At 42.4% G+C, this 144,179-nt stretch overlaps 1 protein-coding gene across 2 annotated transcripts; it reads left to right on the forward strand.

Annotated features, from left to right (window-relative positions):
* The first annotated feature begins 470 nt into the window (after positions 1-470).
* AGPAT5 (1-acylglycerol-3-phosphate O-acyltransferase 5) lies at positions 471-114,532 on the forward strand. Of its 2 annotated transcripts, none has more exons than XM_067532032.1 (8): positions 471-872; positions 30,459-30,528; positions 34,431-34,546; positions 44,071-44,142; positions 66,677-66,767; positions 88,157-88,318; positions 109,971-110,094; positions 111,748-114,532. In XM_067532032.1, the coding sequence occupies exons 1-8, from the start codon at positions 654-656 to the stop codon at positions 111,971-111,973; spliced, it is 1,080 nt and encodes a 359-aa protein (XP_067388133.1). In that variant the 5' UTR covers positions 471-653; the 3' UTR covers positions 111,974-114,532. The 2 variants fall into 2 exon arrangements, with proteins under 2 accessions (XP_067388133.1, XP_067388132.1); XM_067532031.1 differs by having other exon boundaries at positions 473-872; positions 44,071-44,160.
* The last annotated feature ends 29,647 nt before the right edge of the window (positions 114,533-144,179 follow it).

Below are 144,179 nucleotides of genomic sequence, written 5' to 3' on the forward strand. Positions count from 1 at the left end.
TGGGGGTGTGGGGGTAGGGAGCAGCAGATGACCAGGCTGGGACAGATGCCCAGAACGGGGGATGGGCGGGGGGAGAAGGTGGCCAGCAGGCCAGGACTGGGGGGCGGGCGGGTGCCCAGGACGGACCTTTGGGAGAAGGGCGAGAGCCCAGGCCTGTGGGGGGAAGGCGGTTGCCCGGGACCGAGGGTGGGGGGGGGAAGGGAAGCGAGGGGGGGACAGCAGGAGCTGCCCGGTCCCGGACACCTCACCTCACCCCACACCGCCCGGTCTCCTCCAGCCAGCACCCGCTGCCAAGCGGGGCGGGGCGGCGTGGCGGCCTCGGTCCCTGCCCGCCCCCGGAAGTTTCCCCGTAGCCACTGAGGAGCCACCTTGTTGCGGCCCGCGCGCCGCCTGCTGCCACTGCCGGCCTGGCCGGGGCCATCGGGTAGGGGAGGCGGCGGAGGGGTGCAGCGATACGCCCGGCCCAGCTCCCCGCGGTCCCGCCGCCGCGCTCGCCCTCGCCCGGGCGCCGCCCCTGCCGTGCCCGCCGCGCGGGCCTGGCCATGCGGCTGGGGGCCGGAGGCGGCCGCAGGCAGACCGGACGCGCTCTCAGCCCAGCCGGGAGCGGCGCACGTGGGCGCTGAGGGGCGGCGAGGCCGGGCCGGGCCGGCACGATGCTGTTGTCCCTGGTGCTCCACACCTACTCCATGCGCTATGTCCTGCCCGCCGCCGTGATGATGGGCACCGCGCCCACCTACGTGCTCGCCTGGGGCGCCTGGCGCCTGCTCTCCGCCCTGCTGCCCGCCCGCTTCTACCGGGAGCTGGACGACCGGTTCTACACCATCTACCAGAGCATGGTGCTCTTCTTCTTCGAGCGCTACACCGGCGTGCAGGTGAACCCCCACCCCCTCCCCGCGCCTGGCACCGGGAGTGGGCAGCGAGCCGGGCGGGGGCCCCTGGGCGGGGGCACCGAGGGGGGCTGCCTATGGGGTCACTGTCCAGTCAGCTCCACGTGGAGGCCACACGGGGTCTGGCTTGGGACTTGTGAATCCACCCATCGCCCCGCTGTTTGGGTGCTGAACTGACATGGACTGCTCAGATCAGACTGAGTCTGTTCGTCCCGGGGCAGGCATTTGTTGCGTCTAGACTAGTGCCCTCATACATACTTAGGCAGACGTTAGCCTGGCTCCCTCGAGTAGTCTCGCTGAGATCAGAGCATGAAGGCAAAGAACATATACTCAGGTCGACCACTGGATCTTGTGATTGCTCTCTTCCCCTCTGTTTACAACACCTCTCCCCCTCCACTTGTTTGCCACGCTTTCCTGTTCATCATGTCTCAGTTTTGCAACTAAGCAAGCTGCCCTTGATTACAGCTACTGACCTTGAAGCGCTTGAGCTGCACCCTTGGAAATCAGTGGTAAAACTCCTATTGACTTCAGTGGGTGCAGGCTCTGGCCTTTCCATTGTAAGCTCATTGGGGAAAAGGATGCTCTTATTTTGTAAAGAATAATCATAGTAAGCTTTTATCTGGCATTTTTCATTCACAGCTCTAAAAGTGCTTTACAAAGGAAAGCAAGTATTGTTGCGCTCATTTTATGGGTGCAGAAACTGTCCATGGTAATATTATGGAATCCAGACCCCCCCTCCGTCAGTTAGTGCTTTTATCTACTGAACCATGCTATCTCTTCTGCACATTCATGATACTACATAGGTAGTAGGTAACAACATAATACATGAGTAAGGCGAGCAGAATTAATGAAACTACTAGATGTTGCTGTTGCTACCCAAAGAAAATCTTGAGTGACCTTCCTTCAGTCCTTTGCAAATAATGGATCCAAACATATCCACCATGCTGAATGCTATGAGTACAGTGTGGCAAACTGTATCCCCAAGCAGCATACATATTCATCATTTCTGTATGTTTGTGGCATCCTGGGGGACTCATCACATACAACTATAATTGTTCATGTCTGACTTGTGTTTTAAGTTGGACTTCACACCTTTTTCCATTATCTGCTAATTCAAATTAGAGGGAGTGTTAAAAGGACACCTTTGAGTTACAATACTACAGTATGTAAAAGGAAATTCCTTATGGAAGTAAACATAACTTTTCAATATTTGTGCTGTTCGTTTGCCTACGTTTTGGACCAGCTGATCTTAATACGAGGTGTGATCGCACAGCACCTCTGAATTCAGATTCAAGGTCTCAAGTTAGGAACCCAGAATTGGAGGCCTCTCTTGCAAGTTGCAGCCTTCTGTTGCCCCTATTAGTATTGCATCTGTGTGCAAATAATCATACTTTATAGAGCACCTTGTCTCAGAGAATCTCAAAACGCTTTACAGATAATAATGAATCAAGTCTCCTAATGCCCCTGTGAGGGGATTACATCTCCATTTACAGTTGGAGAAACAGAAGTATAGAGATGTTAAGGCCTACATTTTCAAAAATGTCTTAGTTATGAATCTCCATCATGAGTCACCTATGCCCTTATTTTCAGAATAGCTGAACACCCTCTATAGGACCAACTGAAGTCCATATGAGCTGCAGGTGCCCAGCACCTATGAATATAAAAGTGTCTGAAGATGGGTAATCAAAATAATGGACACTTATGAAAATTTAGGACTAAATCATTTGGCCAAGGTCACATAGGAAGTTTGTTACAGAACTGGAAATGGAACCCAGGTCTCTTGACTTCCAGTCCCGTAACAAGACTATCCATCCTAGTATGAGCATTCTTGAAGACTTCAGGAGCCAAGTAGATGATTTGCGTATTTTTATTTACAAGTTTGTTAGTGCATCTCACTGCTAAACTTGGACTTCTGTGTGGAGGTTAAATACATACAGAACACCAGCTCATTTGATTTGTGATATAAACTAGAACAGGGAGGAAGGACAATGTTGTGTTTAAGGTACAGGATTAGAAGCTGGGAGTTCTATTTCCTGCTGTGCCACAAATTGTGTGACCATGGCCAGTTCGATTAACTTCTGTCTCCTTTTCCACATCTGTACAGTCAGAAAAACGATACTTTCCTACCTCACAGGGTGATGTTAATTGCTTAGTCTTTGTACCCAGGCTTTTATTTACAGAGCATCCTCCATCCAAATATCTCAGTACATTATTATTTATTAGAGTTGAGCTGCAGGAGGTGAAAGGCTAGTTGTTTCTCAACCAATCTTAGGGACAAAATTCAAAATCAAGAATATATGTATGACATAAACCATAACAGAATGAGTATGTGGTTCAAATTTCGTGCTAGGAAGGTGCCTTGGGGTGAGTGTTGTGAACAGGACACTTATCATTGAAAAATACCTTTTCTGAGGAACACCTAGCACTAACTCATAAATCAAGAAGAGGGAATGCTAAGACAAGACATAGGGGAAACATCTAGAAAATCACTGGCTGTGTCTACCCTGTGCTTTTTTCTTAATTTACCTCTGTTGCTGTGGCTTTAGTGCAAGTCCATTAATGATGGCAACATACACCATCAGTTGCTATTTTTATTATAGGATCAAGTAACCCTGCTAAGAGTTGCAACAGTGGATGATCTTTGGAAAAAATGCAGTGCAGGCATGGCTAAAAAGAAAGAGGGAACAGAAAGGAACCAAAGTCTAACAAAGAGGAAAGTTCTCAAAACTGATGTGGAATAATGCTTGTCTTTCAAACCAGCAGATGGAAAAATAAAGGGAGGGAAAAGGGAAATTGAGAGTAAGAATTAGGCAAAGAAATGCAGAATACCGGCTACTCTCAGCATTTGCAGGGGTAAGAGAGAAAATCCCTGAAACTTGTTTTATGTATAAATGTTACTATTCTTTGTTGCATTTTGCTGGAAAATATTCCATCTCTCTTAACTTGGAGAGGGAGAAGGTGATGGCATAGGTTCCAGCCCTGCAAACACTTAAGCATGTGTTTGCTGGATTGGGGCTTCAATCTTGAAACTGCAGTGGAACTGCTACTTTGAGGCATATAATTAGATTAACAGGGCAGGCAAACAATTTTTCCCTAAATGTTTTTATTATATATATGGTGCATATAATGAAATATTACTAAACTCAAATCAAACAACAAAAATAGGATATAAGAATGTTAACATTATACTTCTATAGCACTCTTCATCAGAGCATCTCAAATTGCTTTATAAACATTAAAGCATCCTAATATATCCTGTGGGGGGAGGCACATTACTGGGTGATTAATTGAATAAATTAGTAGAAATGAAAAAGATCTAGCTTAAATCATTCTCTAGTTATACAGACAAGAAAACAAGATGATAAGGACCTGATCAATCAAACCAATTTAGTATATACATTGTCTCATTGAAACCAATACTACTACATATGAATTTAAATGCTTTGCTGGATTAGGGCCTTTAGTGACTTGCTCAAGGTTATACAGTGAGTCAGTGGCAGAGCTGGAAAAGATAACTTTATTTGAGGCTGTATTTGTTATAATTGCATTATCTGTGGATTTTTAATGCAATAATACATCTAATCTGTTATGAATATTGGATGTGCCTGTTTTTAAAATCATATCACTAGAGAAATTCCCATTGATATCAGTGGGAGTTTTACTGGATTAACACTGTGAGTTTGGCTCCTATACGTAGATTATTTTTTAACTAACAAATAATAGTATATCTTATTTTTGCAGGAATGGAGAGGAGAGGAAAAGAGGTTTCTGTGTAGCAACAGCTGTTAATCCACAAAGTATCTAATCAAACACACATTTTTTCATTCCTCTGATTTAAAAATGTTTCTAACCAACTGGGTTTATAAAAACAAAAACAAAAACCCTCCACCATACTAGCAAACATTTTAAATTTGTGAAATACAATAACCTATAGGGATTGGGAATAGACATTAAATTTAAATCTATAATTGTTATCACAGAGCTCTGAACTATAAGGAACCATGTGTTCCAGCATTTATGTTTTAGAGTATGGTTCTGGTCAGTGAAGTGACTATGTAAAAACAGTAGCTTCATATTCAATCAGCTTCCTACATTTTCTGAGTCATATCTATTTACCTTCCTGCCAAATATATATATTTTTTTACTTCTGTTAGCTTTGCAGATCCCATGCACAAAGGAAAAGAGAGAACTAGACTCTGTTATGGCTCTCACATAATCAAGAGGACTATTAATGAATTTTCAAATGCAGTCTTATTACTGGTAATGATGCGTGGCTTGGTTTTCAGAACCCAGAGTGAGTTTGCAGAGCTGGCAATTAGAAAAAACTTTCTAACGGCAAATGAAGCCAATTTAGTCAGATACATTGTGACTGTAAACAGGAAATCCCATGATGCCACTTAGAAAGCCCGTTTTCAGTGTATATCTATATTTTAACTGATATTTATGAATGTTGTTGTGAATCACATGCTATAAATATGTATTAAAATAAATCCGTATGCTACGTTCTGACAATGCCCATGACCATTATCTTGGATTACAAACATATAATACTGAAAGGTGTAAATGCCGTCTACTGAAAAAGTGGAACATGGATAATCATCACACTCCTTTCCTTTTGACACATCTATCTTATTGCAAGATCATTGTGTTCTTAAGATACATTTCTATTTTTCTGTGACTTGGCTGTTGACTCTTTGCTCTGCTTGAACTACGGCTGTGTTATAATATATTTTTCTAGCTGGAACATTTACAAGATGTTTAAATAGTTTGAATAGAAAGTTGGACAACAAAGGATGTTAAGTGAATGACTTGGTGGGTCAGAACTGTCACTGACACAAACAGGTGAAACTCCTCTGAGTCACAGGAGTAGCATTTGCTATGCTAATTGTGGATTTGGCTCCAAGTTTCTAAATCTTCAAACATATGTGGGCTGTTTGCAGTTGTTCACTTAGTGCATCAACTGTTAGGATGTCTGTTGTTTCTTTTTGAATTAATCTTTATGTTCTGAAGGAGTTCTGAACTCTTGCCTACACTTCAGGGAGCCCAGAGTTTTTGTGTTCTTATTTCAAGGTGTGACTGTGAAAAGTAAAACGATTAAAAATATTTCTGTGATTAGAGTGCTTGAATGGCTGAAAGGATATGATAAAGCCTTTCATCTCTCAGTGACCATTTAGATTCCTATCCCAATTACCGTCAGGGTGATGTATTAGTCTATTGTGTTTGTGCATGTATTTAAGAGCTGATGAGGGGTAAATGTTCTTGATTGTAATCTTTTCTAATTATGTTTGGAATTTGTGTTGACTGGCAATGTAGAAATATTAAGGAAGCCAGAGTGATGATTTCTTTAAGAATTCTTCAAGCTGCAGGATTTTGACAATGATGTAAAATATGCACCTTATTTACTGTGCATTTTTTCCTTGTCCAACATGCTCTTATCTCCCTTTCTCTCTGTCTACATCTTCTTTGGAGCAGGAAATGTTGGAAGTGGTGCTTCAGCTAGAAGCATTATGAGATTCTAATTTTAATTGCTCATATAGGACTTGAAATACTAGGAGAATTAGATGTCTCTCATTGGTAATACGTCCACAGTTATAATCAGCAAAACCTTGTTGTTTCTAACATCCACTACAGAATATGTGCTAGATCATAACTACACTACATTGTATAATATCTTTTCTGAAGCGGGTGTTAAAATTTGTACCTGTGTACATTAATAGACAAATAGTTTTTTAACATTTTGGCCTTGTCTGTACTGAGAAAACGGCATAGTGTTAGAAAATGTGCTGACTAACATTGTTAAAAAACAAGTTGGTACCTAGTAGTCAAGGACAGTTGTATTTAAAAATGTTACCTGCTGGTGGCCAGTAATGTCTTGCTTTACCCTAGCACTCTCACTGATACTGCCACTGGTGAAGCTATAGTAGCAGTCATGAGACATGTTGAGGAAAAGAGTCCTGTGTAGTCACAGCCTAGTATTTCTGTCTAATGCTAGAAGCTCTTTGTGAGGCAAATGGTTGGCAAAAGTTTAGGAATGGCTAATGGGACAGACTTGACACAATAAAGAAGTGTATTGAGGTGAATGAAAGCTACTGTCCTCCGAAAAGGGCGTCTCTTCAGTCACAAGTGACAAGCATTATAGAGCAGTGCTGAATCTTGTGGTATAAGATAATGAAACAAGGAAATGTTGGGACTTGACCCTTAGTTTTAAAATTATGACCCATATATTTGGATGTGACTTTAACAAACTCAAAGAAGGGATCCCTACTTTTTCACCATTACCATTTCTAACAGAGAATGCTCCCACACAGAGATTGATTTTAGAATAAATTCATTAGGGATATTAGACAAGGTGGGTGAGGAAATATCTTTCATTGGACCACTTAAGGATAATCAGGAAGAGGATTCTTATTAAAGAATATGTGCCTTATATAGTACAATATTTATTTGTGTATATCATTGTACAGGCATTATGCTGCTTAAGCATAACGGATACAATTTCCAAATGTAGAGACCAAACTTTAGGCATCTAAATCTACAAATAGATCTAGGAGACTAAACTTAGGCACCTGAGTGAAACTTCGGCCATACTTTGTATGTCTCAAACATATTTTTGAAGATGTATTTCAGGGTTTCATGCTACAAGATGTAGAAAATCCCACACCATGTGTGGGCATGAGATAGATAGATGATGTGTGTCTATCTGTGCTTAATTTCTATTCTGATTGCCTTTGACTACCACACTGAAGGTGAAAGTGATATCCTGTTTAAACACACACAGATGGTATTTACCATTCAATTGGATGCCAAGTAGAAGTTGGGTATATTGCAGCCTGTGATTGTAAGCGACTAAGGTAGGGGCCAGCATTGTGAGATTTAGTTAAACCATGCAAGGCCTGACATTCACAGATGCTGTGTACTTGTTGCTCCCGTTGACTTTGATTGAAGTTGTGGATACTTAGAATTTCTAAAATCAGGCTTCTATTGTTCAAGTCAAAAGTAAGCTTAACAGCTCAGACAGTTGGCAAACTAGTAAAAGTTTGTTTGGATGATCACTTAAATTGCATTATTTTTTTAATCACCAAGTTATAAAACTGTACTTGAGTCTTATAATGGTATCAACCATCTATGATGGTATCTGTATCTAGTACCAGTATATGGAATTATCAGTAAATATAAAGTTATGTATCTAGGGAAATCCTAAGAAGTCAAAAATATATGTTGGCTAGCACTAAAGAGAAAAGGACCTATGAGTAATAACCATGGGGGATCATGATTAAGTCAGATCTCCTGACTCCCAATCTAGTGCTGTGTCCTCTCAACCTCCATGTAGGGGTAGTTTCTCCCATCAAATACATTTTACCCCAGTGGTGGCAGAGCAACTGTCCTATTCCGAAAGGGCAATCCATGTGTAGCTGTTGCTTTAGTTAGTATAGGGAAACCACTTTCTTTTTATCAAGCAACTGTTTTGTAGGTTTTCTGCCTTGATCGACCTTATAACTGTTCAGGAATTGCGTGAACTATATTGCCCCTTTTTTGGTATCATAGTCATTAACTGGTGGATAATGCATTATGGATCATACACAACAGCTTTATATTTAATACAATCAAATAGTTTATGTAAAGTTGATTGTTAATAGAATGAGTAAAGACTCCTTTATATTTGGTATAGTGCCCCTCTCGCTTTACAATAACCTATCAAACATCGTTTTGAAAAAAATCGAAGTTACTCTGGATTGACAGTGAATTACTCCACACTTAAAGGGTTGTAGCAGAGCAGAATTTATTCTGGGGTCCCTTAGTAGTGTTAGAATTGTAAATAGACTTGGATGAAAGAGATGCTGATACTGCAGATATAAAGAAATGTTCTGTTGGGGATAAAAAGGTGGATTCACTTTCTTTGATTTCTCCTATCTGTTTTGGATCATTTTCTAAAGAACTTTATGCAGAGTAAAATAGGGGAAATCTTCTCTTTCCCCTCCTCCTACTTTTGTCACTCAATATGTGCAACACCACTATAATAGATGGGGAGCTGGATGCCCATAAGTATTGGAAGGAAAGACTAGATTGTTTCAGGTTATTTTGATTTGCATTTAAAATTAGTAATTCATACTTGGGTGAAATCTGCTTATTTGAATGTATACATATATACTACAAAATTCATTCCCTTAGAAATGGCAGACTGCATCATGTTTATATCATGAATATAATTTACAGAATCACACATTCCTGTTAGACCAGAGAAGTGTTGGAGAACTAAGGTGCTTTTGAAAATTTTTAAGTCCTGTTTTCAAAAGTAACTTTGAGCCTAAGTCCCACTGAAAGTCAATAGTAGCTAGGTGTCAAAATCACTTTTAAAAATAGAACATAGGTGCTTTTGAAAATCTTACCGAGTCACAAATGAAGAAACTATAGCATTTTCATTCCATCCCTTATGATTCATTGATAACTACACACCAGCCTATGAATTTAGTGCATACTTTTGTACAAACATTTGTACAGTGTTACAGATAACATTTAACCAGTGCCGCCTTCAGGTCCTTTACAAGAGGTGAAGTATAGGGTCTTGCATAAGAGAGTTTCTCTAGCTAGAACTCCTCAAAGACGATGTCTGTCAGAAGGTCCCTGATTCTTGCTGTTGGCGGGGGACTAAGAGTAAAATTTTCAAAAAGCACCTAAGTGCTATGTCGCTTTTGAAAATTTTAGCTATATTTTAATTATTCATTAAAGGAAGGTGTGTTCTCAGGAAATAATAGTTTTTACATTTCATTCGAGTCACTCACCTCTCTTTTGAGGAAATCCCAAATTTTTCTATGTCTTGGACAGTCACAAGTGCTACAGAATTATAGGGGAGACTGTTTCAGGCATTTTTGCTATCTTAAGTCAGATGGAACAGCTAGTTCTAGGTGGGAAGTGGTTTCAGGTTTTTTAAAAATCAAGATGCTCACTCTCTAGGCAATATCCTTCAGCTGTTTCAGCTGAAATCTCAGCTTGTAAATACATTTCTTCTCATTTTACATTTGCTGCATGTGCTTGAAGGGCCTGCAGTCCTCTCTGGAAAATGCAGTGTTTTAGTGATTTATATTAGGACCTACTTAATGGGTGCTCTGGTTTTCATCTTCCCATCAATCAGCCACTGTAAGGGAATGTATATACTACAAACTTTTGCCGATGCAAGTTATATCCGCATAAAGCCACTGTAGTTAGTATATTTCTTGGTTTCTTGCATTGGCAATGCACATATTCACCAGGAGTGCTTGTTTCTGTGGACAGTGCGGGACACCATGGGTAGGTATCCTAGTGTGCAGCTTGCCACCGTCCAGGGCACTGTCTTATGGTAATTTTTGGAATGCATGGAAGGGCAGAAACAAGTTGCACTGGGGTGACTGGGACTGTGGGATCAAGCTCCCATCATGCTGCTTTCCCCATGCGATAATGCCATCTCTATCCCATAAATTTTGCGCCTGTTTTGAAAATTCCATGAACCCGCATGGGCTTGTCACTGTCTGCCATCTTGGCCAGAAGCATAGAGCCTGCAAAGCTCTGCACTATTGTCATGAGCTTTGCAAGAACAGGACGCATGATCCTTTGGTTTTTGCAGAGCTGCAAGAAGAGCCGTGGGGAACATAATGATTTCCTGGCGGGCATATTGCTGTGGGACATCGAGAGAACTAGATTGTTGGTGGTGTTCATGGAGCAGCTGCAGATAGTGGAGCACTCCTCTGGGCTGGAGAAATGAGCATTGACTGGTGGGATCACGTCATAATGCAGGCTTGGTGTGGCAAGCAGTGGCTGCAGAACTTTCAGATGCACAAGTCTGCCTTTCAGGATCTGTGTGTGAGCTTGCCTCAGCCCGCCTGTTCAGGAACACAAGAATGAATGCTGCACTGATGTGGAGAAGCGAGTGGCAATTGCAATGCTGGATTGCTTCTGGTCAATGGGAAATCATTTTGGAATTGGACTATCCATTGTGGGGAGCACTGTCATGCAATGGTATAGGGCCATTAATCATCTCCTGCTACACAAGGACTGTGACTCTCAGCAGTTGTAGGACATGATGGATGGATTTGCAGCAGTAGGGTTCCTGAACTGTGCTGGAGCAATAGATAGAACACATTTCACTACCTTGCCACAAAGTACAACAACAGAAAGGGCTAAATGTCTCTGATTACACAAGCACTAATGGGGCTGCGGGGACGCTCCACTGACATGTTGTTGTTGTTGTTGTTGTTGGCTGGTTAGGGAAGGTGCATGATGTATCTTAAATAAGAGCACTGGACTGTTCAGAAAGCTACAAGCAGGGACTTTTTTTCCCGACTAGCAGATTACCATTGGTGCTGTTGAAATGCCAATAGTGATCCTAGTGCAGTGTTTCCCAAATGCGGCCACCAGGGGCTTTTTTTGCGGCCACAGCCTCCTGGGTCATGATAGGGGTGGGAAAACAGTGGCCCCTTCCCCTCCCTGTTGCTCCTGGGTATGCCACCTTGGTGTTGGTTGCTGGGACTGCTAGCAGGGGTTGGGCCCTCCCTCCCCCCGGAGACACCTGGTGCACAAAGCTGGAGGAGCAGGCTAGTGAGTTGCCCACCTTCCTAGGGGTGGTGGGGCTCGGGCTTCAGCGGTGGGGTGGTGGGGGGCAGGCTCCGGCCATGGGGCTCCATCCCAGGCCCCATCCCCTGGCCACTCAGCAGCGGGCTCTGTTCCTGTCTTCTGGCCGCAGGGCTTTGGGCTGCAGCCCCCCACTGCCTTCCCCAATCCCCCACTCACCCTCTATCCTGGCCTCTGCTGTCTCCCCCAATCTCTCATCAGCTCTGGTCCCCGCTGCCTCTCCACCCACCTCCCCATCTAGGGCTTAATTTGTCCCCGTGCTACTAAGTCTGATATTAACAAACATACATTTATTTGTTTATACATTCATTTGTTTTTCCTAAAGTTAATTAAGTATTTTAAGGAAGAGTGTCAGACGGCCACCAGAAAGAGTTGGTGACTGCACTCTGAGGCCACCAGAAATTTTTTATGAGAACCCCTGACCGAGCCTAACTCTGACTCCCTTGACTTATGAAGCTATACACTGGCCATGTCAGGAGCACCAAGGAAAGATTCAGCTATTGGCTCAACAGGTGCAGAATGACAGTTGAATGTGCTTTTGGTAGATTGAAGGACCGCTGGCATTGTTTAGTCACAAGATTGGATCTCAGTGAGAAAAATATCCCAATTGTTACTGTGCTGGACGTAGCAGGCAGCTATATCTGGGAAGCAAAGGGGGAAAAGTTGCTGCCATGGTGGAGGACAGAGGTGGAGCGGCTGTCTGCTGTGTTAAAACAGCCAGACGAAATTGATATCAGAAGAACTCACTGTGGAGTTATAAGTTTCAGGGAGGCTTTAAAAAGACCCTTTAACAGTGAGCCACGGTAATGCATCATGCTGTACTATGCTCGACCTCACCCTGCAGTTTGAGGGCCTGTTAGGAATTGTTTGGTACCTAGTACACATCTGTGAATATAACATTGACAATGCACCTATCAGTTGTGCAGAGCTTGCTGTACTTTTATGGTTATTACACTGTGTTTGCCACTGATCCTATGAGTTGTGTCACTGTGTGCCATAACAACTAGTGGGTGTTTTACTACCGTCAAGCTAATAAAGATGAATTAATAAAGGGAACTAATAAAGATGAATTATTTTCCAGACAATAGAATTTTATTGAGTAATGAAAACACTTTAAAAAAATTGTGTGCAAATTAAAAGCAAAAACATTAAAACCTTAGTAAATGTATGGAACAGAGCGTAAGGAAGAGGAAGGAATATTCATGTCCATTTCAGCTACACATATATCAGCCTTAGCTCTCACAGGTCAATGCATGTGAAGCTGTGATTTTCCTGAATGTCCCCTGGTGTGATGTTGGGGTGGGGGGTGTAGGAAGGTGCTATACTGGAGTTCTCTATGGACTTCAAAGGAGGTGAGCCTGGGATTGTTGAACCTGTAGGTCCACAAGAATCTGTAGCATCTCTGTTTGCTGCCAGAGAAGTCTCGATATGTCTTGATGTCTCCCTTTCCTTTTCCTGCTAGGCCTCCTGGACATCTCTCCCTTTTTGCTGTTTCCTTCTCTATACAATCTGCGGTATTTATCTTCTAAGTCCTCTGTTCACAGTCTGATTCTGAAAGCTGCACTGGCTTTTAGGATCCCACTGAACATGTCATTCCAAGCTGTCTTCTTTCTCCTCCTTATCTGGCACAGGCCTTCCATGGATGTGGAGGGGGGACCCCTCAAGGCTGCAATGGCAGCAGCTACAGATAAAACACACAAAGCTACCATTGTCAGTACAGTCACAATGGAAAGTGAAAGTTAAGATTCAGAACTCCCTTCCATTGCTTCCCTAAAGTTTTAAACAAAACATGCTTATTAAACACTTCTGTGTGTAGTGCCTGTGCCCGACCAGGGGTGATGAAAATGAGAAGATGGCTCATTGTTCATGTCAGGGGCCTGTGACTTAGGCTTCTTGGAGGGATCTGTGGAGTGCAGGATAGTGGTATGGTATGGCATGCAGCTCTTTGTAAAAGTGCCAGGTCTATGGCTTGGCACTGGATTGGCTGTTGGCCTCCTTAGCCCTCTATGCCTGATGCTGTCCATTCGCTTTCACGTGGCACTGCTACTGATCCCTGTTGTACCCCTTCTCCTGCATCCCCCAGGCAATCTGCTTGTAGTTGTCCATGTTTCTATGCCAGTTGGGAGCTGTCCTTGCACATTCTTTTCTTTCCACAGGCCCAGGAGATCCAAAATCTCCTGTGTATTCCAGTCTGGAGCATGTAATCAGCATGGTAAGCTGGGCATTTGTGCAGAGTAGTGGAGAGCTGCTAGTTGTGTTTGCCACGCTGAGCAATCAGGAAAAGGTATTAAAAAGAGTGGGGCTTCCAGTCTCCATGACCCTTGGGCAGTGGAGTTCACAATTGTGGCCAGAGCCGTCAGTTTCAGGCATCGTGAAACAGCTTCTGGCAGATGGTTAGGGTTGACATAGGTAACACAGTGTCTACATTTACACTGTGTCAACCTCAGTAATTGAACATGGCTCAGCCCTGCTAGGGGAGATGGTGTTATGATGTAGGCATAATAGAAAGCTTACATAGATGGGAGACAAATATAAGTGTAGCTACGTGCATGACTAGGTTGACGTAAGGCAGTTTACGTAGACCGGACTTCATACATAGATCAGGCCTCACTGTCTATGGGGCTCCAATCCCAGCTCTGCCACAGACTTTCTGTATGACCAGGGGCAAGTCACTTGGGCCTTTATTTTAAAAAGTGTCCATTAATTGAAATTTCTTGAAGATATTTGGCATTGTGTTTGTTCAGCATCTCCAAAAAGTAGGTCCTCGATTTAGTACGCAAAATTAGTGGATGTTTCTGAAAATTTTGTTTTTCTCAGGCTTAGTTTCCCCATCTCTAAAATGGGATCAGTAAAGCATCTTGAGACTATTCAGGGGAAAAGTGTTAATAAAAGAAACTCAGGACTACATTTTGTATTTTTCTTCAGCTGCTGAAGCTTGGCACAGCAAGCAAATTTTTCTGTAGCTAGCTTTCCTCCTTTTAACTTAAAATAACTGAAATTAGTGGTTTAATATTTGTAAAATAAAGTTTTTCCTACTGTTATCATCTGCTTCTTGTTTTTATTCAGTAAGATAAAGATAATGAGCCTTTTTATTTTTACTTTAAATTTTTCTCTTCCAACAGGTTATCTGCTGTGGAAATCATTTTTTTACCCATTTTAATAGAAGCCTTATGATTCTAGAAGTGTAGAATAGTATAGTTTTGTTAAGATCTAAATATCTGCAAGTTTACATTTCTAGGGTCAAATACTAAAAATATATGTAGTCAGAGAAATATGAGCAGAATGAAAGACTCCAAAACGACATTTTTCCTGGCATTTATAATACTATTTTATTACAATTATTTTTGTATGTTTTTTTTGGCTGACCAAGATAATCCCATTTCCTTTTAAAATGTCAATGATTCCTGTTAGCTAGGAATAACACCTGCTGGTAAAGCTAGATCAGATACCTTGCAGTTCAAACTCAAACTCATTCATGACTTTGTCAGATGTTACTGTTTAATTCAGGTGGGGAAATTAGTGGAGCAATTCTTTATTTTTTAGTGCATAAACATGACCTTCTCATAAAAAACTAGGGAAATACAACCTAAATGGAGTTACTATGAGGTGGATGCATCCTTTCCCAAAGAATAGTTATCAGTGGTTTACAGTCAAGCTGGAAGGGCACATCGAGAGAGGTCCTGCAGAGATCAGTTCTGGGTCCGGTTTGGTTCAATATCTTCATCAATGATTTAGATAATGGCATAGAGAGTACACTTATAAAGTTTGCAGATGATGGCAAGCTGGGAGGTGTTGCAAGCGCTTTGGAAGATAGGATTAAAATTCAAAGTGATCTGGACAAATTGGAGAAATGATCTGAAATAAATAGGATGAAATTCAATAAGGACAAATGCAAAGTACTCCACTTAGGAAGGAACAATCAATTGCACAAATACAAAATGGGAAATGACTCCCTAGAAAAGAGTACTGCAGAAAGGGATCTGGAGTCATAGGGGATCACATGCTAAATATGAGTCAACAGTGTAACACTGCTGCAAATATAGCAAACATCATTTTGGGATGTTTACCAGTGATTACCAATGGCCCTCATCCCTACTGTGGTCCCTGACCACAGCTCTGGCCCCGCTCCCAACTGTGACTTCTGGACCGGGGGGAGGGGGCGGCGCTCGGCACGGCACGAACAAGTAAGGGGAGATGTAACCCAAAACAGTTTGGGGACCTCTGGTCTAGATAATGCTTAGTCCTGCCATAAGTGCTGGGGACTGGACTAGATGACCTCTCGAGGTCCCTTCCAGTCCTATGATTCTGATTCTAAGTCCATGATCCTACAAAAATTTAAGTATGTGCTCAACTTTATGCTTGTGAGTAAACTCATTGACTTCAGTGTGGATACTCAGGTGTGTAAGATTAAGGTCTAAGAATAAAAGTCAAACATTGAGACAGAAGTTTAGTACTATACATCAAATGACATAATCAGAATAACATAATAGATTGATAGCTCTAAATAGCATTGCTAGACAGAGGAAATAAAATAACAAATCAAAATATCTTTTTATTAAATCCTTTGCCTTTCAGTATAGCCAAGTAAAGGATTTCTCAAACAGCTTCAATTAGTCACTCTTTACAAAGTGCCTGTGAAGCTCAGTCTCCGAGGTTTGGCAACAGTTTACTTTCCTGAATCCAGACAGAACACACAAATGCACTGTATTTCTGAGGCCTTGTCTACACTTGAAAAATAAGTTGACCTAACATAGGTTGACTTACAGCCATCACAGTAATTACAGCGGTGACTGACATCCACACTGCCCTCGTTGGGTCAGTGGTGTGTGTCCTCACCAGGAGCACTTCCACCCACCTAAGTGGGGATAGTGTGGGAAGCTGAGAGACCTGCTTGGGAGCCTCATGGGCTCCTGTGCTCAGGCTTCTTGCCCCTCCTCCCCCGCCTGCTCCCTGCTGGGAGCTGCCTGGCTCCCGGCAGGGAGCAGGAAGAGAGTTTACCCATGCCCATTACCTATGCCCATGCCTTCTCCCCTGCCTACTGGGAGCTGGGGTCCAGCCGCCTGTGGCTTCTCCTATCCCAACTCGCAATTGAGGTCCTGCTGCCCACAGCTTCTCCCATCCTGGTTCGCAGCTGGGAGCTGGGGTTTAGCTGCTTGTGGCTTCTCCCGTCCCAGCTGGGAGCTGGGGTCCAAGCTGCTGAAGCCCTGAAATCGGCAAGAATAACAAATAACTACTGATGTAAGGGAATGCAGTGTGTCACCCTATCTGTGCTGACATAAGCCCTACACCTCTCGTTGAGGACTTTTTATTATGTCAGCATATCAAGGGAGTTACATTGGTGGGAGGTGCATTTGAATGTGTACACCTCCACTGTTTGTTGACAAAAGCTGACTTTTATTGACAAAACTCTCTAGTGTAGACCAGCCCCAAGTGAGCCACCTGCTTTAGTAATCTGGACTGGATGTAAATTGTGACCCGATTGTCTTTTATGAGGTTTTCAAGTCAGGAAATTGCACTTTGTGACCATGAAGTCTCTGCCTGCTGTATTGCTACACCTCATATCGTATTAAGCAGTTATATAAAAATAATTATATGTGAATGTAAAGGATTTTTTTTTTCGGGAAAAATATTATTTAAAGCCAATAAGTTTTAATTGCCTTTTCCTTAAATTTATAGACTAAACATTAATGGGCTCTTTCTTTCCCTCTTCTTTTATCTCTCCCATCAGCTGGTAGGTCATAGCTGCCTGAATACGGGGTTTGAACAATACTTTAAAAAAAAAAAAAAAAGGAACTTTTTGTTGCCCTTGAAGCACTGGTCCAGTGGTAAGGGCTGTAGCCTGGGGACTGGAAGATCTGAGTTAAAATCCCTGTTTTGCCACAGATGTACCATGTAACAAATCATTTAGTCTCTTTATGCCTCAGTTGCCCACCTGAGGGGGAAAATAGGACTAATAATACTTCCCTGCCTCACCAGGATGTGAGGATAAATACACACAAAGATTGTGAGATGCTCATATACTATGGTATTGGGGTCACATAAGTAACTAAGAGAGAGGGAGAGGGCATTCAGTGTTCCAGTGCTTGCAGTAGCATTCTTAAGCCTCCTTATTGTCAAGTGAAGGAGAAGGCTCTGGGTCTGAACTATTTCTGAGAAGCCCAGTATGGGCTGCTGTTCTCATTAACTGAGTAAGTAGAAAAGAAAGAGGGGAGCCAGAAAACCCAGACCTTTTAAAAAAGTAAAAATGTGAACAACCTCAAACATAATTATACAGAAGCTGTTGTGATTTAATAGTAAATAAACCTGACATCGGAATGGTTATAAATAGTTATTTGTTTCTTCCAGTAAATCCTTTTATAAGAGCAATAACATCACAGGACTTCTGTACACACAGGTGTATATTGGTTTCTGAATGCACACCTTACAGCTTGTTGGTGATTTTTGGGTGTGACTCTAAAACTGCACCGTGCTACAAAAATATCTCCATACTCGTCCATTGCCATTTAAAAAAAAGAGTTAAAATAAACAATACCCCCCCAAAATTACTGTATTGGAGTTTCATTGTAGTAGGTGTTGCATTCAAATGATGTGGGCTGTGCCCCAAGAAGCTCACAGCCAAAAGCTACAGTATCATGGTAAGCTGTAGTTATGTGGACTGTTGTAGCTGTAGTTATGTGGACTAATGTACTTTTCTGAGGTTAAATCCTTACCTTTACCAGATCTGATTAGTTTAAAAGGACCTGATCCAACTTCCACTGAAGTAAATGGGAACATTTCCAGTGAAACCCAGCACTTGAAACCCACCAAATGTACTGTTCAGGCAGAGAGAATAACCAGGTGTTCACTTGCATGGACAACTGGTTTTCTCTCTCTGTTTTATTCTCTTTTTCTTCAGCTCACTACTCTCCCCATTATTGTTTCAGTGCCACTTGTTAAACAGATAACAAAGGAGTCCTGGTGCCAAAGAGCTCACAATCTTAAGTTAGTAACACAAGAAAAGGAGATGACAACACAGAGCTGGGCGTTGTGGGGAGGGAAAGATTAAAAACAATAGGATCCTGTGGTTGTTTGAAGAAGAAGAGTGCTGGTAGCTTGTGTGTGTGTTTCTCTGAACTCTTTAACCCTTAATTGTTCTCTATTTCTTTCCCCCCTATGGACAGGAGAGGAGAACAACCCTGCTATTGTTTCTATACTTCCATTTTCTCCTCCTCCCTAATTGCCATTCCCAGTATACTTGGAACCTTCTGTAACTTTCTGATTGCACAGTCCACCCTTTTGTTCTGCAAAAACTTTGTGCTGGAATAGCAGCAAAGAGGAGAATGCTGTTACTCATTGCATATTTCAATGTGCAGCCACCATCAAAAAAGCTAACAGAATCTTAGGAATCATTAGGAAAGGGATAGATGATAAGACAGGAAATATTATATATTATATATGATATTATAATATCATATAATATGATATGCCCACACCTTGAATACTGCATACAGTTCTGGTCACCACAGCTCAAAAAAGGTATATCTGAATTGGAAAAAAGTACAGAGAAGGGCAAGGAAAAATGATTGGGGGTATGGAACTGCTTCCATATGAGGAAAAAATAAAAAGACTGGGTCTGTTCAGCTTGGAAAAGAGATAATTGAGGAGGGATAAATATAATACAAGTCTATAAAATCGTGAATGGTGTGGAAAAAGTGAATAGGGAAGTGTTATTTACCGCTTTGCATAATACAAGAATCAGGAGTCACTCCATGAAATTAACAGGAAGCAGGTTTAAAATTAACAAAAGGAAGTACTTCTTCACACAACACACAGTCAACCTGTGGAACTCGTTGCCAGGGGATGTTGTGACGGCCAAAAGTATAAATGAGTTAAAAAAAATATTTAAATGTGTTTATGGAGGATAGGTCCATCAATGGCTATTAGCCAAGATGGTTGGGAATGCAATTCCATGCTCTGGGTCTCTGAACCTCTGACTGCTAGAAGCTGAGTCTGGATGACAGAGGAAGATCACTTGATAAATTGCCCTGTTCTGGTCACTTCCTCTGCATCTGGCATTGGTTACTGTTGTAAAACAGGATACCAGTTTATATGGACCATTGTTCTGACCCAGTATGGCCATTCTTATGTTCTTATCCAGTTTCCTTTTACATTGGGAAGAAGTCTCTGCAATTAACACTGCAGCCAGTTGACCTGCTGGGACTGACCTGCTGGGCTCTTCTAGTATGTAATCAGTGTGCCTGCTTATACCATTTTGCTGATGTGATAAACCTCTCCACGGAGCCTTTGTACCTATGATGTAATTAAGAGACCTGTTTTATTTTCTTTAGCATGTGTGGGGTTTCCTATGTACAAAGCTTTCTTTCTTCTTCTTCTTCTTCTTCTTTAAATCTTTGCCTAAACGAAATAATCTCACATATTCTGCTAATCATAGAAGCGTAGGACTGGAAGGGACCTCAGTAGGTCATCTAGTCTAGTCCCCTGCACTCAAGGCAGGACAAAATAATAACTAGACCATTCCTGACAGGTATTTTTCTAACCTATTCTTGAAAACCTCCAATGATGGAGATTCCACAACCTCCCCAGGCAATTTTTTCCATTGCTTAACTACCCCAACAGTTAGGAAGTTTCTCCTAATATCCAACTTAAATATCCTTGCTGCAATTTTAGTCCATTGCTTCTTGTCTTATCCTTAGACGTTAAGGAGAACAATTTTCACCCTTCTCTTTGTACATAAACAGCCTTTTAGGTACTTGAAAACTGTTATGTCCTCCCTCAGTCCCCTCTTCTCCAGACTAAAAAAAATCAGTTTTTTTCAATCTTTCCTCTTAGGTCATGTTTTCTAGACCTTTAATAATTTTTGTTGATCTCCTCTGGACTTTCTCCAATTTGTCCACATCTTTCCTGAAATGTGGTGCCTAGAGCTAGCCACAATACACCAGCTGAGGCCTTATCAGCACAGAGTAGAGGGGAAGAATTATTTCACATGTCTTGCTTATAAATCTCCTCTGATGCATCGGAGAATGATATTCACTTTTTTTGCAACAGTGTTACATTGTTGACTCATATTTAGCTTCTGATCCTCTATAACCCCCAGATTCCTTTCCGCAGTACTCCTTCCTAGGCAGTCATTTCCCATTTTGTATGTGTACAATTGATTGTACATTACTAAGTGGAGTACTTTGTGTTTGTCCTTATTGAATTTCATCCTATTTATTTCAGCTCATTTCTCCAGTTTTTCCAGATCATTTTGAATTTTAATCCTATCCTCCAAAGCACTTGCAACCCCGCCCAGCTTGCTATCATTTGCAAACTTTATAAGTGTACTCTCTGTGCCATTATCTAAATTGTTTATGAAGATATTGAACTGGACTAGATCCAGGACCAATCCCTGCAGGACCTCACTCAATGTGCCCATCCAGCTTGACTGTGAACCAATGATAACTACTTTCTGGGAATGGTTTTCCAACCAGTTATGCACCCACCTTATAGTAGCTCCATCTAGGCTGTATCTCCCTAGTTTGTTTATGAGGAGGTCATGCAAGACAGTATCAAAAACCTTACTTAAGTCAAGATATACCACATCTACCACTTCACCCTATCCACATGGCTTGTTACCCTGTCAAAGAAAGCTATTAGTTTGATCTGTCATGATTTGTTCTTTACAAGTACATGTTGATTATTACTTACCACCTTATTATCTTCTAGGTGTTTGCAAATTATGTGCTTGATTATTTGCTCCATTATCTTTCTGGGTACGGAAGTTAAGCTGACTGGTTTGTAATTCCCCGGGTTGTCCTTATTTCCTTTTTTATAGATGGGCATTATATTTGCCCTCTTCCAGTTCTTTGGAATCTCTACCATCTTCCATGAATTTTCAAAGATAATTGTTAATGGCTCAGATATCTCCTCAGTCAGCTCCTTGAATATTCTAGGATGTATTTCATCAGGTCCGGTGACTTGAAGACATCTAACTTGTCCTAAGTAATTTTTAACTTGTTCTTTCCTTATTTTAGCTTCAGATCCTACCTCATTTTCACTGGTGTTCACTGCGTTAGCCATCTGATCGCTACTACCGTATTTCCCCATGTATAAGACGCTCCCATGTATAAGACGCACCTTAATTTTGGGGCCTGAAATCTGAAAATAAATGTATTACGGTACATCACCGGTAAGTACCACTGTATAAGACGCACCCAGTTTTTAGACCCCAAATTTTTCGAAAAAAGGTGCGTCTTATACATGGGGAAATACGGTAACTTTTTGGCACTTACGCTATTTCCACATTTTCTGTTGTTGTCTTTCCCTCTTCATTAGTCAGTTAGCATCCTGCATCTGTGACCTGACTTAACTGGTGTTTTGACAATGACCAAACTAATGTTTTAAAAATGGATGAGCTAGACTGTAGGCAGCAAGTCATATTACATAGACTATGAGCAAGGCTTTGAAACAACCAAAACTGACTAACGGAGAAACTAGCATAAAAGTCAGGGTGAAAAATACTTGTATCGCCATGCTCTGACAAATATACAGTTGCAATTTAAAGGCTAAAACAATTTTGTAGTGCACTTTCTATATTATCAATCAGATGTCTGTTTAATAAACTTAGCTCACTACATCTCTCTTTCTTTTAACTTATTTTCCTTTCCTGGCTTCACTGTGCAGTATTGTCTTTAATATTTTTTTCCCCTTCTTCTCCAGTTGCCACAATCTCTCAAAAGAACATACTCTTCTTACTTATGCCGTCAGTCTCTCCCACTAACGTACACTTAAGGCTTAAACCCTTTTACCTACTAGGTAGAAAATTAAATTTACTAGCCAAAGTTTGATATGAAAGTCTGGATTGAAGGTGGGAGGTGTTCTCCAGTGTAACTCCCAGTGGCCCAGGCCTCCTCTCCCCATCTCAAGCTGTTGGGGTGATAAGACTAACCAGTTCATTTTGTTGCAGCTTGGTAAAATTACAAGCAGCACAAAGGAGGCTGGGGCTGTTTGTTTGCGGACTTCAGAGGACAGTACCGCATTGTTTACATTCATTTCACTTTGCAACCATAAATGTTAGGCACTCTTGATAGCTTAGGTAGACTAGAAGTTGAAAGCATTTGCTGCAGAAAGCTTCCCATATTCATCATAGACAAGTGGATTTTTCAAGCTCTATCTCTGAGTATTAGGTAGTGATTTCAAGAGCCCCAACCAAGAGCACCTGCATCTGTTTGTATACCGATTAAGTGTCATAGCTAATCCACCATGGTGAATGAAATTACAATTTTTTTTATCTACTATGGATTATATTAGACTGATTTGAAGCGAGATTTTTATAATGTACTTTCTAAAGACATCTTTTAAGGTCTTTGTGAGGCGCTACAGCAGAACTTGCTAAGGCAAGAGTGTAATATATCTGTTCAATAGAATCCTGGAAGTCTCCGCCAGTCCTCCTCCAGTCCAGGAAAATTCCAGGCACTGAAAACAAAAGTAATCCTTCCAAAGGAGTAGTAAAACATGAGTGACAAGCTTCTCAACTGTGACCTGCTGTGCCCCTCAATTCAGACCTGGAGAGATCTCTTAGTGAGAAGGTGGCCCTGTAGTTTCCATCAGGTTATATTTGCCAACAAGGTTAACAAGGGCAATAGTGGCTTTTATGATGTAGTTTAGGTACAGTTCCTAGCGGACGAGTGTCTAATATTCAGTTCACTAAGGCCACCAAACAGCTGTCAGATGGTAACACCTTTTGGTCATCATTGAATTGGGCCAAATTAAAATTAGTGACCTAGAAGTGAAACCCATTACATCCTGTTAACGTGAGCTATCCTGTCCCTCAAGACTTGACAGTATTTGGATCCTCTCTTTTTCATTTATACAATAAAGGAGAGGAAAAAGGCTGGAAGTCTTCTCTTCAGTTCAAAACAGAGTATAGATTTTATATAGCTAAACAATGTATCTCTTTTATTAGATATAGCTGTATTTTTGATTAACGTATGCCTTGAATAAATGAATTTTTGTGGTTATTTACATTGAAAAACTATTATGGAAATGGAATTCTCACTTTGAAAAAAATCTATTTAGAAAAAGCTCTGTGAAGATGCTTTTCTGAACTGTGATTATAAAAAATAAGTTCTAGGGAAAGATCCAGCCCTTTAGAAATAAATAATTGCAGGATGCTATCTTGGGAAACAATACTGTTTGTTTTTTAAATTCATTTATCTAATTTATTGGTCATGCGGAAACACTTTCAATTGTGTGTCTTAGTGCTGGCATGGGGTTTTGAGAAAGGATGGCACTTTAGCTTGTTTTTTAAAATATTTGTTTCCACTTGATTTTTCTGTAGTGTATTTGTCTTTTGTTGTACAAGGTTAGTGGTAATACACAATTTTTTTCTTGTTCTTATTCTTCTTCCTAGACTTAAATGTTGTGAAATAGCTGATACTTCTCAGTGACCTTCTGCATGAGTGTTTGTTTCAAAGAGATGGATTTAGATATAGTTTTCCCTCCCCCTTTGAAGTATTTTTTTTTGCTAGGAAGCATGCATTAGAACCAGTGCCCATGGGTGTGAAAAAAGTAGCTTTTAGAACCAGGTGTAACATTGTTACAGGCACATAAATATGAAATTATCTGGAGGCATGTGTAATTCTGTGGGCAAGATGATATAAAATTAAGGGAGGAGTTCATAAAAAATCCACAGAATCATAATTTCTATGGTGACATCCTCTGCATCATGGCAGTGGGGACTTGCTGCCTCCCCAGCTCCCAACTTCAGGTCATCTTGTTAGTGGAAATTTTGATAATACAGTGTCATCAGAAATGAGTCAACTTGGGTATCATTCAAAAGCTGTTTCTCCCAGCAACACAATGGCACCAAACATGGCAAACTTAAACAATTATGTAAATATATATTTGAGAAAATTTTAAAAATCAGCATTTCTGTAATGATACTTTGACATTGGCATGTCAAACATGCAGCCCTCACAATGTTAGATTATGTCCCTTGACTGACTGTACTTTGTTATAAGCTAATGCTTATAATAAGATACATGATTAACTTTTTAATGTTACAGATTACTATAAATGGAAGAAGTACTTCAGATTGTTCCAAAAAAAAAAAAAGGCAGTTCAGTGGTATTATCAGATTTATTTATTTGGTTATTTACATAACATACAGTACAGTATATAACATAATTAATTACAATCACTATGTAACTTACTACAAAATCCTTGTTTTTACTTTGGGCTTGGTGATTTTTAGGCATCAGTGGAGAGATGAACAGTATTAGAAGTCGCAGCAGCGTGTATACACTACGCTGTTTGCGCAGGTCTCCTGCGTTTACACTGAGCACTCTTAATTTGAATTGCAAAGCAGTGCAATGTGGGTAGCTATCCCGCAGTGCAACTAGCCGCGGTGGCTGTTGGGACGAGTGTCATCGTCTCATGATGCAATGCTGCTTCCTCCTCCCTTCTTTCTCCTGCCCCCTCCCCCCGACAAACAGGAAAAGTATTTTCGCACCGTTTTTTTCCTCCCTGCGCTCGCCATTGCTGCAGAGACATGGAGCCAGCTCAACTCTGCACTATTATTGTGAGCGTTACAAATCCATCGCGGCTTATCATTGAGTATTTTCAAAGTAGAGCAAGAAGCCGAAGCACACACAACAGCGGTGCCACTGAGGCTGCCTTGCTACAAGCCATTGAGCAGAACAATTCCCGATTGCTGCAGGCTGTAAAGAATCATCTGCAGTCCGTGGAGCACCGTTTCTGGTGCCGTGAAACAAGCATAGACTGGTGGGACTGCATCGTTATGCAGCTGTGGGGTGATGATCAGTGGCTGCAAAACTTTCGTATGCGAAAGGCAACTTTCCTGGAACTGTGCTCGGAGCTGGCCCCATCCCTGAAGCGCGTGAATACTCGCTTGAGACAAGCTCTGACAGTGGAGAAGAGAGTCGCCATTGCCCTGTGGAAGTTGGCAATCCCCAACTGTTACCGCTCGGTTGGGAATCAATTCGGAGTCAGTAAATCTACAGTGGGCACCGCCATGATTCAAGTATGCACGGCCATCAATAGACGACGTCTACGAAGGGTAGTGACTTTGGGAAATGTGCAGGACATAGTGGAGGGGTTTGCCACGATGGGGTTTCCAGACTGTGGGGGGGCCATTGATTGGACGCCCATCCCTATCTTAGCACCTGTCCACCTAGCAACCAAGTACATAAACCGCAAGGGGTACTTTTCCATGGTCCTGCAGGGGCTTGTGGATCACAGGGGTTGTTTCACCGACATCTGTGTGGGGTGGTCTGGGAAGGTGCATGACGTGCTCGTATTTCATAATTTGGGGCTGTTCTCTAATATACAGGCGGGCACTTTTTTCCCAAACCAAAAAATTCAAATTGGGTGTGTGGAAATGCTTATAGTGATCCTGGGGGATCCTGCTTACCCCTTGCTCCCTTGGCTAATGAAGCCCTACACCGGTCACCTTGACAGCGACAAGGAGTGTTTTATTAAGAGGTTAAGCAGTTGCAGAATGGTTGTAGAATGTGCCTTTGGGCATTTAAAGGGTAGATGGAGGAGTCTCCTCCCTAGGCTGGACGAGATTGAGAAGAACCTCCCTTCTGTGATATCTGCATGCTGTGTTCTTCATAATGTGTGTGAAGCGAAGGGTGAGAGGTTCCCTCAGGGTTGGGCAGTAGAGGCAGAAAGACTGGCTGCCAATTATGAGCAGCCAGATGCCAGCAGTACGCTGAGAGCTAACCACGGAGCGCTTTGCATTAGAGAAGCTTTGAAAACCAGGTTCTGCAATGAGATGCAGGACTGATTTCTGTTCCTGTATGTTGTTTGCCTTTGGTGAAACCATCCCCCTCCCCACCCCAATCGATATCTGTATCCGCCAAATCCCTCCAGTACAAAATATGATTTAATAAAGAAACGTGTTGAAATGATTCTTAACTTTATTTATGAACATTCAAGTCATGGGGGAAGTGTTCATTCACTGTCTCAAGGAATAGGGGGGTAGCTTGCTGGCCAGCTCTCAGCGTGGCCACTGCTGCTTTCTGCTCGCCTCCACTGGGGTGGAGGCGAGCACATAATGCAGCCTGGCCAGTCTCCTCAGAGACTGGCTGGGTCAGGGGGAAGGGGACGGGCATCAAAGCCCTCGGTTGAGGAGCATTATGGAGGGGCTGCAGCATGACTTTGTCCTTCCTGCACTCCTCCTGAAGTTCCACAAGCCTCTGCAGCATGTCTGCCTGGTCCCGCATGATTTGCAGCATCTCCTGCGTGGTACTGCAATCACACTCCATCATTTCTCTGTGAGTCTCCCTGTCCATGTCCATATTCTGGGGCAAGGTGAGCTGCCACACTCTTTGCTCTGTCTCTGCAGCCGCTGAGGCATTCATGAGCTCGCAAAACATGTCATCTCTTGGTTTTGTTTTTTTTTCCTCTTTCTAATCCGCGATAGTCTTTCCGCAGCATTTCTTGAGGGTGGGGCCAAGGCCGAGGTGTCTACAGAATGAAAAAAAAATAACAAGATAGCCACTGTTAGCATAGTGAAGAAAATGATACAACTGCAACAATGTAGACAGTAATGCCCTGCTACAATGTAGACAATAATTCTCATGTAGTGCGCAGGGCAAACACAGAGCCTCATTCCATTCCTGACGTCCCAGAAGGGTCTGCTCGCTGTGCCCTTACAGAGTGGATCTGAGGACATCATGGTGGTGGTGGAGGGTGGGAGTCTCTGCTGCTATTTTAAACCCTGACAGAGCGGAACTGTGGAAAGCGTTGGGGGGGGGGGGAGGAGTCTCTGCAGGTATTTTAAACATGCGCGGTGCGCCCTTACACAGAGGCACTGCGGACATTTGGGGGTCGGGGAGTCTCTGCTGGTATTTTAAACCCTGACAGAGCGGAACTGTGGAGAGCGGGGGGGGGGGGGGAGGAGTCTGCTTACAACAAAGATTTGCTGCACTCAGCGGGGTACCAGCAGTGTTCCGCCATGATGCAGGCTCCCTTGATGCAGCAAAGTATCCTACCGTGGAGGGAGGAACAAAGCAGCCTTCCCCTGAAAACTTTTGCGAAGGATAACAGATTACCTAAATGAAAGTTTCCATGAGATACCAACTGATGATAAATGTAGCATTACTCACCGCATAAATAAACTGTTCCCTGGGTAACCCCCCAGTACAGTCACTGAAACGCCTGAAATCCCCTTCGTGCTCCCTCCCCCCCCAATCCAATGTAAAGCGACAGAACTGCAAAGAAGAAAATAAACTCACCAGATGTGCCTTCCCTGGGATCGTTAGTGCTGTCCTGTGTGCAGCTGGACTGCTCTGGGGTCAGGAATATGTCCTGACTTTCAGGGAGAACGGACAGCACACTCTCATGCACCCTGCTCTCCTCAGCCTTCTCCTCCTCGTCCACGGAGTCCTCATCATTGTCCATGGACTGTGACCTAGTGGCGGTATTGATGCTGTGTGGTGGCACCGTGGTGGGATCGCCACCGAGAATTGTATGCACCTCATCATAGAAGCGGCATGTTTTGGGTGAGGAGCCAGAATGGCTGTTAGCTTCTCTGGCTTTCTGATGTGACTGACACAGCTCCTTGATCTTCACGCAGCACTACTGAGCATCCTTCTTGTGTCCCTTCTCCAGCATGCCCTGGGATATCTTCCCATAAATGTCCAGATTCCTTTTGCTGGCTCTGAGCCAGAACGGACTCCTCGCCCCACAGCCCGACGAGGTCTAAGACCTCTGGTCGACTCCATTTTGGAGCGTATTTGGGCTTTGCAGTAGCCATGCGGAGAACAGTGACAAAGTTCTCTCCATGCTGGCATCACAGGAATTAAAAATTCAAATCTTCCCGGGGCTTGAGGGGAGGGGACATTTCCTGGTAGCGTGACCACAGAGCAGCACAGCGCGACTGTCCAGAGCGGTCAAAAAGGGGCATTGTGGGATACCTCCCGGAGGCCAATACATTCCATTTAAGTGAAGTTGTGTCTACACAGACACTAAATCGAATTAACAAATTTGATTTAGGCGCTACGCCACTTGCAGAGGTGGTCTTATTAAGTCGATTTTTGAGGCGATTTATTTCGAATGAACAGTGGTGCCAGTGTAGATGCAGGTGTACGTAGGTCGACGTAAGTGACTTTACGTCAACTTACGTCACCAGTGTAGACCAGGCCCTAGTTACATTCAATATGGGCAAACAGAGGACAGTCGCAACCAGTAATATATATTTAGTGCTTCAAAAAGGCTATTTTCCTAAAATTGAGGGAAATTATCAGTAAAATTGATTGGGAGAAAAAAATCTAGACAGAAAAATGTGAATGAAAATTGGCAGTTTCTTTTAGAAGTTTATCAGATGACCAAAAAGCATGATACCAAAATCAATAAAGAAGACCTCTTTGACTAAAAGCCCACCCTGGTTCAATGCTGAAGTAAAGGCAGCAATTAGATATAAAAGATATATATATAATAAATGGGAAAAAGGGAAAAGAGGTAAGTCAATATAAATTAGAAGTTATGAAATGCAGAAAATTGATAAGGAAAGCTAAAGATAGCAAGGAAAAATCCATGGCTGGCAGGGAGAACAGCAATAAGAAGGGAGGGGTGTGTGTGTGTGTTTGTTTGTTTGTTTGTTTTATAGAGTTCATTAGGAACAAAATTAATCCAAACAATGGAAGAGTTCCATCACTAAATGTTAGTAATGATGCAGAAAAGGTGGAAATGTTCAATGAATATTTCCGTTCTGTATTTGGAAAGAAGTGGGATGATGCACTCATATCGTACGAAGATTAAGTACTTTCCAGTCAATTTAGTAACAGAGGAGGTTGGTAGACAATATCTACTAGGAATAAACATTTTTAAATCAACAGGCCCAGATAATTTGCAGTCTAGAGTCCTAAAAGAGCTGGCTAAGATATATGGCCCACTGATGTTAATGGGATACCAGGAAAAATCTAGAAACTGGAAGAGTGTGAATATTCTGCCCATATACAAGAAGAGGATCTGATTGTATCTTAAATAGCAGTGAGTCTGAAAAAGGTCTGTGGGTCACACTGGACAAACAAATCAACATGAGCTCCCTGTGCAATGTTATGGGAGAAACGGCTAATGTGATCCTTGGGTGTATAAACAGGGGAGTAGAGAGTGGAGTAGGGAGGTGATTTTTACCTTTGTATAAGGCATTGGTGAGGCATGTTGTGGAATACTGAGCCCTGTTCTGGTGTCTGCATTTTTAAAAAGAATATTGAACAATTAAAAAAGGTGCAGAAAAGAGCCACAAAAGTGATTTGAAGGCTAGAGAGAACATCTTGCAATGAGAGGATTAAAGAGCTAAATCTGTTTAGCTTATCAAAAAGATCAAGGGTTGACTTGATTGCATAAATACATTCATGGGGAGAAAATACCACTAATGTGCTCTTTAGTTTAGCAGAAAAAGGCATAACAAGAACCAATGGCTGGAAGCTGAAACCAGACAAATTCAAACTGGAAGTTAAGCACAAATTTTTGACATTGGGACACACTACCAAGGGAAATGGGGATTCTCCATCTCTTGATGTCTTCAAATCAAGACTAGATGCTTTACTGGATGATATGCATTAGTCAAACACAGGTTATTGGGTTCAATATAGGGGTAAGTGGGTGAAATTTTGTGTAATCTTAGGAGGCCAGATTAGGTGATGTGATGGCCCTTTTTTGCCTTAAGCACTATGAATTTATGATTCACATGGGCATAAGGATCTGCCTGGATGGATCCAGTTGCAGGTTTGAGACTAAAATAAGGAAATGTCTTTCTTACTTCAGGAGCAGTGTATAAACATTGCTCACTTTTTGGAAATAGATTGTACCCATTATGGGTCTGGATAAGATCTCATTCAATTAATGGTGGTAACTTGCTGAGAAGTTCTATTGTTTATTAGTAAGCTTTTTCATTGTATTTTTATTAATTGAAGTAATGAATGTAAATAATGAAGTAATGTTTTATTTCTTTTTTAGATAATAATCTATGGGGATTTGCCAAAAAATAAAGAAAATGTAGTATACTTATCAAATCATCAGTGTACAGGTTTGTATCATTTTTTTTAACTAAATGGTAGAAAACAAAATCTTAAAGCTGTTGGGTATGTAATTTTAGAAAGAAATATTTTGCCTCAGAATAATTATTTTTAGTAGAGATACTAAATATGTTTTAGCTAAATATCTGTAGTATTTATGTAATCAGTATTTTTTTTAAGAACAACCTTGGCAACAAAGTATCTGGAAAATGCTCTGAACAGTATGTGTATCAAAGTTAAAGATACCAGAATTAGTACTGTTTTTCATACACACACATTGATTCTGATTAAGATAATGACATTTTTAACAAAAAGTCACCTTGAGAGTGTGTGTTAGGCACTTATTTCTTAAATAATTTCTTAAAAGGACAGTGTCACAGTTTGTTAATGCAGATTTTTAGCTAATATGAGTCCAGACAAATATAACCTTCACAAGAGCACCCGTGCTTTACATTTCTGTTGGTGTTTCTGGACCTGAACCTGCAAAGCATCTTTGCATATGATCCTACTCAGCAAGAGTGCAGTTAATAAGAATTGAGGGCAGTTGGCATCCTGTAAGGTTCAGCCCTATCTGTACAGACCACAAAATGTAAGTTAGAATATTTAAACTCTAAAACCAAAATGTTCCCTTATCCCCTACTCTTAGGATGCAGCTAAATTCAGCGAGAGAAACTCCTGAAATTATTTCCTCTCTTAAGCACCCTTAAGGATGAGGCCCTGAGTACCTTAATTTCCATTTACTTCAGTGAAGGCACTCGGCACCTTGGAGGAATAAGTCTTTTAGTCCAATCTGCTGTGTATTATAAGGTAACTTGATCCAGCTTTGCTTGTCCAAGTTTCCTTATGTCTGGATTCCTCTACAGGGAAGACAGATACCACCTGTAACTCAAGGATCATGGTTCAATTTTCTCTGTGCTAAACATTTGATAGGGTCTGTGCACCTCAGCAAACAATGGTTGTTGGAGTGAGAAATCCCACTGAAAACTAGAGCTAAGAATTAGTACCTAGAAACTTACGGGCTTTGTTTTAGCTTTCCTCAGAAGAGGTAGATGTATATGGGGGTGTTGGTATTTGATTTATGTGATGCTGCTTGTTAAAGAGGTGAGCTGACAATGTTGCATTTTGTTTTTGTAACTTTAAAGGATTGGTTGGATGTGTATGAGAACTTTTTATTTATTCTAAATTGAATGAAAATAAATGAATTAATGAAACTGTCTACGGCATAGTGTTTGGGCAATGATCAACAGTCATGATACTATTCCTAACTTGTTGATCAATGTCAAATCTGGAAAAGTCTCATCCATCATTTCAATTCTATAGCTCTCCTAAGTGCCTCCATTAGGCAAAAGCCCAGGAGAAGACAGTCTTGCACTTTGCTCTGAAGATCAATGGAAACTGGGTTTGGCAAACTAATGAAGGCAACAGGTCCCAGAGCTGAGGACCCTCCACTGGAGTGATGCCACTTTACTTCTTTAAAAAGTCTGTTCTTGCTTTAGATAAGTGTTTTTTGCTCTTCATCATTGGTCTTTGCAGCTGATCTAAAAAGCAGCATTGGAGGAGTCCAAAGGGGAAATCCATGGTGTCCTCAGAGGAAGGGGTCATAAAGAAGGAAAAACTAAATGGCAAGGAAGTGGAGTGGGTCTCTTAAGCTTAAATAGGGACATACGAAGTAGGGGATTTTCCAGGTTTGGAGAAAGGGAAAGTATATTTTTCATACATGATATAGAGAACTAGTAACCTAAAACAAAATTTCCTGTTAAATTGGGTGCATCTGATAGCTCTTTGCTAGCAAATTGAAGAGTCAAAAGCCTAAATGCAACAAATTGAACTTGCAGTTGATCAAGTGAAACTGGAAAACAGGAAAGGCCCCTTTAAAATATTTTGACTATAATGTTCAACATATTAAAATAAGAAGATTGTCATCAAATGTCTGCTTTCCACCTTTTGGACATGTAAGAAGTTGCCAATAGAGAAATGGATTCTGATGCATGGTTTTCAGAAAGATCTAATTAGTGTATGCATGTGTGCACACACAAAATGTTGTGTGTCATGTAAGGTTGATGCAAACAACATGCCGAATGCAAATCTTCAACAACAAAGAAACAAAAAGTTAAGTAACAGTACATACCGTCTATTCCTCCATCCAGAAAGATATATCTCACCACTAGCACAACCACTGTATACCACAGATAGTGTCGACTTCTGGACTCCTCTTCTGCGCGCCGTCTTCACTGCACTGCGCCGACGGGAACCGCGTTCCCGTCAATGCAACTCTATGCCACTTGCGAAGGTGGTCTTAGTATGTCGATTTCTGGATTGACTGAGCGGGTCTTCACTGACCGCTCAGTCGATCCAGAGAAATTGATCTGACGGCAGCAATTTTGCCACCGTCAGTGTAGCCGTAGCCTAAGTCACTGCATGCATAAAGTTATGCTTGTGCAAAATCAGCCCCTTAATCTTTACAGGTAATTGATGGCAAAATTTCAGGAATCATGAAGTTTTTGGATCTGAAACTAAATTGTTTTTTTTCTTGTTAAAGATGTAGTGAAGTGCTATCCCTTGCAGAATTTTCTGTATCTAATATAGAGATATGTGAATTTGTAGCATCTTTTAAGAGAGTTAAATGCTGTAATAAAAATAACTTTTATTAAAAAGTTGTCTCTTAACAAAACTTTCTAATGCTGAATAAACACTCAGAATTCAAAATGATCTTGACAAACTGGAGAAATGGTCTGATGGAATTCAATATGGGCAAATGCAAAGTACAACACTGAGGAAGGAATAATTAGTTGCACAAATACAAAATGAGAAATGACTGCCTAGGAAAGAGTACTGCAGAAAAGGACCTAGGGATTTTAGTGGATCACAGATTAAATATGAGTCAACAAGGATTGTTGTAAGCAGGTCACAAGAAGTAATTCTTACGCTCAATTCAGCACTGATAAAGCCTTACCTGGAGTATTTTGTCCTATTGTGGGCACCATGCTTCAGGAAAGATGTGAACAAATTGGAGAAAATCCAGAGGAAAGCAACAAAAACGATTAAAGATCTGGAGAACATGACCTATGAGGAAAGATTGAAAGAATTGGGGTTGTTTAGTCTGGAGAAGAAAAGACTGAGCGGGGACAAGATAATAGTCTTCAAGTACATAAAACATTATAAAGAGGAAGGTGATAAATTATTGTTCTTACCCACTGAGGACAGGACAAAAAGTAATGGGCTTAAATTGCAGCAAGGGAGATTTAAGTTAGATGTTAGGAAAAATTGCCTAACTGTAAGGATAGTTAAGCACTAAAACAGATTACCTAGGGACATTGTGGAATCTTTGTCATTGGAGGTTTTTAAAAACTAACAAATGTCTAGGATGGTCTAGACCTTTGTTTCTCAATGGCCAGTCTGTGGACCAGAACCTGTCCCTGAGATCTCCCTGACACAGTTTAGGAAGGCAGCAAGCTGGTCCCTGGTATCAAAAAGGTTGAGAAACACTGATCTAAACAATACTTAGTCCTGCCTCAGTGCAGAGAACTGAACTAGATGACCTATCAAGGTTCCTTCCAGTCTTACATTTCTATGATTCTATGAAACTAAAAAACAAAAAACACCCACCTCTTGGAGTGAAATATTTAAAATTATGAATGAAGAGGAGTAATTGAACTGTGAGAAAAGTTGACAAGGAAGTAACAAATAAACATGATTCTGGAAAGATTTCTTAGCATTGCCATTGAAAAAGATCAGTCATCTTGAGTGTTTGCTACATGTTTTTTTTTCCTCTCGTGAGGTTTCTGTTATTATCAGAAGCATAATGACTGTTTCAGAAGCATTTTAATGCTATCCTGTGTACAAAATGTTTTGTTTCCTTTGGGACATTTGAGGCCTAGTGTGACTAAAGAGTTCTGGGTTTTTGTCTTTGCAGTTGACTGGATTGTTGCAGACATGTTGGCAATCAGACAGAATGCTCTTGGGCATGTCCGATACGTTTTGAAAGATGGGTTAAAATGGCTTCCTTTGTATGGGTGGTATTTTTCTCAGGTAACTCTCATTTGTTTGTTTTTTCTTGCTGTTTGCACATGTAGCGCAAAATTTATGATCTTCTTCAATGTGTATTCTAATACTTATTATTAAAAAGGAATAGTAATGAGTCAAAATTTTCTTGGTGAGCCTTTATTTTAACAAGAAAATTGCTTGTTCTCATTCAGACGGGTGTAAATTAAAACAATTATCTAACACTGATGGAAAAGACAGCTGTTTATCAAAGAATCCATTCAGCTTTTTTAACTAATATTTCTGAACTAATCTTTCTAATGAAGAAAATATTGTCTTTTAGAGTATTATTAGAATTAAAATCATGGGGCAAAATGTAAAGCTGATATCTATCTTGAGTTCCTTGATGCTTATTCTGCCTTTCAGATACTTATGTATGTGTGCTTGCCAGTGTGTAAGAGACTGAATCTCCTTTCATCCTTCTGTAAATTGTGGGTAATTTCATGAAGTCAGTGGAGTTACAGAATGGTCAGGGTCCTCTTATATTGAAGGTGTCTGTGCAGATCTCATGACACCAATAACGGCCTAGAGCCTCTGCACAATTATCTAGACCAACCCCTCCTGCATGACAGTAGTTACTAAAGGAGCCATGCTAACACTGGCTGGCATTTCCATAGCTTCACAGTAGTAACTGTAGTTTAGCCAAATTCAGGGCTGCTTGGAGCAAACATCAATTTTCAAACACCCCGTGGAAATGGAGGGAAGCATGCCATAGGCAGTGTCTGCTTTTCTTGCTTTACTGACCCTAAATATACGCAATGAGCCCAAACACTGTGGTGCACCAGTGAAAGGGCTTCTGTTGGGTCCTGAGGCTAGGGGAGAATGTGCTGTGAAGGCCATGACCCTTTCTTTTCTGTTCCCTCTCCTACTCCCTTCAGCCTACACACCAAAGTCACAGTTTCTGATGCTTTTATTTCTCCTCTGCCATGCATTATCAGAGAGCAAGAGAATATGATCTGTGGAAAGAACACTACTGTTGCCCTTGCATATAGTCACTATGTCTGTGGTGGGCTAATTCTGCTTTTATTATAATACTAACAGTTCAGGTTATCTGTTGCATCCACTATCATCATCGTATCACTATCCAAAGTTATTTTTGTAATTTTCCAAAATCTTGCTATGGCTCTCTGGAATGTCCTGTGTTCAATTTCCTGATGACTATACTGACTGTTAATAGAACGTTTCTCTGGAAAATAGTGTGAAATGTAGGCTACACTTTTCTACAGAACATAGTTATTAACTTAAAGCTATGCTGTTTTGTGTGCCCCACAATACTTTTCACACTATTAAAAACATTAAATTCAGAGGGGTATATTACTGATTCAGAGGGACAAATGGAAGACCATTTACAGACAAGGGTGTTAGAGTGTTATGTGCATTTAAGAAAATGTGTTTAAATTACTTAAAAGGGATACACCAGGACTGTAGCGCAAGCGAATAGGTATTTTTATTGTCTTTATCACACCAAACACTGCAAAAACATAAAACACTTCCTCTTCTTCCTGTTGATGCTCTATCAGTGATGTCACTCGCACTCCACTAAAACTTTCCAGTGATATGTACTTACGGAATACTCATGGAATTTATATTCCCTATCTCAGGTAAACATCCTGTTTGGAATATACACATATTTTGGATACCTAGTTGTGCAGAATTCAGGCGCCAAGGAAACATATTTGTAAACATACTTCATTGTTGATCTAGAAACAGGTTTTAAAGTACAGGGGGGAAAATGGAAATATAGAAAGTGTACCTACAGACTTTCAAAAATCTCTTTTGAGACATATACATATATTTTGATATTACCAGCAAATACAGTATAAATACAATACACACTAGGAAACTGGATCTATAGATGACTGCATAGCTAACAAATTCCTTTTTGGAAATGTACTTCTAATGGTAACAAACAAAAAAGCTCCTTACATTCATCTGCTGTGGCATTGAATTGTTTTATTAGCTAAAAATATAATAGCCATGTATCTAAAGTTGGCTTTAATGTTTTTGCATGGGTCTGCGGAACAGTTTTTGCCCAAACTTTCTCCACCAAAATGCAGCCATGCTGGGTAAAAGGTCAGCAGACAATTTTGGGAATAATTAAGCAGAAAAATATTATTTAGACTATATCTAGGCTTGACTGACTAACTTGATGAAGTGTGTGTTTGTCACAGGGTTGTGTTGTATTGACCACTAAAGCTCCATTTAATAGCTTCAACTTGTATACCCTGTGTGTTTGACCAAAATTCAGTAAAAACAAATATTTTGCCAATATGGATCATCTCATTCTTTCTCTCATTGCTTCTTTGTTTTTAGCTGTGCATTCTTGTGATCAATATTTAACGTGTAACATGGAAAAGGGATGTAAAACAGTGAATTCTCCTAGTTACTCTTGCATTTTCCAGATTGTGTCTATTCTTTCTTTAAGTATTTTTGCACTCATATTTACTGAATGAATTACAAATCTATCCATTATTATTGAATATGATAAAGCTAATAGAGCCACAGTCCCCCCCCCCCTTTCCCTTTCCCAAAATTCACACAAATGTTTAACATTTTTAAGAACACTAATGACAAGATTTGTGTAAGTCAGAGGAAATGATATCTAAGGCTGGATCCAGCTTTTACTTCATACAATATGATCCACAAAATCATTACCTCTTACTGTTGCTGTATTTTCTTCCATATGGTAGTGAGTCGGTTCTGCTGAAAGCAGCGCTATTCTTCCCTTTGCTAAGTAGTGCTGCTTGTGCAAGCAAGACTTGTGGCTCTGCAGAGGCAGTAATGGATCTTAACAATTATGGTCATTGTGACCTTGCTGCACAACAACATGGTCTGCAAGTGCTGTACAGTTTGTGTGTTCTTCTTCTCCCACCTTCATCTGGTCCAGGACCAGTGGTATGGACAGAGGATGGGCTGGCAAAAGCAACAGAGTTTTGGCAGGATTGACTGTATCTGTGTCCCCGATCTGGTGGATCCCTGGACAGCAACACTGAGAGACTCTTTTTCTGTGCTGCCTTCTGGTCCCCTAGTAGCCATGGCTGCTTGGCTGGTCAAGTAGCCAGCTACAACTGGCTATTAGAAGGGAATCACAGAACATAACCATGGGCTGATGTGGAGTGACAGAACATGTAGTGAGGAGTTAATGCTCCTTTTTGCTGCTATTTTTGGAGAGCAATATACTAAGTATGGCTCTCACTCTTCAAACAGAATATCACTGCTAATACTAGGTGGACTTTTGCAACCCACAAAGCTAATTTGGGCAAGTCCAGGCTCAGTTCAGTCAATGTCCAAAAAGATGGACAGATTACATCATTTACCCCAAGAGGGTTTTTCAGACTCCTTACTAGTAGAAGCTGCTGTTCAGAGACCTAAGGGTGAATTAGTACACTCTATTTCCTCAGATAAAAATGGAAAGGAAATGGATTTATTGGGAAGAACAGACTTCCACGTTAAGTTAAGAGCCATGAATTACCAAGCCACAGTTGTGTGCCAACAATACTATCTTTGGAAGAAAATGTCAGTGTTTAATGACTTGCTCGTGAATGAACAGAGGAAACTTACATGTGCTATCATCACAGAAGGTCTCCGAATAACATCATATGCCTTGATAGCATCTGTTGACTTCAGACGCAGCAGCTAGAGCTGTTGCTTCTACAAAGCTAAAGGGGAGGATCTTCCTTTTGAAGGAAGAGGACTGTTCAGTAACAGTACTGATGAGTGTCTGTAAAAGATGGAGAATAGGTACACAGATGCCCAATGAATTGGCAATCAACAGCAAAGAAAAAAACACAAGAACTAGTTTTTAGGTACCAAAACCAACACATCCTTCATTGTCTTTTCACCTTGCTCATAGGAGGCAATAATATCACTAGCAATAGCCTCCTTGGCAGTTTTCTCAAGTAAAGAGAAAGAGCTTCAAACTGAGATCAGGAGGCAGTTAGGCATCTTCGACAGCTATGATATTAGACAGTATGTCAACCTTGTGACCTAAACCCAAGAGCTCTGATCCAGTTTTAGTCCAGGTTCACTCCCCTTCATTTGGAGCCTGGCTATGTCATTTTTTTTCATAGACTCATAGGCTTTAAGATCAGAAGGGGCCATTATGATCATCTAATCTGACTTCTTGCACAACGCAGACCACAGAACCTCACCCACCCCTATAATAGACCCCTAACCTATGACTGAGTTATTGAAGTCCTCAAATCATAGATTAAAGACTTTAAGGTACAGAGAATCCACCAGCAAGTGACCTGTGCCCCATGCTGCAGAGGAAGGTGAAAAACCCCCAGGGCCTCTGCCAATCTGCCCTGGGGGAAAATTCCTTCCCAACCCCAACTATGGCGATCAGCTAAACCCTGAGCATGTGGGCAAGACTCATCAGCCAGACACCTGGGAAAGAATTCTTTGTAGTAACTCAGAAACCATCCCATCTAACATCCCATCACAGGTCATTGGGCATATTTACAGCTAGTAGTCAAAGATCAGTTTAAAGACAAATTAGGTTGTTCAATCATACCATCCTCTCCATAAACTTATCAAACTCAGTCTTGAAGTCAGCTAGGCTTTTTGCCCCCACAGCTTGGAGTTTTTTAATCATGGACAAGTGGATTTTAAAGATTGTCCACATACGATATTAAATACAATTTTAAAAAAATCCCTCCTTCCAATTACCCTTCCTTCTCTCTCACAAGAACCTGTTGAGATCAGAGGTTCTAGATTTCCTCAGAATAGGGGATAAAGAAGAGGTAACAAGAGAATTCAGGGTCATGGGGTTTTATTCAAAGTACTTTCTGATTTGCAAACAAGAACAATAACCAAGGTGGAGGCCTTTGCCTTATTCTAGACCTCAAGAAGCTCCATACTTTCATCAAGACATCTTATTTCTGTATGCTACCCTAGCCTCTATCATACCATCCCTTTGAAAGATTGGTTTGCCCCTCTTGATTTAAAGGACAGGCATTTACATATTTTCACTTTAGTTTCACAATGGGAGAGGGCTACTTCCAGTACAGGGTCCTTCCATTTGGACTTTATGCAGCTCCTCAAAATGTTTATCGGCAGTGGCAGCTCACCTAAGAAGAGAGGGAAGTCTCATGTACCTTTACTTAGAGGATTGGTGAATAAAAGTGTTATTAAAGGAACATCTTTGTAATGCTCTCCTCTGCATATGTACTCTCTTCGGAAGTATGGTTTCATGAACAACCCAAATAAGTCACTGTAACAAACCACTCAGCAAATCTTCTCTCTCTCAGACTCTGAGACAAGCAGAGTGCTTTTTCCTTAAGAAAGGTTTCTGAACATAAAATCAGCAGTAGAAACTCTGTACCTAATGCACTCTCAAAAGCTTATATTCTATCTGAAGTTGATGGGACTCTTCGCTTCAACAACAAATGCATGTGTCAAAATAAGAACTTTCCAGCACTGGCTGTCAGCCAACTATAGACAAAGTACAGACAGCTTCAATCAAAAGCTTTCCGTTGCAAAAGAAGAGCTAATATCGCTAGATTAGCAGGTTCAATCTTGCAATGTCCTCGAAGGGGTGTACCATTCAGTCTTCTTCCATCTATAACTGCTATTTAATATGCATACAACATAAGATTGTGTGCCCACTTCTGCAGGTTCACAATCCAGGGACATTGAATCCCTGCCACCCCAAAGACAAGGTTACATTAAAACCTTCTAGATAGGGTTGTCACCTTTTCTAATTGCTGGTAACCAGATCCCCTTAAGGCCCTGCTCCCTGCCCTACCTCTTCCTCTCCCAAGACCCCACCCATTCTCCGTCTCTTCCCTCCAAGCCCTGTCCCTTCTCTGCCTCCTCCCCCTCCCCCACACCCCCATCGTGCATTCCTTTCCCTCACCCCCCACTGTCACTTGCTGGATCATCTCCACCTTCCTCCCCCACCCCCCCACCCCCAGCTGGGCTCCATCTGCTCTGGGGCTAGGCTGGGAGCTGCTGCTGCCCGTGGATAGGAGGTGGCCCTGGCTGAGCAGAGGTTGGCACGTATTAATGACCTAGTGCCTCCCCACCCCCTGCGGTGACCAGACACTGCCTGGTCTCCTTTTCAACTAGACTTTCCGGTCGAACTGGGCACCTGGCAAACCCAAGTTGGCACCTGGACATAGAAGCCAAAAACCGGACTGTCCAGGTGAAAACTGGATGGGTAGAGCTTAGAGCAATTTGTTAGACATTTAAAAGCATTCTAACCTCACGTCTGGCACAAAGTTGTCCAGGTGCTTATGGACAGCACCTCTGTTTTATAAAAACAAGCAGAGAGGAGTCTGTTCTTAATTTTGCAGTGAGGCAGTGTGTATGGTATGCTCTCAGATACCTTGTGGTTATGCATCTAATGGAAAAATAGCAATCTGGAAGACCAATTAAGCAGAATCATGATAGACACCCATGAGTGTTCATTGAAAACTTCAGTGATACAGGAAATCTTCACATGTTAGGGATATCCACAGATAAACTTCTTTACAACCAAAGAAAATGCAAAATGTCAGAAGCTTTGTTTGAGATCACAGACAGACATTCAGTGGCAGATGTGTTCCTCATATCATGGAGCCAAAGTCTCCTTTCCTCCTATTCTATCTAATAACAGTGTTAGGGGGAACATAAACGAGATCATTTTAATAGTGCCTACTTGGCCTAAGCAGCAACTGTTCACAGATTTACTACACATCTCAGAAGGGATGTGCAAGATGCTACCTGTCATTCTGGATTTGCTTACTTAATAGGCTGGTTGAGTCTGCCATCCAAACCCAAACTCAGTCCACATCACTTAGGTTTTTAACCGATCTGAAATTAATTGCCCATGTTGTTCCACTTCTTTCCAGGATTTATTAGTGAACTCCAGAAAAGAATCTACTAGAAAACATTATATTTTTAAATGGAAAAAGTTTATAATGTGGGCAGACAATGATGATGATAATGTCCCATCTCATTGCCTCAGTCTATATATATACTTAAGTACTTGCTCCAGCTCAAAATAACATGCCTAGCAATCTCTTCAATTTAAGATAAATTTATTAGCCATATCTGTCTTCCATTCTCTCATTGATAATAAATTGGTGTTTGCTCATGAGACAATATTTACCATCCTATTAAAAATCAGGCACCCTCTTGGGACCTTTATTTAGTTTTCACATATTTAATAAAACATCTATTTGAGCCGATAGGAAAATGTTCTTTATTTATGTGTTTAAATCTCTCAAAAATTTTTATTGGAAAAAAAATCAATGCAAGTAGTCTAGTACGGTACTTAGGAAAAGCCAGTAAATGTGCAGCGATGATGAAAAAGTGATTTGGTAAGATAACAGATTTTAGTTTACGTGCAAAAGATTGTTATTTATAACAATGAGGAATTAATTTTTAATAGGAACATTTTATTTACATCCTGTCATCTTTTTTACTTTAGATATTGTGTTTTTCTCTTTTCAAACCTAATGGTGCGATCAGTCTCTCAGTTTTAAAGTTTTAACAGTAATATGTCTGGAAAACATTATAAAACTAATCTCTTCCAGGAAATGGTTTAGCTTTTTCATAAGGTTTCCCAATGAAAATGCTATTATTGTGAAGAATCTTCTGCCTTCTAAAACAAGTAGTTATTTTAATTTATTTGAATACCATCACAGTAGCTAACTTTTTCTTTGAAATTTACCAGACTTCCTTTACTTTATTTGTGAATGTGTATAATAGCCACATACTCACATACATACATATATGTATTGTGACAGGGTCAGGCCATACAGCTACAGGAGAGTAGTACTATTTGAATTCCGCCCACCCACTGCTAGAGGCCCCTTCCCCAGCCTAAGGAAAGGAGTCAGTGGACCTGGGACTCAACTAATTGCGGGGGACAACAAATGAAAAAACAGGTGTGAGGGCCTAAGGGTCAAACAGAGGGAGCTGGAAGGGGACACCGAGCAGAGAACCCCGGACAATGCCCACTGCTCCCTGAAGGTGTCAAGGGAGCCAGCGGGTGCTGCCCAGAGGAATTCTGCCCGGATGCATGAGTGCACAAGGGAACGGAAGTAGGCCCCACAGTCGCAAAGTGCCCTCCCTCCCCCCGCCAACCTCCTCTCCCCAGTCTTGTAGATGGCCACTTTGGCCAGGGCTATGAGGAGGTTAACAAGGAGGTCTCGTGACTTTGTGGGGCCATACAGGACAGTGGTGGGAGGCAGGTGTATCAGTCTCAGGATCAGCAGATCCCTCTTTCCTTGGTAGCTGAACAGGGGTTACTCCCAGTTAATTAGGGCACCTGGGACCAATCAAGGACCTGCCTGGAGCCTTTTAAAAGGCTCTCCTCTAGCCAGACAAGGGGGGTGATAGGAGTTGTGGGAGTGAGGTGAGCTATTGGAGAGCTGAGTGGTGCAGACACAGGCAAGGACCAGGAGGGTACAGAAGGAGAGAATCCCACATGTAGAGAGGTGGAGGGAGAAACCCTGCCCAAGCAGGGCTGAGGGCTTTTCTAGGCATGAATGCTTGAGGGAAAAGACTCTTTCAGAGGAGTGACTAAGCTGTGTGTTTGACTCGGCGCTGCCATGCCCGAAGGGGCTATCAGAGATTGAGAGACTCCCCAGGCAAGGGGGCTGGGAGAGGCCCTACTGAAGCAGAAAATGGACAGTGAGCTGAGGGGCCATGGGCAGGTAACCCAGGGAAGCTAGTAGCATTCTTGAAACCAGCCACATGAGGCTGCTATTTGTAGGGTCCCTGGGTTGGGGTCTGGAGTAGAGGGTGGGACCGCCCCACCCCCACCGGCTATTTGCTGGAGCAGCCAAAGCCCCAACAAAGAGGCAAGGGCCTAGCCAGCGCAGAGATGGGACTGGAGAGCAGAGGGGAATGGCCATTTTGGGAAACAGGTTACTCTCACCCACTTTTAGAGGGGGGGAAATTCTGAGGGATGAAGGTATATCCCGGCCCATTGCTAGAGGGAAGCACTGGACCCACTGAGGCAGAGAAGGTGCTCTGCCACAGTAGCTATGATACACTACCTATTACATACGTCTTCAGTATTTGTCTTGTGTTGCTGTTTACAGTAAGACATCTAGATTTGAAAATTCTGACTTACAAATACTTATGCACATGAATAACTTCACTCGTGAGGATCCCACTAATCTCAATGGTACTACCTGCATGAGTAAAGTTACTTGTGTCTGTGTGTTTGCTGGAACAGACCTTTGTGTCAGTTCCAGTGTTGTCTTCTGAGTCAATATCTAACATTATTAAACAAGACAGTTAAGGTGCTTTGTAATTCTTTGTGCAGACATTATGATCCGCATGTATAACTTCTCCTGATAGTAACTTTGTTAAAGAGTATGTATTGCTTATGCAAATATAAAGAATGTTCTCTACTACACAGACTGCTAATGTTATCTCAATAGATGCTTCTAATGACCTGTCACTATAGTATCTAAAATTGTTTGTATCCAAATTCAAACATTTGTTCTTTCATCAAATGTAGTATGTGGTAAATACTAAATGCTTTTCATTTTTAAATTTTTATTTGCTAGCATGGAGGAATCTATGTAAAACGAAGTGCCAAATTTAATGAAAAAGAAATGAGAAACAAGCTGCAGACCCAGGTGAAAGCTGAGACTCCAGTAAGATTACACTTCTTTTCTCTTTATTTTATTATTATTTTTAAATAATTGATCTTTGTAACTGGAAATAACTAGATCAGAGGAATTAGAAATAACAAATACCTGCAAATTACAAGACAAGCAACCATATGCATGTTTTCTTTATGTATTTTCACTGATTATTCTTGATAATTAAGACTTCTGGTTAAAGTCCCTGTAAACTTTGACCAACTAATCTAAATTCTTTATTATGTAGGAAAAATTCAGTATGTGAACATTTTCTTCTCCATTAAACCTTATAGCTGCCATTACAGCAGCTGAATTCCTTTCCTGAAACAGCCAATTTCACTGTTCCCTATATTTTAAAACAGCATCTTGCCTACTGTAGTAAGGCCTGTCAGACTGATTTTTTTAACTATATATCAAATTAGTTTGGTCTTTTGAAAGTCAAGAAACATTCTTACAAAATCTTAATTAATCAGCTATCAGGATGACTAATCATTTTTAATGTAAGTGACATTTTAAAACTGAATAACTTTGTGTGCTACAGAGAAAATCTCTTGATACTTTTCTATTTGAAGAACAACTGTTACTGCCAAGTGACTTTTCTCATGACTCCCTCTACGGTCCGTGGTTCAGTGGTTGGAATCACTATGCTTTCATTTGCATTAGTTATTGTACATTAAGATGATGTGTGTTCTCCCTTGTTGGCTTGGTGCATTATAACCCACTTGATAACACTTGAGATATCTCAGTTGATACAGCTATGCTTTAAATTATATGAAAAAGGAATGCAACAAAAAGTGGAAACATGGACAAATTGCTAAGGATGAATACAGAAGAATAGCATAAGCATGGAGGGACAAAATCACAAAGGCTAAGGTACAAAATGTGTTACACCTAGCAAGGGACATAAAAGGCATTAAGAAGAGGTTCTGTAAGTACATTAGGAGCAAGAGAAGGACAAAGGAAAGTGTAGGTCCTCCACTTACCGGGGAAGGAGAGCCAGTGATAGGTGACATCAAGAAGTATGAGGTGTTTAATGCTTTGCTTCAGTCTTCACTAAAATGGTTAATTGTGTCCAGATACTTAACACAATTAACGTTAACAACATGGGGAAAGGAACACAGCCCAGAGCAAGGGAAGAACAGGTTAAAGAATATTTAGATAAATTAAACCTAGTCTGCACTTAAAAATTAAATCAACATAGCTGTGTCCGGTCAGGAATGTGAAAAATCTACAACGCTGACCCAGGTACTAATCCCAAGTGTAGATGTAGTTATGTTAACATAAGAATGCTTCAGTTGATGTAGCTACCATCATCCGGGAAGATGGTGTTCAGACACCGATGGCAAAGATCCCTACCATTAATGTAGACTGCATCTACTCTGCAGGATTTTGCTGCCATAACTGCGGCAATGTAGCTGTGCTGGTATCGATAGGCATGATGGAATTCACCCTAGGATATTTAAGGAACTAGCTGAAGCAATCTCGGAACTACTAGCTATTATCTTTGAGAACTCATGGAGGATGGGTGAGGTCCCAGGGGATTTGAAAAGGTAAACATACTTCATACCTTTAAGGAGATCATAGAGGACACAGTTGGCCTAACTTCGATTCCTGGAAGGATACTGGAACAAATGAGTAAACAATCAGTTTGTAAGCACCTGGAGGATAATAGGGTTATAAATAATAGCCAACATAGCTTTGTCAAGAACAGATCATGCCAAACTAATCTAATTTTCTTTCTTGACAGGGTTACTGGCCTAGTCGATAGGGGAAAATCAGGAGACATGATATATCTTGATTTTAGTAAGGCTCTTGACACAGTCCCACATGACATTCTCATAAGCAAGCTAGAGAAATGGAGCTCTCCTGTGTCCAGTAATATTCAATATTTTCATTAATGACTGGGATAATGGAGTGGAAATTATCAACACATTTTATGAGTACAACTCCAAACTTGATGGGGTTGTAAGTGTATGGCGGACAGGATTAGAATTCAAAATTACGTTGACTAATTGGAGATTTGGTGTGAAATCGCCAAGATGAAATTCAGTAAAGACAAATGCAAAAGGCAAGTGCACGTAACTATATTTAGGAAGGAAAAATATACAACTACAAAAAGGGGAATAACTGGCTAGGGAGTAATACTGCTGAAAAGGATCTGCAGATTATAGTGGATCACAATTTGAGTATGGGTCAAGAAAGTGAGGCTGTTTTGAAAAAGGATAGTCATCAACTGCTCTCCATGTCCACAGAAGGTAGGACAAGAAGTAAGCAGCTTAATCTGCAGCGAGGGAGATTTAGTTTAGACTTTAGGAAAACCTTTCTAACTATATAAGTACTAGAATGGATTTCCAAGGGGGGTTGTAGAATCCCTGTCTTTGGAGATTTTAAGAACAGGTTAGGCAAACACGTGTCAGGGATGATCAGTGCAAGCGACTGCACTAGATGACCTCTTCACATCCCTTCCAGCCCTATGTTTCTATGATTCTATATCTGAAATACACACACACACAAACGCTTTTAGTGATGAGTTCTAATAATGGCATGCGTTTTAACGCTGAAGCCATCATAAAGATTATTTGGTCTTAGTATTCTTCAATATTCAATGATTCGATGAGGCAGAATTATCTTTAAATATTAAAGCGGCCTTTTTAAAGAGTCTATGAAAAAGAGGTTTATACTTGAGTAGTACATTGTCAGTCAAAGCTCTGATGTGCTTAATTAAGGCCCTACTTCCAGAATGCATCTGCACTCAGGACAGTACTTAAACACATTCTGGCCTCAATTGGGGCTTCATATGGAAATATTTTGTTAAGGTGTAAATAACAAACTTGTGTGTTTAGATTTATAAAAGTAGGAAGTGGATTTAAGTTATGACAACCAAATATTTGACAGAGTTTTTCTGTAGGTCTTTAGCTAGTGTGTGAAATGTCATTTAGTTTAACATTGCAAAACTTACTTCTGGGGGGAATTCTGCGCCTCTGCACAATGCAGAATTTGCACAGAAATTAATGTTCTGTGCAGAATTTCCTTTTTCCCCAAAGAAATGGGCTGCAGAACTGCTAGCTGCCACTAGGGGCCACTGGACCTGGCAGAGCCCAGCTCCCCAGGTTGCAAATAGAAGACGCTGTGCGGGATGGAGCTGGAGGGTTCCTAGCTGCTGCAGTTCCCCGCACATCCTGAAGGAAGGAGGAGGCATGCAGGAAACTCTATACAAGCCCAGGACCCAGAATCAGGCTGTTTCTCCTGCTGGATCTCTGGGTTCTGTGGCAGAAGGGGTGCATGCAGGTGTCTGGGCTGCAGGAGGGTCCCCGCAGCTGGACTCTGAGTGGGTAGGGTGAGTGATTATCTGGGCTGGGGTGGGGGGCCTGCAACTGAGCTCTGGTTGGGTAGGATGCGTGTCTGGGCTGGGGGGCACCCTGCAGTTGGGCTCTGGGAGGGGGTGTGGGTATCTGGCCCCCTGGCTGGACTCTGGTGGAGAGGGGGCAGAGAAAGACCCAGGGTTGTTGTAGGGGTTTTTTAGCTCTCTCTTCTTGGGGGAAATTTTTTGTGTCTGTATTGTTACAGACAGACTTGCTGACAGGTATTTTGAAAAAAATTACCAAAATAATAGAAACTGTCATGATTATATAATGTTATTTTGACAAATAAAATATGCTGAATTTTAAAATATTGTGTGCAGAATTTTTAATTTTTTGGCACAGAATTTCTCCCAGGAGTAAAACTCTATTTGTCCTGTGAGAGAACTTTTTTTGGTGGGAAGGTAAGTGATATAATTATTATTATTTGGCATGATAGAAGGTGAATGAGTTGATGTGTCTTGGCTGTTAAATTTTCATGACTCTTTTGTAATGCATTTAGTTGCCATATATTATCATATCTGTGTATATATTTTTTTATTTTTTTTAAATGCCAAATTCTGCCCTCTCTATATGGGTAAAATTTACTTTGAATTAAGTTGTGGCCAATAGCAATTTCATGTTATAATTTAACAATAAAAGCTCTAAAAATTGTTGGCTGCTTAAAAATGTTTCTGCTAATGAAAGTGATAATTTTTGGCACAAAACAAGCTTACATTCAAACAGTTATGTGTATTTAACCACTTTAAGTATTAATATTACTATAAAGTCAGATTAATGCATTACATTTGTGTTTGAAATTTAACCACATGAATACATTAAATATTTGTGCTTCCTGTCAATCTGGATAGAAATCTTCCATTTTCTCTCAAGACCAGCGTGCCAGGGATTAATATCATAGTGAACATATATGCTATACTTAACTTGTAGCAGCAAATGGCAGATACCCAAATTGCAAAATAAACCATGGAAGAAAATACTTACATATGATAGTTATATATTGTCCTCTCATCACAAATGAGAACTACTGTGTTCTCTCTGTAAATAGGCATCATATTCATTGCTCTAAATTTGCAGAAAGAATCTCTCTGCCTTTCTCAGGGCTTCTCTACACTTACCTCCGAGATGCAGTGGCAGTCGACCGAAGTTACGCAAGCTGCGCAAAAAACTTGCGTAACTTCTGTCAACTTCTCTGCTTCTCTTCTGCGCTCCATCTTCACTTCACTGCACCGATGGGAACCGTGTTCCTGTCGACGCAGCGCTACATCATTTGAGAAGGTGGTCTTAATATGTCGATTTCTGGATAGACTGAGTGGGTCTTCACTGACTGCTCAGTTGATCCAGAGAAGTCGATCTGACAGCGGCAACTTTGCCGCCGTCAGTGTAGCCATAGCTTCACACACAGAAGTGTCTCAACCTAACTTGAAGAACCAGCTTGCAGTAACTATGAAAAGCAAATAGCTGGAAAAATCTTCCCTTTTCCTTTTTTTTAGTTAAGAAGTTGTACCAAGATTTTGGGAGCTTCCAGGATTTAAATGTGGGTCACTAAAGTCTAGGCCATGTGCATGTTTCACTTAATCCTTTGAGTTGGGTAGAGATTAAGTGACACTGCCATATCATTTAACCAAAATGATGTTTCAGGATCCTCTTGAATAATCCAGCAGAGATTACTGATATTTCTGAAATGGCTAAACATATTGTACATTTAGGGGTGAGCACGCTAGCAAATGTGTTAATCAACATTGCCTAATCTGTTGAGGTGTATATAAAATAGAAGTAGGTATTGAATACCTTGGCTGATGTCATGGTGGCATCTTTTAGTATGAGTGGCCTGTCTCATTTGAAGTATTTTAAAGCTATGAAAACAGGTTCTTGAAAAATGAACAGTCAGAAAAATGCAATCTAGATACAGGCTGGATTACTGTAATGTTCCCTACATGGCATGACTTTTTAAAGTCCACTCAAACGTTATGACCGGTACGTTATTCAACTGCTTGTTTACCAGTTGGTGATAGCCGCAGGGAGCTTTGCTTTGGTGCTCCAATTGATTCCCTGGCTCCCGATTCACTTCTGGGTTGTTGATAGTGATATAAATCAGGGGTTCTCAACATTTTTGGGCTCAGGACTCATTTGTAAACCGTGGTGAACTGTCACCACACAGAGACAGCCTCCCCTCTCCAGTCATGAAAAAGGTTACTGCAATCCTAGGATGCGTTAGGTGAGGTATTTTCGGTAGAGAAAGAGAAGTGTTGTTACCATTGTACAAAGCACTGATGAGACCTCATCTGGAATACTGTGTGCAGTTCTGGTCTCCCATGTTTAGAAAGATGAGTTCAGACTGGAACAGGTGCAGATAAGGGGTACTAGGATAATCAGAGGAATGGAGAACCTGGCTTACGAGAGGATATTTAAGGAGCTTGGCTTGTTTAGCCTAACAAAAAGAGAGCTGAGGGAAGATACAACTTCTCTCTATAAATGCATCAGAGAGATAAACACCAGGGAGGGAGAGGAGTTGTAAAGTTAAGGGCCAGTGTTGGCACAAGAACAAATGGATATAAACTGTCCATCAATAAGTTTAGGCTTGCAATTAGATGAATTCTAACCATCAGAGGAGTGAAGTTCTGAAATAGCCTTCCAATGGAATAATGGAGGCAAAAACTAACGATTTCAAGACTGAACTTGTTAAATTTATGGAGGGGATGGTATGATAAGATTGCCTACAATGGCATATGGCCTCTCCACATCTGCTATAGCAAATATCTCCAACAGCAAGAGTAGATGGGGATCTGCTATAGCAAATATCTCCAACAGTAGATGGGGAAGTTTCTGAGTTACTACAGAGAATTCTTTCCCAGGTGCTCAGGGTCTAACTGATCACCACATTTGGGGTCAGGAAGGAATTTCCCCCAGGTCAGATTGCCAGGGACCTGGAATTTTTTCTCCTTCTTCTGCTACATGGGGCACAGATCACTTGCTAGTTTGAACTAGAGTAAATGGTGGATTTTGTACAACTTGAAGTCTTTAAATCAAGATTTGAAGACTTCAGTAGCTCAGCCAGAGGTTATGGGTTGCAAGAGTGGGTGGGTGAGGTACTGTGATCTGCAATGTACAGGAGGTCAGACTAGATGATTATGGTGGTCCCTTCTGGCCTTAAAGTTTAAGACATAGACGTCCCCAGATCCAGTCTCCCACCTCTCCCTTGAATGGGTCCATCGGTGGGATGACTCAGAGCTAAGTGTCCAGAAGCTTAAGTCTAAATTAGCTGCTACCACCCGAGAATGAGATCTTGGAGTCACTGTGGATAGTTTTCTGAAAACATCCACTCAATATGCAGCGCAGCAGTCAAAAAAGCTAACAGAATTTTGGGAATCATTAGGAAAGGGATAGATAATAACACAGAAAGTATCTTATTGCCCCTTTACAAATCCATGGTACGCCCACATCTTGAATACTGTGTGCAGATCTGGTTGTCCATCTCAAAAAAAAGATATATTTGAATTGGAAAAGGTACAGAAAAGGGCAACAAAAATGATTAGGGGTATGGAACAACTTCCATATGAGGAGAGATTAATAAGACTGGGACTTTTCAGCTTGGAAAGAAGAGGACTAAGGGGGGATATGATAGAGGTCTATAAAATGACTGGTGTGGAGAAAGTAAATAAGGAAGTGTTATTTACTGTTTCTCAAAACACAAGAACTAGGGGTCATCAAATGAAATTAATAGGTAGCAGGTTTAAAATGAACAAAAGGAAGTATTTCTTCACACAACGCACAGTCAACCTATGGTACCCTTTGCCAGAGGAGGCTGTGAAGGCAAGACTATTAGAGGGTTTACAAAAGAAATAAGTTCATCAGAGGATAGGTCCATCAATTGCTATTAGCCAAGATGGGCAGGGATGCAAAACGATGTTCTGAAGTGCCCCTAGTCTCTTTTTGCCAGAAGCTGGGAATGGGCAACAGGGGATGGATCACTTGATGATTACCTGTTTTGTTCATTCCCTCTGAAGCACCTGGCATTGGTCACTATTGGAAGACAGGATACTGAGCTAGATGAACCACTGGTCTCACCCAGTATGGCTGTTCTTATGTTCTTAAGCTCTGGACAAATGAGAGCACCAAGGAAACCTCACCACCAGCAACTCAGGGAGGTGGAGTGAGCCAAGACATGCCCCCCCCCCCCCCCAAAAAAAAACAAAAACAAAAAACACACAGCCTGTGCCATAGGTAATGGTGAGCAGAGAGTAAAGAGTTGGGAGAAGGATTTGGAGCCTGGATGTGTAGGGGTGTAGTGAATGGGATCCTGGGAGAGCTGGGGTAGGACTGGGGAGCAGAGAGGCATTGGGGGCAGTGAGAGGGGTATGGGGCAAAGGGTGCTAGGGGAAAGGTGATGAGCCAATAGCTTCCCAAAAAACACCCCGCTCCCACACAAAGCCATGGGGTCAGGGGAGTTGGGGTGCTGAGGTGTAAGGTGGGTAGTCTGGGAGAAGGGCAGAAGAGGCTGGGGATAAGATGGGGGAAGATCTTGGGGCCAGGATGCGTGGTATGACAGAGGGGCAATGGCATGGCTCTGGAGAAGCAGTATGTAAGGACCAGGGGCCAGTACGGGGGTGTGGAAGATGGGGTGTTGCCTAGCTGCAAGGTGGGGGATATATCATGGGACTGGTACTTATCAGAGAACATGTTATCTGCAAACCAAGGGAGGAACATGCTCTTTCCCACCCTGCGCAAAGAAGCAATAGGTTAGGGAGAGCAGCTAGGACCACAGAAATCCTGGGGACACTCCCTCACCCCTCTGTCCCAGAGTGACCTGCTATATCCAATGTAAACAGACACCAACTATTCCCTCCCAGCTCCTGTCCCATGTTAGCTGGGCTCAGCTTACTACTCCTGGCACTGTGACCTCTGGGTTCACCACACAACTCATATTTGGCCCAGACCTCCCTCCCCCCCGTAGGGGGGCTGCCCAGACCAAATTTGTGGGAGGGATGTTGTGACATGTTGTATGGGTCACAATGTCACTCACTCAAATTTGGCCTGGCTTGGCCCCCCCCATCTTCCTGAGTGGCACTGTGAGCCCGTATGCATTGCCCGGAGTGGAAGGGGCAGCCATCCACATGACTCTTTGTCACGTTCTGGTGACCCAATTTTGGGTTGTGACTGACAGATTGAGAAACAATGAAATAAAGCACCTGCAGTTCAATGTACTGTTATGAAGTCCCACGTGACTGGGTCCCAACTTCCTGAGAAATTGTCCCCTTCATTGTCCTCCACTATCCCAATGGTTATGTCCTTGCTTAGATTTTGGATTATTGCATCTGGGTATTGTGTCTTCGGAGGGCAGTTGAATCAGAATTTCCCTCCCCACTCTCCTTTTCCATCCCAACAGAAACAATTTTTGACTTTCAAGGCACAGCCTTTCTGTTTGTTTATGCTTTTCCCTAGGTTGCTAATAGTAGATGTATTTAAGCCTTTCATTTGAACTCCAGATTGAGCCAGTCTATATATAATTGTTATCTCAGATAACTCTGATTTAAAAAAAAATTTTTTTTTGAATATGTATCCAGGCACCACCACACACACACACCCCCCACCCCCCCCCAATCACAAGTGGGTTTTTTTGGAAATCGACAAATAAGATAAGTAATTTCCTGTAATTCCACGATTATAAACTCAAACATTAGATGCTAAATAATTTCCTTTTGGAAATTAAAGAGAATGTTTCAGCAGCAAGTTGTTTTAAAAATTAAAATTAATCTTGTCCACTGAGACAAGAATAAACCAAATTACGTAGGTTTGTATTTTCACATTGAGTTTTGAACTCCATTTTATAAATTGAAATAATTCTGAATGGCTTTGTTTCCCTAAAGATTTTTTTTCACTCCAGTTGCACCTGTGGATTTAGCCATCTAAATTGGTACCAAATGAATTTAGGGGAGCCAGGCTTAAGTATGTTTTCTGTCTTTCAGCAGCTGGAGCAGTTCAAAGAAACCTGGTCATAGAGGAGAATTAGCGCTGATGTTCTGTGGTCTCAAAATGTTGCCTAAGGGCATTATTCTGCAAATTTTTCTTACATTGAGTAGCACTAGCTCATGCAGGTAGTCTCAGAGAACTCATTTGTGGATCAGGAAATTCATGCAGCAGTTCTCAGTGAACTTTTGAAAATGGCTTTCAAGTGAAATTGGGAATGTTGCAGCGTTTTAGCGATGATGTTTATATGTGAAGTGATCAGTATAGTTGATGTGGAAATAGGAGTACTGTTATAAACCTTTTTTTAACCAAAGAAGAGTATGTAAGTTTACCAGACTGAAATAGAACTGTTAAGATTATATTTATTGAACCAAATGCTTGTGCCTGTTAAGATAAAAGAAGCAGTGCTACTGAGTCATTTCAGGGGAAACTTAAGTTTCCATTATTGGCTTTGTCTGAGAATAGTTTAAATATAGATGTTGTAAATGGCTTTCAGCCCACAATTTACCCTACTGAGCTAAGAATGTGATAACCTTATGCACTGAACACACTATTCATGAAGATACTTGACAGTTCTGAAATCTAATATGGCATGTCCACAAGACATCCAATTGTGTTTTTCATGGAAGACCTTTTAATCATACAGAGCTTATGTACCAATGAATTTAGCACAAGCATAAATATTGCTCTATACCTTGTCTGCCATTGTTTGCCATATCATCTCAGAATAATAATGTGTTTACCTGATGCTGTAGTCAGGGCATTACACTTTTACTCAATTTAGTGACCAGAGTGTGATAACATGCAAAAAACAAAACAAACTTTTTTTTATTTAATGTTGTAAAAAAATCTTATCTTATTCATTGCTTTAACTGTCAATGAAAGGGGGGATCTGTGTTTGGGATCATTTTGTTATTTATCATTTTCACCCACAATTTTAACAAAAGAACCAAAATGATTAATGTTTAGGCTTTCTGGAGTGAAGCCTGCTCCATTAACAAATAAACTTGAGAGCTCAAGAAAGAGAGGAGTGGAGTTGAGGTAGACCAGCTCTTAATTTAGTGCAGCAATTGGTTACATACATACATACATATATTGTGACAGGGTCAGACTAGATGGCTACCAGGGAGTGCTAGAAGGCCAATATATCAGCCCCAGGATCAGCAAGTCCCTTTTCCTCTGGTAGCTGATTAGGGGTTACTCCAGGTTAATTAACACACCTGGCCCTGATCTACACTGACCTGGCAATTCGGCGGCACTCGACGGGAGTTACACAAGCTATGCAGAGTAGCTTGTGTAACTCCTGTCGATTGCTGTGCTTCCCTTCTGCATGGTGTCTTCACTGCACTACGCCGACAGGAACTGTGTTCCTGTCAACACAGCACTACGCTATTTGAGGGGATGGTTTTACTCAGTCGACTTCATGATTGATTGAGTGGGTCTACACTGACCGCTCAATCGATCCAGAAAGATCGATCTGGCGGTGGTGACTTTGACATAGACAATACCCCTGGAGCCAATCAAGGCCACGCCTAGGACTTGTTGAACACCTCCCCTTCAGAGAAAGGGTGTGGCTGGAGTTGTGGGAGAGAGGCGAGTTACCAGAGAGTGTGAGCAGGCAAGACGCTGTCAAGACCCAGGAGAGTTTCAGAGAAGGAGCAGAACACTGGCAGGAGAGAACCCGCCAGGTATAAAGACTGGGGGAGGGAAAACCCTGCCTGAAGAGGGCAAAGGACTTTTCCCAGGCCTGGAGGCCTAAGGGAAGAGACCCTGCCAAAAGGGGAAGATTGAACCGGGCATTTGGCTCAGCACTACCACACCCAGTGAGGCTCTCAGAGGTCAAGAGCCTCACCTGGCAAGGGGGGCCCGGAAGGGCCCCGTCCAAGCAGGGTATGGACGTTAAGTCAAAGGGTACGGGGAGGTAACCCAGGGAAGCTAGCAGATTTCCTGTAGCTACAGCGTGAGGCTGCTATTAGTAGGGTCCCTGGGTTGGAGCCCGGAGTCGAGGGTTGGGGTGGGCCTCCTCCAGCCCCCACCCCCTACTAGCCATTCACTGGAGAGGCAAGAGCCCCAGCGAAGAGGCATGGGCCTGCGAGAACCAGAGACAGGACTTGGAGCCAGCGAGAAGTGGCCAGCTTAGAAAGGCTGCATTACCGTCACCCACCACTAGAGAGTGGAAGACCACTGAGAGGTGAAGCAGTTCCCTGACCTACCACTAGAAGGAAGCGCTGGACCCACTGAAGTTGAAGAAAAGCCTTGTCACTATATATTTTACTACCTCATGTCATGTGGGCCCCTTCATTTTTCATTTTTTTTAAATAAATAACACTTAGATGGGTAAAAAGGAAAAAAAGTTGGTCTCCTCACTGCCTTCTGTATTAAATTGCTGCAAAATCAATTTTTGATTGCATGCTCCTTCTCACCTCTGCTGCTCAGAGTAGCTTCATCCTTTCTAAATACCGTGTACCAGAAGAGCTTTCCATTCAAGAGCAGGAATTTGATTGTTAGACCTGCAAAAACTTCTTGCAGTACACTAGGCTGAAAGGCTCTGCAAGTTCTTGCAAGAACTTGGAGATTATGAACTACTAAATTGACTTGTTCTTTCAAGAAATTTCACTTTTACTTCCTAAATCCTCATTGAAATGTACAATCAACTGTGCTAGCATCACCTCTTTTTTAATAGGCAAAGCATTTAAGAACCTGTGCAAAAGGGAAATAATGGAAAACCCAACCACAAATCTTTTAAATTGTGCTGCTTCACTATCAGCTATTTCTTATATAATTGTAATATTTTACACTTGCATCATAAGGGCAATTACTGTTGTCACAAGAGTTTGTAGGGCAGCTTTATAACCATACCACCATGAAACAGGGGCATTATGACTAAGTTTCTATCTTTGAGTGATTGCTCATATCCATTCCAGTATAGGTTTGTGCGCGCCCCGTGCACAGATCCCCGGAACTTTTTTCCCTTAGCTAGCCCCGTAGGGTCAGCCTCCGGCGCCCCCTGGTACATAGGGCGCTGCTGACCCTGCAGCCCCTCAGTTCCTTCTTTCCGCCTGTGACGGTCACACGGAACGTCTGCCTCTTGCACTCAAATGCAAGTAGCATCCCTTAGTGTTAGCCTTGATTGTTAGAGTTTTTTGTTTTTGAATAGAATAGTTAGCAGTTAGTTAAAGGTAGTTAGTGCCCTTAGGGGCTAGAGCGGAGCCATGCCTGGCTCCACAGGCTTTAAAGCCTGCACTCAATGTGCAAAAGCCTTTCCTGTAAGCGACCCTCATGATCGTTGCCTCCGATGCCTCGGAGAGCAACACAGGAAAGAAAAATGTAAAATTTGCAGGTCCTTCAAACTGAGGACCCAAAAGGAGAGGGACGCCCGGTTAAAGGCGATCCTCATGGAGTCCGCGCTTCGGCCGGACTCCGAACCGTCGCGATCCCCGGCGGCACTGAGCGTTTCCTCGGTGCAGAGCGCCCCACCGGCACCGACATCGGCACCGACATCACCGGCACCGAGTGCATCGGCATCGAAGAAGAAGAAGCGGCGCGAGGCCGCGCACATGGACTCCCCCCTGCTACTGGGAAAGCAGGGGGTCCAACAGGAGATGCCCCAGCCACGTGCCGTAGAGAGTACTCCGGCACTGGCATCTCCTTGCAGAGAGCCTCCTCCGACTCCTGGGGGTGGGGGAGCGCCTCTGCAAGGGCCGTCGACACCGGAGGCTTTCGCTGCGGCACGCGCCCTCATGGGCCTGACTACGCCTCCATCTCCCCCTCGGCCGAGGGTTCCGGGACCGGTGTCTCGGGGTAAACCCGCGTTGGGTTACCCCGGTGGGTGGAGGAAATAGGAGTCGAGGTCTCCCCCCAGACGACCAGGGAGGGTAGAGAGTGCGGGCTCCCCTCCCAGCTCCGACTCCCAGTCATCGAGCTCCCCTGCACCGCGGCACCGAGGGTGGTCCAGGGAAAAACGCTCGAGGCGAAGGCGATACAGTTCTGCCTCGAGTGGGGACCTGAGTATGGGCTTTGGCACTCCGGTGCGGAGCCCGATTAGACATCGTTCCCCAGCACCGACTGCCCTGATGCAGACCAGTCTGCCTTCCTCGGCACTGAGGCTTATGGCGGCACCGAGAGCCCTGGCACCGCTTGCACCATCTCCACCGTCGGCACCAACCGTCTCGGCATCGAGCGCCCATGGCATCGACCGTCTCGGCACCGAGCGCTACGGCACCGACGTCGCGTTCCAGATCCACGTCGCGACGTCACCGACGTCACCGTTCCCGATCTAGATCTGGGAAGTACCACCGCAAGTCGTCTAGGGGGAGAGGCCGTGACAGCTACAGCTCTTCCAGCAGCTCCTTCCCTCACCGGCACCGAAGATCCTCCTCGTCTAGAAGCCACTCCCCTTCCAGAGCCCATAAGCACAGGCTGAGTGGCTCGGGCTCTAAAGGGGGAAGGATGGAGCTAAGTCAGCCGGCTCCTGCACCGGCACCTGCATGGCCCCAAGGCCCCTGGCAATGGCCATATTGGGGGCCATGGGGTACTCAGATGGGGCCGGGGACCATCTCTGTTCATACTTCGGTGGCCCCACCAATGCCCCCCACAACAGACCCACAGGAGGGTCACCCCTCTGAGGAGGGGTCTGACCCAGAGGAAGGGCCTTCCACAGGACCCATTCCACAATCCTCCTCCTCTCCAGATGAGGCGGCGGCCAGAGACACTAGGGCCCCCCTCTTTGATTTCAAGGGCCACCAGGACCTTCTGAGGAGGGTGGCTGATAATCTCGGTCTGGAGATTAAGGAGATGTCGGAGGAGGAGGATCCTCTATTTGGTGTTTCAGACACAGCAGGCCCATCATGCCTGGCCCTGCCTGTTCATGAGAGGGTCATGAAAATCGCAAAAACCCTCTGGCAAACTCCCTCCTCAGTAGCTCCCACCTCGAAAGGGGCTGAGAGGAAGTACTATGTTCCAAAGGAGGGGTTTGAATTCTTATATACTCATCCTGCTCCAGGTTCACTTATAGTGGATGCAGTGAACCAGCGGGACCGTCAGGGTGGTCAGGGTAACACCCCTAAAGACAAGGACAGCAAAAAGTTGGATCTTTTTGGGCGCAAGATGTATTCCACTGCGACCCTACAACTGAGGGTAGCGAATCACCAGGCCCTCATGGGTAAATACAATTTAAACCTCTGGTCCTCATTACAGAGGTTCTCCTCAGGGCTGCCCCCCGACCAGGCCACAGACTTTGCCACGGTATCTGCAGTCCGCCAGTGATGCAGCGGATACAGCCAGCAGGGCGATCGCTTCAGCCATCGTCATGCGCCGCTGCTCCTGTCTCCAAGCCTCAGGTTTGTCCCAGGAGGTCCAACAATCCATTCAGGACCTTCCCTTTGACTATTCCAGCCTCTTTTCTGAGAGGACCGATGAAAAGCTGCACGCTTTAAAGGACTCACGGGCCACCCTGAGATCCCTTGGACTTTATACACCTCAGGCCTCGAGGCGCCAGAACCGGCCCCAGGCACAGAGGCAGCAGCAACCTCCACTGAGGCTGCCCCCTAGACCTACTCAGCCCAGGAGGGGTAGGGAAAGGTACCGGGCGCCTAACCGCCGTGACCGGCAGGGACCCCATCAGGGGTCACAACAAGGCCCTAACAAGGGCAATGTGCCCCATAAGAAGTTTTGACGGGGTGCATGAGGGCAGCACTTATTTCCCCCCCCGGATCAGTCCAAACCCTTTCACCACAGACTCCGGCCATACCTAGCCGAATGGGAAGCCATCACCACCGACCAATGGGTCCTCGGCATAGTTCGCAGGGGCTATGCACTACAGCTCACGACTTCCCCCCCACATTTTCCCCCAACCCAGTCCCTCTTCAGGGACCCCTCTCACGAGCAATTCCTCATACAAGAGGTCAATTCCCTCCTCATGCTAGGTGCGATAGAGGAGGTTCCTATACAGGAACAGGGAAGGGGATTCTATTCTCGGTACTTTCTAATCCCCAAGACCAAGGGGGGCCTGAGGCCAATCCTGGACCTACGTCGCCTGAACAAGTTTATCAGGCGAAACAGATTCCATATGGTTTCCCTAGCCTCCATCATTCCCACCCTAGATCCAGGAGACTGGTATGCCGCCCTCGACTTGAAGGATGCGTATTTTCATATAACCATCCTTCCAGACCACAGGAAGTTTTTAAGGTTTATGGTAGCTGGATTCCACTACCAGTTTTCTGCCCTGCCATTTGGCCTCTCATCCGCGCCAAGAGTGTTCACAAAATGCATGGCAGTGGTAGCGGCCCATCTGTGCCGCAAAGGGGTCCAGATTTTCCCCTACCTGGACAATTGGCTGATCCGGGGCAAGTCCAGGGTCCATGTCAAGGACAGCCTGGCCCTTACCTGCGCCACATGCACCAGACTGGGGTTGCTCATCAATGAGCAGAAGTCTACTCTCACCCTGGTGCAGTGCATAGAGTTTATAGGGGCCATATTAGATGCACGAGAGGCCAGAGCCTTCCTTCTTCAGACCCGGTTCGAGACCATGACCGCCATAATCAACGATCTCCACAGACCCCCCACGACGACAGCCAGGCATTGCCTTCAGCTGTTGGGACATATGGCAGCATGTACTTATGTGGTGAGGCTGGCTCGCCTCAAGTTAAGGCCTCTCCAAGGGTGGCTGGCCTCAGTGTATCTACCGGCCAGACACCGGCTAAACAAGGTAGTGATGGTTCCCGCCCAGGTATTGTCCTCCCTGGATTGGTGGAAGGACCCAGGGGAGGTGCTGAGAGGTGTTCTGTTCAGGGACCTGGCTCCCTCAGTGACGTTAATAACGGACGCCTCGAACGACGGGTGGGGAGCCCACATCAGCAGAAATCTGAGCACCCAAGGGCTATGGTCAGTACACGAGAAAGCTCTCCACATAAACGTCAGAGAGCTCAGAGCAGTCCGCTTGGCCTGCAAAGTATTCATCAACTTCCTGAGAGGCAGGACAATTCAGGTCCTCACAGACAATACGGCGGCCATGTTTTATATCAACAGACAAGGGGGAGCACGCTCATCGGCCCTTTGCCAAGAAGCCATTCGTCTTTGGGATTTTGCCGTGAGGCACGATTTTCACATCTCTGCCTCTCACCTCCCGGGGGTCAGGAATGACGAGGCAGATCGCCTCAGCAGGTCGTTCTTACCCCGACACGACTGGTCACTGCACCCAGAGGTGGCGACTTTAATCTTCCAGAAGTGGGGGGTTCCCCAACTGGACCTGTTCGCGTCGTCCTGGAACAGGAAGTGCCCGAGATTCTGCTCGCTCCGAGGTTGCGAGCCGGGCTCCCTTTCCGACGCGTTCCTCATAGACTGGATGGGGTCCCTCCTGTATGCGTTTCCCCCCATCCTGCTCCTGCCCAAGGTCCTCTTGAAAATCAAGAGGGACAGAGCGGATATGATACTGATTGCGCCAGCGTGGCCACGACAGCATTGGTACAGTATGCTGCTCGACCTGTCTATCGACACGCCGCTCCCACTTCCGAGGCGCTTCGACCCGCTCTCACAGGACCAGGGTCGCCTGCTGCACCCGGATTTGGACTCCCTCCACCTGACGGCATGGAGACTCTGTGGCTGATGGAGGGAGAGAGAGCCTGCTCGGTGCAGGTCCAACATATCCTGCTGGGCAGCAGAAAACCTTCCACCCAGGTCATGTACTGGGCCAAGTGGAAGCGTTTTACTTGTTGGGCGGAATCCCGGGGTGTCTCACCATCCAGCTCGCCCATACAGGCGATATTGGAGTATCTACTCCACCTAAAGCTCCAGGGCCTAGCACTGGCGTCCCTGAAAGTGCACCTGGCAGCTATCTTGGCCTTCCACCGGCCGATGGAGGGGCGTTCACTGTTCTCCCTCCCCATGTCAGTTAGGTTCCTCAAAGGGGTGGAGAGGCTGTATCCCCAGGTCCATGACCCGGTGCCTCCCTGGGATCTAAACCTGGTCCTCGCCATGTTAACAGGACCCCCCTTTGAGCCCATGGCTACATGCCCACTGCTCGTCCTGTCCTGGAAGGTAGCCTTCCTCGTGGCCATTACATCGGCTAGGAGGGTCTCTGAGCTTAGAGCTTTAACATCAGAGCCCCCCTACACTGTCTTCTATAAAGATAAAGTCCAACTGAGGCCCCACCCAGCCTTCTTACCTAAGGTGGTGTCTCAGTTCCACTATAACCAGAGTATCTTCCTCCCCGTGTTTTTTCCAAAACCACACGGTTCGGAGGAGGAGAAGAGATGACACCTGCTGGATGTCAGACGAGCCCTGGCCTTCTACATCGAGTGGACCAGGCCATTCCGGAAGTCGACGCAGCTGTTCATGGCGGTAGCAGACCGGATGAAGGGTTCACCTGTCTCCACCCAGTGCATCTCCACCTGGATCACCGCCTGCATCAAGACCTGCTACGAGTGGGCGAAGGTGCCGCTTCCAGGAGCTGTGACAACGCACTCAACCAGAGCCCAGGCCTCATCGGCAGCCTTCCTGGGAGGAGTGCCCCTGCAGGACATCTGCAGAGCAGCGACCTGGTCATCGGTCCACACCTTCACGTCCCACTACGCCATCGTGCAGCAGGCGAGAGAGGACGCAGGATTCGGCAGAGCAGTACTGGCGAGAGTAGCTCAACGCTGACTCCTGCCCACCTCCAAGGTATGGCTATTTAATAACCTATACTGGAATGGATATGAGCAATCACTCTAAGATAGAAAACAGGGTTACTTACCAGTAACTGTTGTTCTTCGAGATGTGTTGCTCATATCCATTCCAAACCCACCCTCCGTCCCCGCTGTTGGAGTCGGCAGAAAGAAGGGACTGAGGGGCTGCAGGGTCAGCAGCGCCCTATGTACCACGGCATGAGCGCGGTACTCCAGGGGACGCCGGAGCTGACTCTACGGGGCTAGCTAAGGGAAAAAAGTTCCGGGGATCTGTGCACGGGGCGCACACACCTATACTGGAATGGATACGAGCAACACATCTCGAAGAACAACAGTTACTGGTAAGTAACCCTGTTTTTTAATATTACTACAACTTGTGCATTAGTGCTGTTGCAGTCAGAAAAGTGACTGAAAAAAATTACTTGAACATTCCATATTTTTCAGCAATTACTTATCTTCTCAGCATGCTAATTTATAAGTAAAGTTGGTACCAATAAAGTAACCTGTATTCTCTCTCACTAACCATCAAGAACAACAAATCAAAAATCTAAACTTAGGGTCTGATCCTGAGCGGTATTGAGCACTGCTTCCTTCCCATCCCCCATGTATATTGAAGGGTTTTTTTGTTTTTTTTTTATCTACTTCCTCTGAAGCAAAGGATGGCCATGGCTGGAGATGGGACACTGGATGGGATGGGCCAGAATTCTGAGGTGACACTGAGCATTCTCTCTTTCAGGTGGTAGGATGGTTGGTTCCTGTTCACATGCTCAGGGTCTAAGGTGTGGTCTACACTGTAGGGTTTTGTCGCCAAAAGTCAGCTTTTGTCGACAAAACGGTGCTGGAGTACACACTACACCCCCCCCCCCCCCCCCGCTGACAAAACCGCCCTGTTCTTTCGACAAAATAAAACCACCTTGACGAGAGGAGTAGGGCTTTTGTTGGCAGAGCTAGGGCGACACAATGTCAATGTAGACACTGCGTTCCCTTCCAGTGGTGGAGGGGCTGTCATTATTAATTGAAAATTGAAATTGACAAGAAAGCTGGGGTGGCTGTTTCCCGCTCCTGGCTGGGAATAGGGCGAGAAGCCCCAGAGCTGCAAGCCTGGGGCAGCTGGTTCCAGGTTCCCAGCTGCGAGCTGGGACTGGGCAAGCTGCAGGCAGCTGGAGCCTGGCTCTTGACAACGAGCTAGGATCGGGCGAGACGCGGCAGCGAGCAGCTGCTGCTCACTGCCAGCCGGGATGCAGGTGGCTGCCTCCCGGTTCCACACCAGAATGTGGGCGGCTGGAGCCCGGGATGCAGGTGGCTGCTGCCCGACTCCCCACTCCAACCTGGCTCCAGGGTGGGACGTGGGGGCAGCTACTGCCTGGCTCCAGGGCAGGATGTGGGGGTCAGCTGCCGTCTGGATCCCCAGGATCAGGGAGTGGGGGGGAGGGGGGGGGCAACCCACAGGGAGCCTTGGAGCCTGCCCTAGGAGCCTTCCCACACTGCCCTTTAAGTCAGTGGAAGTGCTCCTAGTGAGGATGCATTCCATTCACCCGAGGAGGGCAGTTTGTACATCAGCCACCGTTGTAATTATAGCAGTGGCTGAAAGTCGACATATCTTATATTGACTTATTTTTCTAGTGTAGACAAGTCCTAACAGATCACCATAGTTGAAGTTGTCAATTAATTTTCCCCTGGTCAGATTGTCCAAGACACTGGGAGATTTTCACCTTTCTCTGCAGTGGGTGTGGATTACTTGTCAGGATTATCTGGGCATATCTCATTTAATTATTTCCTTGCCATTGTAGCGGCCTCGAGCACTGAGTGCAGCTTGGTCCCTCCTATTCTCTGCCTGTGGCACATAATACTCTAATCATCTGTGGGTCTCATTTACTTTGGTCTCATTTCTGTTGTTGGGTTTAGCGTGCAGCTGCTGGGTGGTATTGGTGGTTTGTGATATAAAGGAGGTTAGACTAGATGATCTAGTTGTTCCTTCTGACCTTAAATGCTATGATAATTCACATGACTGGAAAATTGGTATAGATTGGTTCAGCTTGTTCAAGAAGGACAGGCAGGGAAAAAAGAGAGGAGGTGTTGCTTTGGCTATCAGAGGGGTATACACCTGCACTGAGATTGATAGAAGTGGTAGGTAGACCTGTGGAAAGCTGGGTAAGGCTAAAAGGGATAAAAAACAAGGGTAATGGCATGGTAGTGGTCTACTGAGAGCACCAAACCAGGAAGAAGAGGTGGATGAGGCTCTTTTTAAACAGTTAACAAAATCATCCAAAGCACAGGACTTGGTGATGATGCTTCTGGGATCTCTGTCATTTGGAGTTTATTAAGAACAGGTTAGACCAGTGGTTCCCAACCTGTGGCCCAGGGGCCAAAAGTGGCCCACTGCTCCCTTCTTGCTGGCTGAAGAAGGGAGCTGCTGCCTAAGGACCCAGGCAGAGCACGTTTCCGCAGGGCTAAAAGACCAGTGCTGGCTCCTTGCTGCAGCCAAGGGGTTGGGAAATCAGTGCTCACCTCCCCCTGGCTGTAGCAGGGAGCATGGCAAAGTGCTCCGCCTGAGTCCCTAGGTGCTGGGGTTCCTGCTGAAGCCAGAGGGAGGGGAGATCAGCTCTCACCTCCCCCAGCTCCAGCAGAGAGCAAAGCACTCTGCCTGGGTCCCTAGGTGCTGGGGTTCCTGCTAGAGCCAGAGGGGGAGGGGAGCACTGATCTTCCATCCCCCTGGCAGCAGAAGGGAGTCACTGCCTAGTGATCCAGGTGGAGCGCATAGGGCTACAGGATGCATATGGTTTCCCTGCTGCAGCCAGGGAGACGGGAGATCAGCGAACACACCTTCTGTCTGGCTGCAGTGGGGCAAGGGGCTGCTGGCGGAGACTGGTGGCCCTTCAGGGTTGTGAAAATGATATCTGTGGCCCTCAAGCCAAAAAGGTTGGGAACCACTGGGTTAGACAAACACCTGTCAGGGATAGTCACTCTAGATAATGCTTACTCCTGCCTCACTGCAGGAGATTGGACTAGGTGACCTACTGAGGTTATCTTCCAGTCCTACTCTTCTTTGATTCTGTGACTATGGCCACTATACTCCCTGTCACTCTGGCCTGGTGTCATCTTTGACTCCTCCCTCTCTTTTCCCCTACACATCCAGGCTATGTCCAAGCCCTGCCACTTTTTCTTCTACAACTTTTAAAGTCCATCCTATTTTTTTCTTTCCACGCAGCTGAAGCTCGCTTGTTCAAGCCTTTCTCACAGCAATCAAGCTGTTGTCTCCTTCTTTACAGATTTTTGAACCACCCACATGGCTCCCTACTGTTAACCGAAAATGTAGCTGCTAAGATCCTTGCATGTTGCTGTGGCCATATCACCTCTCTACTTGCTCACTATGTTCAACTGCATGAATCTCAAGCTTCTTTTCCTCCCTTTTACCGATCTTCATAACTTTGACCTTCCCTAATGGTCCACTCCTGTCTCTTATCACATCACTTCTCCCTCCAAAGACTTCATGCCACAAATGCCAATCTTGTCCACCCGGATGTCAGCTTTTTGCTCAGACCTTTCCATAACTTCTTCTCCATTGCCCTCTATACATGGAACACCTATCTTCCTTTGACTGTTTGTGAGGCCACTATACTTTTTTCCTTCAAATCTTTTCCCACAGGACACAGTTCTGCTACAACACCAGAGAAATCAGCTATTTGGGTTAACCACAACTGTCTGACGTGATTTTACACTGAGTGTTAAATCAAATCATGTTTAATTTCATGCTAGTTAACATTTGTTATAACATGGAATTTTCCAGTGCATATTATGTATGCTTTAATGCAAATCCAATCAGAGGTATGGAACATTGTCATGTAACACTGTAGAATTTATATTTGATCAACTAATAGAATTTCTGGTGATTTATGTGGTCTGAGATAAAGTTTATCATAACAGTGAAGAAAGTTAAGTTGAAAATAACCTCAGTGGAAAGCAGAAAATCCACTTTAGATCCACTGTGATATGTCAATAGAAAAAAAGTAGAAACTTTATATTTAGAGTTAATTCTGACACTATATTTTGAGTTGAGTACTGTCTGTTTATTTACACTTCTCTTTCCCCCTCTCCCCACAATATTACTAAAGATTATTGCGTGAGAACAAGAATTTTGTTGTTAGCTCAGCTGCTCCTGCTGTTTTTTTTTTTGCTCAACTGACTTCCTAATCTTCCTTTTGGTATGTGGGTTTTTTATCTTCCCTCTTAAAATTTGTTAAATTACCTAATGGGCTTATTATTGCAGACTTATGAAACCCTGAAAATTGGGTTAATGACTGAAAACAGTTTTAAACCCTAAACTTTAGCATTGCAAATGAGCCAGCTATATATGCAACATAGTTTAAGTAAGCCTCCTATAGCTTTGTAATGACTGTTGATTTTCTTCCAATACTTGCAGCTGTAGCTGGCATGTGATCGTAATCTCATGTGTAAGGCCAAAATTGTATTAAGGTTTTCAGAAATTATGTGCTATGCCTGATTTTATAAATATGTGCATATATATTTTTAATCCCACAGATGTATCTTGTGATTTTTCCAGAGGGAACTCGTTACAATCCAGAGATGCCAAAAGTCATTGCAGATAGTCAGTTGTTTGCTAATAAAGAAGGTAAGCAAAACTTCAAAGAACTTTGGTGAATGAAAAGGGAGAGAACATTACTCTGTTATAACATCACGCATCTGTGTACCTGTGAGATAGAGAATGAGAGACTTTTTTTGTGTATTTTGTAACATATAAAAGATTACTTCAGATGTCTTCTGATTTGAATTAGGAATTGAGTTTGTCCATTCCATAAATCACTCTTAACAAAATCAGCTATCATTTTTATCTTATCATTATAGATTTACTAATGTTTTTCAATAAAGAGGTAGTTTACTTAATTGAAATTTTAGTGTATGTTTTCACTTTGTACAAGCCTGTGTCCATTTTCAAAAACTAGGTTGTCTCTTTGATATTTATGTATAATATCTATACTTCAGAGAAATTACTTTAGAAGAGCTTTATTAGGAACATGGGAATTTTCCATACTGGATCTGACTACTGGTCCATCAAGTTCAGCATCCTGCCTCTGATGATAGCCAGTACATGTGTAAGCAACCCTTTGTGTGGAATGACCTGCCAAAGGGAAAAGTTTCTTCCTATCGTTCATTCCTAGAAGCCCTAGTCATGAATCAGAACCCCATTGTGCGTGCTAGGCGCTGTATAAACAAACAAAGGGCAATTCCTATCTCAATGAGTTTTGCAATGTACATATAAGACAAGAGAGTACAGATGGAATACAAAGGAACAATGAGACAGTATTGGTCATCATAATAGGCTGTTGTCTCAGCACACCGGTGGCATAACTTGAGTTTTTTGTAGGCATTATGACAAAGGAGAGCTTGAAGGAGGGATTTGAAAGAGGATAAAGAGTGAGTTTCGCAGATGTTTATGCAGAGCTCCTCCCACGTGGAAAGGAAAAGCAAGGGAGAAAGCAGGAAGGTACTTGTTTGAAAATTTAATAAGTAGGCAATGGAAGCTGGCATTGTGAGCCAATTGGAGGTAGGAGTCAATATCTCAAAATGTTTAAACTTTAAGTATTACAGTTGAGAGAATGCATTTACTGGTTTTTGTTTTGTTTTTTCATTTTTTCCTGTTGATCAGAAGTATAATAAAGAATTCAACGGTGGATCTTGGAAAATTATTTCTGTGACATACTGAATTGAATTCAGAAGTATGTGAATTGGCATGCTGATATTGTCAGGCTTTTGAACTTTTGTTAATTTTAGCCCAAAGGGATATAACTTTTTCTTCTGCTTCTCAGGAAGAATGGAATTTGCATGTGTGGTGTACATGTTTAAGTCATAATGTATACATCTCTTCAGTTTCCTGTAGAAAACAAATGGCGGGTTTAGTGATTTTTTTTTCTGGTCTTAATTATCTCTCTGCTATTTTGTCACTTGACTGTGGGTTTCTTTGGTCCTTGATGTTTCATAGCATCTGTTTACTTATTCCAGCATCTTCTGAGTGATATATTCTGTTATTGTTGTAAATCTTAACAGAAACTCTTGTTTAAAAATGTTTAAAATTTATCCTTTTGATATAAATATTACTAGGATATAAAATGATTTCAGTTTTAAAACAGTATCTTCCTCCTCTGCATTTTTCTAATTCTCACATTTTGTTGGAAAAAAAATGGTCTTTCCTCAACCTCTCAGCAAAGATATAATAGCTCAGTGTGGATTTGTTCCTGCTCCCCATTCAAGACAATGGAAAGATTCTCAAAGTAAAGTTTACTAATCTGTTATGAAATATCATAAAATTGAATACAGTTGTAAAAATTGTATATTTTGTTTGCAGCATCTGTTTTTGTTATCTTTTAATTTCACGACATTTAGTAATTCACTTGTATTTTCACAATTTAGTAATTCAAAATTCATTATCTGCTGTTTAAACTTTGCACAACTTGGACAATAAAAATAGTCTGGTCAGTTTCATCTTCATTCTCATACACTAGCACACTGCATTGATGTTTGGGCTGCAAACACTGAAGGAGGATTTTTTTCCTTTAAAAAAAAAAATAGAAAGTTGAATAAAAATACATGGAGACATTTCTCTTGATAGTTTTTTAAGTTTATTTTTGCTAAACTTAAATTTTTATACAAAATTGATTAAATATAATTCTTTAAAATATTTGTTCAGTATCAGTTGAAGTACTGAGATCTAAAGTGTAAAAAAGTTTCCTGTAACTATTATATAAATATACAAAATTGTTAAAGATCACAAAGCTATCCCAGAGCACAGAAAAAAGCTGTTCTTTCATACTTTATACTAGTATCTGAACTCTGGGAACATTGACTGTTTTGAGCATGGTTGTGAGCATACCTGAGAAGATGATTTTGCTTTTACAACTGGGAGGTATGAAAACCTTTCCCAATTTTTACCTTCTATAGGCCACATTGATTCCTTGGAGAAAGCTTTCTGAAGCAGACAGCATTACAACAGGATGAATTTTTTCCCCCCAATCTTTGATGTATAAGATTGATATGTATCTTTGTCTCATTTATAGGTATTAGGTAAACATCAGTTATAAAAAGGCTGCAGTGACTACACATGCAGATTGACTGTATTGCAAGATAGTTTTGGGACTGTAGAGGAAAAAAAGCAAACACTTCGGTCAACATCCAAAGACTTGATTTGCAGGTTACTGATCTCAAATACATGCCCCTGGCATGATGCAATATGAAAATGTAAATAAGCTTAACTGCATATGAATAAGATGGGAGAATATCAAACACAAAGAATTTAACCCAATTGAGGTCTCTGGTGAAAAGAAGTGATTTTTATTTTAGTTTTTTAAAATAGACTTCCACATGGCGGTTTGCTGAAGCAATGAATTTGGGATCTTGTCAGCCTGATTTGGTTAGGAAGCCTCCAGTTTCTAAAACAGAAGCAAATGAGATGCATAGAATTGTTTTTGCCTTGTGGCAATCTGAGTATGAAGAAGCTGATACTGAAGATTGTGGAACATGGGGAATTTCCATGGGAGGAAAATGGGCCTCCTCCTTAACCCAGTGCTCTCAGAAAAGAGAACTGGGTTCTCTAAAGTGAAAAATGAACTCAGTGAACTGGATTTGAAAATTGCCATAATGCACTCTGCCAAGTTCTTGGTTTAGTGTATTGCCAGGTTTTTGTTTACAAAAATCCAAAGGATGTCAGAAACTTCTGGAGGTTAAAGATGGAGTTAGGGGGCATGACTATTCTTTTTTTGAGGGAGAGACTGAGGTGGGCACACACTGATTAGACAGTACAATCAAATATTCCTGTATTTCTGATGAAAAAATATTATAAATTGTTCCACTTCCTTAAGCCTATGTGTGCAAATAGGAGTTAATTTGTAGCCTACAAACTGTCCCATAGATAGTATCTGTAGATATGAAAGGAGAAGGATGAAGATAGATACAAATGCCTATTGCAGTTCTATTGAATTTAACTTCATAGCTGGCTTGCTGCAGAAAGAGCTTCCCTCAATAGCATTTCTGCAGTATTTCATGCTGGCTGCTGTAAAGCAGTTCAGATGGAGGCTAGGTCGCAGATTCAAATAATGCCCCTCTAAGTGGAAGTTGAACCCTTGTGGGCTGCTCTGAAGTTAACTTTTTACTGCTACTACAACAGAATTAGAAGTAACTTTGAGCCATGGGAAGCAACCTTCGTGACGTTGCCTACCAGCATTTTGTCAGTAGAGAGGCTTTCAGAAAAAATAAAAGAGACAGCATATGCATTTTTCCCAGTATGTTCATTTTGTTGTTTATATCTGGACAATGAACCACTGTTATTGATAATGGGTGAAATAGTTAATGAGAGTTTTACCATTGAATTCATTTGGGCCAGGATTTCACGCAATGCCTGTCAAGTACTTTTGAATATGTAAAGGGCTATAGAAGTACTGTTGTTTATAAACATTAGGTTTTTTGCATTTTAAAAATCTTTTACTCATCAAGATCTACACTATTTTTTCACATTTACATTATAAGCTGAGATTTTAAAAAGAGCCTAAAGAAGTTAAGCACCCAATTTCTATTGCAATAAGACTCCATTGGAAATCCGAGACATAAGTGTATTCAGTCACTGATATTAAAATATAGGTATTACTTTATTGAGATGTTGATTGTATTATGATATGTTGAGATACTTGTATAATCAAATACTGAGGTGACCTCCCCACTAAAAATATTTACTATTCACATTCAATGGGTGCCAGAGTTTTCTAGGCAACCTCTTACATTTTAATTGGAATAAGAATAGTCAACATTTTAAAAACAAAATCAGATTTTTGATGCAATACAGAGTATTTCAGAGGCAAAAAATGTATTCTCCAGAAAGAAGTATTTGATGAGCCTCAGATATGCAAGGGATTTCTGGGAAGGGATGATACAGCAGTATCCAGAAAAATAATAGTCCCGCAAAACAGAGGGAAATCACTTGAACCCTTCGTTCAGTTTGGTGCCACAAATGTAACAGTTCCATTCAAGAGACTTTATAGGCATGACAAGTTATGCAAGTTTTGCCAGAGTGTAAGTGCCGTGAATATCTGTCAGAGGCAGATAACCCAGGATAGAATTAACACACTATGTTTGGAATTGATCCCTTGTGTCCATTTATTGTCTATTCCTGACCTGGTGCAGGTGACTGTGTAATACAATGCCATCTCTCCTTTCTCCCAGAGTCAGGCACAGTTCTCCTCATCACTTTCTGATGAGATATCTTTTTATGATTCCTGATACTTTGAGGAAATTTCTTTCTCACACTTCTTTGTATCTGGTATAATGGAGTAAAAAGTGTGTCTGTTTCAATTCCCCCTTTGTTACGTTGAGTGCAGAATAACTCCTTCCCAATTTCCATGAATTCCATATTTCAGTTTGTGGTCACTGATTCTGCATGTGGGTAAAGTCTGCACATTTCATTGTGGTGAGGTAGTCAGCTAGCTAGTTGTGATATTTCTGTGTATGATCTCTAGCAGTCCCACTTGTTGGTGTATTTGATTTGTTCTTCCCGATGACATGTATACTGGTATTTTAGGTAATGGTCTATCATCTTAAGTGTCTTTCAGTTTTGATTTTTGGCTGCACAAGTCAGAGGTTTTGAGTTGTTGAGCCTGGAGAGCAATAACATATAGGTGTGGATTGTATTTTCATTTGGATTTAGTATTTGATCCTTTAGTCCTTTGTAGTGGAAGCAGTGTTTACTGCCTTCTTTGGTAAAAATCTACAAACCTTTTAAAACATATTACTGGCCCTCTGCTGGAGATCAGTATTTCAGTAAAACACCCAAAATATACAAACATTTTTCTTTATACTTCTACATCTAAGTTAGTAGCTCCTGTACACTTCACTAGGGATACAACATTTAATTGTAATCTTTCTTTTCGGGGTTAGACCTATAACATCACAAACAGGAAAACAGGACTTCATTTTCAACATTTCATTAGGTTTAGGAAAACATGAAATTCACTAGATTTTATAAAGGGCACTCAGAAGTTTTGAAAACAAATGGTAATGAACTTGAGTCTTTCCTTTCCTAAAATTTCTTTAGTAACTTCTGAAATGATGAGAAAATATTTTAAATGGTCTAAAATTAAAGTTGGTGTATCATTACCAAACCAAGACAAAACAATCTCCATTGGCAAAATGCACTCAGAATTTTCTATAAATGTCTGTTTGATTATGTGACCAATGCCAGAAACTAGACACATTTTTGCACGCACATGCACAAAATAAAAATAAATTAATTAAATGAAGAGTTGAAAATATTTATTTTACAATGTTATTTAAATGAAAAGATTATCTTGATTAATATCGCTCTTACAACTTAAGCTTATCTTGCACACACAAACATTTATCTCAAATATTCTGTACAAGTAGTCTATAAAAGTGATATTTCAATTGACTTAATTAGGCCCTAACACTGGTATTGGGTTTCATTTAAAATAATTTGTAGTATTTTAATATCTATAAATGTTTATTTGAAACCCCCCTTTTACAAAAATAGCAGCTTTGGTGTTAGCTTGCTTTTGTATACTTTCAACTCTTATATAAGTAAATTGAATACAAAATGCAGTGTAAAATGTAGAGAAGAAGATGTAGAATTAATTGAAAAAGTGACGCCTGTGAAGTTCCACATGTGGAGTATTGGAAACATTGGAGAAAAAGGAAAAAGCAGATAAGAATTCCCTGGTGTCTTTTGTTTCTTTCCATGGGGGTGTATAATACTGGGAAAGGGATGTTAAGCAATGTTTTTTGTGGGGTTGGTTTTTCATGGGAAAGCCTTGCTACTTTGGGTGTTAGTTTCTTTCCTTGTGGTTAAGTATATGATAGCAGGAGTGTGTCTTACTCAGAAGGGTTCGTAATATTCTTATTAATATCTTTAATTATCATTTGAGTCCCACCTCTTGAAATTGGCGGGAAGCCAATGCAGAAATGGCCTCTTTGACTGTGGCGGGTTATTATGCAGGACTTCCCTTTAGAATTTTTCAGTGTCACAAGCAAGATAGGGGCATTTTCTTTAACTTGTTCTGAAATAGACAATAATAAGGAAGGGATATTGTGATCCCAAGCCATAATCAAAGGCTAAAATGTTTAACCTAAGAGTCCAATCTTAGACACCTACATAAGTAACCTGATTTTTTTCAGAGGGCCTAGCAAACAGGAATTCCCATTAAAACCACTGGCAGCTACGTTTACTTGGCAATCAGACTCGTTTTAAAATGGCTGGCTTTAGGCATCTACATTTGAAAACTTCAGAATTATAAGAATTAGCCAATGCCTGAGTATGCTCTTTTTTTTTCTTAGCACAGTATCAATTTGTTCAACTACATGCAATGAATTTTGCCTGCCATTATCAAAATACTAGTATATAGTAGAGAAGATGGGCAGATTCATGAAGACATCAGAGAACAAGCCCTGGAGAAATAAAATATATTTGGTATTCGACGGTAGAATTCTGGTGTTATAGATAAGCAATTTCCTGCAATATCTTTGAAAAACCTTACTGAATTAAGTTTAAGTATCTTTGGAGTTCATTGTATTAAATGCAAAGGTTATGTGTTATTGTGGGCTGGCATTTCATGTAAATTCTGTAAGGGGAGGTGAATGCAAATTTCCCACCCCCTGGTTATGTAAAAAAGCCCAGCCTTTTGAAGCTGTGCCCTGAGGAGAGGACCCTTGTTATAAGAATGTAAGAATGACCATCCTGGGTCAGACCAATAGTCCATTTAGCTTCCAACAGTGGCCAATGCCAGATGCTTCAGAAGAAATGAACAGGACATATCTGTTTTAGATTGTTTTCCAATATGCATTACTTTGCATTTATCGACATTGAATTTCACCTGCCATTTTGTTGCCCAGTCATCCAGTTTCGTGAGATCCCTTTGTAATTTTTCACAGTCTGCTTTGTCTGTTGATCGCCTGTTCCTGGAATCTGAAGATGAAAGGCCCAAACTGTATAAAGAAAAAACGCTGAGTTATTCATGATCGTGCTAGTTCTGAGCTCAGGCTTCTATAAACTTGTAACCACAGGAAAAACATTGGTGGAGTTTGAATGACTGTCTCCTATCAGAGCACTTCAGGGATGACCTTTGGCAGAGGCGATGCACGGGGGGACACGCGGGGTAACGTGTGTCCCCCCCAGATTTCTGCCAAGGTTTGCTGGCCCCCATGGTGTGACCCAGACCCTCTCCCTAGGCAGCAGCAGCTAGAGCCAGCAAGCTGCAAGCTGCAGCCTGTGGAGAGAGGCAGGAGCAACAGCTGGGAGCTGCATGGAGGGGCCATTGCTTTTCAGGAGGGGTGTGGAGGGAAGGCTGAGGGTAAGTCTTCCAGAGGAGGGGGTTGCATTACTTGAGCTGTTCCAGGGGCAGCCGAACCTTTAAATTGTGCCCCCCACTATCAGAAGATGCAGGTCATCTCTGCTTTAGTATGCGTATAGGTTCTTTTATTGTAGTTAGTATGTTTTCTGCTTTCACCTTGGGAATAAATGTGCTTAGTAGGAGCTGTATGGTAACTTGTAACTGCTGGCAATTATGTTTTCATAGCACTCAAAAGAGAAAGCAGAGCACAGATGCTGGACTGTTTAGGCAGTCTGGCTTTCTGGGGATATCACAGTATGGGCTTGGAAAAGCCCTAGTCATGAGGGAGAGAGAGACGTGGATCTCTACCCAAGGGAGACGATGGCTGAAGAGTCAGGAGCCTAGAGTTGGGTGCCGTTGGTGGACCTCAGAGGAGGAATACAGGTGCAGTTACTCTGAACTATGACATCTGGTAATGCAAGTCCAGCTCTGTATTGGATGTCCCAAAGTCATGAACAAAATGACATTGTCACCAAAGGAGAAGTGTCTTTCCAACACAGCAGTGACATCGTTTAGTCTGTTATATAGCCTATCAGATATACAGTACTGTAGGCTGGTGGCACGGTCCAGCTGGGGCATCACACCCCTTCCTCGGGTCCACGCTGCGAGGAAGGCCACAGCGCCTTGGTTTAGGGGAATAAGCTTTGGGGATTACAAGTCTTTAGCCCCGGCCCCCAGCAGGGCAGGCTTCCCTCACAGTCTGTAGCCCCCTGGCCTTCACGTAGGGGCTGTTAAGGAGTCTGGTGCCCCCAGCCCTCAGGCAGGGCGGGGGAGGCAAGCAGTTTACAGCCCCCAGCCCGCAAGCCGGGCAGGGCTGGTGAGGCAGTCTATAGCCCCCAGCCCTCCAGCGGGCGGGGCAAGCGAAATAGTCTACTGCCCCCTGCCTTGCAGACAGGCAGGGCTAGTAAAGCTCGGTATCTTCAGGTAGGCAAGTTCCGAGGAAGCCAAGCACTCCCGGAGTGGTTAGGGAAGGGGTCAGGGGGGCACAGGCCCATCTGACTCCATTGCGTCCCAGCCCAGGGCCCTATCAGTGGCAAAGTGATTTGCCACTGAGTCAGCGGGAATCCATCCATAACGTGCTGACTGGTTTAGCCCCAGACTCAGCCACTCTAGAGTTGGCTGTCCCTAGGTTACTTCCTCCCTCCCTGTCCCTGGGTACCTGCAGCCAGGGATCTCCCTCCAGGTCGCTGGGGTAGATGGTGAGTGGGAGCCCCACGAGTCCCTCATCGTCGACCAGCAGCAGGTCCAGAAGCGCCTCAGGGTCGTCAGCAGAGGGCAGCTCCTCCAGGTCACAGGGTTCCAGGCGGTCCTCTGGTACACCAGGCTCAAGTGGTTCCAGGGGGTCCCCAACGTCAGGCAGCTCCTCCAGGTCAGGCCCGACCTCAGGGTTTTTTTTCCATTCAGTGGTCTCAGGTGGCTCTTCCCAATCACTAGGGCCCTCTCCAGTCACTCGGGCCCAGCGGCCTGGGCAGGCCTCGGAGGCTCTGGTCGGTTGGGCGGTTGCTCCGAACAGTCACAGGGTCTGGGTCAGGTCCAGACCGCAGCCTCTGGGAAGACACGTCTGCCTCTGACGGCAGTTTCCCCTTGACTGAGCTGCTAGGCCAGCCTTTTAAACTTCCCTTTTCTGTCCTGCCTCTGCCCCTTTTCTCCCAGGGTATTCGGCCTGCAGGGCCTTGTTCTGCCCAGCAGCGGCATCACAACCCTTCCTCAGGCCCAGGCTCCAAAGAAGGCCATAGCGCCTTGCTACATGTACATTCTGCATCATAGTTTGCATTTTTAAGAGTTCAAAAAATGAAACAACTTTCACTTGTTACTTGCCTGCATATTTTCACACATTTCCTTGATGTTCCCCTTCACCTTCCTCCTGTCTCCAAAGTCCCTCCACCAAGAAGCTGCATATTTGTTCCTTAATACTAATAATCTTTTTTGCGGGATTTATACATTTATGATGCTAGACTCATTTTAAGATTGTGGCCTAACAGATGGTTTTCTGTCAGTGTGGGTGGCCTGATAATGTGTATCTTATTGGTTGGATAGCAGACAGTGTTTTTATCTGAGGATACTGGAAACAGGAGATGTGAATTTGCCACAGAGCAGCTTACTCTCACCCACAGTGGAAAGAGCTGTGATATTTTTATAACTTCACTATTGATCAGTTCTCTAGCACACGGTTATTGACATAGTTCTCAATCTCTTCCAGTAAAGGGAGAGTATGTGGCCCTAGTAATACTTGTAATACAAGAAGCAGCTCCCACCCACACATCCCAGTTGAGCAAGGGCTGTGTCCGCTTCCATATATAACTTAGAATTATCTTTCTCTGTTTAACTTTTAAAAACAAAGCTGTTAACCATGTAGGGAGAAGAAATTCTAGGACTAAAAAAAGTGTTGTCAGGTGGATAAAATGCATGCAGCTTATCTAGCTTGTCAGCAGAGTTCATCACTTATCAATAGATGTAACCATATAGTAGAACCCTGATTTTATGAACATCAGTCTCATGAATGATCAGTTATATCATTTTTCTGCTTCCCAAGTCATGTTTCTGCTGCCAAATATGACTTCAGTTCTTCATTCAAAGTTCAAGTGATCATACAGGTTTGAAAAAACTGAGAGATTTGGTTGCAGAGATTCAGTTCTCTCAAACAAAGAAAAATCATTTATACTGTGTACATTTATTACCTTTCGTTATGTACACTATACACTGTCCCTACTGTAATTTTCAGATGTTCATTGTTGTGAACTTCTTGATTTTATGAACTGTTCAATTCCCAATTAGTTTATAAAATAGGGATTTTACTGTATATAAATCCAGTCAGCTGCATACTGCTCTATCTGAACCCATTAGAAAGTATTTGAAAAAGGTTAAACTCAAAGAGTCCACTTTTCATCCACAGGAAACACCATTATGGAGTTTTAAAACTAATATGGCCAAATCTTGTATTTTTTTCCAAAACCCTCCAAAATGCTCAAAACCAGTCTGTGAACCATGGTAATCTGGGTGGGACAGGATATTTTGAAAGTCTCCATAACAGTTGTTGGAGTGTAATGAGTGTGTTCCATTGATTCTTCTTACTCCTTGGCCTGTTGGTTAGTTGGAGTTTCCCGTAAGTAAGTTTTGGAATTTCACAGTTCAGAGTTTTGGAATTTCCATTAACTTTTGGCAATCACAGTAGTGGTTTCTTCTTGCAAAGGGAAGACTTTTCATTTCTCTCTGGAGGAGGAAGATTGGGGGGAGGAAGGAGAGGGAGATGTTTCCATTTCCTGTGTTCATACCCCACAGTATGATCCACAGTTGGGTTTGGTTTGGGTTCAGAAACTGCATGAGAACCCTAATGTGGAGTTTTTGGAATAGTAGATTTTGAGCTACTCAACCAGAGACTCTGTGAGGATGTTAAAGTTTTACAAGTTAACAAGTCTTATGAATTTCTTACCATGTTAGTGTTTGTCAGTTCCTCTGGGAAGCCATTGGTGTCTGATTTTTAGATTAAAACAATATCATGGTTAGTTCCTTTGGACTCTCAGCCCAAGTGGAGATAATCAAAGGAGTCTGATTCAAATGAGTTTTTCCTGTGTCTGAACCTGATAGGAAATAATATCATGTCTCTTCTTCTCCAGATACGTTCTCTCTGGGTCTAAGGTGAATACAGTATTGGGGCTGAGGTAAAAAAAAAAAAAAAAAAAAAAAAGGGGGGGGGGGGGGGGGGGGACCAGTTGACCTAACATTGGTTCTGGAGGATGTCTCAGACAAGTTTCTTGTCCAGTGATTTATCACCAATAAGATTATGAATGGTAAAAGGCAGACACTGATCTTTTGTTGGTCGACCTAACTCCGAGATCTAGGTTTCAGTCTATTTTGGGCTCTGGTGACATAGGCATTTGCTGATTTTACCAGATTGATTATAACTATCCATTGATCTTTCCAGGCTGTGGTTGGCATTTTCTCTGTTTATTACTTTTAGATAGGACTTGTATTGAGAAAGAATATGAGTGAATGGCCAGACATTTATATATCTATTTTTAATGAAAAAGTTAATTTCTGAAGATGGTGGTCGCTTTGACCCTCATACTTATGAGGGAAAGTTTCCCACTCATTTCTGCTGCGTAGATTTTTTTTTCTGGGTTGAAATAATCTTGATTTTTGCTAGAATCTGTTCATCAGAATGATACTTGAAGCATCATTGTGCTTTTGATTTTCTTTGGATTTTCTGACTATTTTAATAGAGGCCAGTTCTTTTTGATTTTATTAGCCTCCCTAGCTTGTCTCTTAAGACTTTGTATATTTTATAATAGTTTACTAACTTGGTAAAATTAAAAAATTAGCTTCATCTCTATATATTAGCAGTGAGAATAGCATTACAAGGTAAAGTATGACATTATTAGATATTTAGCTTGTTTTCTTTGGCATTTAAAGTAAAATCTCATGACCTCAAATACTTTAACAGAGAGTCTTAACTTTGTATTGCCCAATGTTAAAAACAGTTTAAGCACAGTCTGTTTTGTGAATTGGATGCAGGCAGTCTGCCAAAATAACTGTAATATAACTAGTTGGTTTTAAATTATGGTATGTTGACTTCAGCAAAGATTATCAAGTGATTATAAGAATATCTAACATTTTTATAAAACAGATATTCTTAAAAGATGTGTGCCCAATGCTTTCACTTGTCTACAATATACTGAGCTAGGCATATTAAATAGTCCATTACAGCTTTTAATTTTTAAGTTATTTCTTGGGCTAGCTTCATTATTAACTAGATGGGAGGGCTAGAATCAGAACTTACTTTGTGCTTAGACCTTCAGAGCTCACGAGAAACTCCTGGAATGGGAAGGAATTTCATTCTACTTTCACAGTTAACAGCTTCCCAGTGACCATCCTAATCTCCAAAACAGGATCATATTTCCAAAATTTCATGTTTTCTGTAAGTACCTACATGGGGAACAAATATATAATAGTGGGCTCTTCAGTCTAGCAGAGAAAGGCATAACATGATCTAAAGGCTGGAAGTTGAAGCTAAACAAATTCAGACTGGAGATAAAGGGTACATTTTTAACAATAATGGTACTTAACCATTAGAACAATTTTCCAAGGGTCGTGATGGATTCTTCATGTCTTGCAATTTTTAAATCAAGATTGGATGTTTTTCTAAAAGATCTGCTTTATGAGTTATTTGCGGGAAGTTCTCTGGCCTGTGTTATATCGGAGATCAGACTGGATGATTACAGTGGTCTCTTCTGGCCTTGGAAACTACAAAAACAGCTCAGCATCCAAGAGCTCCCGTATGGACGCCTATATGAATGACCAGATCATGAAAAGAACTCTGTTCCCATTTAGGCCTGATTTCCACTAGCACTCCAGACCTATTGAGAGCAATAACCCCATTCATAGTCATAATTCTTAAAAAATTAACAGAACACACACTCTTCAGTGAGTACTGTGTACATGCAGAGTTTGAAAATCAAGTCAATATAGAGTTAATTGAACATGCACAAATCACAGAACACTCTTTGAGTATAGAGAGAGGTTGTTTTTTTTCTTTGTCTGAGAGAGTCTAAATTTTTCCAGAAAGATCTACCACCATGGTGGTGGCGGCAGGGGGAATGACAAATTTCAGGCCAGAAAGAATATATTTGGGAAAGTTAAGGCAACTTTATATGTGTTGAACGGAATGTCCATACCAATAACTATATAGTTGCAGGCACAATACTGTAATATTCAATATCACATTTACCGAATAAACATTTTGAAAGATAACATAGTGGCAGCCTTTGAAATGACAGTTCACAAGCTAAAAAAACATAGCCACCATGTTATTCTTCAAAATATTTATATAATCAATGTAATGTTGGATAAACAAATATCACTGTTGCAAATAGGGCTTGTTGTATATGTGGCGTACCTCATCCAGTGCACTAAATGTCCCAATAAGAACTATGTGGGTGAAATGAAACAATCACTACACTTTCAAATGAACTAACACAGAAAAATGATAAAAGACAAAAACACCATGTCACCTGTGGGTGAACACTTTTCACAGAATCATCACTCTATATCTGACTTCTGAGTCTTCATCCTCACAGGACTTCACCTTCAAAAGATGAGCGTGGGAGCTTAAATTTGTAACTTTGCAAGATACTAAAAATCATGGACTGAATAGAGAAACTGAATTTATGGCTTAGCCTTATTACAACAATCTATAACCTATTTAATCCCCTTTCCACCTCCCCCACCAAGCTTTTGTTTTTCCTTTCCCACCTGTGACTGGAGAGGTGTTAATAGGCTACTTCACCCTGAATGGTTCCTTGAAATGTGTTAACTACTTATGCTAAACAATCTGTTCCACCTTCTATGTAGCTTTGACACACTCAGGGCTGGTTTACACTTACCTGAAAATTCGGCGGCAGTCGGTGGGAGTTACGCAAACTACTCTGCGTAGTTTGTGGAACTCATGTCGACTGCTTCTGCGCGCTGTTTACACTACGCTGAGCCGACGGGAACACTGTTCCCGTCGGCTCAGCGCTATGCTACTTGAGGGGGTAGACTTACTCAGCCGACTTCCTGATCGATTGAACAGGTCTCACTGACCGCTCAATCAATCCTGAAAGATCGATCTGGCGGTGGCGATTTTGCCGCTGTCAGTGTAAACATAGCCTCAGAGTATGTCTAAAGGCCGGTCAACTTTGGTTGACAAAACAGTGTTGGAGTACACAGTGCAATCCTCCACTTCCCCTCCTCCTCCCCCCCCCCCCCCCCCCCCCACCCTGGCCAACAAAACTGCCCTGTTTTTCCAACAAAATAAAACCGCTTTGAGAGGTGTAGGGCTTTTATTGGCTTACTTAGGGCAACGCAGAGTCAGTGTAGACATTGCATCCCCTTACATCGGTGATGGGGCTGTCATTCTTGTCAATTTCACTGCTCCAAATAGACAAGAAAGCCCAAGCCCTGGCTACTGCGAGCTGTGGAGGTTGATTCCTGCTCCCGGCTAGGAGCGAGACAGGAAGCCTGGGCTGTTGCAAGCCTGGGCGGCTGGACAGGAGCTGGGACAGAAGAAACCGTGGGCCGCTGGGCCCCAGCTGTGAGCCAAGACGGGAGAAGCTGTGGGTGGCTTCTCCGCCCGCTTTCTTTGGGGAGCAGGCTGTCTGGGCTCAGAACAGGCCATGGTGGGGGAGAGGGAGGAGAGAGAGAAGCTGGAGCAGCTGCACTCCAATGCCCAAGGTTGCTTCCCCCGGGGAACAGGAGTGGGGAAGCCCCTGGAAGCTTCCCCCGGCTCCTGATGGGGATGGGAGAATCCCGGAGCTGGCTCTTGGTGGGGAATTGGGTTGGGGGCAACCCATTGGGAGCTAGCTTGTGGGACTCCCAGCAGGGAGCTGTCAGCTCCCCAGACTGCCCCTCTTAGGTCGGTGGAAGTGCTCCTGGTGACCCAAGGAGGGTAGTGTGGGCATCAGGTACTGCAGTAATTACTGCAATGACTGTAAGTCGACCTATGTTATGTCAACTTATTTTTTTTAGAGTAGACAAGGCCTAAACTGCAGTTAAAAACCCATGGCTGACCCATGCCAGCTGACTGGCTCGTGGGGCTGTTTAATTGCAATGTAGATGTTTGGGCTCAGGCTCAAGCCTGGACTATGGGACTCTCTGAGATGGGAGATTCCCAGAGCTCAGGCTGCAGCCCTAACCTGAATGCCTGCACCGTAATTAACCCTTAGCTTGAACCATGAAAGCCTTAGTCAGCTGGTATGGTCCAACCATGGGTGTCTAATTGCTGTACAGACATATCCTCTGAGTACTTTTCAAAGACCCGAGGAGCTCTGTGTAAGCTTGAAAGCTTCTCTTTTTCACCAACAGAAGTTAGTCCAATAAAAGATATTACCTCATCGACTTTCTCTAATATCCAGGCACCAACATGGCTACAACACTGCATATTCCTAAGGAAGCAAGATAACAATAATGAGTTAGAGCGATCCTTTCAACTATAAAAATTCCAGAGCACTTCAGAAACTGGAATTATTTAATACTATTATACGAGATAGTTTCACGGTTTTAGATCAGGAAGTGAAGAAAATCCCAGAGGCTCTTCCAAAAATACTTCATGGTGTCTCAAACTTTGCCATCTTGTAGCCTTCTGCATTGTAAAGAAGAGTTTAGGGGCAACAGATGATCTCTGGCAAACCTTTTTAATGTTGCAATGATTTTATCAAGTCCTAAACAAAAAAAACTTGTTTAAATATTAACTCTGAAAATTAAAAAATCCCTTAAGCAGTACTGCAGTATTTAATATGTTTACACTCTGTTTTGGAAATTCTGATGTTCAGATAGCAGGGGACATGGGCAGTTAAAAGAAGAATATTTTTTAAATGAAACCAACAAAAGATAGACTATCTCCTTTTAACAGATGAGACTAAAAGTGAGTAACCTCCATAGCCTTCTATTATTTGACTTGGAGAACAAGTTTTGTTAACAGCAAGAGACTGGAATTTTTCACTTCAAATGCAGTCTGTTTTATAGAACCATTATTAAAAATTAAAAAATTGACTTTAGATCATGTTTTTGAGTGCACGTTCAAACTCTGTGGAACTAAACTATAGTTCCACTGTAAAACACAGATAAAAGTACATATATTCTGGGCATGCTCATAACAATGTTTTCTTATAGAAATCAGAATGGTCAGCTGAAGCAATCATGGATTTTAAACTTTTTGGTTAAAACTTTTCGGAGGCTATAAAACTATATACTTTTTGTGTATACATATACACAGATCTCCCCTCATTCAGGCTGAATCAATCACATGTGCTCAACCTACCTTTCGTTATGCACCTGTCAGCTGGAAGTAACCTTTTTCCCAACTTTTGTCCATGTCATTGCCCTCTGTGTCCCCGAGGACAGCTCTGCAGGTTTAGCTGTTCTTCTTTGAGTGCTTGCCCATATCGATTCCAAAAGAAGCAGCACGCTGAGTGAGGCCGTTCTCCCATGCTGAAGAGGAGTAAGAAGGCGGGGTCGGGCAAAGGAACCGCTTCAGACCAGTCACCTACTCTGGAGCAGCAAGAGGCTGCGAGTCCTTTGAGGGAGCCACCTCAGACTCCCGGGAGCGGAAGGGGGCCCCTGCACCTAACAGTGCCCTCGATGCCAGACACCTTTCAAGCGGCCAGGGAGTTGACAGCCCTCCCAGTGCCATCCCACTTCTTTCTCCTCTGCTGTTCAGTCAGGCCCTGTGTGCAATCAGTGTGGCTCGCAGCAGGCGTTTTGAGGGTGCGCCCGAAGACTGCATCCCAGTCTGGCCTCAGGATCCATCCCCCCATTTATTTTTGAACTGACCATTCCCCTTTCTTTCTCATGGGCCCAGATTACATCGGACTGTTGGGTCCTCAACACCATATTGTGTCCAGACAAAACAGAAAGTGCCACCAGTTCTGCTGCATCCACAGGCTTCCAGAGGCTCTCTGTCAGATACCTTCCTGCTCTCTTGGGCAGGGACACTGCAGTACCACTTGTCCACTAGGTACTATTGAAGACCAAGCGGGACAGGGCAAACATGATACTGATAGCTCTGGCATGGCCGCGACAGCACTGGTTCGGCACCCTGCTAAAAGTCTCAACAGCAACCCTGCTGGAACTGCCACTTTGGCCAGACCTTTTGTCCCAGGATCCTGGCCATCTGTTGCATCCAGACCTAGCATCCCTGCACCTGACAGCATGGCTGCTGCATGGCTGAATGCAGAGGAGCAGGCTTGCTCAGCCCAAGTTCAGCAGGTTCTCATGAAGCCTTCTACCTGAGCAACATACCTGGCCAAATGGAAGAGATTTTCCTGTTGGGCCTTGGACTGGAACCTTTCTCCTCACTGAAGTTCAATACAGTCCATATTGGACTACCTATTACATCTCAAGCATCAAGGCCTAACCCTCTCATCACTTAAGGTTTACCTGGCAGCTGTTTTTGCTTTATATTCTCCAATGCAGGGTAGATCATTTTTCTCCCATGACATGACAATCATGTTCTTAAAAGGCCTGGAGAGACTTTACCCACAAGTCAGAGATCCTATTCCTCCCTGAGACCTGAATCTAGTCCTTTCAAGGCTCATGGGTACCTGCTTCGAGCCATTAGCAACCTGCTCTCTGCTACTTCTCTCTTGGAAGGTTTCCTTCCTGGTGGCGATCACCTCAGCACAAAGGGTCTCCGAGATCAGAGCACTCACCTCGGAACCGTTTTACACAGTGTTTTATAAAGACAAAGTCCAGTTGCAACCCCACCCACCCTTCTTTCCAAAGGTGGTGTCACAGTTCCACAATAACCAGGATATATTTCTGCTTGTGTTCTTCCCAAAACCACACTGCTCCAGTGAGGAGCATAGGTTGCACACCCTAGATGTTAGATGGGCCCTGGCCTTCTATATCAAAAGGACTAACCCCTTCCGAAGGCCGATGCAGCTCTTTGTCACAGTGGTAGAAAAGATTAAAGGTCTGCTGGTCTCCTCCCAGAAGATCTCCTCGTGGATAACCGTCTGCATCAACTTCTGTTATGAGCAAGCAAAAGTACCTCTGCCAGATATTGCAACATGTCACTTGACCAGGGCAGAAGCCTCATCAGCAGCCTTTCTGGCTCAGGTGCCGATCCAAGACATCTGCAGAGCTGCTAAATGGTCTTCAGTTCATACTTTCATGTCCCATCACCCAACAGGCCTGGGACAATGCTAGCTTCGGTACAGTAGTATTGGAAGTGGGCACATCCATGAACTCCGAGCCCACTTCCAGGGATACTGTTTGTCACCTAACTTGGAATCAGCGTGAGCAAGTACTCGAAGAAGAAGAAGAAATGGATACTAACCTTTCATAACTGTTCTTCTTCGAGATATGCTGCTCATGTCCATTCCATGACCTGCCCTCCATCCCCGCCATCGGAGTTGATGGCAAGAAGGAACTGAGGGGCACAGCACTGGTGGCACCTCATATACCACTGCATGATCGTGGGGCTCCAGAAAGCATCAGAGCTGGTCCTTTGGTTACCCCTAAGGCAAAAAATCTCCGACAGCCATGCACGAGGGTGTGCGCAACCCTAACATGGAATCAACATGAGCAGCACATCTCAAAGAACAACAGTTACGAAAGATTACTAACTGTTTTTTCAGGGAGTGTAGACCTCTTGACATTCTTTCACAATTGTTCACATTTCTTCATTCTGCATTTCCCCACTACAAATACAATCATATCTGCTCAACCTACCTTCTGCTTTGCACCTGTCAGCTGGAAGTAACCTTTTTCAGTTTTTTCTAAGCCATTTCTACAGCCCCAATTCAGCATCTGACTTTAAGCAGAATGTAGTCCTATTAGCCAATATTCAATGTGATTATATGTTTAAAGTTACACACGTGTTTGGGTATCTTGTTGAATTAGACCTTAATCTGATCGTCTTTATTGTGTGTCTGTGTGTGAAAAATACAGTGGGTATTCCAACATCTCCATCCACCTCATTTTGTGCCTGCCTTCTCAATGGAGTTAAGAGTAAGTTACCTTTGAAAACTATTTTCCCATGAATTGTTGGGCTAGTCTTAATCATATTTAAGACTAGTCTTAGTCATCTTTTCAAATAAAAAGATGTTTGTTTACCTAGGGATCTGGTCTTCCCTCAGACCAAATAAACTTTACTGACTTTAATGGAAGTTGTTATAATTTATTGATGAAAAGCTATGGGCCCTCTTAGCAGTTGTTGGCAAATATCATTTATTAGTTCATATCTTTTGATTTTTTTAAAAAAAAATTTCCTCTCCCTGTTGGGCAAAGAATTCTTTCCCAGTTGTATACCTGGGAAGATACGAGAATAAACTGGAACAGTATTCAAGGCTTATGAGTTCTTCAGTTAGCATGAAGAGATGTTTTCTAAGAGAAACTTTTGAAAGCCCTTGGTTTTTAAATTAAAAAAAAAAAAAAAAAAAGCACAATTGGAAAGTAAAATTCCCAAGAATAAAATTTCAGTTTCCAGTTGCTAAACAGCTCCCAGGTCAGATGTGTGAAGACTTCATTTTTCTTGCTTGAAATGCACAGTGTTTTTAAACAAATATCTTGTCAGTTGCATTATTAAAAATTATACATCAAATGGCTGTGCAGAGCCAATCAAAACACATAGCTGCGGTTGCATTACTACTGTCCCAAGGATGGATTGTTCAGTGATCCAAAAGGTATAATTAGTAATAATGGAGTAGAAATGAGGAAAGAACTGTTTAGATTGAATAAAAGGGATAATATCTCATAAGCGAGATCTGCTAGACTGTATAGTAATCTCTCAGGTGAAGTTGTGAAAGTCCCACTGCTTGAGTCCATTTAAAATTGGAGTGGACAAAGCACTGGAGTATATTCTGTAGGGAACAGAACAATGATACACTGCAGATATCTGAACTAAACAACCTTGTCTCTTTTCAGTCTCCGGTTTCTATGGTTCTCCTTGAGTCATATTATTATCAAAAGACTATTTCTGTAGTGATATCCTGATACTCATTTCATACCTTAGGTATTACCACTTTCCTTCTATCCTATCTAACATGGTATCTCTTGTTTTCCGTTACTGGCTTGATTTTATAAAAGTGTGGAAACAGGATTAATCGGATATCTCCAAGTTAATGTGATGTGGAGCTGGAGAACTTGCATGTTTTTGCTGTCCTTCCATGCTTTTTCAAAATTCCTTAACAGCAAAATCCCATTTGTGATGCTGCTGCTATTTCAGACAGTGCTTCCTGGGCAGAGGTGGCATAAGCAGCAGTGATGCCATGCTGTGCATGGTAAAAACAGAATGGTAGAGAAAATGGGATGAGGAAGGGCCAGGAACAGAAGTTGCAAACGTGTATGCACGCAGAGAAGGGAACTGTACCATTAATATAGCAGCATCTTAATCAGCCCCCTTGCTCTTAATCAGCCCCCTCTAGCAAACTGAAAAATTGGAGTTGATGGGCTCTGAGAATAACCACTTCTGATTTCTCAGGCTATGGGATGGTTGCAGTTATACAGTGTCTTTTGAAAGAGAGAGAATGGGTATTTAGGGTGGAGAAACAATATAAGCATATTGAAATCACCACTTACATTTTGGCAATGGAGCCCAGAATAGTATCCTATTTAATTTGAATAGATTTCTATGTCACTGATATGGAAGGGTATTGGAATGCAATATTTAGTGGAGAAATAATTGGTTGCACACAGGGAGTAAGATGTTTGGCGAATATTAAACTTCTTTGAATTTGTCTGTGTTTGTTTTACTTTCTGAGTTGGTTCCAGGATAAAAAATTTCAGGAAAGGACATTCTGCACCCCCTCATAGCATGTTGTTCATAACTACTACAGAGGTTCCCACACCTTTTCATAGAGTGAACTGTATTTTTAATACAGAAATTGTTTTGTGGACCAGCCTCCCTTTCCATTAACAATCATATATTGTCCCTATTGCAACTTCAGCAGTTGTTTAGGTAAAAATACATTAAATATGTTCTCTCTCTTTAATGCAATATGTAGCCAGACTACTCTACACAGACCACAGTTTGGGAACCTCTGAACAATCAGCTTTTGAAAATGGCTTTTCCTTTGTATATTGTCAGTATTTAAGTCCAGTTAATTTTACCCTTCCAATGTGTGTTCTTTGTTTTTCCTAGGGCTTTCAGTATTAAAACATGTGCTGACGCCACGTGTAAAGGCAACTCATGTTGCCATTGATTCAATGAAGAGCTACTTAGATGCAGTTTATGATGTTACAGTAGCATATGAAGGTACTGTGGACCACAAAGGGCAAAGAAAAGTGGCACCATCAATGACTGGTGAGTTGACATTATTATTTGTTAATTCATACATACACTTATACAAATACAGGGCTAGCTCCATGACACAGGTCTAGCTGCTTTGTGCTGCTCAGATGGCTAACAGCAGCCATAAAGCTCAGGGGATCCTACCCACTGAGGACTTCGCATTGGGAATCCCTGGATGATGGACATATATAGTGACTCCTACACAATTCAGAGGTTCCCGAACGAGGCTCCTACACCATGCCATCACTTCTGGCTCTCAATTCAGGGATTATTCCCATGGCCAAGTCATCCCTGTGCCTTGATGGTCCCAAGTGATTAAGGTGAACTCTTGTGGCCAGCCAGGTAACATTAACTTTTAGGCTTGTGCTGACCCCAGGATTGGGAGACTATAAAAGTTGCTTTAAGCCTCCCTCTCTGTCCTTCATATTTTTGCCATATGTATCTGGTCTTTGGCTGTCTGTGGAGTGTTTTGTATGTCGGAAAACGCCTTAGAATCTGACTGCTAAAATTTACAAGGGAAAGTATACCCTGAATAACATTATTTGAAAAATTACAAATAAAATTATTTCAGTTAATGTAATTTAAAATCTTATAGAAAATATTGTATGCAGGTTAGTTTCAATTATGTGCTGTTAAAAATAATGAAGTAGAAGACTAGGATGAATTCATGGAGATTTCTAACTAAACTAATTAGTAGTAATTCCTTTAGCTCTCTTAAAACAGGAGACAGGATTTTTTTTTTACTGTAACAAAATAACTCACGTTTACTTGCAACAATATCGACATGCCAGATTTCATTTCTCCATCTTCAACTGGTGAATTACTATCACTCTGGGCATCACTATCTGAGTCCGTTAAGTTGCCTCTGTCAATAATGAAAGCCAAAGTGTGCATTGTCGAATCTGATGTTCTTTAATTGTCATTTATCTTTTCAATACATTAAATGTCTGACTTTGCATATGGGCTGACTAGGTCTTTTTGACTTCAGAGTCTGGTTTGGTGCAGAGTTGGTTTTTTTTAATTGGAGCAAGGGTAAAAAGGATTGCATGAGCATTCTGACTCTATGCTAGTTGAAAGAACTATATGCAATATAAAATATCCAGTTGAGCTTTGGGTTGCTCTTCTGTGCTAATATGAATGAGGGGCCTAGATCTTTGTCTAACCTAAATGACCATTGTTTTGTTACAGCTTGATGTTGGGTTTCTTGTACAAATCTTAAGTGTGACCTACACATTTTTTTCAAAATAATTATTCAGCATATTTCTTCATTTAAAAAATGATTTATGTAAAATCTGTCTTTTTTAAATTCCCTTAGAGACCTTCAGGTCCTCTTACAGATAGACCTTCCTTATTCTTCTCCCATCTAAGAATAGCTCTTAGCTGACAGACAGAAATGTAGTTCAGCTGTTCCCAATCCATATTATTTTTGTTCAATTATAAACTATTTTCAAGAATATGTGAAACTTTTTTGAAATATGAAGAATATGTGAAATACTATGACTTGTATTTTTTTTCCCCTATTTAAAAAAAAAAGTTATAGTCTTCTGAATGCCAAAAGCATTTTGTCTCCTAGGCTCAACTTAGTCATATGGGCACATGTCCAATAAAACTTTAAGCAGTGTCAATCTTAAATCAGCATCTTTTATTGCACTGTAGCCTTTCCAGCCTTTCTGCTCAGTTGCTTTCCCCACTACTGTTATAATAGAAGTTTATATATTAGACATCTGATATTATTTATTTGTCTAATTATTTTAATTAAGAATCTCATACGTTATTACTTTGCATCTTAAAGTTCTCTTCAAACTTTTTTGGCAACTCCCTAACACTGGGTATTGCCAAGGTGCACTTTTGTAAAACTTGATTCAGTTTGTAATTCTGCAAGCCTGAAGAAAATTTGTAGTAAACGTTTTGAGAACACGATTTTCCATTCAGTTCTTCAAACTTAACATTTACCTCTCTCTCTTTTAAAAAAAAAAAATCTTTTTGAACTTTTAGATTAAGTGTAAAGTGTTCTGATCAAAGAGAATCTTCTGTCTGTTTGTAAAGTGCTGTGTAAGTTTATGGTGATAAACAAATATATAAAAAAAATTCAGATATATCCTTCAGCCAACTAATTGTGAAGGTTGAGATGGTTGTGGCCTCACACTTGCCTGTACTTTCAGTAATGGAAAAACTAATAACACACATGATGAACATTCGGCTAAATAATTATTTTATTCATTACCAAGAATCTATATGAAACATCTATCCAAAACATCCCAGATTATTGTAGTAGTCATATAATTTACATAATTTATTATAGAGCATGTAAGGATATATAAAAAATTACTAAAATGATCATATTTATCATTTGGTTGAACCCTCAAGCCACAAAATAGAAGAAAAATAGATATGTTTTGAAAAGTCAAGACCATTCTACCATTTGCCAGGCTATAGCCTAAGAACTGTTTTGTTCAAGAATTAATATAACATGGGTTGAGGTATGCATTGCTGTACACTCAAGGCACTTGAATCAATACAGACAAACTCCTAAAATCAGTATTATAGAATATCTCATATATGATATGTAAATATTCATGTTCGAGTTAAAAGGAAAAAAATCTAACATCAAAAACAAAATGACAACACAATCATGTTAACTTTCAAAAGAAGATAAAGTTGACATTCCTTTTTCAATTTAGCAGCTTTGATTGGAATTTATTGCATGGAAAACAAACTTTTGATAAGCACAACTCTAATTGAAGGCAAAAGATTTATTATGCTGAAGCAGTATTTCCCATGTGAATGAAAATTGACTTCCATAAAGTTAAAACATATTTCTCAAGAAATCCAACATGCTTTCATATCTGTAAATCAAAATTCTTCATAAGAACTTGTGTCATTGTCTCAGAACCCATGCGTGTCTAGGGACTTGGTTAATTCTTTGCTCACAATTTGTGTTCAGTGGTAGTCACAAGAGATAAAGTAAAGTGGGCACTATGTTTTCTGTGGTTAAAATACATTGCCTCTCCAGACAAGCAAGATATTGGCAACGTAAATGACTAAAATATTCAGAACGTTAGAACAACCATGCTGGATCAGACCAATGGTCCATCTAGCCCAGTATCCTGTCTCTTGCGGTGGCCAGTCCCAGATGCTTCAGATGGAATTGACAAAACAGGACTGTTCTGAGTCATCCTCTGTCATCCAGTCCCAGCTTCTGGCAGTTGAGGTTTAGGGACACCTGGAGCATGGGGTTGAGTCCCTAATAGCCATTGATGGACGTATCCTCCATGAACTTTTATCTAATTCTTTTTTGAACCCAGTTTTACTTTTGGCTTTCACAACATCCCGTGGCAACATTTTCCTTAGGTTGATTGTGCATTGTATGGAGAAGTACTTCTTTTTATTTGTTTTGAACTCGTGTTACCTCTTAATTCCATCACGTGACCCCAAGTTCTTGTGTTGTATGAAGCGGTAAATAACACATCCCTATTTACTTTCTCCATACTATTCATGGATTTATAGACCTCTATCGTATCTCATCTTAGTTGTCTCGTTTCAAAGCTGAACAGTCCAAGTCTTTTTAATCTCTCCTACTATGGCAGCTGTTCCATACCTCTAATCCATTTTTGTTGCCCTTCTCTGCATCTTTTCCAATTCTAATGTACCTTTTTTGAGATGAGGGTGACCAGAACTTCACCCAGTATTCCAGGTGTGGGTGTACCATGGATTTATATAATGAAATTCTATTATCTGTTCCTTTCCAAATGATTACCAATGTTCTGTTAGCTTTTTTGACTGCCACTGCACATGGTTTGATGTTTTCAGGGAACTGTCCATGATAACTGCAAGATTTCTTTCTTGAATGCTAATAGCTAATTTAAACCCCAACATTTTATATTGGGATTCTGTTTTTCCAATGTGCATTACTTTGCACTTATCAACATAGAATTTAATTTTCTGTTTTGTTGCCCAGTCACCCAGTTTAAGTGAGATCTCTTTGTAACTTTTCACTGTCAGCTTTGGACTTAACTATCTTGAGTAATTTTGTATCATCTGCAAATTTTGCGACCACACTATTCACCCACTTTTCCAGGTCATTTATAAATATGTTGAACATCACAGGTTCCAGTACAGGTCTTTAGGGATCTCTCCACTGTGAAAACTGACCATTTATTCCTACCCTTCGTTTCCTATCTATTACTCAGTTACTGATCCAGGAGAGGACATTCCCTCTGATCCCATGACAGCTTAGTTTGCTTAAGAGCTTTTGGTGTGGGACCTTCTGAAAGTCCAAGTACACTATAGCCACTGAATCACCCTTGTGACCATGCTTTTTTGACTCCCTCAGGGAATTCTAATAGATTGGTGAGACATGATTTTTCTTTACAAAAGCTGTGTTAACTCTTCCCCAACATACCATGTTCATCCATGTTTCTGATAATTCTGTTCTTTACTTTCAACTAATTCTCCTGGTATTGAATTTAGGTTTACTGACCTGTAATTGCCAGGATTGCCTCTGGAGCCTTTTAAAGATGAAACTGCAGAACTACTAACTGTGCTATGTAAACTATTGCTTAAATCAGCTTCCGATTTTAGCTCGGACGATCCCTTGGCCCCTAGACACCAATAACTGGCAGAGCCATGGATTTCGAAAAATTTCTGAAATAGTGGGCAGAGGCCCAGCAGCAGCAGGCCACACAGCTGCAACAGCAGAAGCAACAGCAGGCAGCACAGCTCCAGCAACTGATCCAGCAGCTGACCTCCCAACAGCTGGATCAACAGCGGCAGGGCTTCGAACAGCAGGCTGCCGTGTTGACCCGCGCTCCAGAGGCGGCACCCAGGGGTGGAGTAGGTGCTGCAACCCCCACGTTGCCTCTGCGGCTTTCTAAGATGGGGTCAGAGGACAACCCAGAGGCATTCCTGGTGACCTTCAAGCGGGTGGCCTCACCTGCCGGGTGGTTCTCTGAGCAGAGGGCCACCCTACTGGTGCCCTATCTTACTAGGGCGGCCCAAGCAGCCTATCAGGGCCTCTCGAATGAGGTGGCCCGAGAGTATTCCCAGATCAAAGCCACCATTCTGGATGCCCTAGATGTGACCCCGGATACCTTTCGTCACCGGTTCCAGGGACAGGCCTACCAACCAGGCGCCCGACCCCGAGCAGTGGCCCAAGAGTTAAAGGATGCCTGTTGGAGATGTCTCCAACCCAACCGGTATTCCGCCTCTGAGGTATCGGAACAGGTGGTCATGGGGCAGTTTATTTACATCCTGCCACCACGGGGGAGAGCCTGGGTCCTGTGGCACTGACCGATGACACTGACCGCAGCCGTGGGCCTCATGGAGTACTTCCTGGCCGCAGAGACCATGGTCGCCCACGCACCGGCCCCCCGACCCACCGGGACTCTGAGTGTTACCTCCATTAGCTCAAAGGCTGGCGGAGCCCCACCGCCCTGTCCAGATGGCAATCAGCGGGGAATGGAAGGAACCCGATCCACCCCGAAAGCACCGGGGGGATTGGTAAATGGGGGGCGAGGAAAGGGGGCTAATCTGCCCTAGAGATCCACTGGAGCGGAGTGAACCCCACCAACACCCAAGGAGTTTGTGGTGGTAGGGCCGTCCTTTACCACGGGCCCCTGTGATCTTCCAGCGTTTCATGGACCACCTGCTGCAGGAGCATACCAGCTACGCAGCGGCCTATCTGGATGATGTCGTGATCTATAGCCAGCGTTGGGAGGACCACCTGCCTCGAATGGTGGCCGTCTTGTGGACATTCCGAGATGCTGTGTTGACAGCGAGTCCCCAGATGTCTTGGGGCGAGGATTGTTACGACCTCTGGTGGGAAAGGTCCAAGCCATCCAGGAACAGCCGGCACCGACTACGAAATGGCAGGTGAGGCAATTCTTGGGACTAGTTGGCTATTACTGCCCATTTATTCCCCACTTCACCTCAATTGCGGCCCTTTTGACGGGGCTCCTGACAAAAGACCAGCTGCAAAGAGTCCAATGGACCTCGGATTGCAACACAGCCTTCCAAGCAGTGAAGGACTGCTTATGCAGGGAGCCGGTCCTGTATAGCCCCAATTTTGATCAGGACGTTGTGGTCCAGACAGATCCTCCGCCTTGGGGGTTGGGGCAGTCCTCTCCCAGACCATCAAGGGAGAGGAATACCTGGTGCTCTACATCAGGAGGAAGCTGTTCCCCCGGGAGTGGAACTATTCCACGGTGGAGAAGGAGGCCTTAGCAGTCAAATGGGCAGTGGAGGCCTTGTGGTACTACCTCTTGGGCTCTTGCGAACCACTTTCACGGTGGTAACGGACCATGCACCCCTCAAGTAGTTGCAGACCATGAAAGATACGAATGCCTGCTTTATGTGATGGTATCTTGCCCTCCAACCACTTGCATTCACGGTGCTGCATCACCCGGGTAAGGACAACGCGAACGTGGATGGCCTGTCTCAATTGGGCGAGGGAGGCCTGCCCAGCCCCGAAGTCCGGGAGCTGGACTTGGGTGGGTGTAATGAGTGGGTGTGGCCTCCCTCCGAAATTGACAGGGAGAAACAGGCCGGGCCTGTGGGGGCAGAGCCAGAGACTGTCTGTCCGCCCTCCCAGAAGTGAGACGGTGGGAGAGGAAGTATAAAAGAGAGGCCCAGGAGCTCAGTTAGTGGCCAGCTCCCGGAGAGGAAGGACATCCCTCCCTGCTCTCCAGAGCTGCCTGCGGCCTGGTACCTGGGCGAGCAGACCGGGACCTGGTACCCAGGTAAACGGACCAGGGCCTGGATCCGGGCGCTGGCGAATGAGCAGCGCACGGCCTGGGGCCCAGAGGTACCCCCAGATCCAACCACCTCGCCAGACCTGGTGATCCAGAGGGGCCAGGGCCTGGAGGAGCTGCCAGATGCAGATGAGAAGGAGGTGGCCAGACCGGGGCCAGACTTGGAGGAGTTGCCCTTGGAGTTGCCAGAGGATGACGATGAGGCGTGGGCCCTGACAGGACCAGACCTGGAGGAACTGCCCCCCACCGAGCTGCCCGACCTACCGCCCCCCAACAATATCGAGGGGTTCTGCAACCTGCCCCTAAGCGCCTACCCCGACGAGGGAAAGGGAGAATGAAGTAGCCCAGGGGAGGGGCCACCTAGTCCGGGGACTGGGGAACCGGACAGTGAGTCAGCGTGTTGCGGTTGGAACCCCGCTGACTCCGTGGCAAACCCCTCTGCCACTGCTAGGGATTTGGGCTGGGACGCAGTGGAGTCGGGTGGGCCTGCATCTCCCTTTCCTGACCTCCCCCGTGGTCTCTGAACTGTGTGCTGTCCCGTCTGGGGTGCTACACTGTTTGCAGCCCATTGGGACTTGGGCTATCGCTTTGTGCTGCCCAGCCCGAGCCCGGAGACTGTTTCCCTGCCCCGGGCTGGGCCAACCACTGCCGGAGCCAGGTTAGAGAGTGGGTGTGGCCTCCCTCTGAAATTGACAGGGGAGGACAGCCACCTATCCTACACTCCGGTATGGAAATCTCACTCACATATTCTGCAGTGAAAACCGATGTAAAGAATTGAGTTAGTTTCTCTGCAGCAGCCTTTTGTTGCTTGAGTGCTTCTTTAGCACCGTGATTGTCTACTGGCCCCATTGATTGTTTGGCAGACTTCGTGCTTCAGACGTACTTAAAAAAAATTTGCTGTTAATTTTTGTGTCTTTTGCTAGTTGCCCTTCTAATTCTTTTTTAGCCAGCATTGTACTTTTACACTTGACTTGCCAGAGATTGTTACCTTTTATTTTCTTCACTAGGATTTGCCTTCCAAATTTTAAATTACGGCTTTTTGCCTCTAGCCACCTCTTTTTCTCTCTTGTCTAGCCCCGGTAGGATTTTTTTGGTCCTCTTACTACTTTTTGTTTTATTTGGGATATACATTTAGTTTGAGCCTTTTTATGGTATTTTAAAATAGTTTCTGTGCAGCTTATAGGCATTTCGCTCTTGTGGCTGGTCCTTTTAATTTCCATTTAAGTAGCTTCCTCATTTTTGTTAGTTCCCCCTTTTGAAAATGAAATGCTATTGTGATGGGTTTCTTTGGTATTTTCCGCCCTAGAAGGATGTTACATTTAATTACATTATGGTCACTATTACCAAGCGGTTCAACTATATTCACCTCTTGGATCACATCCTGTGCACCACTTAAGATTAAATCAAGAAATGCCTCTATTCTTATGAGTCTCAAGACTAGCTGCTTCAAGAAGCAGTCAAGTGTTATCTAGAAATTTTGTCTGTACATCCCGTCCTGAGATGATGGGTACCCAGTCAATATGGGGATAGTTGAAATCCCCCCATTATTACTGAGTTTTCTGTTTTGGTAGCCTCTTTAATTTTCCTGAGCATTTCACGGTCAATATCCTCATCCTGGTCAGGTGGTCAGGTATATTCTTACGGCTATATTTTTATTTTTCAAGCATGGAATTTCTATCTATGGGGGTTCTATGGTACAGTTAATTCATTTAAGATTTTTACTGTACTTAACTATGCTTTCTTTAACATACAGTGTCACTCCCAGCTTCTCTATGATTCCTGTGTATTTTGTACCCTGCTATTACTATGTTCTATTAATGATCATTGTTCCACTAAGTTTCTGTGATGACTATTATATCAGTATCCTTAATTAGTACCATGCACACAAGTTCACCCATCTTAGAATTTAGACTTCTAACATTTGTGTACAAGCACTTATAAAATGTTTCAATATTTAGTTGTCTGCCTTCATGGGATGTAACTGAATGGGACTCTTTTTCATTTGACTGTTTCTCTTCAGTTCCTACTTGTACTTTATCGACTTCTGTCCTCTCCTCTTTACTAGAATATAGAGTATCTCCTTTAATAAATCCTTCCTTAAGGGTTGTCTCTGTCTGAACCATGTACTCCTCCACCTGTCAGCTTTTCTCCCAGCCCTTAGTTTAAAAACTGTGTAAAGCATATATGTGTCAAGCATGACTGTTCTTAACTCTACAGTCAGAGGGGCAGGGCTTCTCCAGATCCTTGAACACACACACAAGGGAGTAAACAGCCCCAGAAGGGCAGTTATCAAAGAGCACATGGGGCAGGGGGAGAAGGGCTCAGCCCTCCTCAAACGGCATGTCCTCTCCAGAATCTGGCTCACATGAAGGGGGACAGGGAGGGGAGTCAGACACCCTGAAATGGGTAGGGATGCCCCAGATCCTGGCACACATACACGAGCATGGCTCAGACACCCCCAGGGAGGCAAGGCCCTCATATCTCAGCTCACATGAAGGTGAGGGAGGGTGATGAGAGGGGTTCCCACCCTCCTAAAGGGTCCTGGCACACACAGAAAAGGAGGGAGTGGGGCTCAGATGCGCCCCCGCCCCCCAGTTCCTGCCCCCCACTCAGAACATGCGTGTGAGGCAGCCCTGCTCCTGTTCTCCCCTGCCACTTCCTTCCTAATGTCCCTCATCTCCTCTACTCCCTTCCAGTGAAGTAGCTCAAACCCCCTCACTCTTGGTCCCCCATTACCCAAAATGCCCCTCCCCTTCTAGCCTGCAGTTGCATGTCTAATTTTTTTGTATTACTTTCCTCTCCCCATCAGAGGCCGATCTTTAGCAATATGCCTTCTCCAAACTTCTGCTTAAGGTGGGATTCAAACTGACACTTGCTGGATGTGCTAGGTTCAGCAGGGCTACTACTTATCATCTTGAGCCATCCAGCTGATGTGAAACTTTCAACACTAAAAATCCTGTTGGCTGCTCTGTCTGCATATGCTCAGTGTAATTTGGGGCAACGCCAAGCATTGCAAATACTGAAGCGCCTAGTTGAAGAACTAAACTCTTTGGCTAATAATAATGTAATTTGATTTTCCCCAAAAGGTTAATTGGGTGGCATGCACTCTATTGGAGTCACTCACAAGCACTTGAGACCCTCGTGTGATGATCTCAGCCTTGATTTGATCTGTATCCGTGTGCAAAAATTAACTGCCAGAACATGTCAGTTTTAAGAAAAACTGTTTGAGTCCAGGAGCTATGTCTTGGGAACTCCTTGTTTAAATACCCCAAATTTGGATCACTGGCCATACTCCATTCCCCCATGAGGCACATAAAATTTCAAGGCAATCTGAGTAACCATGAAGATGTTAGAGTACTTAGAAGAGTTGAGCTTTAAACATAAAGCTGGTTTTAACTATAGCAGAGTTGGTGTTCTGCTATAATATCTTACAGGGCTCATCACCTCCAGGATACTGCTTAACATCGAATACCAATCACTGACTGGAAGTTCTTGCTATTTGTTGGTTGTTCATTGCCTCTTGTGACATGAATAAGTGGTCTCTGTCCAGTTTCTCACAGACATCATATCACTGCTTGGAGCAGTCAGTGCAGAGGCAATTACACAATATTATCTTTTCCCACACCTCTAAAGTTGGTATGTTCAGGTAAGGGATGAGAGAATTTGGTGGGCCAGTGTAAGGAAGTTCATTGTTCATTGCTTGTTCCTTGTTTATTTTCAATAATCTCAGTTAGTCTCCAGTGTTGTCATTGGTACTTAGTGAGCAGTAAATTCATATTTTCATCTTTATATACTCTGCCTGAAGTTTTTGACACAAGCAGATGGTATTTATCTGGGGATTCTAGATGAAATAAAGTGTGAAATAGTAACATTGATAAACACTGAATAAAAATAGCAAGTGACATAGATAGACTCTGTGTTCAAGGAGTCAAAGAAAATCCAGAAAATTGCTGACTAAGCCCTATCTCAGTCCCAGATAACATGGTCTGAAAGGTTTTTGTTTTGTTTTATAGTTACCACAGCATTTTGATCAATATAACCTGAGAGGGTCAAACCAATTTGACTTGCTTGAGGGAAAATGATGCCTTTCTAATCCTTAAATTTTTGGTACAATCTAATAAAATAGTAGGTAAGTAATCCAGTGCTGCCCATCTTGAGGCAATGTGCCGTTTCAACCTTGCCAGAGTTCTTCTGTGTTCCTGGGCTTTTTCTGATGCTGGTCAAAATCAGTTTTTTAGCTTCACTGGAGAGGAGGTAGAAACATTAAGCTAACAGTTCTGGCATTGTCACTGAGTGATGTTTGCTGAGAGGTGGCAATCTTTAGATATTCTATTCCTTCTTGCCTGTTTTTCAGACAGCCTCCTGTTGAGCTAAACCAGCATATTCATACAGTAAGTATCCCAGTAACCTGCCCAACATACAGTATTCATAAATCATTACAGAGCAGCTTCAAATCCATCACAATGTGTGTCTAAACTAGAAGAGAGCATTTGCTGTGTATTTTCAGTATATCTCTCAGAATGAAAGGGATTGATTCAATTAACAAGGCCCTTGTCAAATATTGGCTTGTTTCAGCTAAACAGCTTGCATTAGCCCTTTCAACTGTCTGATCTCCTGTGCTAATAGCAGTATAGAACATAAGAACGGCGATACTGGATCAGACCAATCGTCCATCTAGTCCAGTATCCTGTCTTCCAACAGTGGCCAATGCCAGGTGCATTGAACAGAACAGAAATGCAGGGAATGGTATGATGGAACAGCCTAGTTTGGCAATTGACTGATCTTTGACTACTGGTAGTAGAAATGCCTCTGAAAGGATGTTAGATGAGGTGGGTTCTGAGTTATTACAGAGAATTCTTTCCTGGGTATGTGGCTGGTGAGTTTTGCCCACATGCTCAGGGTTTAACTGATCACCATATTTGGGGTCGGGAAGGAATTTTCCACCAGGGCAGATTGGCAAAGCCTCTGGGGGTTTTTCGCCTTTTTCTGTAGCATGGAACACATGTCACTTGCTGGTGGATTCTCTGTATCTTAAAGTCTTTAAACCATGATTTGAGGACTTTAATAACTCAGTTATAGGTTAGGGGTCTATTACAAGAATGGATGGGTGAGGTTCTGTGGCCTGCATTGTGCAGGAGGTCAGACTAGATGATCATATTGGTCCCTTCTGACCTTGGAGTCTATGAGGTAATCATCAAGTGATCCATCTCCTGTTGCTCTTTCCCAGCTTCTGGCAAACAAAGACTAGGGACACTTCAGAGCATGGTTTTGCATCGTGGCTAATAGCCATTGATGGACCTATCTTCCATGAACTTATCTAGTTCTTTTTTGAACCTTCTTATAGTCTTGGCCTTCACAACCTCCTCTGGCAAGGAGTTCCACAGGATGACTGCGTTGTGTGAAGAAATACTTCCTTTTGTTCATTTTAAACCTGCTGCCTCTTAATTTCATTTGATGACCTCTAGTTCTTGTGTTTTGAGAAGGAGTAAATAACACTTCCATATTTACTTTCTCCACACCAGTCATGATTTTATAGACCTCTGTCATATCTTCCCTTAATCATTTTCTGAAGAGACTCTATAATTCAGAAGTCTCTAATTACCTGGTTTTTTGGCCTTAAGAAATAAAAACCCATCATGAAATTGTTAATCTTGAATCAGGTCATTGCTCCCTGGATTGTCATACAGAGTGTCCCCTTCCCCACAATGCTACTTCCCTGCACAAGGTATGTTGCCTTTCAACAGCCAACATTCTAATGCAGTGGTTCCCAACCTGTAGCCGTGCGGGCTTTCAAAATGGCCTGCAGCTCTCCTCCCACTGGCTGCAGAAGGGAGCCGCTGCGTAAGGACCCAGGCGGAGTGCTTTGCCAGGGGGCTAAACACCCAGTGCAGGCTCCTTGCTGCAGCCAAGGGGACAAGAGATCAGCGCTCCCCTCTGACTGGCTGTAGCAGGGAGCGTGGCAAAGCGCTCCACCTGGGTCCCTAGGTGCTGGGGTCCTGCTGGAGCCAGAAGGAAGGGAGCATTGATCTTCCACCCCTCTGGCTGCAGCACTGATCTTCCATTCTCCTGGCTGCAGAAGGGAGCCATTGCCTAAGGACGTAGGTGGAGCACGCTGGGTTACAGGATGCATGCGGTTTCCCTGCAGCAGGCATGGGGTGGGAGAGCCTCCTTGCTGAGCTCCTGCCATCTGGCTGGGGGAGAAGGAAGGGAGGGGAGCTGCTGGTGGAGACTGGTGGCCCTTCAGGGTAGTAAAAATTATATCTCTGGCCCTCGAGCCAAAAAGGCTGGGAAGCACTGTTCTAATAGAAGGTCACCATTTTCCACTAGAGACAGGGTTTTCTGTCAAATGGATTCAAGATGGTGACAGATGTGAATCTGAGAAACACTCTGGCGTTCAGAATTAAATTAATGTTTGATTTGCTAATTGGTTGCTAATTTTGATATAAAATAGTAAAAAGCAGAGAAGTAGTGTGTCTTACTTTATAGATCAAATCTATTAATAATGGTTTGAGTCTAAAGGTTGGGTCTAGGCAAATGATTGTATAAACTTCAAACTGAAAAACATTCTAAAATAACTAAAGGATGACATGCATTTTGGACAAGAGCTTTATTGACATGAGCTGTCACATACCCACTTGTAGCCATAACAGGCAGAGCTGATAGACCACAACTTCCGTATTCTATTGCTAAAAGGATACATCATCTGATACAGTTTAAATTTTATTTCTATGAATAAAATCTGCTTCAGCTCAGATTCAGTCTCCTATAATGTCACATTCAGTGTGTTCCAAACATTGCCAAAGTCGTTCAGAGTTAAAAGGAAAATCGGTCTGATATTGATATTTATTGTAGTCTATAGCAACTGGTTAATATGCTTTAAATAGTTTAGGAGCCCATTAGTGGCCCTCCCCATCTTCTCTTGCAGAAGCCATTAGAACTCTGGCGGAGCAGCAGTGAACATAGGTACTTATCTCATACATATATTTAACGTCATTAACAAACATGATTATATGGAATGTCTGCTGTGCCACTGTGGTTTCCCATATTCTTAATGCTGTGTTGAGAGCAAGGATGCAACAATTGTCATTGAGGATGTGATGATCCTCATTCAGAAATACAGGTTAAATGGAGCAAATGGAACACCTCTGTTATGCCAGAACTGAAAAACAATGGGGCTGTCCTTATCTGTGAGGATTTCAAGGTTACTATTAAGCCAGTATTGCATGCAAACCAGTATCCTTTTATCTGGAATAGAGAAAATGTCTCAATAACTGGTGGTAGGCATTTCTCCAAGATCAACCTATCCCAGTGGATTGTGCCCCCAGTTACCTGATCTGTGCCCCCTCCCCGCAGAGCCATAATCAGGAGCCGGGGCGAGAGTGGGGCCAAAGCTGCAGCTGGGGCCAGGATGGGGGCTGGAGCTGCAACCATGGGGCTGGGAGGTGGAGCCCGAGGCCAGGAATGGGGCCACAGGGCCACAAAGGGGCTTGGAGGCCAGGGCCCAGGCCGTGGCCAGGCACTGCGACTGGCCAGGAGTGGTGCATGGGCCCAGGCTAAGAGCCAAGGCTGGAGCGTAGATGGGGGCAGAGTAGGGCTGGGTGGTGCTTCCTCCTGCCTTTGTGGGGGCTGCCCCAGGCCCTGCCCCACCCCTCATAGATTCCTATGCTCTCCGCTGGAGGGGGCACGCCCCACAGTTTGGGGACCTCTGACCTAGCCCAAGCCTATCTAAAAATGGAGATTGAAGACAGTGACAACAAGTACCTCAAAATTAACACACAGAAGATCTTATTTCAATATAACCAGGTAGTGTTTGGAATAGAGTCAGCATCCACTTGTTGGCAGCAAGACACATACCAGGTATTACAGGGCGTTCCTAGTGTTCAGTGTTATTTGGATGTCAGGAGACCTAGTGATGAGCCGCACCTTGAGAACCTCCCAGAACTACTTGCGAGGCTGGCTGAGTATGGTCTTAAAGCAACTAAGAGAAAATGTGAATTTTTTGAAGATTCAATTGCATATAGTGGCCACACCATTGACAAAGATGATTTCCATAAATCACAGGAAAAAGTTGAAACTATTCTTAAGGCGCCTGTGTTGCAAAATGTGTCAATCACGTACCTTTCTGAGGATGGTCAATGATTACCATAGGTTCCTACCTCATGTAGCAACAGTTACATCCCCTGACACAGTGGACAGAAATGGTGTTGGTCCCTGCAGTGTAACAAAGCTTTTGATGAAACCAAGAGCTCATATAATTTGAAATGGTTCCTACGCACTTAAAGGTGTCTTTGTCTCTGAAGTTAGCTTGTGACACTTCCTTGTATGGAATAGTAGCAATAATTTCACATGTACTGGATGATCATACTGAAAAGCCTATTGCGTTTTGCTTCTAGATCTCTTACCTCAGTAGAATGTAACAATGCTCAAATGGAGAGAGGTCTGAGTTTAATCTGGGGAGTTAAAAGGTTTCACAAGTATCTCTATAGGAAACCATTTACTTTTGTGACAGATCATCAACTGCTAGTTTCAGCTTTTAGAAAAGGAATACTGGCAATGACTGCAGCAGAGTAACAGAAATGGGTAACATTCTTGGGTGCTTACTGTCACAATATTAAGTTCAGTGGTAACAGTCAACATGGTAATGCAGATTACATCTGCCATTGGAAGTGGCAGAAAAGATGATGAAGTGGAGTCAGAGGCAGTAGATATATTCTATATAGCACAAATTGAACCCTTGCCAGAAACAAATACCATGATGCAATGTGAAATTTAAAATGACCCAATGTTGGCTAAAGTTTATGATATTACAATGAGTGGATGGACTCAGGCACACCAACAACTGTGTCCAGTTTTCTTAGCTTGAAAAGAACAGTTAAGTAAATATCAAAATTGCCTAATGTGTGGCACTAGAGTGGTTATTCCTATTTAGGTACGGTCTCACAAACTCCAAGGGCTTGCCTACACTGTGAGGCTCTGTTAGCACTACAGCATCGATAGCAAGATACATGGTTTTCAGTTACATTGCTTGCGTAATGTAACTTGCTTACCTTGCATCAATAATGCTGCACAGTGTAGACAAGCCCCAAGAATTACCCACAGGACATTTGGGAATTGCAAAAATGAAAGTCCTGGACAGGAGTTTTGTGCGATAGCCAGGAATTGATGGACAAATAGTGTAAATGGCAAAACAGGGTAAAGGTTGTCAGCAAACTCAATACATGTCTAAACATGCTCCATTGCATCCTTTGGAGTGTCCAACTACCTTGTGGCAATGAGTCCTTGCAGACAGTTTGAACCATTTTTGGGACATATGTGTTTGGTTGCAGTAGACGCTCATTTTAAATGGCCTGAAGTATTCTGTATGAATTGAACTAGATCAGTGGAAGTGTTAAAACTCTTGTTTTTCAAGGATAGGAATTCCTGAACAAGACTGTAAGTGACAATGAAACCCAGTTCACATACAAAGAGATCCAACTGTTTGTCAGAAGAAATGGTATCAAACATGTCACATTGTATCCTTACCATTCTGCCACGAAGGGATCAGTGGAAAGATTTATTCAGATATTCAAACAAGTGATTCATGCTACAACCCCAGATAAATGTATCTTGCAACACAGAATTGCAGATTTCCCATTGGCCTATAGGAAGTCAGTACATGCTATTACAAATCAGGGACCAGAGATGTTTATGCATCATAATTTAAAATCTCACTTAAACATGTTAAATCCTGAGTTAGAGAGAGACATTTGAAAGAAACAAATAGTTCCACTGCACAGTTTTCATGTGGGGAAAAAAAAGTCTTAGCAATTACCAAAAATTCATGGAAACCTAGCATGATTACATCGCAGACTGGTCCTCTGTCTTATTGAGTAGAAGTAGCACTGAACATGTAATAGAAAAGACACATAAACCAGTTTTTGAGTACAAGTTCAGCAGGATGTTAGACACCAGTGGTGCCTATTGTAAATACTAAGCCTTCAGTACAGCACAGACAGTGATTTGTGATAGCGCCAGTCACTACAAGTCACTTTAACAGTACAGAGCAGGAAGATGCTGTTGATACAGCTATATCAGAAAGTGTAGACACTGTTTCAGAAACTGTTGCTATGTCTATGAGACGTTATCCAGAGAGGTCTTTAACCACCTCTCAATCTTAATTTGTAGCATGTGCATTATCGATAATAGTTTTTATAGTAATATATTTATAATTGTTTGTATGTCCTTTCATGCTAAAAGAGGGAAGATTATATAGTGTATAAATATTGAATATTTTTTAAAAATAGTTTGGAAGACATGCAGGGGGTCTCCCTGTCTTCTGTTGCAGAAACCACCAAAACCCGGTCACAGCAGCAGTGTATATAGGTAGGTAGGTTGTATATATTTGTACATAGTCAATAAACATCGTTATTTGGGATCCAACTGTGACAGTATGTGTCCCATATTGTTAATACTGTATAGAGAACAAGGACACATTTTACACACACTATCTCTCTCTCTCTTTAAAGAGGTAGGGAAAAACTAATTTTTGGAGAGAGGAATTTGTGGTATTTTATACACATCATTAAGTGGAAGTTTTATATTTTTTGAATAGTGTTGTGTTTGAGGGAGTGTTTGGTTTTTGCTTTGAAGTTCATCTTTTATGGACTGGTCTGTGCCTTTCTTAATACAGAAGTCTGAAAATGTTGTTAATCTGTTTTGAAAATATGGTATTAATATATAAAAAGTGATGGAATTTTACTGGAGGCCTAACTAGTGAAATACCATTGGCTAGATATTTGTTTCAGACTGAAAAACATTTGGGATCTGATTGTCCCTTAAAGACTATCAGTGACATTTTAAAAAACCCAAATAATACATTATATCTCTTTGTGCTATGTTACCATGAATTCTTTCCTGTATACTAGGGCTTGGAATTTCACCATGTACTAATGGATTTAACATTCTTGCCCTTAAAACATTGTAAATTGCCATATTTTCCTTCCTCTTTCTTTGATTGGTCATTAGTAGGATTATAAAAGTTATATGCTCATAGATGTTGAGTTGCTGTTTTATAAGACTGAAAACTTTATTAGCATGTTATCTCCCATATGAGAATCAGTCCACTTTGGTCCCATGTGAATTATTAATGTTCATTTAACACATATTATACTTGGTTCTTGATTTATGATAATAACTAAAGTTTGTCCTTAATCAAAAGTTTGATACAGTGCATGATCCTCAATTAGAGAGAAAAGTTCAGACTTCTTTGTTCCTCCTGTTAATTGTAACTAATTCTGGTGAGTTCTGGGAATTTAGTTTGTGTGTAATAAATTACTACAATAAGGCTTCTTAGCTTAATTACAAAAGCCTTTTGGGAGTTAAACTGATGTGAAATTAAGGGTCATGGGACTACCACAAACTTCTGGAGTTTATAGTGATAAAATCCATCTGTTTCTTCTCAAAAGTGGCGGCTCTATATATTGTTCTTATCCATTGGTGTACTTAAGTGGTTGCAGTGACGTGTTTCTAAATAAAATTTAAAAAAAATTTAAAAAAAAGGATTAGTCACATTAAACCCTAAAACGAATTGCATAATAAAAATAACTTAAGTGGCTGGCATGATTGCTTGCATTAGGGCATTTTGTATAGATGTACTGGAGAGCACATTTTAAAAATGGTCCTGGGGTTAAGAGCAAGGGGATTAGGGTTGGAAGAAAAAGGGATCTCGTAACACTTGTAGCTATAGATAAGAAAGTAGTACAGCAGCCTTGGATGCAGGCTAATCTGGCCATCCAGCTGCAAGGGTGTGTTTGGTGCAGATATGAGTAAAGCTATTGGATTCACATAGTGGGGAAACTTTGATGGGTGGAAGGTTTAGGACTTTGATTTAGGTGAGTTAAACGTAAGCTGTGCTCAAAAGCTAAAGGAAAGTAAGAGTCCACATGCATAGGCATTGCTGGGGAGAGACAGCACCAGTGCTCAGATACATGGAATTTCTTTTCCACCAAGGAACAGTTTCTTTTTAGATTTGATTAAAAAATCACATTGTTTTCGAGTAGCAAACCATGATGAATCAAATCCTTCTTTGTTTAGCTGGATGAACAGAACTGCAAAAACTTTGGAACAATTTTTTCTGTTTGCTTCTATTGATCTACATATGTTCTATTCCCTTTTGTTATCAGTAGCAGTAATGTAGAACTTTGCTATTTCACAATGATGTGGGGATCTAATCAATATACTTCTACAGAATTTGATAATAGTTGTTAAAATGCCATGGTTTTGAAATACTATTTTAGACTGTTTGGGATTTTGTTTGTTTTTACTTAATTATGTATGAATAAATGTCAGGGAAGAGCTATTTGTTCCCTTATAGAATAGAATCGTAAAATAAAACTTGAAATGGTAACTATACACTATAAAAGTTCCACCATACTCCAGAACAATATTTTAAATATCTTGTAAATCTAGTTTGCAGTTTTGATGTCTTGCTTTTTTCTTTTTTTTTTTAAGGTAAATGGCCTAAAATCAAATAGAAAAAAGATTTGCTATTACAGCTTCCAACCATATGTTCAATTTCTGCATATTTTTAAAAGCTCCATGTTAAGGCTTCTAGCCTTTGCCCAAAGGATGAGTTGTACCCTAATGAAAGTTAGTTATGAGCATTTATTAAAACATAGATAATGCCCCTTTGGTTTTAAAATATGAATTGTGCATTTTTAGGCACCCAGACTCCATTAATTTCAGGATTAGAGCCCAAGATATGGATCACTCATTTATTTTGTTAAAGTATTTCAGAATCTTAAATGTGTGAAAATTGAAATACTTTTTTCCTCTAAAAAGACAATCTGTGCAGGATCTCACTGTCAGAATTTATATCACAGTAGAGAGATGGGGATGCCATCTCCTAGTTTTTGTCCTCTATCACGTATTCCCACATCAAGACATCATGTGTGGTTTCATTGTCTCCGCTCATCCCCACATTTAAAAAAAAATGGGACTACTTCATGTGTGGTAAGCATAGCTTTTGAAACATGGTACCACCTAATACATACTGGTCGGGTCATGCAAGAATCAGGATGGGTTCAGCTCTGACAGTCCATGATGAGGTGCATGTGTCTGTGACTTTTTTCTCAAGCCTTGACTATTTCTCAGAATACCCCATATCTTGCATGGCTGTACTGTTGGCTAAATAAAATTACAGCCACTTACTAGATTATTACAGCACAGTAGCCATCTGTTTTCCATCTGTTGTCTGTCTATAATGCACAAAGGCATTTTTGGTTCCTTTTTAAGTTTAACATTTTCCAAATACTGAGGTACTGTCACCTTCCCCAAAAATATACCATCTGGATGAGAAGGTGTGTTAAGGTTTTTGTTGCTGGGACACCATGATTACTGCCCTTTAAACTTGCATTTTCATCATCATTTGTGAACACAAAGCATTCAGAGTGTGAAAAATTCAACACAGTATGTAAGATCCATTAGTATGTAACAATTTAAACAGTTTAGAAGAGGTAACAGCTTCCAGTAGACTGTTCAGATAATGAAGAGTTCTATGCATAATTGGCTTAGTATTTGCTTAGCGAATGCTCTAAGCATAAATATGAAGTGGAAAAAAAATGAGAAGCAACTTAACAGACAACAGTTAAGCAGTATAATGTTCTCTATAAAAACAGAAAAATTAAGAGGTATCAGAGGATCTGTCTCCTAAGCAGAAGAGTGAAATAACTCCAGGTGAATGTATTTTAAAACAAGTTTACCATCACTGAGATGATACAGATTACCAGACAGTGTAAAACATAAGTATGCTCAGTGTTCCATCAAGAACACAGAGAAGCCAAGATTCTTCACCTACAACTGGCATCACCTATGTCTTGTCTCTGGTGATGCCAGTATTATTTAAAAAAAAAAAAAAGAGGGCCTTTGTATATCAGCTAGACAAGTTAACTAAAGGGAAAAAATACCCAAGTCCTGTGTAGTTCACTTACCTTAATGAGCAGTAATTACTGTGTTCTGACATTAGATTGTAATTTATTGATTTAGGATGCATAACAAGTCAATCAGGCAATTCCCCAGAATCTTATTGAAGTATTTTCATTCAGTGTATGTTAAGCTAATGAAAACTTGGTCTGGAAGTAAAGGACACCATCAATCCTACACAGTCCAATTCCTACTAAGAAAGGGAAGGAATTGTCTCACTGACACTGTTCTGTGAGGAATGATATGATATTGAAATCAGTAGCACTGTACAATGTAAAAGAGGTGTGAGATCCAAATCAAGCCCCAGTGGGTATTGGCAGTTCGTGGAAGACAGAGGAAGTATATGTTTTGAGGACTGCATTTGATTTTTAGCTACTACACACTTAAATTATAGGTTATTATTTCCATTCTATCCCACATCTTCTTAGAGATGGCCAGCGAAGATACTATAGTTTGAATTTTGTTATATGGGATTTCAAGCTAGGAGCAATTTTTTAAAAAAAATCTGTAACTTTTGATTTTAAAAGGGACAAGAAATGGGTATTAGATCTTAAGCAGTTTAAACCAAAATCTAAAAATCATAGACTGGATAATTTTATGACCAATAACATGTAATAATACATGCTGAAACAGAGGTAATCAAATCTCACATTATAGAATTTCAGCTGATTGCTCCTGGGATCTGGAAGGAACTTTCTCCATGTTGTACAATTGGGTTGGTGGATTGTTGGAGGGCTTTCCAAACTGAATAAGAAAATGGAAAACAAGCACCTAGGTCACTTAGAAACTTAAATCCCATTTAGGTGCTTTTGAAAATGGTATTTAGTTTCCAAAGTACATTTTGAACATTTTACTCTATATCTTTATTATTTAGTATTTATTTGGAGAATGTTTTTTCTACCATGTAAAAAGTACTTACAAGACTCAGTTGTGTTGTTTTGTTTTGTTTTTGTTAGAGTTTCTGTGTAAGGAATGCCCAAAAGTTCATATTTACCTAGATCGAATTGAATTGAAAGATATTCCAGAAGAACAGATGTATATGAGAAGATGGCTTCATGAACGCTTTGAAATAAAGGATAAGTGAGTAGAGATAGTCATCATGTCAGAGCTGAGACTTAAGATTTGATATGTTTCAAAGTAATTTATTTTTTAATATTAATAGAAGGAACAGTCTTAGACCTCCTAAACATTTATGTGGACCAGATCACTCACTTTGCTAAGAACCCCGTGGTAGAGGACTGCTGGAAGCAAACCCTGTGTTTCCTCTTTCACAGTTCCTCCCAGATCGTTACATTGATGGGGGTAGATGGTGTTTTCCTCACTGGAATGTCCTCAGGACATGCACACAGTGGATCCACATGACGGTCTGGCATACTTACAGAGGCCTGTGCCTCCACATCAGCTCAGAGTCCCCTCCAGTCGTCTCTAGTTCCCATGCAGCATGGTTCAGCTGGAACTGACCTGCCAGAGTTTTCTCACTTGGCAACTACTCCTAGGTATAAATACTAGATTCATTAGTGATCACCTGAGTTTTTAACCTTCTAGATACCTGCCTACATCCTATAAGTAAAATACTGCCACTTTTGACTCAACTGGTTCTGTAGCGATATGTCCCATTTCAAACACAAAAGGCTCCAATTGTCCCTGGTGTAACTTCACTGAAGTCAATGAACAGATTAATTTGAATGATGATCCTTGAGTCCATCCATAAGGGAACTATAGATCTAGACATATATATGGCCTTCATCACCATAGTATCTGATACCATTTATAAATTTTCTCTTCACAACACTCCTGTGAGGTAGAGAAGTACTGGTATCCCTATTTTACTGATACAGAACGACGTCACAAGTAGAATAAGTGACTTTGCAGGGTTACACAGGAAGTCCCAGTTCAGTGCCCTGTTCACTAGACCATCCTTCTTACCTAAATCTACTACTGTGAATTTTAGGAATATGAAACATTCAGTATTTTCAGAATTTATTTACATGCTAAAATATTGCTCTCCAAAAGCAGTGGAAGGAAGCTGTTTTTGTTGCTAAACCCATAAAGCAATAGCCACTGTAGACATTTTGACTTCAACATGTAAGAATAAAATGTTAGTGTTTATTTCCAAAACCCTTTGAGTCTCCTGAGACTTCATTATCTTCCCAGTTTTGTTACATGAAGACACTTTTCCTTTTGTTCACAGAGTTGCTTTTGTTATGAATTATTGACAATAAAATATTATTTTATTTAGTATTTATTTTATTGGATTGGGAACTTGTTTTGCTAGGTGCAGAATAAATATAAAAGCAGATACACAAATATATATTGAAAAGAATTGTTTTTGGGGTCAGAAGGAAAATAATTTGTGTTGTCTAAAGGGATTAAGTTTGAGCACCCAGCTACAGAGCATAACTTTAATTGATTGACAATATACCTATAGTATGTTGTCTGTTATTACAAAGCTGTTGCTATGTGCACTGCTAAATAAGTATCTGATAGGTATTATTTGAGGACTTCAGTAACTCAGTTATAGATAAGGGGTCTATTACAGGTGGGTGGGTGAGGTTCTGTGGCCTGCATTATTCAGAGGGTCAGACTAGATGATCATAATGGTCTCTTCTGATCTTAAAGTCTATGAGTCTATGAGGTAATGTAGGATAAGATATACAATTATTAGATGAAAGAAAATTGCTTTAAACCTGAACTAATATATGAATTTGACTCTGAACTTTTACCTGCTCACAGGTTACTAATAGAGTTTTATGATGCAAAGGATTCTAAAAGAAGAAACAAGTTCCCTGGGAAATGCATTCATTCTAAACTAAGCCTCAAGAAAACTTTACCATCCTTACTGTTTCTAGGTGGCCTGACTGTTAGTATGCTTCTGACAGAATCTGGAAGAAAACTTTATGTAAAAACTTGGATATATGGAACTTTAATAGGCTACCTATGGGTTAGTGTTAAAGCATAAGCAGATGCTGATCTCCAATGAGAGAAATGTGCTATCTTGTCTTGCACACTGCACCAAACTTTTTCCTGAATTTATAAAGAAATATAAATAAAGCCTTATTGATTGAACATTGGATAAATTAGAATTTGTGACTTACACCTCTGTGTGGTTGGTCTGGGGAAAATATACTTAGTTTTACAAATTTGCTACTGATTTTGCTGTAAAAATGACAGATAAACTGAGTTATATTACACATTGCTTTCCCCATGAATGAACATCCATCTATATCTGCTGAAGATTAGTGGAAATATGTCTTTATAGAGATGTAACTTAAGTGGACCAGTGAATGTATTTACTAACATTAATTTAGGGGATATATATATATATATATATATTCTTCTACTATTATTCATGTTTAGTTTTTGTTACTTTTGATTTCATTGCAGCAACTCAGTTATATCTATCCTAGATGCATTACAGCTAACAGCAAAGCTAATGTTTTTCAATATCTTGCTTTTCAGTTTTATCTAAATATGTTCCTCAGAAGCTGATCAAGTAAATTGGTAAATCATGAAATGTTATGCAAGGCAGAAAAAAGTTCCTAAGAACCATTGTTCATGGGGAAGAAGTTTTGTTTATCTAGTGCATGATCTTTTGATTGCATTGCATTATTAGCTGATTTTATTTTACATATGCAAAACACTTAATTATAATTATTATTATTGAACCAACAGCTTATTTTGTGCACCCTGTGTTTGTGCGTAAGAGAATATGTGCAGTATAATGATACGTTAAGTTTAATTGTGGCCTAACCATATTGTAGCCTGCCGTATGTCCAAATTGTCAATAGTTTGTTGAAGACTCAGCTAAACTAATAGAACTTTAGAGTGTATGTGCCATAAACAGTTGTGAACATTCAGAAGTTTCCTGTTACCTCATAATTATCTCAAAGCAAATTGATGTAATCTGTATAATCTATTTCTTCAACAGGAGTGTACATTATGGTAACAAGGAACTCTCAAATGTTCCTGCTAAACTTAAAGCATGTGCCTTTGTTTGCTAATCTATGATTTAGCTTAATATTTCATAGACAAGAAATCATTTAGTGTTATTATATTACACTAGATTTCACAGCATCCTAGCTGATGTACACTTCAGATGGGTTGAAGATTTTGATGTTGATACATATGGTTCGCACTGTAGAATAATTGTGAAAGAAATGCATATCTGATCAGTATTGCGCCTGCTTGAAAATATACATTTTAAAAACCCCTTGTTGTCAGCAGGTCTATGGTTCCCATGGCTATTGTATCTATGAGTTATATGGGGGAAATTTCATTTCCTTGTGTCAAGGGAATAGGCTTATCTGCACTAGGGGCCAGAAAGAGAAGAGGATCCTGTATTATCTTCTTCCATTAGGAAATCAAACTCCCAACGTCAAAACACAAGACCTAGAGTATATTTTTAGCTTACTTCTCCAAGCTTTAAATGTGCATCTCCTATTAGCTTTAATAGCATTTACATTGCATAAACTCCATATGCATTAAAATAATAATGTATGTATTGAAATGATCGTTGTTTCTCAAATTCCATCATAGTCAGAATAATTGAACAAGTGCTTGCTTTTTAATACAGATTTTTCTTTAAAATTTTATAGAAGAATATTTACAAGTCCACCTTAAAAATGATCCAGCACAATTTTCAGTTTGCAATTCTGTATCCTTCCATACATGGATTTTGTCACTGGCCATATTTATATCATTCATTTATGCAGGAGGTGTTAAAAACAATGACAGGGAACAATGTTTAGAAAATTAGTATTGTCTGAAGCGCTGAAACCAGGGAAAAATAAGCCATTTTATGTAACAGACAAACGTGCTTCCCATGTGCATCATACAGCTTGTGCTGTTCTCAACAGAATGGCCCCAATGAATACAATCGGAACGCAATGTTCTTCTGTTAATCTGACTTTGACGTATGAAATGTAAATTTACAATGAATCCTCACTGTGTTAAGATTAAAATACATTTTTAATGTAACATCCAAAAGTTAAGAATAACACTTAACTGTACAACAAAAATAAATGCAAACTGCTTAACTCGTTTGTAGCAGAATAACTGCTGTTTTTGGAGGTCCTAATCACTACAATTTTTGGATCTCTCATGTTAAGCTATGTAGAATGTAATTGATTCAGTGGAACAAAGCAATTGGTCTGTTTATTTTCAATGTCAGTCTCCTGGCTACTATTACACAATTTTTTTCTCACAGTTAATTTATACATTTTTGAAAATTGTTATGAATTTGCTCATGTATTGGGTGTTCAGCGCATTGTATGCTATTTCTTAATACGCACTGATGTCAACTTGAAATATTTCTTTATTAAAAAGAAAAGAACCAGATGCTCATTCCACTTTTTTGCTGTTCCTTCTCTTGTTTGAAGTAATTTTTAAGCCTTTATGTTTGTAACTGTTTACAGCTGAATTATTCTTTACAGAAACAGTCAACATGCATGGTTTTAACACTCTTCAGTTAAAAGGTTTGTGTGAACAAAAGTCAAATAAAAATAACAATGCCCTTGTCTTTCTTTTCTGTGCTGCTAAAAAGTTTCAGAAACTTGGAATGTTTTATAAATGCTCATGTACAGTACTGAGGAGATGGATAGACAGTGATAGTGGCTTCGCAACTGAGAATGCCTGCGAGATTTTGTATATATCATTACTAATCATGTTTAATAATATACACAATATTAGGCTACCTAAGGATCCACCAAGAGTGGGGTGCTGTACAGACAGAGAAGTTGACAGTCCCTGCTCCGAAGAGCTTGCAGTCTAAATAGGCAAGGCAAACAGAAAGTGGGGGGACCCCAGAAGTAACATGCAAGCAGTGTGATGGCAGAAACCATCACTTCAGTTTTTTCTGTGGAGGGAGGGGAGTTAGTTAGGAGGGAATAAGCTAAATAGAAAGAAAGGGAAAGGAAGATGGGTGTGTGTGACAGGGCAGGAGAAGAGAGGGTAGGGGGGCAGTTGTGGAATGAAGCTGAAGTGAAGAGAAAGGGGGAAGGGGAAGGTTGAAGCAAACAACCAATTAGCACAGAGCAGAGGAATGTCCAGTCAAAACTATAGAAAGTTCTCTGAGTGTACAAAAGCCCCTGCTTTCGCTGCTTCTGCAATTGTTCCTCCAGACTGGAGTTTCTCGCTGGCTCCACTCTGCAGTTTTTTTCCACCAAGGCCACACTGGGGGTGGGGGAGTGGAGAAGGGAGGCACCATCTGCCTCTTTGTGCCCTCAGTGCTGGAGGGGAGTCTCCCCTGCAAAGTTCTTCAGCTTTGTGTAACTCAAAAGATACAATTGCTCTCTACAAATACATCAGAGGGATAAATACCAGGCAGGGAGAGGAGTTACTTAAGTTAAGCACCAGCGTTGACACAAGAACAAATAGATATAAACTGGCCATCAACAAGTTTAGGCTTGACATTAGATGAAGGTTTCTAACCATCAGAGCAGTGAGCTTCAGGAACAACCTTCCCAGGGGAGCTGTGGGGGCAAAAAATCTAACTGGCTTCAAGACTGAGCTTGATAGGTTTATAGCAGAGGATGGTATGATGAGATTGCCTACTATGGCATATATCCAATCTGCTACTGCTAGTAGCAAATATTCCCGACAGGCTGGTGTTGGGACATTTAGATGGGGAGGGTTCTGAGTTACTACAGAGAATTCTTTCCCAGGTATCTGGCTGTTGGGGCTTGCCAAAGTGATCAGGGTCCAACTGGCTGCCATATTTGGGATCAAGAAGGAATTTCCCCCCAGGTCAGATTGACAGAGACCCTGGGGGTTTTTCACCTTCCTCTGCTGCATGGAGCACGGGTCTATTGCAGGTTTAAACAAATGTAAATACTGCATTCTCTGTAACTTGAAGTCTTTAAATCAAGATTTGAGGACTTCAGTAACACAGCCAGAGGTTATGGGTCTATTACAGGAGTGGGTGGGTGAGGTTCTGTGTCCTGCAGTGTGCAGAAGGTCAGACTAGATGCTCATGATGGTCCCTTCTGGCCTTAAAAGTCTAGGAGTCTATGAAAGCTTGTCTCTCACCAACAGAAATTGGTCCAGTAAAAGATACAGCCTCACCCACCTTGTCTCACTATGTTAGTTTGGCAAGTTTAGTACTGCTAGATTTTGTGGATGGCCATTCATTTTAGGTGTCTGTGCGCCAACACTAAGGAATAAAGTGGAGGTCTTGTGGGGCTTGTTTATTTTGGTGCAAAATAAATAGTGGAAGGTGACATTGTTTTTTCCTTGCACAGAGAAGGAATCCCCTAGTCTGGAGACTATAGGATTAACCATGCCCACAAAGGCCACAGAATGGCTAATACGCTAAAGATCTTATCTCCCAGTGTTCTCCCTTATAAGCCTGGGAATTGCAGAACAGCCTTAGCCTGTTACTGTGCTGCAGTGACAGGTCTGCTCCAAGTACAGGAATGTAAGTGGAAGTGCTGGCAGGTTTTGTGAGCTCACCCATGCCAGTCGGTTGTTTTTGTTTTTTGCTCATCTGGTCTGTCTCACTGATGTGGAGCCCTGTGGTCCCAATGAGATGGAGCTTGGAATGATTTACAACAACTTGCTGAACGTAAAACAGGAGTATTATAGTTGTTTGCACTAGTCTAGTCCATGATGCAGTTCAAGCAACAAAATAGTTGGATAATTCAGTGAGTAGAAACCAATGAAAAATGCCAGTTCATTTCATTAATTTAAATTATCTATTGTAAATTAGGGTAATTGTGTTCCCTATTTTGTAGTTTATATAACCTTGTCTTTCTGCAAAATGGTTTGGCTTCTTATACTTGTCATTTTATGAGCTGTGTCCCACTTGTGAAGGGGTTGTGATCCATAGTTATGGAATGGAGTTTGCTCTTCGAAGGGATGTTTACGCCAGGTTTATATTAAACACACATTCCACTAGAAATGTGGGTGCAGGGGGAATTATATCAAGGGAACAGCCTATTGATTTTGAATGTGCACAGTGACAGGTAAATATTGAAATTGGAACCCACCCTTCTAAATGATCACCTGTATCTGGTTTATGTTTATACAGTAAAAACTTAACCTTATTAGTTATTCTTGTACATACTGAATATTTCTCAGCTGCTCCTTAATTTTTGTATCTTGTATAGAGGTCTTCAATACAAACGACTGCTTTTTGTTAGATTCTCAGTGTGCCTACAAATTCAATGTAGAATTTTCCATCAAACCAGAGATAACCTAACCTACAAACCTGGTTGTATTATCTTTGTGTGTTTTATGGCAGTCATGGCCAGGGGGGTCCCCAACATTGTAGATCCATTGGCCACAACTGCTGCAGAGACGCAGAGCCTCTGTGCAGAATATCCTGACCAGCTGTTGATGCCTCAGAAGCCATGTGGGGGATGGGAGTCTGCTCTCTTTTCATGTTTTGTTGAATTCAGTTGACTTTCTATCAGATTGACAGAAAAGAGTCAGTGGGAGTATTCAGCTGACCTCCCCCTTACAGTCCCCCGCCCTCCTCCCCTCCCCCCCCAAAGGATCTCAGAGTTGGCAAATATCCATGCATTATCTCACCAGCACATTTCAGCATGGTGCCCAGGTAATTATACACACCAAGTCTTGATGTTATTAGCAGCCTCCTTTTTTTTAAAGCCTTTGGAACCTTGACTGCAGAGGTTTAGGTCATTTATTTAAAAAAAAAATATTGTGTGTGTGAATTTGTGCTAGTAAAATGCAAGATCAACAGCCCCGCAGAACAAGGGATGTGCTGATACAAGCTTCTCTACTGATGTGCTTCAACCAGGACGTGAGAGGGGCCACCTCTTGGGACAAAAGGATAGTTCAGGCCATGTCTACACTGCTACTTATGTCGGCAACACTTACATTGCTCAGGCAGGTCTGAATAAACACACCCCATGAACGACATAAGTTTCACCAGCATAAGTAGTAGTGTGCACAATGTCAGGGGGAAAACTTCTTCCACTGACATAGCTACCACCGCTCATGCAGGTGGTTTTATTATGTAGATGGGAGAGCTCTCCTGTTGGCATAGAGTGGCTACACGAGTGATTTTATATCCATGTAGCTGCATTGGTATAGCTGTGCCGCTGTAAGCTCACTAGTGTAGACATGGCCTCATCCTCTGGATGGAGTGTTCTCCCAGAACTCGACAAGCTGCTCTGGATAAGCTGAGTGGAAAAGGTCTTGGAGGGAATCCCGACACGTAGCGCCTTCGTTCCTTGACCTCTCTCTTTTAGGACTGCTAATAAAGATGCCAGTTAATGTGTGTGAATCTTTTCACTAGAGAATGAACTTAGCTCAGTCAGTCATTTCATACAGACCACCTACCAGCCATCCTATCCCATAGTAACAACTTTCAATCTCTACCTACCCACATTTCATTAGAATGAGGACCTTGGAGCTGAATGCTCCTTACCATTCTATTACCCTCCTCAGGACCCAGGTGGTTGTCTGGGTTCAGCCTGTTTGTGAAACCTGATTTCCTGTTGCAGTTCTTGGCTAGGGGAAGTTGCTGGGCTGTGGTGCACAGCAAGGGAGGAGTGGAAGGAAATTTATTTTTGTGAATTAAGTGTTAACTCCTTTTGCTTAAGGAAACATTTATTCTCAGTAAATTATAGCAAGGGCAGGTGTTCTCTGCCTAGCCTATTTAGTGTTCTTGTGTATGTATCATCATAGCACCTAGCATGCCCCAATACAGCACCGCTCCCCGCTACCAGTTTCTGTAAAAACACCTCTCTCTCCCCCTCTCCTTGTCCTCTATTATTGCTAGTAGGAAGCCAGCAGTAATCTTCCTGCCCAGCTGTTTTCTGCAGCTGGCCTATGCTTGAACATGCAACCAGTCTGGGCCCATGACAGGAAGCATTTACCCTGTCTTCCGCTGCAGGCACATGCCATCTCCCCAGTGCTGCTGCTGCTCTACAGTCTAGTATGTCTCAGAGTCAGGACTCCTGAGCGCTGTTCCCCACTTAGACTTGAATGATGCTCTAGGGTAAATCACTCACCCAATCTGTGCCCCACTTTATAGAGAATTAGAGAGAGAGAAGTCAGCTTGCTTCTGAGACTTTCCAGAGGTTTTATTGACCAAATCAGAGCCAAATATCCACTTTCCAGTACTCAGGAGACTAAACTGTTCTGTGCCAGGCAGAGAAGAGAGACCAAGGTGCTGCCAACTACAATGGCAGCGAATTGATTAGGGTAGGATGTTATGCCCAGATGATCCTAGCAAGTGATTCCTGCTCCATGCTGCCAAGGAAGATGAACCTGGCTTCCTCCAAGCCCCTGCCAATCTGACATCAGGGAAATTCCTTCCTGACCTCAAACCTGGTGACCAGTTTTGACCCTGAGTAAGATTTACCAACTAAGCTTCTAGGAATAGAGGATTCATTGTTCCACCTTAGAGCACTGGTCCATCTCATCCAATGTCCTGCCTCCAGCTGGGTGAATCCTTCATGCTGATGAGGAAGATGAAAAGACCCCAGGATGCATCTGGCCAGTTGTGCATGAGGGAGAGGGGATTCTTCCTGATCCTTGCAAAGAGCCAGTTGAAGTGCTGAAACATGAGATTTGGTTACAATCATTATTTTAATGCAGAGCTGCAAGGGTTACAAGCACTCTGAGGGCAGTGCTGAATTTCCTGTCCTCTCCATGGCCTAGAAGGGAGGGAAGGAGGCAGATGGATGTGGAGAAGAGAGAGATTTATGGTCTTTGCTTGGCGCTAAAACGGTATTCATTTTGGGTGGGGTTCGAGTATTTCACAGGGCTAGTGCCTTGAATGCATTCTGCCCTTACACAAGACAAATCCAACATGTCCCTGACCTAAGGAGCTCACAGACTAAATAAGGGAAGATACAGAAGCAGAAAAATTCCATCTGATCATCTCTTTGTTGTGTAAGAGCACAACACTCTCACTGCACTGTCCTTGGGCTTTGCTGATGGGCTCCAATCTCTCTTTCTCTGGGTGTAGTGAGGATACTTGTGGACTCTTGAGACCTGTGGCAGCAAATTAGAGGGTTATAATCAGAATGCTGAGCTCCTCTAGGGTATTGACTGTGTCTCCTCTTCTGACTTCCAGGGAAGGCTGTGCCATCCCCAGTGGGATATCAACAGCAATAGAGAAAGAGATGGGGTTGTGGCTGCTTCAGTCATTGGGCTCAGCCTGACACTGAAACTGGAGAGAGGGGCTGGTCTTGACTAAACCTTCCGAAGAGATGAGTTAATGTGAAGCCCCATTGACCAAGCCAGCTGCTCTGAAGAGTTTCTGCCCAATGAAATGGCTGTATTTTGCGTGGCACTGAGAGCAAATTGTAACATCTGTCTTAGGAGGTCTGATATGTTGACTTTTCTTTGCTAAAACGGGATGAAAAGTTGAAGCAATGATGTTTCTTGAAGAACAAACAATTCCAAAATATTTTTATTTCAAAATACAAATGCTTTTTGTGTCAGCTTGACATTTAGCTGCATCTGCCTGTGGTATAGCAGTGCATCCTTGGGGTTGTAGTTGGGGGGTGCCGCTTGTTCCTTTTCTCCCCTATGGGCATGATAGTGCACCAGCAGTCATATGACTCACATGATGCCCCAGAGATGAGATCCCAATTCATTTTAGAGAGAGTCCATCAAAGGAGCCCAGTCCTTAGCAGAGAATGGGGAGACAAACCCCCTGAACTACAGCTTCCCTGGCTTCCAGGGTCCTCGTCCAGACAGTCCCAGTCTTCCCCATTCTTCTCCAAGGCTCCTAGTCCCAGTCTATTCCCGTCACCTTCATAGGTACATCTTTTATCCCCTCTGCATTCAAATCAGAAAGCTTCCACGTCCATGCTGCTTGAGCCCAGCAGAGGGATCAATGAGAGCCCAGGAGAGAGGGTCTCCCTGCTTTCACTTCTGGTGCCCATCTCCTGCCTGGTCTGAAGCAACCCATAACAGTAATCACAGGGAAAGTCCTGTTTAGCCCTGGGCTGGAGCATACTCAGTCTGGATGGAATCTGTGGAGATTTTAGCTGCTAAAATCTAATAAGGTTCTACTGAGCATCTCCAAACTGATTTTTCAAAGGTTTATCGTTTTGCCAAATTTGAGTAGATTTTCATGAGGACAGTTAAAGGCACATTGCTGTCGGAAAGGTCAAATCCTTTCTGCCAAATTTCAAATCCTTGCTACAAAGCAGGGGAGTGCTAAAGTGTCTCAAACAAAAGGTTGCCAGAATTTTGTCAAAACAACGTATTTTTGCCTGGCCTTGTTCTGAGAAATGGCTTCAACATTTTGACTGAAATTTTCTAAAAAATTCAGCCTGAGGCACTCGTCAGATGAAATTTCAGGCAACATGATTAAAGTTTGGCAAAGTTACAGGACACTGAAAATACGGTTTTATAATGGGAAGGGTTGGGCAACATTAGGGCAGTTCTACCAGCTCTATCTATAATTTCTCTGTTTCTGACGCTGATGATTATTCTGGCATCTAGCTGTTCCCTAAGTAGTTTCCAGAATTAGAATACGACCATTTGCTGTATCAATTTTTCGGGTTTCTAAATTACCCATTGATTTTAAACTTAGGAACTTCCTTAACTCTTAGGAAACTCACCACTGGATTTAACCTGGGGTTTGATCAGTTTCCAGGCTTTAAGGCACTAAGGAGTTCTGTGCCAGAGGAGAACAAGGGTCTGGGGCCTCTAGAGGAAGAAGCTGTGTAGAAGTTTCCTACAGACAGTCCTGCTTTGCCTTGCCATGAGCTACATCTTGGTGAGAGCTGCCTGCTGTTCCTAAGCCTAGGGGGTTGCAATATGAAGCAGCACACTTCTCCAGCAGAAGCTATGGGGCTTCCTTCTATGGAGCCCAGAACAGCTTCATGCTGAAGAGCAGGACAACTGCTAAAAACAAGTGAGCAGAGAGGATAAGCCTGATGCCTTGGGGTGGATGGGGCTCTTCAAACATCCGTAGTGGGTGCTAACAGGGTTTAAGAGGAGGTAATCTCATTTACACAGGAGAGGGAAGGAGAGAGAGCTGTGTTAACATGGGACACAGGCTATATGAAGGGGAGCAAGGGAGGCTGTAGGTCCACAGGATGAATATATTAGCTTGAGGTATTGCAGTGCATTGTAGTATACTTGTCCTGAAGGAGGGAGAGACCTTACTCACCAGGTGATGTTTCTCTCAGCTCTAGTATTTACTACCATCTAGTGGTGAGATGGAAAATACCAGCTATAGTCAATTTCCACTTAACCCTATAATTTAAATAATGGGGAAAGGAAACAAGTTGTTCTCAGTCCCCAAGTTTTAGAGATGCTACCCATCTCTGTTCTGTCCTGAACCACCTTTTCAATTCCCTGTCAGAAAAGAAGGCAGGCAGCTGCTGGGAAACATTTTCCAATTAAATTATCGTTAATACAGATTGTATTGTTCTTCAGTGAGTGGAACTATAGTGGGGAAAATCTCAGCTAGGCTATGGCCCTGACCAGCTTGCAGGTGGAAATTGTGTCCACAAAAAAGGCATATTTTCAAAACCTGTATATGCATTACAAGTGACAGTCCCACCAGTTTTACATGTCTACCTGCCTGTTTTGTACTTGCCATGAAACCACTAAGATTTGTGCCCATAGTTCAAGTGTGGTGCAAAATTGTGGGTGAAAATTTTGTGCTTATAAAAATACTGGATGCAAATTCTGCCTGCAAAAGATGCTGATCTTCTGAAAATGTAGCACTTTAAGTCTTCAAAGTAGTACCCTAAGATAGGTTCAACTAGAACTGTTGGGTGTAGTAACATGATCATAAAGACGTTAACTCAGTAAATCAGAGTATTTTGTGTTGGAGACATACTCCAGCCCTCTCTTACTTCCTGTTTTAGTTAGTGTGTGTGTTTCTGCCCACTTTGTATATATCTGAATAAAGCTTGTCCAGGCTGCACAACTGTTAGTAGTTATGTTGCTTGTGCATTGCAAGGTCCCTTTACAAATCAATTATTTCAGTATATCAGCACTTGAAATTTCTCATGTTGATGAGAGGGAACCTCTCCACTTTTCTTTTCTATGGAATAGTAAAACAAGTTGTTATGGCATTAATAGAAAACTAGCACCAGACATGGGACAGTTTTATTGTGCCACAATGATAGGGAATTATATAGAAATCCTGTGCTTCTATATCAGTTTGAAGAAACAGAATTTCGTAAGTGCTGAGAACAAAGGTACAGGAGATTTAGGATAATGGTTTCTTGCAAAAAAATATATATGAAACAATTTGGAGCCTCCTTTTGCTGTTGCTTTTAGAAAACAGAGGCACAATGATGAGTCTTATTGCACTATATTTTATTTAGGAATCCTGCATAATGCACAATGGGGTAGTTTTAATGTTTGAGACTCACCTTGGCTTGGTAATAAATCACAAAATTGCTCTAGTGTTTGTTTTGCTCTGTGTTTGCTTGTTAAAACCTGAACTGGATGGATGGGAGCTGAGAGAACACTAAGGATCTGCAGCCACAGTGTGTTTTACTGAATGATTTCATTAATGGACAATAAACGTATAAACAAATCTCTAGCCCATGAGCTGGGTGACTTAACATACGGTTTCTCAATATGGGGCAGTTGGACCTGCTGTCATCTCAGATTCAGTATTGCACCATTGAGTTCTAGACAGCTAGTTTCTCTTTTATAATGCATCCTGGCTTCTAGAGCTCTGTGGAAATCCGTGGAAGGCCACCAGTCATCATAGACTGTACCTTCAATTTGATGCTCTCAAAGCACTTTACCAACATTGATGGATTGAGTCTTACAGTGCTCTGTGAGATATTGTTCCTGTTCTGCATATGAGGAGGCTAATATCTAGAGAAGGTGATTGGCAAGCCAAGGTCACACTCAGAGACTGTAGGGACTAGAACCCAGTATGACTCAAAGGAATCTGTGTTTGTGTGGAGAATTAGAGGATAATGTCTTGCCTTCAAAGGCTCTACATTAAAACACCCTTAATCCCAGAAGCACCGAGTGCAACTCCATGCCTCACTCCTCAGGCATAACTGTTTCTATTACGTTTTCTATTTTTGCAGCATGGGGGGAGGGAGGGGGTGAGAGATGGAGGGAAAAAACAGTTCCCCTGACTCTGACCCTGATAGCAGAATACTATAGGGGTATACCCCTCCCAGTAGTGTCAGGGGGAGAAGCCACAACCCCCTATGTGGAATAGTTTGCCTCCATATCCAATGCTACACTCCTCAGAATCTGCTCTTAAGCCCTTGAGAGTTTATCTAGAGTGTGGGATGCCTTCTGGGAGGATGTGTTAACAGGAGTATTGTAAGTAATACCTGGAAGATAATTGTACTACTCTACTTAGCACCAGTGAGGATTCACCTGGTATAGTGTGTCCAGTGCTGGGCATCACACTTGAAGAAAGAAGTGAACAAATTAAATACAGTCCAGAGGAGATCAACAAAAATAAGAGGTCTGAGAAACCTGACCTATGAGGAAAAATTAAAAGCGTGGGCATGTTTAATCCAGAGAAGAGAAGACTGAGAGTGGGCATATCAGTCTACAAATACATTAAGGGCTCTTATAAAGAGAATGGTGATCAGTTGTTCACCATTTCCGTTGAAAGTAGAACAAGAAGTAATTGGCATAGTTTGCAGCAAGGGAGATTTAGGTTAGTTATTAAGAGAAACTTTCTAACAATAAAGATAGTTAAGCCCTGGAACAGATTACCAAGAGAAGTTGTGGAACAACGCATCATTGGCAGTTTTTAAAAACAGGTTAGATAGCCCTCTTTTAGGAATGGCCTGGGTATGCTTAATTTTGCCTCAGTACAGGGACTAAATGACCTCCTGAGGTCTCTTCCAACTCTAACGTTCTATGATTCTATGACTAGATGATCTCTTGAGGTCCTTTCTCACCTTATGTGTCTGTGATCTCTGATCTGTAGACCCTTGTGCTATATCTGAGTAGACAAAGCACTTGCTATTCTGATTACCTTCAGGTGGCACTGGAGACCCTGGTTCTCTTAGCTCTTGGACTTTGTGATGATCCCTCGCTGTTCACCTTAATCTTTTCTTCCAAGGAAGAGCCCCCTTGCACCACTTTGTCTTCCTGAGCTTTATAGCTTGAAGGTGAGAGGAACAGGTTCAGAGAAGAAGCCTTCTCCCTAGAGATTGCGCAGATTAATTGTACTCATGAGTTGGATCAACTGTCTTAATGGGAAGCACACAGACCTATCACATCCTCTGCTAGTTTGGATTTAGGAACAGATCTGCTGTTGCATATGCTCTACTTTTCGCTATTTCCTGGTTTCCTAATAGGTGGTGCCATAGTGCTAGGTGCAGAATCCTGTCTGAGGATGAGAGAAGAAGGACTCCAACAAACTCACTTATTATTAAGATACATTCCCATATGAAATATTAGAAAGGGCACAACTCATCTTCCCAATAGTGCTTACTGTATTTCATACACTAAAAGATGGACCACTGTTGTGATCCAGGCTGGCATTTAATATGTTCCTATTGCAAAACAAAACAAAACAAAACAAAAAGGAATAAAACTCTCAGACATGCAGTTTACTCTACATAACTATGGGGGGACTCTAAAAAAAAAAATAATGATAGTCATTCCACAAGTTATATTTGCGATGTTACCACTGATAACTTTAAAATTCATTTTAAGGTAATAAAAGGCAGTGTATCAATAGTCTTGTAGGATGGTGAAAAAAGCTCAGATCGGCATTAACAATGTTACCAGCTCTGTTATAATGCGGGGGGCATTGAGACTCCCAAGGTTTGCAAAATATTCCTTAGCACTTGATATGGCATCCAGTTGCCAATGGGTTCCAGCTATCCTGTTCCTTTCTGCTTGTATTTGCAAGTTTGTGTGAACAATATGCCTGTTACACTGTTAATCTGAGTTATTTCTCCTATGTGGACAAACATCTGTTTGATGTTGCTAATCTTTTAAACATTACTGTTGTTTGACTTCCCATGCAAAGTGATGAACGATGAAAGGCCCCATTGTATTATGTTACATTTTAATAGTGGTTCTCAAACGGACATAATGAAATACCTGCAGTGGAGCCAGAGTGTCCAAGGCATCCTGGTGTGTATTCAACAATATACGAGATGCAGCTGTGCATATTTCTCTTAGTGCAATCGGTGGTCAAAGAAAACTGAAGAATCTAAAATGGAGGAACTTGTCTAATTCTAATATTACAGAACTGGGCACTGGAACAGTACATAGTTTATTTATGGAAAGACTTGGGGCCTGTATTAAGTGAACAGCTGACCTGTGGAAGGATAGAATGAGTAGAGTGATCTGTTTAAAATAGATAACTGCTGTAACTTTTATAACTATATGTATCCTTCCTATAACCCATAACCTATACTGCCTGCACTCTGCTATATCCCCTTATCTGTGTATCTAACACCCACTCTTACTGCTTAGACAAACAATAACTTGTACTGTCAACAACTTGGTTTATGTTTAATAGTTATTTTAAAAGTGGGAGGAAAAGAAAGAAAGTGGTGCTGGGAAGAACCCTGCACAGCAGGGGAAAAAGACTCACTGACCCAGTAGGTCTCCTCCATCTCTCATTGCTGTGATAATCCCTGCTGTTTAGAACAACTAGTATGACTAGAATAAATTCAATGTACAATTGTGTTAAGTTTTTCCATATTTGTTTTGTTTTTGTCGTGCTATTTCTCATCCCACGCTCTCATCTCTCACCTTTGTCTCTCTGTTGGTTAACTTTTCTAAAGGTTTCTTTCACTTTTTGCAGGTCTCTGATTTTCCCATTTCTTTGTTCCCCTTACCTTCATTGGTTTTCCACTTCATCACCTTTCTCCTGACCTCAGCTCTTTCTCCCATTTGCTTGGTGTACTGTTTTTGTTCCTGTGTGCCGCCTTTCCCAACTCCTTTTCTTTGTTACTTTCTCTCTCCCCTTCTCTTTCAGGATGGCTTTTTGTCTGTCTTTGACTGGTCTTTTAATTTTCTTTAAACATGTGGTGCCTGAACTTCCTCTCTCTCATAATAGCTTTTACTCGACTGATTTCAATGTCATCCCAGGTACTTGGGCTGGTGTGAGGGAGAGGAGAATCAAGCCCCTGGCAGAGCACAGTAGGTGAGCAAAAAAGAGGCTGCAAAAATCTCTGGACTAAAAGTGTCTCTGTGGGAGGATTCTAGCAGGTTTACCCCTTTTGAAGGATTCCCCCCTGGTGGTTGGTGGTGGGGAATTCTTCAAAAGGAGTAAGCCTGCTAGAACCCTCCCACAGAGACATTAGTGCCACGTTATGCAACAGGGGAGCAGCCTTTAAACTGAGTTGAAGATGAGGATCCAACTCAGCAGAGTCAAGGACATCATGATACAGGCCTTTTCCCTGGCCTTTCTTAGTCCCTGCTTAGGAGTAATATTCCCCACCCCATATTCTCCTGCATTCCAAACCTGTATTTGGGACTCCAACCATGGATCCTTAGGAAAGGCGGAGAGGGATGCCATGTAGCCCCCTTTCCTCCACTCATTCCATTGGTGACAAATCATTTTAGCTACTCTTTCTTCTATGTTGTTTGCCTTTTTGCTGCGAAGCAGAAGGAGCACCTGTCCTTTTGGTCTTTTTTAATGAAAGCTAGATCTCCTCACAGTTTTTCTACCACTATAACTATTTTGGTTAGGGAAGTGATTTTTCCCCAAAATAGTTTTATCAGTACAACCCCTTGTGTGAATGCAGTTATTCTGTTATAAAGGCACCTTATACTGTTGTAGCTTATTCCCCTTCTTGTACTTTTTAATCAAGGCTGTCCCCTCCTCTTCCCCATCACAACCTTTTATTGTGGCAGCCGGGTAGAGTATTTTTAATTTGTGCAAAAATGTGTAAGAGCAAAACAGGAAATCGAACAAATAAAAATGTCGTTTTGAAAAACCCCAAACTCATATTTTTAAGCCAATCTCCAGTAATTTTAGTCTCTCTCATTTTTCAGCTGCTAGGCTTGGTAATGCTGCTAGCACCACATTAGAAATCAGAGGAAAAGCTCCCAAGAAGTAGTCAATCAGTCTGAAATCATAAAAGTTACATACAATACACCCTTATTCAGTCAGAACTATTTAATATTTGAAACATGGTCATCTCTCCTGATGCCTATTAATAATAATAAAAATTCCCTCTGTCATCTAAAAACTTGATTATCCAAACCCATTTGAAGTCCCCCATGACACTGGGATAATCAAAACTGTACTGTAGTTTCTTCAGCTGATTGTGAGTGTTTCTGCTGCTCTGTTTCCTGCTATGTAGTGCTATACTTACTTTTTCAGGCTCCAAACTAAGAACAGTATTTGCGTGTTCAAGTTTTGTTTCCCACATGGTGTGTGGGTTTTTTGTTTGTTTTGGTTTACAAAATTGGCAGTCGAGGGCTCTGGAGAAATGATTTTCTTGGACCTGACACTTTGAATCACCTTTAGTTTGCAGACATAGGCCTTTGATGACAAAGATCAGCTCAATGGATGTTGACCCATGAGAAGTGCCGAACAGCTATGGTTTGGGTTTCTGAGAGTCATGGTAACCTCTGAATGCTTTCTGAGCTGCAGAGTGTATTTTAGCAATTGACACTGGTGATCACAAATGTTGAAAATCATTGTACAATAAAATTGCTACAAAGAGCCACCGTAAAAATTAGAGTTGCTCTGTGACCCCAGCAAAATAGGGTGAGAGACTTGAGAAAGGTTATGGATAGATATGTTACAGATTCCAGTGCTATGTAACTAGAAATCTGGTTTGACAAAATCCTTTATGAAAACAAATGGCCATTTTATGGCTCGTATGTAGAGTAGTTTGTTACGGAAATATTAATATACCACAAATCTTAAATGTTTTACATTTATTTTAGAGATTTGAATGAGATAAATGCTACATTCAATTTACAATACATAAATTTTTCATGCCAGGAAAAACATTCCTTCCCTCTCCCACTATGTGGGCTTGGGAGAAAACTGCAGAGAGGAACCAGCCAGAGACTCGGATTGGTCAGGGCAGAAGCTGCCAAAGCAGGGACCTTTGCTTCATTGGCGCCATAGGGTGTGTCTACACTACAATGTAAGCCCATGGTGAATGGAATTTTAGCCATCTGACCCTGAGTTAGCGAACCTAGGGCTTTAGCATTTACACTGATTATTAACCCTGTGTTAAGAATCGTCTCACTCAGGCTTGAACCTGGGCTGCTGGCATCCACACTGCAGCATGCAGACCCAAGTCAAACCAAGCATATCCCAGACTCCCTAGTGCCCTCTTGAAATGTGACTGCTCTGGCTCTTTGACTATGGGGCACTGTGGGAAAGCTGGACTGTCCGTCCTGCAGGTTACTGGCAGTTTGAACAGCTGCCTGCACAGCCTGCTGAGCAGCCCTGTTGGTCTGTGAGCTCCCAGCTGCCAGAGCCAGCAGCATGGAGGAGATGCCTTTTGAAGAACTCCTTTTGCTTGGGCATTTACTTCTGTGTCAGGAAAGGGGCCCAGTGCCTGTGAGGTGCTGGTGGACATTTCAGTGGTGTTTTCTGACCCACCAAAATGTACCTGACACAGTTGATGATGGCGCAGGAGGACAAGGAGGAGGAGTGCCGCCAGGCACGGCAGACTTAAACCGGCTGATGCGGCTCATGACACTCGGTGCAGCTGCTGATGCCCCCCGAGGTAGGCTGGCCGTTCTGGCGCAGGGCTCCGAGCACAGACTGGTGGGCTCACATTGTCATGCAGACCTGGGATGACCAGCACTGGGTCCAGCACTTTCACATGAAGAGAGCTAGTTCATGTTTCTGGAGCTTGGAGAGCAGCTTTCCCCAGCCCTCCAGCATCATGCATGTGGGTGGCCATCATGGTGCGGAAGCAGGGTACTATAACCATCTGGAAGCTGACTACCCTAGACTGCTACAGGTCCATTGCCGACCAGTTAGATGTTGGGAAGTTGACGCTGGGTAAAGGGGTGGAGGTGGCTTCTGAGGCAATCAGGCATGTGGTTGACCCCAAAGTGGCAGGCATAAAAGATATTCTTGAGGTAACTGCTGGCTTTAAGATAATAGAGTTTCCAAACTGAGCTGGGGGCACTGATGGGACTCATGTGCCCATAGTTTGCCATCCTCAAGGAGCACATAAACAACAAAGGGAACTACTCCATTGTTATGCAGGCCTTGGTGACGACAGAGGGCAATTTATTAATGTCAGTGTGGGCTGCACTGTGAGAGTTAATCATACCCGGGTTTTTTGCTGAGTGGGATTCTACACTGATGGACAGCCGCTATTCCCACCTAATGGTGTTGTCATAAATGGAATTACTGTCCCCATCGTTATTCTGGGGGACCCCACGAACCCCCTTGTGCTCTGGCTTATGACACCGTATCCTGATTTAAGCGGCCCTGGCAAAAGACTGTTTAGTTACTCACTCAACAAGTGCAGAATGGTTGTTGAATGTGCTTTTGGCAGATTGAAATTCCGGTGGAGATGTCTACAGACCCGTTTGGATGCCAGTGTCATCAATTCTGTCCTCATCACTGTGACTTACTGTGCTTGTCACAGTCTTTGTGAAGCCAGTGGTGAGCCATGTCCCCCTGAATAGACCTATGGCAGCGAGGGGCCATTGAATGAGTACACTCAACCAAAAAGTGCACCTATCACAGCTGGAACTGGCAGCACACAGGCAACAAAAATCAGGGATGCTTTGTGCTCCCACATTTGGGTCTTGCATGGTCTTCCCCAGTGGAAGAGGAGGGGATAGTACCTCCATGATATGCTTGTGGTGATGGGGCTTATTGACTGGAGGGGGAGGGGCGTTCAGTGGCTGGAGAGGGGAGTTGATTGCCATGCAAGGTACTTATGAATGACATGATCACTTATGAAATGTGGGGTGGGGGGTTCACAGGGTGGATTGATGTAAGGAAGTGACTGAAGTATGGATTGATATAGAGAACTGCACTGAGGAATAGTACTTGCATTCTAATTGTCCCTGATGGTGTATTTACCTTTATTAATTTGATTACACATTGTATGGCGTGTTGCTGTGATAGCAGTAAACTTTTTTGATGAAATAAAGAGCTTTATTTATAAGCACATATTAGAAAAGTTCCACATTCACCCTTTGCCAGGCAGGCCAGCTGCCATTAACCACAGCCTCACGCCTGTAACAGCAGAACCTGACAGAAAAAAATAAATTAAAAACGAAGAGTGTTAACAAGCACCAACAGTGAAACCCTGTCACAAGACAGAAACCCCCTGCCATTGCATGTCCCCTGGCCCCCTGTTCTCCTTTCCCTTCTTTCCCCATTCGCCATGCACTTAGCACTGGGGTAGGCGGCTGGCGGCATCCACAGGGGAGGAGGACTGCATGGGACAAGGTTGCTTTGCCCAGCCGCTCATGGGGCCCAGTTGCATGAGCCGCCCAGGCCAGTACTCTTGCAGCCACTAGTGATATAAGCTACTCAAACAGCTCTTTCTACTGAGCTTCGTCATCCTCCGTTAGCCACCGTTTATGGGCAGCATCTGACAGCCTTTGGGGAGGCTGGGCGGGGGGCATTGGTGCTGTGGACAGTGGCCCTGCTCTAGCCCCTCCCCCGAGGCCCCACCCACACTCCACCTCCATTCCTTCTCAGGCCATGCTCCTGCTTGACCCCCTCCCCCAAGTGGCATGAGCAGCGGGTTGGGGGGACCTCAAAGGAGGGGTCCCGAGATCTTATCACCAAAGGCACCCGGAGCCTGGCTTGCACTCACCCTTTGTGGGGGCTGGCGCTGGGCACTGAGGGGATACAGGGCACTGGCTAGCTGCACAGGACCAGAGGAGCATCCTGCACACTGGAGCCAGGGGCCACCCGGCTGGGCCGCTCCAGAAGCAGCAAAGCGCATGCTCTCCACCTGGTGGCCCAGGTGCTCCAAGGATCCCAGTGCAGGGCGCAGCCCACCCCCCAGGTGGGTAAAGCAGGAGAGAGCTGAAGGCACAGCAGAGAATCAGCATAGGTAAGTGCAAATGGTGCTGGAGATAAGGGACTCCTAAAGCGCCCTGGGTCAGGGACTGACTGCAGGGGCTCTCCTAGGACAGTTGGGAAAGCGTCCCCAAACTGTGCCTCCCCCCCTCCAGCTGCAGTGGGGCAAAACCACTGTGACCACGTCCCCTTCAGACCACAGAAGCGCCTTGGCTGCAGCCTGGTTAATTGCAAGGGTAAGGTAAAAATCCAAAGCTGTTCCTTGTTTTCTAAAAATTGCAGAACTGCTTGCGTTTGGTGGTGCTATTAGTGACAATGCTACAAAAGTTTTTGCTATCATTTCAGCCCTTCCACATTTTCAAGGACATAACCATTCTTGCGGTTAGGCAAAGGGAGCTGTTAGTTCAAGCAGCTGGTGGGAACGCTACAGTGTATCCAAGCGAAGTATTTAAACATATAGTGACTGAGCAGCACTTCAAAAAAATTGGTGTGTGCTGGGTGGAGGTGGCCCTGGAAAATATACCCCTCCCTGCAGTGTGACTATCCCCCTGGAGTTCCTGCTTCAGGGAAAGTTTGCAGCTATCAGCACCTGGAAGTGGGTCAGAATTCATGAGGGAATCAACAGGATGATGTGTGTTAGCTTTCACATGGTTTAGTCTGTTATGTGTAGTTACCACGGAGATGGAAAGGCTTACATATCTAAAGCAATCCACTCCCCCAAACCTTCAGTCCTTCTCTGACCCCTCGGCAGGTCAGAATTCCCCCTTGGGATCAAGTATCTTGTTGTCATCTCTCTTTGCTCCCCAGGATCCAAATCTTTTATGGTCTGTGTCCCTTTAGATGATACAGGTGCAACAGTATGTGTCCTCATATCAGGCAGGAAGATCGAGAATTACATCAGCATTGCAAACGATGTAGTGTTTGATCAGGTGCACTATCTGGGGGCTTGGAATGGAGGCAGAGTTCAAACAGTCTCTTATGTGTACGATAGCAATTGTCCTGTATATCTCTTAGCACCAGAGCTGGAAAGGGGAGATGTTGTTTCCCAATTTTCTCTCTCAAAGTCTAGTATTTCAAATGCCCCTTTGATCTTGCCTTTCTTTACCTAGAGTTTCAAAGTAACAGGATCCTCTCTTTCCCCACTTAGAGCATTAGAGCTAATAAGATTTGGGGTGTAGTGCGCCACTGCTTCCTCTCTCATGTTGTCATTTATACTTGTGCAAAGAATGTTAAAATGCTACTATTTTGATCTGGAATGTTATAGACCCACTTTGCACAACCTGTTCAAGGCAGTGGAGAAGCAGGCCCTACAGCCCTCATATTTCATAACCATCCTATTTTCATTCCAAACCCTCTCAGTTTCACATGATATAAAATATTGTTCCCCTTGTCGACACAAGTGGCTAATCAAAGTTCAAGGCCTTGGGGATGTTCCAGTTGGAAGCAGAAATTGAGGAAGTCTGGAACTTTCTTTGATGCAGTTTTGTTTAATTACAAGGAATATACAAAGTCCTGCTTTTCCAAATGCAGGAGGAACCAAGAACAAAAGGAGCAGTTTCTTAGCTTACAGTCCCAAGCCTCTTTAGCCAACAGACCCAAAAACACACACTCTAGCTTTCTTCAGAGTCACGCAATGCTCACTGCTCGGCTTTCTTGGTTTTTTTCCTCATCTCTCTTTCTCTATTCATGTCTGTTCTCGGTTTCTGTGTTTTCTCCCTTCCCATTCACTCTCATGCACACAGACATACGCGTAAGAACATAAGAAGTGCCATACTGCATCAGACCAACAGTTCATCTAACCACAATCCCAGAGTTTCAGGGGGGAGTGCACAAAACAGGGTTATTGGCATGATCCATCCCTCTTTTCCCCTTCCAGCTTTTGCCAGTTTCACAGCAATACTCAGCAGAAAAGCTTCTCCACCTACACAGTCCAAAACTCCTGGATGGTGTCTGTTTGCTTTTATTTTAGGTGTGGCCTCTTACCTGTCTCACAACTATTTTAAGTGAAAGGCACATTCACACATCACTTCCAATGAGGTTTTTGTCTTTAAGTCCTCTCTCCCAATCCCTCTTTGTCTATAAATTATCTGACTTGATTGTAAGCAACTTGGTTCAGGAGCTCTCTCATTCCCTTTAGTGCTTACTTTGTAAAGAAAGAAGTGCCAGGGCTCAAAAGGGCATCCTCCACAGAGTGCAACCTCACACACGCTGTAGATGCAAGGTCACGCCTTGCACGGAAGTGTAGCTTCACATGCATTACTAAAGGCCACTGACAGATGAGAAGGTGGGGCTGAACACCAGCAAGCCTGGCATAAATTAAGCTCTGATTACACATCTATAAATTGCCTACCTGCTTTTGGGTGTGACAGGCTGAAAATGGAGGAAGGATGGTCTACTGCACAGGACTGATACTCGGGATGCCTGGGTTCAGATTGTACCTCTGTTGCAGACTCCCTGTAAGATCTCGGGTAAATCACTTAATCCATGTGGCTCAGTGTCCCATCTGTGAAACTGGGACAATATTTCCTTACGTCACTGGGGTATTATGAAGGTAAATTAATTAATGACTGTTATATTAATTAAATATGAAGCTAAATTAATTAATGACTGCTTGGATATTATGCTGATGAAGGCCATATCTAGATGGATAGTAAATGTACTGGGTTATATATGCTCTGTGAGGCTTATAAGCAGATTTCTTGTTCCAAGTCTGGCAGTAGTAATACTTGTATCATAGGGATGGAAAGCACTACCAACAAGGGGAAGGGAGTGGTCTTGGAAAAGCACACTGCAATTTATAAAGAAGTCCTTCCTGCCTATCCCTGCTTCAGGGCTCAATGGCAGAGTTCCTTGAGCAAGGTGGGCTGAAACTCCCCCCTTCCCTCAGTAGGGAAAAAAGTCTGGTTTTTAGTAGCTCCCAGCTGACCTTTCTCCTACTGTCACGGAATTTAAGGCCAGACGGGACCACCTGATCATCTAATCTGTGCAGCACAGGCCTCAGCACCCGCACACTGAAATCAGACCAAAGTATTACAGCCTGCAGGTGACTAGGTTATTATGTGCCACAGGCAGAGCTGAGATCCAAGAGAGCCAGGCAGGCTGAGATATTGCAGCCATATTTGTTGTCCTGGGTTTTGGCAAGGCCTGCTGGGAAATAGGAATGTGTCTATAAACATCACCCTTCTCAAAGACCAGGCAGAAATTTGGAAGGAGCCTGCCTGACTGGGGGAAGAGGCAGCTTTTCAAGACGTATTGGGTAAGCAATTTATTGCTTGTTTTATTGAGTGATATTTCTTTGTAAGGACTCTGGGGCAGACACTTCCATAAAATACGTTGTACAGCCCCTGAGACTGGATGTAGAGCTGTTTCCTCTTTTTTTTCATTTAGAGCCATATGAAACAGACCCTGAAAGTGGGAATTTTGATTTAAAATTCTCAGGATTTCCTGTTTTGTGGCTTGGCCTGTAATCATACATGATAATGTATCGCTAGAGCCAGGTAATTTTCTAGCCCCTCATTTCTGTGGCCTCCTCTGTCTGCCCTGCTGCTGCAGAGCACTGTGTCTGCCCTTTGCCACTCAGCTCTGGAGCATCAGAGAAAGGAAGTGCTGTGTGCCCCAGAGAGCTGTATAAGCACATCATTGCAGCCACACTGCAATGGGGTTGGTGCAGCAGTAGAAATAAAAACCTCTCTTAAACCCTGTGAGTGAAATGGCAGTCATCATGCAGCAGGAAGCAGCTGGTGGAAGACGTGGTTCCGATCAGACCTAGCAAGATACAGGGGATGCTTGAGACACGGACAAGTGAAGCAACAGCAGAGGCTCAGTAGGTCTGGGAGTCCAGGCAGGCGGGCAGCAGTAGAGGATTGGGGATCTGATGTTTATACACCAAACAAGAATTCCACGTTCTCCCTCTGGTAAAATTCACATGGGGCCTGGCTTACATTTGTTTGTGTGCAAAGAAAAGACACTTGTTCCTGATAAGTGAGCGTCAAAACTGAATAAAGATAAAGCTCCAAATACAGATGCAGATAGTGAGAGCAGCTGTCCATCCAGCCTGCTGGACGAGATATAGTTGTACAAATACAACACATCCCTTTTATCATGAAACCGGCTGCAGAGGCTAGTTATTTATTTAAACTGTTGGCTCTCGGATAGCCTGCCTTGCTGAGATACACATTTTGCTTTCATGGGAGGCCCAGGGGACGCTAGTTTTTATTTCACGCAAGGATACTTCAACGGGCACTCAAATAATTACAAGGCCTACCGCTCATGCAAAAGGGGCAGACAACACTCAGCAGTCATGAGGGGACTGAGAAGCTTTCTAAGTGAAGGATTAACATTTTCTTAAAGCCAGAAAACATGGTGCCTGTTCTAATGGAATAGGGAGCTTGATTTCTCAAGCATAGCAACCCTAAAACCTTCCTCCCACAGTCTGTTTTAATGCTGGATACTTTAATAATATAACAACACTTAAACCTTTCCATCTGTAGATTCCAAAGCTTTACAAGGGGGGACTAAGACATGGAGTGAGAAATAACTTAGTCAAGGTCACCCAGCCAGGCCAGTGTCAGGAATTGAACCGTGATCTCCTGATGCCCCATAAATTGCCCCATTCACTAAGACGCATTGTTTCCTTTAATACAGATACACACTGCAGTGTATATGAGTGTTATCAAAGATGGTGTTCAGTCTCCATGGCATTTTTCAGGTGACCTGCGAGGGGGGGGAAATTGTGGATACAATCGTCTTTTGGTGCTGCTTAAAGAGGGACTAAAAGGCTAATCTCTGGTTAAGGGCAGGTCTTTGACAGACCCCTAGTGGCTTTCTTTCTCCCAGCCTTTCAGCTGAGTATCCTGAAAATACTTTACACGTGATGGTTGATACTTCCCTGCAGTACACCTGTGCCATGGCCATTATCCCACTTTTCAGCACATGGTTCTTCACACGTCTTTAGCTGTATCACCCCCATCTGTAAAAGGAGAATAATAATAATTCCTTTCACCTACTTTTTGTCTTATCTATTATTACAGATTGTAAGCTCTTTGAGGCAGGGATTGCCTCTTATTATGTGTCACCCAGTGCCTACAATACAGGGTGCTCGTTCTGCTAGGCCCTCTTGCACTAACATCGTAATAATGGAAATGAAAGAGGAGCATTGGGAAGGAGCAACTCTTGAAGTGCATGTAAAACCCCTGTATAAAAACGTGGTACAAGGAAAATGAGATGATGAGCTTCCATTAGGTTCAAAAGTCCATCAGGATTTTCAATTGCTGCCGATTTTAATCTAAACTGACATGTTTCGTATTTTACTGTATTTGGGGGCGATAATTACATCTCATTTCTCCGTGGTACACTGTGTAAAACACTGAACCACATGTCTACTCTGTCTGTTCTTCTTAAGTTTGAGAAGCTTTAACTACTTTTGATTCTTGAGTCCCAGAAAGCCACTATTTAGCAATTAACTTTTTTTTAATGAAATATTGAGCCAAATATGACTGACAATGCCAACAAAAATATGTCTGAAAAGACAGATGAATAACATGGATGTGCCAATAGAAACAGATTGTCACACTATAAGTTTCAAATGTAGTTAATGAACAGTTTGTAAAATGAAAAGGCATGCTGATACTGACTCTCTAAAAAATAATTGCCTTAAAACCGGGAATTGTTCAAATGAAAATAATACTCCTATACTGCAGCTTTAAAAACACAAATTCTTCAACTATTGATATGTGTTTCTTTCATGACCTGGAGTTCACATTTCTCTGCTGTTTCGCTGCCTACAAAAATAAGTTTAACAATTAAAGTGAAGCTGGAAAAAGCATGTTTGGTTTTGCACTCTTGCAGTTACACAATCGTGAAGGCAGACGTTTCTATCTGCTTTCCTTCTGTAAGCTGTGAAGGGCAATAGCTACCTAGTGTTTCAAAAAACATTTGTAGGCGTCTCTGTAATACCAGGCTCTACATGAAAAATTTAATTCAAATTTCCATTCAAAGGTAGTTTAGGGTTTTCCTCACTTTCTTACTTTCATCGTAGAAGACCGTTTGCAACGATAGAACAAGAGCGAGAGCTGCATCGTCTTTCTCACCCAGGCACAGGAGTTCTTCCTTGTAAATAGTCTTGGTAGCGTAATTTGAGTTAGGTGATTGTTTGTTTGTGCATCCTAAATACCACATAACATGCTCTGTGATGTTTTGCCATTGCATTGTGAATTACACTATCAGTAGAGTGCATTTCATTGAGGAACACTTCCAACCTAGTTTCATGGCAGGTCTTGTTCCTACCAATCTTATCTCCTTCTCCCCACGCCTTCACTTTTCTAATGAAAAGCACTGATAGATTAGGAGGTTAGTGGAAAAGAAACAAAGTTAGTTTACTTAGACAGAAATGGTGATTTATGAAGGCTGAATGGATGTGCCCATTCGGAAAAGGTGAGACTAGTGTCATTGATTCACTCTTTGTCCAAAGAGGTATGAGGTTAACAAAATTATTCTAGGAAAATATCAAATGAATGAGTGCCCCTTGAAGTGAGAATAGATATCAGAATCCCTGATATAGTCTTAGCATTTAAACCTAGTTTGTTGTATTTAAATTCTACTTTTCATTTTTAAATACTTCTTAGCAATCTTTGGCTGTCACACTATTAAGACACACAATGTAGGTGATGTACATATGGTGACATTACAGTTGTTGCTTGCAATATTTACCAATTGGAACCTAATGGTATAGTCCAGATACAGTAAGTTAGTCTGTGTTTGTCTAGTGGGCTGGATGAAGCAAAGTAAACTGACGAAAAGAATACAGGAAAGACTACAGTAAAACTGAAGAAGTTGTCACTACATTGTCAGGGACACAGACTGGACACCTGAACAGTAAACACTGTCCAGTGTTTGCTTCACTTTACAAAAATATAATTTTGTGACAAACACCCCTGCTAAGTTTAATATGATAATGCATTAAATCAATTAAGTAATGACCACTACTTCTGAAACTCATGTGTGGCTAGATCTTCTTTGGAAAACCAGTGGGACTTGTGCTCCTAAATCTTTTGGTGAGTCTGAAAATCACCTTTATGTGAGCTGTGTATTATGGGGGAGATTTTCAAAGGCACAGAGGGGAATTAGATAGTTGAAAAATCTTCCCTATAATACATAACTACATAAGGGAGATTTTCAGAAGTCCCTAAAAGATTTAGGAGCACCGATCCAATTGGTTTTCCAAGGAAGGTATAGTTGCACCCCATTACATTCAACTTTCAGAAGTACCTAACTCCCCTTGAATGTCTATGGTTATTGGGCATATAACTCCACTTTGGGTCTTTGAAAATCTCTACCTATGAGTGTAACTGGAATTTGAAATGAATCCTACATATTCAGCAAAGTTTTCAGAATAATGATCCAGCTGCAAATTGGTTATGATCCCACACAACATAAATGGGGGAATTAAAATCCTGGAACACGATTTGTCAAACAAAAGGGAGAGAGAGATTTAGTCAAGTACACAAGACATAAATATGAGGTTAGACATGACATTTGGCTGTGAGGCCACCTTTAAAACTTTTCCAATTTGGTTTGCAGCCAGCACACTGCCTAAGCTACACATTTTTGTTTAATAGTTTACATGATTTGTGCTTCTGCTTGCATGTTCTTGCCTACCATTTCAACCTCTGAAGGAACTTGAAATGTTAGCTGTGGGATACTTTTCCTTTAGGTAAAACACGTATGGCCTGAGTTTCTTTGCATAAATGTGTGGAAATGCTTAGACCAACTGCCTTGCCAGAGGTATGGTACGTGTCTTGTAATGAGGTATTAAAGATTAGAGGTATTTGGAATGATTTATGTTTTTTCCCCATGCTTGGGTAACTCTTCTTTTGATTCCAATACGGACCTGTCAGTGAGTAATACCAGTGATCATTTTGACCGTCTGTGGATAGGTAGCATGTGTGGAATATTAAGATCTTGAGAACAGATCCTGTGGTGTGGTCAGTCAAATCTTGCTGGCCCCTTTTCTGTTTTTTTCTGGAAGAGAGTCAGAGATTTGTAACACAGAATTAAGATTAAAGGGTTCACTCCCAGTTTTGTTTAGATTAGATGGCGGAGGGTGTGGGACTGAACCAAAAGGGTAAGGATATATAATTTTACAGAGTTGTTCCTAATATTTTATTTATATAGCACTTTTCATTCAAATGAATCTCAAGCACAATAAACCCATAAGACTGCTTTCATCTGCAACTGAAATGTAGCTATTTCTAAGGTAGAGTGCAGAAGTGGTTTAAGACAGGAAGCAAAGAATACCATATACAACAGAAACTGCAGGGAGAATCGAGGTAGGCAGAATATTCTTAACTAAACTAGATTGATCAAGACCCAAAGATTACCACTTGATTTACAAAAAGTGCTGTGGCATCTTAAATGGCATCTGCACTTGGTCAGGACCTTGGGAAAGACATCACCTCCAAAAGCAAAGTGGCCCCTACCACTATGTTGGGATATTGCTGTAGTATTGACTCAGAGAAATAAATGCCATTTACTAAATCAACACCACCACTTCCTGTGGCCCAGTCCTACAAACCCTCCAATCCTGACCAACCTCCCAACTCCACCCAAGCACACTTCTAGGTGAATGTTCTGCAGCTTCTTCCTGCTGCCAAAAGTAGATACTATGGAAAGGCAGAGGAACCTTTTCTCAAGCAGGACAGGTATTTTGGAATGTTTACGTCACAAAAGCTAACTTCAAAGCTGGCATGTGGTTTTTCAATGAGATTATTGTTTCAGCAGCCAAATGCAAATATGTCCATTTCAGGGTTTTGCCTGAAGCTTTGATGAAATACCATCTGTATAGTTACGTAAGTGTCACAATGCTCATCCACGTATTGTGGATGGTGCAGCAGTGATAGAAGATGCAAACTTCATATGACAGGTTCAAATCCAATGAACTCATTTGTGTTTGGATGTAGTTTGGCTGATATGAATGTGTCTGAAACAGACACGTCCAGCTTTTTCTTGAATGGTACATGAAATCCCTGTTTTTACCCAATTTTACAGCTAAGATGGGTCAAGTAACTCACTGAAGGTCATATTTTGAGTCATAGGACTAGAACTCTGCCCTTCCTGGCTCTGAGTCCTTTGTTCTAATCTTTAGTATACAACATTTATTGAAATGTTGGCATATCCCCAGAAGAGAGTTTTGCTTAGACCACTTCCTCTGTAGTTCACTACCACAGACCTCAATTCTGGGTTTAGGCACATTTCCAGCTCAAAAACATGATCCTAAGCAGCAACATTTTAAGTTAAATTTCAAACAAGATAACGAGCATCTACAGCATTTCAAAATACAATCATTGTTCTAAATTTTAACAAAACAGCAAGAAGCAATGTTAGAGAATATTCAAGAGAGTAAACAATATGTAGGATAGGAAAATATACAACAGGCTCATTGTTAATCACTACTCAACATTTTTAAAAACAGTTCTTTGCATTTAGTAATGTCTGTGTTTCACGAACTTTTTTCACTTAACAAATATGCCTTCTCCTTCCCTATGTCCCAGGATACATTGAAAACTGAAGAGCTGGTAAAGCTAAGTAGCTGTGCTGACTTGATGAGAAATCATTGATAACATTAGACATTTTATTAAACTTTTACTAAAAATCCTAGTGTAAAGAAAGCTTCATTTTATATACTGTTAGGGTGTTGGAATGAACGATGTGATAATTCCCATGCAAGCTCATAAATTCTCTCCCTAGTCAATCCTGAATCCATGAACACTAATAAAATTTTCATGAGAACACAGTGTCTGTCCATAAAAACTCCTGAACTCCCCATGGGAATCAGCTGGTTTAAAGGGTTCAGGGGTTCAAGTCTGTGGTTTATTTATTAAAACTTTCTCAGTAAATAGATCATGGTACACTAGATAACAACCACACTGTTCTGTACAGGGAACATCCATCCTTTATATAGCATATGAATACTGAGTCTTAAAAATAGCAACATGAAAGAACCTTAAACTAGACAAATGAAAATATATTGGATTTTCTCTTTAAAGAGAATCTCAAAACACATACAGGGGCTGGTTTGCTTTAAACACAAAAACCAGCTCAAATTTTGCCATTTGTTAGGTTATGAAAAGAAAATTCAGTTCACCTGAGTTGTAAATAATAGCTTGTGGTGTGGCTAGGTGCTTACAACAGACTAGGTCACAGAAGACAGTGGTGAGTTGAAGCTAAAAAAACAAGCACTAGTATTAGAAGAGTGTTTCTGGGTATCTCAGAGGGAGCCTGTCAATACTAAATGCTGGAACCAAGTTCCTTTTGTGCATTTTCTGGTTTAAAGCTTTTCCATCATATTAGGTATGACTTAGACCTACCCACCTCTCAGAAACCAGAAATCCAAGCAGATCCTCCTACAACTGGGGAAAAGAAGTAGAAGACTCCATTAAGTCCACCAGGGACCCTCTATGAAGATTTAATTTACCCAGGAGGCACTGAAATAGCCTGATGATGAGTCTGGTGGTTAGATCTAGTTGACATCAGATCCAGATATTCATTTCCCTGTGTGAAGACATGTATCACCAAAATACTTGTTGATAAATTCTTTTTTGTTGAAAAAGCAAAACCTCTGGTTCTTCTTTTGAGTGCTTGCTCATGTCCATTCTGAATTTGTGCGTGCGTGCGTGCTTGCGTGCGTGCAGGTCTCCTGAGCCCCGGCACCGCTCGCCAATTCCTTATAGGAAGCTGAAGGACAAAATGCGGTCACAGGATACTCGGCACTCAGGCTTCTGGCACCGCTCCCCAGCACCGGAGTACCAGCATGCAAGGGGTGGCGAGGGAAGGTGAGTGGCAGCGGATTCCATATGGTCACCCGAGAGCACCTTTTCAGACTCAGAGGGAGAGGTCATAGGGAGGCATGGCCTCAAAGTCAATGTGCTAGTCCCTGGCAATATTGGAAAGCCCATGCCACAAGGGCTCAAGTGGCTTCAGTGGCCTCTCTCACACATGTGCCCATACAGGACATCTGCAGAGCTGCTACATGGTCTTCAATACATACCTTCATGTCCCACTACCATCACGCAGCAAGCTTGGGATAATGCTGGGTTTGGCAGAGCAATGTTACAATCATCACATCCATGAACTCCTGCCTGCCTCCAGGGGTACTGCTGGTAAGTCACCTAATTCAGAATGGACATGAGCAAGCATTCGAAGAAGAAAGAACAGTTACTTACCTTTGAGATGTGTTGCTTATGTCCATTCCAAAACCCACCCTCCTTCCCCTCAGTCAGAGTTCCAGCAAGAAGGAACTGAGAGGGAGGGGGGCCATGAATGCCCTACATACGAGCGCATACGCGCGCCACCGCAGAGGGTGCTAGAACCAGCCCTACGGATACCACTAGGGGAAAAATTTCTGGCATGCTTGCATGTGGCGCACACACACCTAATTCAGACTGACATGAGCAACACATCTGGATGAACAACAGTTACGAGTTACGAGATAAGTAACTGTTCTTTCTGCATACATGGAGAACACTCACAGAACATGCATCCTGAATCTGTCCTCCAGGAAGTGTAGAGATGCCACATTCTCCATACACTCTAGGTACAGTCTTTGGTTTCCTGGAAACACTTCCTGCTGGTGCAGAAATGAAGACAGATGGGACAGGACATGGCAGTTACAGGCTGCAGCTAAACAGAGCAGTAGAAAGTTTACTCTCATTTCTGTACATAGCTCTGGTCAGAATACAGTGTTTCTCTTGATGCCGGTCTGCTTGTCAGTAAGATACTACTGTACCAGGAGTGGAAGGCACAATGTGCTGGAAGACTCTGTGAGAGACAACACTGCAATAGCTGCTACAGAGCCTATGCATTGCCACTAACTTCCCCCCAGCCCTGAGAATCAGGGGAAATGCTGAAGTTGCCTGGAAACAGTCAAACAGCAATTTGAGCTGCATATTTGCATTGGGACAAATAAACTGGATAAGCAAAAGATTGCTCTGCTCTTAACAGTGGCAGGACAGACGCCCTAGATGTCTACAATTCATTCCACACAGAAGGGGAATGGGGTTGGTGAGGGGAGAGGAAAGCCTTGCAGAAATAACGAGGACCACTGTGTCTCTAGAAAAAAAAATGTTACTTATGAGAGAGAGATGTTCAGGAGGAGTACATAGGATGAATGAGAAACAGCAGAGGAGTCTTAAAACTAAAAAGTCAGTCCTGTGAATATGGAATATTAAAAGAGTGTCTCAATAAAGATCCCAGTGTCCTGGGGTATAACCATAAAAATTCCATGAACAGTTAC

Source organism: Emydura macquarii, unplaced genomic scaffold (assembly GCF_026122565.2).
Source record: "Emydura macquarii macquarii isolate MOO-44397 ecotype Brisbane River unplaced genomic scaffold, CSIRO-AGI_Emac_v2 contig_3238, whole genome shotgun sequence".
Classification (NCBI taxonomy): domain Eukaryota; kingdom Metazoa; phylum Chordata; order Testudines; family Chelidae; genus Emydura; species Emydura macquarii.

What these genes read in the sequence shown, in the direction of transcription:
- AGPAT5 (XM_067532031.1), top strand. Translation starts at nt 654, where the DNA reads ATGCTGTTGTCCCTGGTGCTCCACACCTACTCCATGCGCTATGTCCTG. An exon ending in ATGGGTGGTATTTTTCTCAG is followed by an intron (nt 34,547 to 44,070) that starts GTAACTCTCATT and finishes TTTATTTGCTAG; the next exon opens with CATGGAGGAATCTATGTAAA. An exon ending in AGTGGCACCATCAATGACTG is followed by an intron (nt 88,319 to 109,970) that starts GTGAGTTGACAT and finishes TGTTTTTGTTAG; the next exon opens with AGTTTCTGTGTAAGGAATGC.